This window comes from Leucoraja erinacea, chromosome 18 (genome assembly GCF_028641065.1).
Source record: "Leucoraja erinacea ecotype New England chromosome 18, Leri_hhj_1, whole genome shotgun sequence".
Classification (NCBI taxonomy): Eukaryota; Metazoa; Chordata; class Chondrichthyes; order Rajiformes; family Rajidae; genus Leucoraja; species Leucoraja erinaceus.
The window spans coordinates 22,785,200-22,919,868 of record NC_073394.1 but is presented as its reverse complement, the minus strand read 5'-3'; the positions used below and the strand labels follow the sequence as shown (position 1 = coordinate 22,919,868).

General features: G+C 43.5%; 3 protein-coding genes across 5 annotated transcripts; 1 reads left to right on the top strand and 2 right to left on the bottom strand.

The window, feature by feature from the left end:
* Positions 1-490: 490 nt before the first annotated feature.
* spty2d1 (SPT2 chromatin protein domain containing 1) lies at positions 491-27,182 on the bottom strand. The gene is made up of 6 exons (XM_055649560.1): positions 26,961-27,182; positions 16,817-16,931; positions 12,232-13,824; positions 8,252-8,417; positions 4,042-4,119; positions 491-1,727 (listed from the first exon to the last, which is right to left on the bottom strand). The coding sequence occupies exons 1-6, from the start codon at positions 27,018-27,020 to the stop codon at positions 1,637-1,639; spliced, it is 2,103 nt and encodes a 700-aa protein (XP_055505535.1). The 5' UTR covers positions 27,021-27,182; the 3' UTR covers positions 491-1,636.
* Positions 27,183-33,893: 6,711 nt separating this feature from the next.
* tmem86a (transmembrane protein 86A) lies at positions 33,894-59,049 on the top strand. 2 transcript variants are annotated; one of them, XM_055649561.1, is made up of 3 exons: positions 33,894-34,125; positions 43,274-43,538; positions 46,982-59,049. In XM_055649561.1, the coding sequence occupies exons 1-3, from the start codon at positions 34,042-34,044 to the stop codon at positions 47,413-47,415; spliced, it is 783 nt and encodes a 260-aa protein (XP_055505536.1). In that variant the 5' UTR covers positions 33,894-34,041; the 3' UTR covers positions 47,416-59,049. The 2 variants fall into 2 exon arrangements, with proteins under 2 accessions (XP_055505536.1, XP_055505537.1); XM_055649562.1 differs by having other exon boundaries at positions 33,898-34,062.
* A 3,952-nt stretch (positions 59,050-63,001) lies between these two features.
* On the bottom strand, positions 63,002-113,803 carry si:dkey-9k7.3 (circularly permutated Ras protein 1). Of its 2 annotated transcripts, XM_055649558.1 has the most exons (20): positions 113,647-113,803; positions 106,942-107,053; positions 96,295-96,507; positions 94,172-94,315; positions 92,021-92,119; positions 89,494-89,585; positions 87,051-87,230; positions 86,884-86,931; positions 84,493-84,582; positions 84,114-84,265; positions 81,446-81,527; positions 80,314-80,438; positions 79,608-79,692; positions 77,214-77,320; positions 75,627-75,739; positions 74,309-74,420; positions 72,739-72,879; positions 67,506-67,599; positions 64,783-64,839; positions 63,002-63,322 (listed from the first exon to the last, which is right to left on the bottom strand). In XM_055649558.1, the coding sequence occupies exons 2-20, from the start codon at positions 107,015-107,017 to the stop codon at positions 63,212-63,214; spliced, it is 2,121 nt and encodes a 706-aa protein (XP_055505533.1). In that variant the 5' UTR covers positions 107,018-107,053; positions 113,647-113,803; the 3' UTR covers positions 63,002-63,211. The 2 variants fall into 2 exon arrangements, with proteins under 2 accessions (XP_055505533.1, XP_055505534.1); XM_055649559.1 differs by lacking the exon at positions 113,647-113,803 and having other exon boundaries at positions 106,942-109,695.
* Between the last annotated feature and the right edge of the window lie 20,866 nt (positions 113,804-134,669).

The window sequence follows — 134,669 nt, the reverse complement described above, 5'->3', positions numbered from 1 at the left end:
GGGGGGGGAGAGAGACAAGGGGGGGGGGGGGGGGAGGACAATGGGGGGGGAGAGACAATGGGGGGGGGAGACAATGGGGGGGGGGAGACAATGGGGGGGGGGACAATGGGGGGGACACATGGGGGGGGGGGGGGGGAGAGACAATGGGGGGGGGGAGAGACAATGGGGGGGGAGAGACAATGGGGGGGGGGAGACAATGGGGGGGGGGGGAGACAATGGGGGGGGGGGGGGGGGAAGAGGAGGCAGAGGGTGCTCCCGAGTAAAATGATTGGGGGGAGAGGGGGCGACTATACAGCAGTCCAGCCAATGTATAGTGGGTGAACTGCAGATATGTAGCGAGTGATTTAATAATCATACCAAAATTTACTTCGCACAAATCTTTTAAACATGTTCAGATGTTGTCTTGTTTCTCTACACTACCTCAATTGCCATGTTGAACAGCAATTATCAGTGCAAAAAACCATAAAAGAATTAATACAACTTGATACGATAAATTATGTAATAAAAATTTATTGTACAGAATATCAATTATATTTAATGCATCTGTACTTGCATTTTTCTCATCAAAAAGCTTACAAAATCTATATCAGTATTTTTTTTAAACTGTGATCTTCAATTTTTGCTCTAATGCAAGATGCAGGTTCAAATAAATTGCACAGACATTATTGAGTATGTTATTTTCATGAAAAAATACTGTCATAATCAAGGCAAATTGAAATGTTTTCAACTTTAGGCACCCAATGTCAGATTCTGGTACTTCCAAGGGAGGTATGACACACTTGGGTGCAGCACATACAATCTACACAGCTGCTGTAACAAAGTGTCTTTTGCTTTAGTCTCAACCCCCCCCCCCACTCAAACCACGCAAAAGTAGAGGATTCGGATCAGAGGACACAGAAATGTAATTAAGTTAAATTAAGAGATGAAAGGAAACGTGGAAGAATTTCCTTGCTGAAGAATGCGGCAGATGGCATGGCACCGAAAAATAAATTAGATTATACAAAGTCTATTTCGTGGCCACAAATGGAAGTGCGAGTTACTGCAGGTTGAATAATAGATTTGGATTATTTTAATATTTTCCCCAAGTTCAGGCGCTTTGGGGTTTCACCAAATGCAACTGCAAATTTAACACATCATCAGTGATTTGAGCTATAAACTCATGGGCAAAAAGGTAATTTCCAATCTACTGCACTACCCTTCGCCGGAAGCAAAATGAAAAAGGGACACATTATAGATCAACCAGGATGTAGATGCTACTTGGTGCATGTCACAGCGTGCAAGGGTTTACGCCCTTAAATCTGCAATGTGATAAACGTTATTAGTGACAAATTAATATGTTGGAGCTATCAAGGCCTGGGTCACAATTAAAATTTATGGCTCAAACTAAAAGAACACCTTATCTAACACATTAGATAGGAACAGGAGAAAAACGTGGCGACGCACCAATTAATTATGTAAAATTACTTTCACTATCACCATTGCTTTCTTTAATGCTAATTTAACTTCTCAATTGGTCAATTACGAGCTCCATGGTTTATAAAGTAAATACCTTACTTTAGTGCATATTACCTCAAATACAAACAGAGTTTTTAAATATAAATATAATATATAAATATGCCGAAATGTCTTCAATGAACTAAGACGCATTTTTCTTAGATTTCATCCTCTTTCTTAGTTCCTCCTCTTTTCTCAGTTCTTCCGCATCCTCCATTATACCCAAACGCAAGCTGCAAAAGAAGGTAGTTCATGTTTTATAAGCAATATACTTTTACTTTTAGGCTTTTAGAGATAGTGTGAAAACAGGCCCTTCGGCTCATCGAATCCACATCGACCAGTGATCACCCCTTACACTAACACTACCCTACACACTTGGGACAATTACAATTTACAGAAGCCAATTAACCTACAAACCTGTACATCTTTGGAGTGCAAGAGGAAATCGAAGCACCCGGAGAAAACCCATGCAGTCACAGGGAGAATGTACAAACTCCGTACAGACAGCACTCGTAGTCAGGATTGAACACGCTTCTCTGGAGCTATAAGGCAGCAACTCTACCGCTTCACCACTGTGAACACATATTTTAAGAGCTTTCACCTTCTCCCCATCTTCTAGATTCTCCAGCATCCATATTTATAGGAATGACAGACAAATTAGTCTCATCAGTTTGCTTTGCTTAAATGTCAAGTGACATATTAAAACAAATAGCCAGTATAGTAAATGTTTAAGAAGGAACTCCAGATGCTGGAAAATCAAAGGTAGACAAAAATGCTGGAGAAACTCAGCAGGTGAAGCAGCATCTATGGAGCGAAGGAAATAGGCAACATTTCAGGCTGAAACCCTTCTTCAGACCTTCTGAAGGGTTTCGGCCCGAAACGTTGCCCATTTCCTTCGCTCCACAGATGCTGCTTCACCTGCTGAGTTTATCCAGCATTTTTGTCTACAGCCAATAGAGTAAGCAGTTTTTCAGATACTCATTCCGCAATAAACCTGACAATACTGATATTATACGTCATCCTCATCTACAATTTAGAAATTTATTTTAGCATAAAGCCTAAAGAGAAATGTAACCTCATAATGGTACCACATACAGGAACAATGTCTGTGCCGAACATGATGGCAAGCTAAACTGATGTCATCTGCCTGTACATGATCCATATCCCTCTATTCCTTGCACTTCCATGTGCCTATTCTTAAACACCACTACTGTATCAGCTTCCACCACCACCCTTGGCAATGCAGTCCAGGCCCTCACCATTCTTAAAAAAAAACTTGCCTCGCACATTTCCATTAAGCTTTCCCCTTCTCACCTCTAGTGCTGGACATTTCCACCCTGGGGAAAAAGGTTCTGACTGCCCACCCCGTCCATGCCAAATGAATCAAGAGATTAAATTTGCGTTAAGCATTCTTAATTCATTTGTTATATGCATAACAAAAACAAATCCTCAGATTTTCCTAAAGGTCTTGCAGAACCTAATATACCATCAAGCCTGAATGACTAATTATCCCCCTTCTCATTGCTGTATTAGTTGTTCCTGGATCTACACTATAAAAACCAAGGTAATGGCAATACAAACTTACACGTAAATATCACCAATACCTTGTCCTGGGCCACACATATTGAAGCAATGGCCAAGAATGCACACCATCACATCTATTTCCTTAAGAAGAAGGATTAGGAAATTCAGCACGTCTTCAACTCTCACCAACATCGACAGATAGAACCGTAGAAAGCATTTTATCGGGATGCAACAGAGAGGTTTGCAAACAGCTCCATCCAAGATCGTAAGAAATTGCAGAGAATTGTGACACAGCCCATTGCACAATCCAACCTCCCTTCCACTAACTCCATTTACACTTCATGCTGCCTTTGCAAGGGTACCAGCATAATCAAGGCCGAGTCTCACCCCAGTCACTCCCTCTTCTCCCCTCTCCCATCAGGCAAGAGGTACAGAAGTGTGAAAAACGCACACCTCCAGATTCAGGGACAGTTTCTTTCAAGCTGTTATCAGGCAACTGAACCATCTTATCACCAACTAGAGGGCGGTCCTGAGCTACTATCTGCCTCACTGGAGACCCTTGGACTATCTTTAATCTTGCACTAAATGCTATTCCCTTTATCATGTATCTGTACACTCTGGATAGCTCAATTATAATCATGTATTGTTTTTCTGCTGACTGCTTAGCATGCAACAAAAGGTTTTCACTGTACCTCGGTACACATGACAATAAACTAAGCTGCTATCCAGAGGTTTGCCACAAGTGTGGAGATAGTGATCTTCTTCAAAGCAGTTATATATCTGGTCGAGTTTATGCTAAACTAGGGACTGTAGAGCAAATGAAGGAAGAGTAACTGGTACTCAAGATCAGTTTTAGCAAGGCACCGTGTCTTGGAGAAGAGGGAAATTGTCAGGACATGGTCTGATGCCATGTCTAATTGTAAGGTTATGTCATGAGTGACATGGCCGTCATCCCGATGGACTAAATATACAGAGATATACAAAATATAAAATCTCCTCCAGGTAATATCCACACATGTTTACCTTTTGGCTTCCTCCTTCTGCTGTTCCTTCCAGCTGCTTTCAATAGATCGCAAAGCATAATCACTTTCATCCCTGTACCTGAAACACAGAAGGAGGTCGAGGCAGTTACCTCACAGGGGCCCAATTCTTCATCAAAACATTTCAATAACTTAGCTGTGGAAAGAGGATATGGGCAGGTACGTTTATTGTATCTGTATGTTTTGCTGCATATCTATAACCATCTTTTATTACATGAGGGGGAATGGAACATTATGTTAATCAGAATCAGCATTTTATTTCAACCAGTACTGCCACCTCAGGCAGATAATGGTTTATACACAAAATGCTGGCGTAAACTCAGCGGGTCAGGCATCATTGCTGGAGAACATTGTCAGGTGACGGCGGGACACTTCTTCAGACTGATTCAATCTGCGTGGTCCATTCAACACCTTGTGTCATTTCACCTGAAAACTAGGCATAGATGCTGCTGATCTGCACCAGCGAGCCTTTTTTCACCGGCTACCACATGGTCTGGTTGACAAGACTGTTGGGGCTCACATTGTAGCCTTTGGGGACAACACCTTCTTTGGGTCGCTTCCACTGACAGGACGTGCTTGATCACCACAGGGTTCCCTTTCCTCTCACCAGCTGCAGCTTCTTCCTGTTCGGCTGTCACTTTGTCCACTCACTGCTCCATCACCGTCTCTACTCCTCCTCGCCTTGTTTAGTCCCTCCTCCCTCCTCCCCTGCTGCCCCCTTCCTCCACCTTCACCCCGGCATACGCTGACATTTTCCAAGGCGGAGAATGCCGGCAGATGCCAGGGAGGCCGCACGGACAGAGCCACAGGAGGAGGAGGCATCTAACAAATCGGCAACAAGCAGAAAGCAGCAACAGCAGTAGGTGAGAGGGGAGGGAGCCCCATAGTGACAGAGTGTGTTTTGTCGGCGGCAGCGATCTGGCCCCAGGGGCTATAATGTGAGCTGCAACAACAGCTGCGTCAACTGGACGGTGCAATGGATGAAGAAAGGCTTGCTGTGCGAGCTGGGGCTGGCGTTGGAAGCTGGGGCTTGGGAGGTGGTGGAGCTGGGATGATGTAGGCAGGTCCGTCCTCTTGAGTCAAATTCCGTTATGAAGGGGTCTGTTAGACAAGGGTTTACTGCACTTTTATTCTCAAGAAACTTGTTTGATAAAGATTTAATCCCAAAGTATTTTGTTAAAAGTTAATGTTGAGGCACGAGTGCAAAACGTTCAAGCACAAATCCTCTATTGCTCTACTGAGTGATCAGATAACAAAGTGGGTTAGATGCCGAGTAAAGACCTTGATTTCCTGTTCCCAACCCTCCTGCATTACAAACTTCAGCTCTGCAAAGATTATCACTGTATAGCCTCTCAAATAAATCAGTCTGTTCAAAATGGATCCTTACTCAAAAATAAATTTACTTCATGGCGAGTTCAGGTATGATACGGATATCACCAAGCAAGACTTTTGCCCACTCAACTTAAAGAACAAGTCTTTAGACTTTACTTTAGACTCTGGAGATACAGCACGCAAACCAGCCCTTCGGCCCACCAAAACCATGCCGACCAGTGATCACCCACTACACTAACACTATCCTACACGGTAGGAACAATTTACAAATTTACCAAAGCCAATTAGCCTATAAACCTGTACATTTAGAGTGAGAGAGGAAATTAGAGCACCTGGAGAAAATCCATGCGGTCACAGGGAGAATGTACAAACTCTGTACTGCCAGTACCCATCGTCAGGATTGAACCGGGTCTCTGGCACTTAAGGCAGCAATTCTACCGCTGCACTGCCCTAGAGTTTGCCCACTTACCACATAACTCAATATCAATGATGAATATTAAATAAAGATATTATTAATAGTTATATATTACACAGACATATTGGAAGGAAAGTCCACCTTGCTATTCAAATGTTGCCGCACACCAGACAAATAAATAACCATATCACAGTCCAGCCTCCATGGTTACCCAAAATGGAGACAAAATAAAGATCTATGAACAAAGAACAAAAATGCCTAATCATTTTCTCTTCCTTTTCCACTGTTATGCTGCTTCAAAAAAAGGAGTATGATTAAAATGTTTCACCTATACGTGGATTTTGAAATATCACATTAGGATATTTAGTTATTACCCTACAATACTGGGAAGTATTCAAAAATACTAGAAATAGTCAGGACATGAGGCATCTGTAAAGATTGAAGCAGATAGAATTCCAGGTATAATTTGTGGTGATTCGATAGTAATTCTAAGAAAGATGGAATATGATTAATAGCTGAAACCAATTTAGCGGAATAAAATTGGGGAAGATAAGGAATAAAATATTGCTTGAGAGGGGTGCTGCAAGAAAATGTAAAGTTCAGTGACGTAAAACACTAACTCTAACCTGCTGGGGAATTCAAAAATTTCCATACGAGCAATATTTTGCTTTCAGAAAAATAGCACTTTCAGTTCTAAGATTATATAAATTTAGACCATGGAACAGGCATTAACAAGTCAAGTCTCAGGGTTTCTTAGATTATTAAGATTTTTAAATGAAAGAATAAAAAACAGTAAGATCAACAATATGTACATTTCCTCTCCAACTAAATCCAAGAACATAGAACAGAATAAAGGTGGGACAAACAGTTGGACTAAATTTGGAGTACCTTACAAGAATAGAAGTTAACGAATCAGAAAAGGGAGGCAAGAGGCGGCACTAGAAGTTCATAAGTTCTAGCAACAGAATTAGACCATTCAGCCCAACAAGTCTACTCTGCCTTTCAATCATGGCTGATCTATCTTTCCCTCTCAACCCCATTCTTGATAAATTATATTTTCCTATTTTCCATATCTCATTAAAGAGCCACACCATTTAATTTCTTCAGCCCTCCCTTCCCCTTTACCTCTTCTGTCTTGGGCCAGGTTAATCTAGTATTATGGGTATCAGCATCATCCCAAATTCTGAGTAAAACACAAAGGGCTGTAGGACGTTAACATGTCAGGAAGCACCTGTGGAGGGAATGGAAAGCCATCGTTTTGGGTTGGGATCCTTTTGTCCATTCCCTCCAATGCTGCTGGCTGAGCCACCAAGTTCTTCCAGCACTTCGTATTTTTCAAGATTCCAGTATTGCATCTTCGGACGAAATCCTGAAAGTTGATGTCTGTACCTTCCCTCCAGTAGATGGCCCAGAGAAACAACCAGGAAACCTTTTATCTTTTGTAGTAGCCCAGGGACACAGTTTAATTGCAGTATTCTCATGCTACCAGGCTTGTGTGCAAACCCATCACAGATTTGGAGCCAACTAAGCATTCTTTAGTTATTTGTGGTTATTGTGGAGAAAGGATATTCTTGAGTAGATACTGTATCTTTATCTAAAGTTTCCATGTGCCTTGGATCCATTTTTAAGACATTGGAGCAGAATTAGGGCATTCAGCCCATCGAGTCCATTCTGCCATTCAATCGTGGCTGATCTACTTTTCCCCCCTCAACCACATTCTCCTTCCTTCGTCCCATAACCTTTGCCACCCTTACTAATCAGAACATATTATCTATGCTTTAAAAACGATGGCCTTCGCAGCTGTCTGTGGCAATGAATTCCACAGATTCACCACCCTCTGGCTAAAGAAATTCCTTCTCATCTCCATTCTAAAGGTACACCCTTTTATTCAGAGACTGCGCCCTCTGGTCCTAGACTCTCCCACTACTGGAATCATCCTATCCACATCCACTCTATCTGGGCCATTCAATATTTAGTAGGGTTCAATGAGATGCCCCCTCATCCTTCTAAACTCCAGCGAGTAAAGGCCCGGCGCTTTCAAATGCTCTTAATAGATTTAACACCAATCTATGAATAGGAAGATTAATTTTAGGGTTTTCAATGGTATTTCACTCAGTTTGCTGCAAAATAGTAGCAGGTTCGCAACTCGTGTTAAAATATAGAAACAAAGAACTGCAGATGCTGGTTTATACCAAAAACAGAAACAAAGTGCTGGATTAATTCGGCGGGTTGAGCAGCATCTCGGGAGAAAAAGGGTGAGTGATGTTCGGGTCATTTAAGGACCCTTCTTTGGAGTGAAATAGAGGGTGGATAAAAAACAACTTCCTATTAGCACCCTGACTGTCCATTTTTAAGGTTTAATTCAGTGATCTGGATTTTCTATACAAGATAGCCTAAGTCTCACTACCCAGCAAGGTCACTTGCTCCACAAGAAAAGTTAGCTTACTTGGATCGGTCATATCCAAAGATCTCCTTGATGTGCTTTGAGATTTCATCTTGTGATGCTCCAGCATCGTCAATAAAATCATCCATTTCTGAGTCGTATTCCTCATCATCGTCATCGTCCAGTCTTCGTTTGTAGGATATTGGACCAGGTGGCCTTGGAGGGCGTCCTGTGGCATAGAACCCAAATCATTGTAATATATCGCAAATCCATTCGCTAATGGCCAATTAACAAATACAAACCATACACTACCACTCAGTCATGAGAACACAGCATCTCTCAAGTCAGTGACATTTTGCAGTGAAGATATTATAATCATTCCCCAGGTCTTCAGATGTAACATTTCAATGTTGCCAAGGATCGCAATAGAACAATAAAGATCTAGGCACAAGGAACTGCAGATGCTGGTTTACAAAATAAAAGACACAAAGTGATGGAGTAACTCGGGTTAGGCAGCATCTCTGGAGAACATGGATAGGTGATTTTAGACCAGCGATACAGCTTGAAAACAGGCTCTTCAGCCCACCAAGTCCACGCCGATCAGCGATCACCCCATACACTAGCACAATCCTACACATTAGGGACAATTTACAATTATACCGACACCAATTAACCTACAAATCTGTTTAAGAAAGAATTGCAGATACAGGTGCACAACCTTTTATCCGAAAGCCTTGGGACCAGACACTTGTCGGATTTCGGACATTTTCGGATTTCAGAATGGAAGATTTTTAGCGTAGATTAGGTAGGTAGCGCGGGCGGCTTGAAAAGTCTGGAGCAGCTGCCTCCTCCCCGGAGACCGGGAGAATCATTGCATAAATGTTAGTCAGTTAGTTTGGAGGGATTTTATGTGGTGGTGGTGGTGTAGGGGTGAAGGGGGAAACTTTAATTCTTAGTCCCCTACCTACCTGGTCGGCGACTCCCAACCTCGCGGAGCTGGGGGCTCCGTCCGGCCGCGGGCGACGCCGGTTGTAGCTCCGACCCCGGCAACTCTACCCCTGGCTGCGTGGCGCTCCAAATCCAGCGCCGCCCGCGGCCGGACGCCCCAGCTCCGCACCAGCGGGGTGCGGGCAATGCCTTACCGGGTCGCCGTGCGGCAAGCTCCGGAGCGCTGTGGCCGCCTTCTTCCAACATCGCGGAGCGTCGCTGGATTTGGAGCCGCGGAGCTGGGGGCTCCGTCCGGCCGCGGGCGGCGCCAGTTGGAGCTCCGACCCCGGCAACTCTACCCCTGGCTGCGCGGCTCCAAATCCAGCGACGCTCCGCGATGTTGTGTGTCGGCGGCCACAGCGCTCCGGAGCTTGCCGCACGGCGACCCGGTAAGGCATTGCCCGCACCCCGCTGGTGCGGAGCTGGGGCGTCCGGCTGCGGGCCGCGCTGGATTTGGAGCGCCACGCAGCCAGGGGTAGAGTTGCCGGGGTCGGAGCTACAACCGGCGTCGCCCGCGGCCCCACCGGCCACAGCGCTGCGGAGCTTACTGCACAGCGACCCGGTAAGGCATTGACCGCTCCCCGCCTCTCCGACCAGGTAGGGGACTAAGAATTCAAGTTTACCCCTTCACCCCCCTTCACAGAAAAAGCCCTCCGAACTAACTGACTAACATTTAAGCAATGATTTACAGATGTTTAAGCGTCTCCCGGTCTCCAGGGAGGAGGCAGCCGCTACAGTAGTACAGACCTGGGTTGACAGTGGGTCGTTTTGGGTCAGGTTTGGCGCCAAACGCGAGCTTTGGTGCGCAGACGACATCTGGAAAAAATGGCCGGTTTTCGGAGCTTTTCGGTTTCTGGAACACCGGATAAAAGGTTGTGCACCTGTACTGGTAAAATCGAAGGTAGACACAAAATGCTGGAGAAACTCAGTGGGTGAGGCAGCATCTGTGGAGAGAAGGAATTGGCGACATTTCGGGTCGAGACCCTTCTTCGGGTCTCGGGTGTTGATCCGGAACTTCACCAATTCCTTCTCTCCATAGATGCTGCCTCACCCGCTGAGTTTCTCCAGCATTTTGTGTCTACCAACCTACAAACCTGTATGTCTTTGGAGGGTGGGAGGAAACTGGAGCACTCAGAGAAAACCCACACGGTCACAGGGAGAATGGACAACTACATACAGACAGCACCCGAGGTCAGGATCAAACCCTGGATTTCGGGCGCTATAAGGCAGCAACTCTACTGCTGTGCCGCGACTTTTCAGGACAGGAACCTTCTTCGGTCCGACTGTAGTGGGAGGGTATGGGTGGGGGCAGAAAGCTGGAAGAGAGGTGGGGGCATGACAAAGGTGGATACAGATGCAGGGATTTTTTTGACTGCTGGACAAAGGACTGAGATGGAAGGATAAAAGGTGTGAGATACAGAGATAAGGATAGAAAATGCATTAAATGTGAACCTATGGGAAGAAATATTGGTGGAAGGGGACGGGGGGGGGGGGGGGGGGGGGGGAGGGGAAGGATGGGGATTTCAATTCCTGCCTTAACTACCTCCTCCAGCTCCTCGTTCCATACCCCCCACCCCCCATGGTTTGTGTGAACAAGTTACCACTTAGATTCCTATTCAATCTTTCCCCCCTCACAAACCCATGTCCTCTGGTTCTCAATTCTTCTGCTCTGGGCAAAAGACTCTGTACGTCTACCCGATCTATCCCTCTCAGGATTTTGTACACCTCTATTAGAGCACCCCTCATCCCCCTGCGTTCCAAGGAATAGAGACCTAGACTACTCAACCTCTCCCTAAACCTCAGGCCCACGGGTGCTGGCAACTTGCTTGCCAAGACAGTGTGGGATGGGATTCACATTGGGGTTGCTAAGGTTCTTGTTTTCCACCTTCGACCTTCTAGGCCATAAAATACGTAAAACATATCTTTAAAATTTACAATTGCATGGGTCGAGAGGTAAAAGAGATAAGGGCACAGAGAAGAGAGGAGGTGGAGAGAAAAAGCGGGTGAGCGAGACGTAAAGGGGGAGAGAGAAGCAAGAACAGAGGAAAGCAAGGGGAAAGAGAGAGGAGAGAGGGCGAGGAGGAGAGAAAGGAGGAGAGAGAGGAGGGAGTCAGGGGAGAAGAGGAGGGGAGAGAGACTTGGGAAGGAAAAAGAAAGGAGAAGGAAAGAAGAAGAATAAGAGAGAAACGGGGGAGACAGAAAGAGAAAGTCAAAAGTCTAAGAGAGGAGAGGGGAATGAGGGTGGAGAGGGGCAAGAAGAAGAAGAAAGAAGAAGAACGAGAAGAGGCAAGAAGGAAGAGAGAGCGAGTGGGAAGAAAAGATCTGGAGAAAAAAAGGACGGATAAAAGGTGGTGAAAAAAAGAGAAAGTTGGGTGGTGATCATCATGCAGTTTTGGGCAGATTCCGTAGTCAAGAAGAAACCCCCTCCACAAACATACCTGAAAAAAGAAGAGGAAAAGAAAGAAAGAAAGGAGAAAAAAAAAAGAAGAAGAAAAAAACGAAAGAAACAAAGGAAAAGAAGAAGAAAGAGAAGAAAAAAAAGGGGGGGAAGAGAAAAGAAGAAGAAAAAGAACGAAAGAAGAAAGAAACGAACGAAAAGAAGAAGAAGAAAGGGAAGAAGAGCGGAAGAAGAAAAGCCAAGGAAAAGAAGGATAAAAAAAGAAAATAAGAAAGAAAAGCAGAAAAAAAGAAAAAGAAAATAAAGAACAAGAAGAAGCAAGAAGAAGAAAGAGGAAAGAAGAAATAAAAAAGGGGACAGAAAGGAGAAAAGAAAGGAGAAGAACAAGACAAACAAGGAAGAAGAAGAAGAAAGCTCTGGAAAAAGCAAAAGATTCGGTCGTCTACAGGATCTATTCCCTCTCAGAAAGAATTTGTACAAGCTCTTAGAGAGAAAAGAACCCCTGGTGGCGCCTGTATCCTGGTGTGGCGCAACCTGATGGGAGGATGATTCACATTGGGGTTGCTAAGGTTCTTGTTTTCCACCTTCGACCTTCTAGGCCATAAAATACGTAAAACATATCTTTAAAATTTACAATTGCATGTTTTTTATCTCATACCTGGTGGGTGCATCATTGGCCTGTACCCTGGTGGTGGTGGCGGTCTCCTATTGATGACCGGTCCATTGCTGGGCCTTGAAAGAAAGTTCTTTGATGATATAGTCTCTGATACCACAGTACATTTGGGCTTCAATTCTCCAGGTCGTGCCACCCCAGAATTTGGAGCGCTCCCATGTCTCATGGGCACAGGCAAAGTATTTTCAGGTCTCATCGATCCAGTGTTTCTCGGTTGTATCGATCCTGAGGCATTAGTGCTCTTTGATTGCAGAGACCCAGGGTTACGCTTTGGGGTGCCCAAGCTGCTCTTTTCTTTCAGCCGTGTGGAGTCCGAGGCTCCTGCACGAGAAGGCTTGCAATTACTTGCACTGTTGGCCCTAGAGTGGCCCGAGCTGCTCGATTGCATTTGGGCCAAGTGGCTTGCACTGCTTGCTTGCTTTTGGTTAAAGCCAGAGGAAGCTTTGTGTCGTTCAGGAGCTGAACTACTTGCACTTCTGGAGTGCAACGGATTTGAAGACTCTGTCCTTTCGTGTCTTGTGGAAGCATTGTCAGCTTTTCCAGTTGATGTCGGTTTACTGATTTTTTTCTGGGTGTGTTTTGAAGACAATGCAGAGTGGCTTCCATTCGATCCAGGTTTTAATCCTTTGCTTGGTACTTGGGAGCTATTTCCAGATTTGGCAGAGACATTTACTGCAGTTTTCCCAGACGTTTTGGAGGTGGGACAGCCACTGCCTAATCTGGACTTCTCTTGTGTGGGTGCCTTGTGAGATGCTGAAGAAGGTAATCTTTCACCAGATGAAGTTTTGGGATTTTTGCTAATATTGTTGGCAGACACCGAGTTATTGTTTCTGGATACAGTACTTTTCTCTCCTTGCGCCAAGTTTGTGCTTTTACTGCCTTTAATTGACGGTTCTTTTTTTGACGAGCTGACTGGTTGTGAAAATGTGACCACCTTTTCAGATTTCATTTTGTCGTTCTGCTTTTGCCGTTTGCGCTCTAGAAACTCAAGTTCTTTCAGTTCCTCCGCAGTATGTAGCTTCTCCTCCACTTTTTTAACGGGTTTAAGCTCTACTGGCTCAAACTGTTTCTTTTCAGCCAGCTTTAGGAGATCTGTGAAGTTCATGGGTGGTTTCTTTGGGACTTGGGACTTGCTTGCCTTTTTATGAGCTTGTTCTGGCACTTTTGTCACTATGTCTGGTTCTTTATACGCTCTCTTGGGCTCCTTCATTGGTTTCTCGGGCTCTCGATGCGGGCGTTTCAGCTGTTTAAATGCAACCTCAGGCTTTCTGTAATGCTGATTATCTGATATCTCATCCAATTGCTCTACAAATTCTCCCGAACCATCAGAATCAGCAGTTTCTGACATTTCATCCTCCACCTGCTCCCTATCATAGTACTCCTCACTGCTGTCATCCATTCTTTGTTCCTTTCCCTCATCATCATCAGCTCTTCTTTTGCCTTTCTGCTCCATGGGAATACCATTGTAACCTCTGAAATTGTCTTTAGTCCGAGTCGCCATGGCTCTGGCTTTACGATCATGCTTTAGTTCCACTCGCTTTGCTAGTAGTACCTCTTTCCGCTGCTGTTCTACCAAATCTACATGATAGAAAAAAAGATACAGGTTAGGCATAAATACAACGAAACTGATGGTATTATAGAGAAGCATTTTTTTGTACATCTAACCATGGAAGATCTCCCCAACTATAATCAAGAAACAAAAAAGACAGTGCTGGAGTAACTCAGCGGGTCAGGCAGCATCTCTGGAGGATATGGATATATGATGTTTGAGTTCAGTTCGGGATCTTGCTTTAACCTGAAGAAAGGTCCCGATTGGCTCCATGTTTCCTTGGTGATTAGTGCTGGCTCTGATTTGTTCGGAATCTTTTCATCAGACCTCTTAAGTTTCTCTCTCCCCTGACTCTGTCTGAAGAGTCTCGACCCGAAACGTCACCTATTCCTTTTCTCCAGAGATGCTGCCTGACCCGCTGAGTTACTCCAGCATTTTGTATTCATCTCAAGAAATGCTGCCTGATTCATTGAATTACCTCTGGTGCTTTCCCTTGCAACCACAGGAAATGTAACACTTGTCGCTTTACCTCCCCCCTGAAGCAGTCTTTCCAGGTGAGGCAGAGGTTCACTTGCACCTCCTCCAACCTCATCTATTGCATCCGCTGTTCTTGGTGTCAACTGCTCTACAACGGTGAGACCAAGCATAGGCTTGGCGAACACCTCCGCTCAGTTCGCATTAACCAACCTGATCACCCGGTGGCTCAGTATTTCAACTCCCCCTCCCATTCCGACCTTTCTGTCCTGGGCCGCCTCCATGGCCAGAATGAGTCTCACCGCAAATTAGAGGAGCAGCACCTCATATTTCGCTTGGGTAATTTACACCCCAGCAGTATGAACATTGACTTCTCCAATTTCAGGTAGTCCATGCTTTCTCCTTCCTTCCCAGCTCTCCCAAAGCCTACTGTCTCCGCCTCTTCCTTTCTTCTTCCCGTCCCCCTCCCCCACCCCCACATCAGTCTGAAGAAGGGTCTCGACCCGAAACGTTACCCATTCCTTCGCTCCATCGATGCTGCCTCACCCGCTGAGTTTCTCCAAATTTTTGTCTATCTTCGATTTTTCCACCATCTGCAGTTCTTTCTTAAACACTGAATTACTCCAGCACTGTGCCTTTTTTTTGTAAACTAACACCTTGTGTCTCTATATTTGAGAAACTGTAGGGAGGCGTTGGTGGAAGGCTCAGCCAATCATTTACAAAACAACACAAGGTGGCACAGTGTGCAGCAGTAGAATTGCTGCCTTACTGTGCTACAGACCCGGGTTTGATCCTGACTGTGCTGCCTCTACAGAGTTTGTATGATCTCCCTGGGACCTCGTGGGTTTTCTCCGAGTGCTCTGGTTTCCTCCAACATCACAAAGACGTGCAGGTTTGTAGGTTAATTGGTTTCTGTAAGTTGTCGCTAGTGTCTAGAATAGTGCTAATGTACGGGGAGATCGCTGGTCGGCACGGACTCGATGGGCCGAAATGCCTGCTTCCGCACTTTATCACTCTAAATCAAAATCCATTAATTCTAAAACATTTATCAGTCAGACAGCGGAGAAACTGGCCTTTGACTCACCATGTCGATGCTCACCATCAAGTATCTAACTATTAGAATTCCACTGACCAGCATGCGATCTGGTGTGGTGGAGCCTATCGGCAGTGGCTCAACTACAGTCCGTCTTTTTTAAATTTTTGTCTCGTTAAATGTATGTCTTGACCCTAGTTTTTATTATTTTTCTTTAGCTGTTTCCTTGTCGACTTTTTCCTTGTCAGGTCTCCGTTGTCGTTGGGCCTAACATCGTGGAGCCGGCTGCCAACCTAAGGGCTCCAGTCGCGGAGCCTGCGGACCTGACAACGCGGAGCTGGCCGTCTTCGGAGTGGAGAGAGCTGTGGTGGTGCTCGGCTGCGACCCGACTTCGGGGCTTCGGAAGCTCCGGCTGCAGGCCCTGTGGACGGTAACATCGGGAGCTCCAGGTCCCTAGTGGGAGACCGCTTTTCGGAGCTCCCGCAACGGCAACTTCTCCCGCTGGAAAACGCCGGGTTTAAAGGACATGGAGCGGGGCCTAATGTCGCCCGCCGTGGCTTAAACAGCCACAGGACTTAACATCGGGAGCCCCAGTTCGCCTCAACGCTGCAGTTGGACTGCTGGACCACGGGAGAAGAACAAAGGGAAGAGATAAGACTTTGCCATCCATCACAGTGAGGAGGTGTTGGAGATCCACTGTGATGGATGTTTATGTAAACTGTGTTAAGTGTGGGTCTTGGGTTTTTTTTGTTCTTTCGTTCAAAAGCAAGCTGTTTGAATGACAATAAAAGGCATTCTATTCTATTCTATCTGCAGTGTTCTATACTTTGTGCTTCTCTAAATCTTTTTTCAATCTTGTGGGTGTACCTGCCTCCACCAGTCTCCTCTTCCAGCTTTCTCCCCCCTACCACAATCAGTCTGAAGTGGGGTCCCAGCTCTTAACAAGCATCTTCAGTTCCTTTGTCTCCAACCATAATATTTACCTAATGATGTTTATATTCAATTGCTCATTTACTTGGTCCCTAATAATAGATTCTAGTAACTTCCCCTATAAGGAATTAGACCTATCATTGCATCTGGGGAAGTTTCTAAAATCTGTTATTAGGGACAAAGTAAATGAGAAATTGAATATAAACTGATCGGTAGATAAATAATATATTGGGAACAAAGGAACTGCACATGCTATACAAAAAAAGACCCAAAGTGCTTGAGTAACTCGGCGGGTTTTGCAGCATCTCTGGAGAACATGGATAGGTGATGTTTCGGGTCGGGATCCTTCTTCAGACTTTAGTGGTGGGGGAGAGATAGCTGGAAGAGAGGTGGGGACAGGACAAAGCCTGGCAAGTGTTCGCGAGGTACAGACATCTATCACTGATAGGCAGCATTCAAGGTGTTGTTACTTATGCCCTCTATCACACGTTTCAGGTCTAGAAATTCTTGCAGACAAAAACTGTAAAAGAAAGCGAGACACATCTCACAAAACTGTACATCAACATTCTTTTTAACTGCTGTACCTTTTTTCTTCAGCTCCTGCTCCTTGCGTTTGAGAAAGGCCTGCACGGCTGAAGATGGAACTATTTTCGATTGTTCGCTCTTCTTTGGAGGTTTCACTGACAAGCTGTAACGCTTCTGTTGAACAAAGAACAAAATAAACCATATGTAATTTGTTCACTCGAACCTTTAGTAAAAGATGACTGTTATAATATGTAGAAATGCAAGTAAAATAGTTGTTCCAGATGCTTATAGCTTGTTTGGATTGTTCTCTGGAGCATCAAGGCTGAGAGATTGAATATTTGTAAAATGATACAGCTAAATAGGGTAGACAGTTAGAACCTTTTTCCCCCCAGGTTGAAATATCAAAGACTTGAGGGCATAGTTTTAAGGCGAGAGGCAAAATTTAAAAGATGGTTGTGTGGTGCAGTTATTTTTACACTGAGAGTGGTAGGTGTCTAGAACGCGCTGCCATTGGTGGTGGTGGAGGCCAATACGATATTGGTACCAAGAGAAGTTTAGATAGGCACATGGATATGCGGGGAATGGAGGGATATGGATCACATGTAGACAGAGAATATTAGTTTAACGGCATCTGGTTCGACACTGACATTGTGGGCCGGAGGTCTTGTTCCAGTGCTGCATTGTTCTTTGTACACTCAAAGACAAAGACAGGCAGACCAGGGTTCATTACTCAATCTCTGCTGATTTAGCAAACATTAGTCAGAGATATGAAGCAGCAGTAATAATTCAAAGAGTTGGGAAAATTGCTCTATTGCCCTGTTAAATTGACTATTCAAATAGTCAAATATTATGGTTGGAGATAAAGGAACTGAATATGCTAGTTAAGAGCTGGGACTCCACTTCAGACTGATTGCGGTAGGGGGGGAGAAAGCTGGAAGAGGGGACTGGTGGAGGCAGGTACACCCACAAGATTGAATCAAATTCCTCCAAGTTGTACATTTAACAACACAATCCTTTTTATAATATTTACCACCAGAAACAAATTAGTTTTTATTTACTAGTTGTGGAACTTGGTTGTGCAAAGATCATTGCAAGATTTCACCAAGCAACAGCACAGCTACTGCACCACAAAAACAATTTACAATGAGCTTGCTAAGAGTTTTGAAATACAAGATGTGCCTGAGATACAATTTCTTACAACAGGAATTTGTGAAAAATAGCAAGAATCCAGGTCAGAGGGGGGTGGTTTAGCCAGAGTTGGCAAATAAACAATAGACAATAGACGCAGGAGTAGGCCATTTGGCCCTTCGAGCCAGCACCGCCATTCAATGTGATCAGGGCTGATCATCCCCAATCAGTACCCCGTTCCTGCTTTCTCCCTTTATCCCCTGACTCCACTATTTTTAAGAGTCCTAGCTAACTCTCTCTTGAATGCATCCAGAGAACCCGCCTCCACTGCCCTCTGAGGCAGAGAATTCCACAGACTCAATACTCTCTGTGAGAAAAAGTGTTTCCTCGTCTCCGTTCTAAATGGCTTACTCCTTATTCTTAAAGTATTAAAGTCTTTTATTGTACATAGAATTCATTGCCACAGATGGCTGTGGAGGTCAAGAAATTGTGCATTTTTTAAAGGCAGAAATTGATAGGTTTTTCATTAGTAAGGATATCAAAGGTTACGGGGAGAAGGCAGGAGAAAGGGGTTGAGAGAGAAAAATAGATCAGCCATAATTGAATGGCAGAATAGACTTGATGGGCTGAATGGCCTAATTCTGCTCCCATGTCTTATGGTATAAATTTTTTGGCATAGGTGAGAGGCAATCAACTTTGACGGTTAATCATGGGAAAAAATTGCCTATCATTGATTTCAAATCACAATACTATTTATGATTAAAAAGACACAGAGTCCTTGAGTAACGCAGCAGTTCACCAGGCAGCATCCCTGATGAACATAGATAGGTGACATTTCAGTCTGAAGAAGGATCTCAACTCAAGGTTGTGTTGGACTAGGCATTAGTAGGCAAATTGCATTGTAACTATTTTTTGTGAAAGGAAACTGAGGTGACAGGCTGAAACCTTTGAAGGAGCTGAAGAATTTGTGTAGGGTTTTGGATTTAGCCAAAGGCCCTTTAATTAGAAACCTTGGTTGTCATCGTAAAATTTCTGCATTGTCTGATAGTTCAATTTTAAAGGTTTTGTGCATCATGCCTCATTTATTTTAATCTCTTGTTACATGCAGAAATAGTACACTGAGCTTTCTTGTTGTGTTTGGACTTGTGCAAGTCATTTTTTAATTTTTAGCTGGTTTCCTCAGAGATAATCAATACTAGCTTAAAAAGTGAACAATTCTCAAATAAAGGCTAACCTGAGCATACTTGTGCTGTAAACTAGACTATTTATCTGCCACTGGGAATCTCAAACTCTGTTTATTAAACGTTTCAGCACATTTCTTCTCGCGTTCCTTCCTCATTCTTCAAAGAGCTGTTTTTTACTACGTTACCACGGGCACAGATACCCATTCTTTGTGTAAACTGAATTAATAAATCTTTAGCAGAAATGTTTTTTCATTGATTTGGGTTGTCAGTAATCGCTGCAAGAACTTTCTTTCCTCAAATCACCTCCAGCTCAAACTGAGGGTGAACACAGCATCTAAAATAGCACGTAAAAATAAGGAACTGTGGATGCTGGTTTACAACAAAACGACACAAAGTGCAGGAGTAACTCCAGAGAACATTTGGACGTTAATCGGCCTCTGCAAATTGCCCCTAGTGTGTAGGAAGTAAATGCAAAAGTGGAATAACATAGAACGAGTGTAAAGGAGTGATCACTGGTTGGAATGGACTCGATGGGCCGAAGGGCCTGTTTCCAAGCTGCTGTCAATTAAAAAAAACTGAAGACAATGAATCAAGATTATTTCTGTGCACAAAATCCTCTTGTATACAGAGCTATGTTCAGGTGTTTGTATTTTCTGATGCAGTATTGCACCCAAGGGGTTAGTTCTGACATGTAATCAATGTTACTTGTTCACTCATCACTAGCTGTGACACATTTATCCAAGGCAAAGGGTTGACATCTCCTGCGTACAAGGTATTAAACTTATTGCACAGACATCAGATACGGTGCCTGCACACATTTTGATTGGATTTCAAGACATCAATAGGCTGTGGCACTCAGCCCAAGATATTAGCATTTTGGAAACTACACTTGAAGCAAATAGAGTGGCATTAAATGATATAAAGTTTGGGTTTTGGAATTGAGACTGTGAACATGGCAGCAAGTGACATGCTGGGTGAGACAACGGTGATGCATGATGAAGCTGCAACCCCTCAGCTCTAATGATCCAGGTTCAAGCTCCTCCCTCAACTTTATCCAGGCACTCCAACAGTCCTTTCAGGTGAGGCAGAGGTTTACTTGCATCTCCTCCAACATCATCTACTGCAGCCAGTGCTCCCTGTGCTAGCTCCTATTTCGACGAGACCAATCGCAGACTTGGCAACCATTTCGCTGAACGAACAGTTTGCCTGCGCAATCTCCTGGTTGCCAAACATTTTAACTCCCCTTCCCATACTAACCTTTCTGTCCTGGGCCTCCTCCACTGTCAGAGTGAGGCAACACCTAAATCAGAGGAACAGCACCTCACATTTTGCTTGGGCAGCTTACAACCCAACTGCATAAATATTGATTTCTCTAATTTCAAGTAACTCCTGCATCCCTTCTCTCTCCCCCACCCCAGTTGTCCTACTAGTTCCACTGTTTCTTTCCACCCTCCAAAGACGTGCAGGCTTGTAGGTTAATTGGCTTGGTAAAAATTGTAAAATGGTCCCTATTGTGTAATGTGTGTGCTAGTTGGCAGGGATCGCTGGTCAGCGTGGACTCGGTGGGCAATAGGGCCCGTTTCCACACTGTATCTCTAAACTAAACTAACACTCAGGGACAGTTCCAATTTTCCTGGTGACCACACTTGTGGGAAGTGTGCCTAGCTGCAGCTCCTATAATGGCAGGCCACATGGATTGCCTTGGAGCATCTGTGATGTGGAAACGGTCATAAATATTCAGGGTCTGGTCAGGGAGGATGAGGCACGTGTCAATTATCGGCAGGTAGGATCAAGTGAATCCTTTGAGTAGAAGGGAAGAAAGCGTATACTTGAGGAGGAAATTAGGAGTGTAAGAAAAATTTCCCTCACAGACAGGGTAAATCATTCTAAAAGTTTTGATTAAGAATTAAAAGGCGCAAGTAGAATCTGGGTGAAATTAATGGAAATATACTAACAACAAAATGGGATTAGTGTCAGATTAGTGACAAAAGAATTCTATTTTCCTTTTTTTCCTGTTAATTGTCAAATGTGTCTCTGATATTTGACCTCTCATCAAAATAACCAGTATTTCCATTGGCAGCCAGCCTTTGATTAGACACAAGCATTTGGAAATTTTAAATTGCTGACATTAAATTTGAATAATAGGTATCGTTCATACTGTGCAGGGGATTCCACCAGAGTTCAAAAATGCTATTTGTGGGTTTACATCGTTACACAAATATATTATACTTTTGGACACTGTAATAAACTAATTTGCATTTTGGAGTGATTTAACCAGATACCAGGAACCTTGTCTCTATTTAATTCTGGTGTGCTCTGCAGATGTGAAGAACTGTTTCAGTCTATGTAACATGTAATTTTGCTTTATGTGTCGTTAGCAATGATGTTATCTACAGTCTTATAGTACTTCTTTCGCTGATACCACCTAACAATGTAAAGATATTTATAGAGACACCTTATATTTTATGCATATTTAGATTACGCGCTTGACTAATTACTTCTGAAGTTTAATTCACATGCTCCTATTTTTTTAATAATGAGCTCAAAAGTATGCCAGGTACCTTATGGCAGCGTAGTTGTGTTGGTGCCTGGAATGTGTTTGATTTATGCACTTTGATTATCAAGAGCGTAACCTCTGTATAAAACACAAGGTGCCCGTATACTGTGACTGAAGGCCTAGGGTTGCAGTTCACTCAAGAAGAAGACTACATTTGTTTGAGTGCAAGGAAGGGTTATAATTGTGTTTAAATCTTCCTGAACTCAGCACTTTGCCAATGGGTTTATCATTTGCTGCATAAAAATCATGCATCAAATGCTAGACAGCACTGTTTTAAGGTGAAAGGGGCAAACTTTAAAGCAGATATGCAGAGCAAGTTTAAAAAGAGGGTGGGAGGTGCCTGGAGTGCAATGACTGGGTGGTGGTGGAGACAGATACAATCGTGGCGTTTAAGAGGCTTTGAGGTAGGTACATTAATTTGTAGGAAATGGAGGGATATGGATCATCTGCGGATGAGACTAGGTTCTCTTGACATCATGCTCAGCACAAGCATAGCTGCACTTTTCCATGTTCTATCAACAAATTACTCACCATCAAAATATACAAAAGTAAATTCTTAAGGGCCTGTCCCACCAGCATGCGATAGCATGCGTCTAGCGTGACCAAACGTGGTCACTTGAGGCGTATGGCCTCGCAGGGCCGGTCCCACTTAGATTGGCGGAGGTGTATGAAGTTGTGCGGGGCTGGTCGCGACATCGCTCGGGGCTCCAAAAAACTTGCACTGCCCGCAGCCACATTGAGGCCGTATGCAGCGCCTCGACGGGCGCACGCAACGTCTCAACGCGCAATGACGTCACTGGCTGGCGTACCGTTGCGCGATGACGTCACCAGCCCTGCACAACTCCATACGCCTCCGCGGTTGGAAGTGGGACCGGCCACACGAGGCCGTATGCCTCAAGCCACCACGTTTGGTCACGCTAGACGCATGCAAACGCATGCTTGTGGGACAGGCCCTTTATACTCGAGTCAGCTTTGATATAGTTTCTTATACTTTGAAAAAATATTAAATGGGATAAGGATCTTAGGAGAAATATTATCTAAGACCCTATATTGGAATAATTTTGCATATCTCAGGTTTCATCAACATTAAACTGAAAATACCTCAAATCGCAGGTGTTTTTTTTCCTTGTTCACTTTAAAATAGATGTAGACAGTGACAGGTAATGGATCTACTGCAAATCTAAGGTGGATGAAGATTTTGCATAATTACTTTGTTGCTTTGTTTAAACCTCCTTGAGAAGAATAGCAGCTGTAAGCCCTGTGCAAAAGCAATGTGCTGAGTCCCACAATTATAGAACAAGTTGAATCTCATGCAACCATAAAACCATTTGGTGAAATTTGAAATTTCAACAGTTCCAAAATAGGATTCCACAGTGCAAATCTATCCTGAATTTTTGAACCAATCTATGAACCATTTTCAAAGTGAATAATGAATAGTTAGAAACAAAGTGGTAATGTTAGAAAACATGAACTTTGTACTAACAATGTACAAATGCATTTAAAATGCTGCAGTTGCTTTGCAGGCAAAAATACCAGTGAATTCATAAATCCCACAACTAACACTTTGAAGAGCTATGTAATTTCTCAAAATACTACCCTCGTCTTGCACTCAGTTCCGTGGTTGCCTTCTTAGCCCATGGTGAAATGTAAAAGAACAAATAATTTCACCCAATACACAGTGTCAACAGGACAGCACAACCCCGACACTGCACTGACACATGAATACAAGAGGAACATGTACAATTTGTGCAAGGCGTATGCCATATTGGTACAAAAGCAGTCAGAGGGGAAATCTACTGCCACACATATTTTAATACACCAAAGTTCCTAAAAATAGATGCACGACTTGGGAAAAGCATATTTACAGTGTGGTTAGATGAAATATTCCACAGGCTAATTAATGGAAAACTTCACAATTTATCAAATATTCAGCAATCGCACCAAAGATAATCCTTCATCATGGGCAGTTGCCTCATACGATGGATATTTACGTAGTAAAAAGGATATTGCAGTCATTTTATACTATATTTTATTTACAGAATTACTGAAGTACTACATGTTCACACTGAAAACGTACATCAACCCCCACCTGATGCAACCACCTGCGCCAGCTAAAAACATAGCATATTTATGCAGTCACAGTTCAAGATCTGCTCCAGAAATAAACTGCACATGTGGCACATTTTTCTTATCTCTCCTTTCAAAAGCACAGGTATGTATTAACAAGGTAAAAAAAAAATCAGTTGCAAATCCCAGTCCTATTCTCCAACTATAATTAACTAAGGCCCATGAAAACTTCCCAATAACGAATTGGAAATATCATATATGAATATCGTATAGGGTGGCACAATGGTGCAGCGGTAGAGTTGCTGCCATACAGCACCAGAGACCCAGTTTTGATCCTGACTGCGGGTGCTGTCAGTACAGAGTTTATAACTGTGACCATGTGAGTTTATATCAGGTGCTCCGGTTTCTTCCCACACTCCAAAGATGTACAGGTTTGTAGGTTAACTGGCTTCTGTAAAATGTAAATTGCTCCTAGTGTGTAGGATAGCGCTAGTGTGGGGGGTGATAGTTGGTCGACACATTCAGTGGGCCAAAGCGCCTCTTTGCACACTGTATCTCTAAAGTCAAGTAAAAAAAGCAAGGAAATAGATCAACAGCCCCACCCATCTCCGCCCAAAATTTCTGTCCTCGTGAGTCAAAAATAACCACCAAGACAAATAGCTAATTTTAGGACTGCAAATATAGAGACGGGAACAGAGGGAGGTGTCACATAGAAAATTCACTCCCAGCTGAGGAAATGCACAATGAATGGAAGGAGAGGCAAGGAGAACTAGGGGGTGCATTAGAGTATGTTCATAGTTCATATATAAAGGTACAAGGGCAGGTAAGATTATAAAGACACAAAATGTTTTCCTTTATTCACTGAGGCATATAGTACAAGAGCAAGGTGGTTAAGCCAGAAATGTATACCACACTAAGTGTAGAAAGAAATGGCAGATGCTGGTAAATACTGAAGATGGATCAAAGTGCAGGAGTAACTAAGCGGGTCAGGCTGCATCTCTGGAGAAAAAAGGATGCGACGTTTCAGGGCAGGACTCTTCTTCAGATTCAGGTTCGATAAAGTGTCCCGACCCGAAACGTCACCCATCCTTTATCTCGACAGATGCGGGCTGATACACTGAGTTACTCCAGCACTTTGTGTCTATACCACACTACTTACATAACAGTCTCACATTACTTCGAGTCACACTGCTTCCAGTCTCACAATGCAAGAAAGGCAAGAAGAACAGGAGAGATTTGCAAAAATGCCAAAACATAAACATTTAGATAATAGGAAAAAATTGATAGACTATGATGGTCTTCAAAGAGAAAGAACATATTTCCCTTTTCTAAAACCAGAGGACAGTCAAATGGAAATGATAGAAGCATTAAAGAGATGAGGAATCTCTTTTTTAACCCACCCAAGGGAGGTGGACCCCAAACTGAACAGGACATGGAAATCAAAGCTCTGATCAAATTTAAAAGCAGTTGGACATCCACTTGTACAGCTATGACCTGTAGGGCAACTCTTTTTCAACTGGCAGACAAGAGCCAAATTACATCCTGCTTCATTTCAATCTCTACTTCCAGATTTCTATTCCCACAAACCTTCCCATAGGCATCAATATTGTTCAAGCTTCCTTCAATCAAACGGGATTTTAGCCGGGGCGGGGGTGAAGTTACAAAGTGTTGGGGTAACTCAGCGAGTCCGGCAGAATATCTGGGGGACTGATGGATGCTGTTTGGTCAGGACCCTTCTCCAGCACTGTGTTTTTTTTGTAAACTAGCATCTGTAGTTTATCTATGGTTTTGGCAAAATGTTTGTGTTAATGCAAACAATTGGCTAAAAGAATAAAACAAACTTATTTTGGAATTCTAAATTCAGTACAAGCCATAATGACAGTGGATATGTGGACAAATTTGGTCACTTGTTCTGCAGGAGACAGGCTTCCTACATTTTAACTCCATTCATTACAGGGAACAGGCTGTTTACTTCAATCCTCCATAGACATTCTTTATAATCTCAAATATGAATTCATATCTATGGAAAGTTATGATCCTACTGCCGGTATCATAGATAAATATAATACATGCTTCTCCACCAAAGCTCCTTACAGTATATCATTAGTCATGTCTCAACAATTACCCTCCTCTTGATACTTACATATCAGCCAATTTCCTAACGAAGCTAGTACACTGAGATTCAACGTCAAAGTGGTGAGAGATATTTACCAAGCTCATTCAAAAAGTCCACACAATAATTCAACCAAAGTTAGCAGCGTGATTTCAGGATATATTCTTACTTTTTCCTACCAAGGTTGGTGATGGAAGATGAAAGCTATCTTCTTGAATCTATGTCATGATGTTCAGGAGCTTAAAGGACGCAAAGTACCTCTTCCTGGGCCTGTAGTGACTGGGGTGTTTTAAAGATGTAATCTAATTATCAGTGAGGCCTGTCAGTAGCTGGGGTGTTTAAAAGTTGGAATACCACTCTCCCCATGATTGTTTAAAGGGTGCAATGCAACTCTACCTGGGCCTGTGACTGGCTGGAGTGGTTAAAGGTTGGAATAACTACACTCTACATGCCTGTGTGTAGCTGGAGTAGTTAAAGACTGCAATGTAACTCTCCCTGCAGTCAAGGCTGCATTAGAACTTTTCCCAGGGTCTGTCAGTGGCTGGATCGTCCAATGCAACTCTTCCTAAGACATTCGAAGTGTACAATGCAAGTCTTCCCAGCACATTTAAAGGGTACAATGCAACTCTCCCTGGGGTGCTTAAAGGGTGCAATGCAACCGCCCCACGGGTAAAGGTTGCAATGCAACTGTCCCTGGTGGAAAGGGTGCAATGCAATTCTCCCTGGGGTAAAGGGTGCAATGCAACTCTCCCTGGGGTAAAGGGTGCAATGCAACTCTCCCTGGGGTAAAGGGTGCAATGCTACTCTCCCTGGTGGAAAGGGTGCAATGCAACTCTCCCTGGGGTAAAGGGTGCAATGCAACTCTCCCTGGGGTAAAGGGTGCAATGCTACTCTCCCTGGGCTGCTTAAAGGGCGCAATACAACTGTCCCTGTAGTAAAGGGTGCAATGCAACTCTCCCTGGGGTAGAAGGCTCAATGTATCCCCATGGGGTGTTTAACGGATGCAATGTAACTGTTGCCAGGTTCTCAGTGAGCAGCAGGGCATGGAGAACGAGACGCGGCTACATCCGGCATGGGGCCTCCCCCGGGGAGCGATCACTGGGGGTGACGCCGTTCCCCGGGCCTGTGCGAGGAGATTGCAGGCGGCCACTTACCCGGATCTGGCCATCAACCTTGTTCTCGGATGCTTTACTGATGACGCTGCCGAAGTCCATGGCGGCCGGGTCGGCGTCGGCGGCGCCACCACTTGCAGGCAAAGCTCGGGTCCGCGGCGCCACCAGTTACGGGGAGAGCCCGGCTCCCCGGCTCCAGCTCAGGCTTTGGGTATCTTTGGGCTACTCGGCCTGCGGGAGACCTGTTACTTCCGGCAAGCCCGGCCTCACTTCCGGCAGCCGCTGCGCCGTCACGTGACCCGAGATGTCACCGTCAGCGCTGGCGACAGGGACAGGGAGATGGGCCGAGTGTCCGCGTTACAGATACAGCCTGAGGTATACACCTCAAAGGTACACACACACACATCTCAGGCACACACTGAGCTACACACATGTTACAGGTACACCCTGAGCTACACACACATGTCACCACGGATATGACACAAAATGCTCGAGTAACTCAGTGGGTCAGGCAGCATTTTTGGAGAAAAAGAATAGGTGACATTTTGGGTCAGAACCCTACTTCAGCCTGAGAGTCGGGGAGAGGGAAACTAGAGGTATGAAATTCAATAGACCATTGTTAACTAGGGTACAGACATTACGGTAGTATTGCCAATATAACTAAATGTTCAGGTTTTGCAGGGTTATCCATATCTTAACCAACATATGGACATAAAAACTTATCTTTTAATTAATTAATTTAAAGGTGTTACAAAGGTATTACAAAATTATATCTAATTGAACATCTGCAAAGATATTATAGGGTCATCGCTAACTTAACCAATCCATGGATATTTCAAGAGTTATGAAATATCTTGCTTTTTTAACCAAAGCACAGGATTGCAGGTTTATTGACTGGATCGGAAGCTAGATTGGATCAACATGAACACTGACAGTACAGCTCTTGCTTGCAGGTCCACACAGGTCCTGATGCCAGCCCAGCTCAGTTGTGGTCTGAGCCTTGGATTTAAATCGGCCCCAAGATCTAACAACAAGTGAGTTCTGAACTTCAGGTCCAGCATTGGGAGGGGCAAGAGCCGGGAAGGTCAAGATATATTGGTATCCTTTAGGTTTGGGTTTATTATTGTCACGGGAACCGAGAGACAGTTTAAAGCTTTGTTTTGCACGCTATCCAATCAAATCAGATAATACTATACTAAATATAATCGTCAAACTCAAGCACAATCGATAGGGGAAAAGGGGAGTTATAGAGTGCAGAATATAGTTCTCAGCATTGTAACACATCGGTTCCATGGGTGGCATGGTGGAGCAGCGGTAGTATTGCTGCTTTACAGCTCCAGAGACCCAGGTACGAACCTGACTATGGGTGTTGCCTGTATGGTGTTTGTACGTTCTCTCTGTGACTGGCGTGGGTTTTCTCCAGGGACTCCGGTTTCCTCCCACATTCTGAAGACATACATGTTTGTTGGCGAATTGGCTTGGTAAAATTGTAAATTGTCCCTAGTGTCTGTAGGATAGTATTAGTGTATGAGTGATCGCTGGTCGGCGCCGGACTTGGTTGGCCGAAGGGCCTGTTTCCGCGCTGTATCTCCAAACTAATCTAAAATTACAAAGTTCCATAGACAACGTTCGATGTCCACAATGGGCTAGAGGTGAATTGGACAGTACCCTAGCTTATGGAGGAATGAATGTTTAGACATTATGGTACCCACATCATGTAGATTCTGGCCACGATGTGGGTACCATGCACACATTGGGAGGACTGTCCGGTGATCAGACAGACGGCAAAGGGTATTAAGCCCAACTTTGTATCTTCATTCCATAGTGCATCAGTGTTTCTCCATTTGATGTCAGGGGCAGCCTACACTAGGGGACCACTAATAAAGTATGCAGGACAGAAGTGGGGACTCAAAGAATTGCAGATCCTGGAATTTTGAGTAAAACACAATGTGTTGGAGGAATCAGCGGGTCAGCAGCATCTCTGGAGGAAATGGACAGATGATGTTTTTGGATGGAACCCTTCTTCAGTTGCTTTAAGCCATCTAACATTGCATTCAGATGATTGGGACAGCACAGTGCGTAGCACCAGTACCAGACACCTGAGTTCGATCCTGACTATGGGTGCCTTCATGAATGGAGTTTGTACGTTTTTTCTGTGACTGTGTGGGTTTTCTCCAGGATGCTCCAGTTTCTTCCCACACTCCAAAGACGTACGGGTTTGTAGGTTAGTTGGCTTAGGTGAAATTATCCCTAGTGTGTAGGATAGTACTAGTGTACAGGGTGATCACTGTACGGTGTGGGCATGGTGGACCGAAGAGCTAGTCTCTGCGCTATGTCGATAAAGAACAAGGTCAAGAGGAGGTAGACAAAAATGCTGGAGAAACTCAGCGGGTGAGGCAGCATCTATGGAGCGAAGGAAATAGGCAAAGTTTTGGGTCGAGACTCTTCTTCAGACTGATGTGAGGATGGGGGTGGGGGACGGGAAGAAGAAAGGAAGAGGCAGAGACAGTGGGCGGAGGGAGAGCTGAGAAGGGGCGGAGAAAGCAGGGACTACCTGAAATTTGAGGTCAATGTTCATACTGGGGTGCAAACTGCCCAAGCAAAATATGAGGTGCTGCCCCTCCAATTTACAGTGGTCCTCACTCTGGCCATGGAGGAGGCCCAAGTCAAGAGGATGTAGGCTGTTGGATGACGGTTGATGTTGATTAACACATGGTCCATCTGCTCTACATGGTGTTAGTGGTCATTAGGTTACAAACACAAAGCCATTATCTGCAGTGGAATTTCTAAAACTCATGTCAAAAGCCTGTTTGAGAATCGCAATAACATTTTCAAAAACAAGGAGGCACTGTTGCCCCTTTTTAAAAGAAAAGGACTTGACAATGTTATTCCCGCATTATATCACCTGGTAGTAATTTTTGTATTTTTATTGTTTGAACTAGAAAACAATTTACCTCAACCCTCTTGCTCCTGCCTCCTGATAGTTCAACAACGGGTACTGCATATTACTGCAGAAACTTTTTTCCAAGATGGAAAAATCAAATACTAGAGGGCATGACTTTATGGTGAGAGGGGCAAAGTTTAAAGGCGATCTGCAGGACATGTTTTTTACGCAGAGGGTGGTGGGGGCCAGGAACGTGCTGCTGGAGTTGGTGGTTGAGGCAGATATGCGAGTGGCATTTAAGTGACTTTTGGATAGCACATGAATTACAGCCTCGCCTACAGTCTGTCCTAGTGTGTGTTAGTTTTTTCCACTTTTTTTCATTTTTTAGTGTGTCTCAATGTGTGTTTTTAATGTTTAATGTTTCTCTGTGTGTCTTGTGTGGGGGGGTAAGGGAGGAACCGCTTCCGTGTTGCCATGTTGCCTCCCCTGTGGCCTAACATCGAGGATCGGTGCGGCCTTTCCTGGAGACCGGGGCTTCAGCAGCGGGCGCAGCGAGGACTCCTTCGTCGCAGAACAGGCGAGTCCTCGCCGGGGGTCACCGTAGGGGAGTGCTCTGTTCGCGGTCTTCTTCTACCGCGGGTGCGGCGAGGTCTTACCATCCGGAGCAGGATCCCTCGCCGGGGATCCCTGGAGAGAAGCTCCGACCGCCGGCCCTGCAGTCTGCGGTGCTTCTGGCTGCGGCGGGGACTTTAGATCTTCGACCGCCGACCTACACCATCTCGAAGCCGTGGTCTCCGGCGGGGAAGCACCGATTAAGGACTTACCTTGTCTGCACATCTGGACGCCCGCAGCTGCGACTGCGTAGGGGTGTGATCCCGACCACGGGGGAAAATGGAGGAGGACTGACCAAATTTTGTGCCTTCCACATTGCATTGATGAATTCAGCATCGATGAATGCTGTGGTGGATGTTTGTGTTAAATTTTTATTGTGTATTGTGTGATCTTTTTTTTATTGTACCGCTGCTGGCAAATTCATTTCAGTGTACTTTATGTGCAAGTGACGAATAAAACTTGACTTGACTTGAGCATGCCTTGTGTCTTGCAAGGATGCTACATGAATGTTCAGACGACCTAATCACAGTTATGAGGAATAATAGTTAATCAAGCTTAAATTGCCCTTCATTGCAATGATTGTGACGAAGGAGGACATACTGTCCAATACTGAAATAGCCAAATATAAAGGGAAAGAATTTAAATGGAGCAAGAGAAATGGAAGACCAGTCAATTTGGCCATCCATCAATGGGACTAATCTCCCTACCATCAAATAGATCTATAGGAGGCGCTGCCTCAGAAATGCGGCCAACGTCATCAAGAACCTAAAGCATCATGACAACGCTCACATTTCATGCTAGTCATCAGGAAGAAGGGGTAGGTCTGAAACTGTGATCTCCAGGGTGAGGAACAGTTTCTTCCCATCAACCATCAGGCTCTTGAACACAACAAACATCAACTAAAATAAAAACTATGAACTGTCTTGGTTGCAATCAGGACTTCAACTTTTGTTTTGCACTAATATTATTATTTTTAATGTATTAGACTTCTGTTTATTGTGTTATCTATGAGTACTGTTTTACAGATCTGTTATGCTGCTGCAAGGAAAAATGGCATAGTTCTATTTTAGGTACATTCAACAATTAAACATATTTTCTCCTGATATAAAGTAGGGCAGAAAACAGAGTTTCAATGAGTGAAAGGAATGTGAAGACAAACTTGCAAGTTTAAACAAGCATTTGGTATAAACAAAGAGCCGCTGAATTAAAGTAGTTCCAGGATATATAAAACAGCAAGTAATTTGATAATACTAATAATTTAATTATATTCTCTCTGTGAGTTAAGTTAAGGTAATAAATAGAGGTGTGTAAGAGCACCTCAGGCCAGTGGATTGTGTGTTCCGTGTGGTGTGAAACTCTGGAATGCTTCTTGTGTTTTGGACAACCACAGGTACAGAGAGTCATCAATCGGTTTAGAGAGATATGTGCCAAACGCCGGCAGGTGGGACTAGTGTAGATGGGGCATATTGGTCAGCATCGGCAAGTTAGGCCTGTTTCCATGCTCTCTGGCTCTATGATTCTATAGGGGGGGATCTTTATCTTTGTGTTTCACAGCTTCAGCAACAGTTGATGCCACTGAATGTGCATTGTTTATTTTCTTGTAAAAATGTTCTCTTTGCAAGTCTTGTCTCTTGTGAGGATGCTTTATTGATATTCAGAATACTTAGCTTTAAGTCAATCACAGCCAGAATAAACATCAAAATTAAATTGCCCTCATTGTAATGGTCACAATAATATCAAATCTAAACTGTTCAACTGGATGTTGCCCCTTGATCGTTTCCTCTGTGTTACTTAATCCAAAAATTCTATTAATTAGTGAGGTCTAATTGACCTTGAACAAATCCATACAGTTCTCTAATTCATCCACATTTCTCCAAGTGACTGCCAATTCTGTACCTGCCTATTGTTTACAAAACTTTCATCACCACTGGTTAAATTATGTGGTCGGAATAGAGGTGGTGGTGGAGGCAGGTACGATAGTGTCATTTAAGAGGCTTTTAGACAGGCACACGGATATGCAGAGAATGGAAGGATATGGATCAGGCAGAGATTATTTATCTTGGCATTATGTTCAACATAGGCATTGTATGTCTATTGCCAGAAGATTCATGAACCAAGAAATTTAGAATGAGAATATTAGCCGTGTCAGGGGGTATGTGGAGAAGGCAGCAACAGGGTACTGATTGTGGATGACTAGCCATGATCACATTGAATGGCGGTGCTGGCTCGAAGGGCCAAATGGCCTACTCCTGCATCTATTGTTTATTGTCTATAACAAAAAATAAAAAGTACGAGCACACAACGAGCATTTAGATTCTGGCATTCATTGCCAAAGGTAGTAGAGGAGGGAAATTGTACCATTCAAAAAAGTGCTGGATAAATATCTGGAAGAATATAATTTGCAGGGCATTGGGGAGTGAATGTAGGAAGTAGCTGGATGACTTCAACATAGAGTATTTATGGACTTGACAGACAGAATGGCCTCCAAGCTTCTTGAAACCATTATCCGATTATGTGATTTTCTGAAATTAATGCAACAAGCAAATGTAATTTCGAATGGCCTAATTCTGCTCCTGTTTTATGATGTATGATTTTACAAGTAAAAATTCAGAACAAGCAAATGTTACTTCTGTATTTTTACTTGTAAGATCATAAATCATAAAACATAGGAGCAGAATTAGACTATTCGATCATTTAACAATACATGTTAACTGTAATTCTGTCTGTATTATTTGCAATATAGCAACATTTCAGTTATTCATCTACAAAATTAACCATTAATGATAATTGAATAGTCGAGTTGACATGTGCAATGGACTAGTTAGCATGCAACAAAAGCTTTTCACTGTACCTCGGTACAGGTGACAATAAACTTAACTAAACTAATCAATTCAATTTATTTATTTCCAAATACTCAATCATCCTTTTGAACGGTGCTATTGTTTGTACATCAGGAGTTATTGGCTTCCAGCTGGTAGTTAAGTTCCACAACGGAACAATTACTTGCAGTTGCACAACAGATATGTAAATATATGTTAAATCCATGATAAAAAAACAAAGAAAAAAAAAATAAAGCAAACAAATAATAAGCAATAGTACAGAATCAAAAATAATGGCCCCGTCTATATAGTTTGAAGACTATTTGGAGGGTGTATGGAAGAACTTTATTTCTGGTGGCAGGGATGAAATGAGAGTGTGGCCAGGGTGGTGTGGGTCTCTGATGATGCTGGTTGCCTCTTTGAGGCAGCGACTCTTGTTGAAGGCATTCATTGTCGTTGGGGCAGCCCCAGAGTCAGGATCCCACTCTATAGCCCCACACATCCTCGGGGTTTACTGGCGGTCAATGTGACGTCACGTGACCCCCCTCCCGGAGCCCCCCCTCACCCCGTGACGTCAGGGGATCCGGAGAGAAACAGAAGCGAAGAGCCGGACTGGAGCAGCAGTGGTCACGGCACAGGGCACAGGCGCCGACAGCGGCAGGCATCCATCCATCCATCTATCTATCTATCCATCCATCTATCCCGGGGGTGGGAACGAAGCCCGGAGCGGATCTGGAGGCGGAGGTGGAGGTGGTGGTGGGGGGGGAGGAGGAAGGAAGAGGAGGCAGCGAGCGGGAAGGAGAGGAGAATGGTGTCGCCGGTTACCGTGGTGAGCTCGCCCCCCCCCGGGCCAGGGCCCGGAGATTGGGATGGGACCAGACTTTGTTTACCTGTGAGGCAAAACTTTATTCCGCCGAGCTGTATCTCTCGGGAAATCTCAAATATCTGTATAACTTTTGCAGAGTTATAATAATTGTGGCCGTGCAATTATTAAATGTACAGAGTGTGGAGGGCGGCGGATCAAGTTCACAGGACAGGTTATTTGCTTGCATGTTGCCGCTTTTATTTGCTTGCATGTTGCAGGTGATGGCAGCTCTTTTGTTCACTCTCTCTTACACGTTTCCTCTGGGTTTTATATCTTTCTTTCGCGTTTATTTTTGTTCTGACAGGAGCTGTCATGTGATAGAAACAGATACATGCGTGGTCCGGTGACTGCAGATGCTATTGGACGCCAGGAGTTTGCGGGGAGAGAAGGGATGGAGGAAAAGCTGGTTAAAAACATGGAGAAAATGACGCAGTGCTTAAGTTGCCAGAGTTACAGAACAGAGGCGACAGCAGAAATGCTGGAAATACTCAGCTAGGTTCAGGCAACATTTGAGGGAGAAAAAACAACGTTTCACGCCGCTGACACTCTCATCAGTTCAAGTCACCGATCTGAAACAGTTCCTCTCTCCTACAGTTGGTACTCGACTTTTATTTTTGACCATTTTCTGTTTTTATTTCGGATCTTTTTGTACTTTCTGCATATGTTGTTCTTTGTTGCTATTCAAGTCAACCAAATGGATTGATTGCCAGTCCCCAGGCCCGAGTTCTATTCCCACAAGATTTGTGGAATTTAAATTCGGTTAATAACCTGGCCTATTTAACAAAATACATGATGACTGTAAAAGTAGCAACATTGTAAAAAAAACGTATTTGTTTCCCAACTGTCCTTCAGGGCATAAAATCTGTCATCGTTTCCTGGGATGGATTGGGTGTGATTCCAGAACCTACAGTGTGATAGCCTCTCAATTTAATGTGAAATGTCCCAGCAAGTTAGTCAGTTGTACAATAACGGCCACATTGAAAGAGGGAAGGCATATCAGGTTGATGTTTTTGCTCAAGAAATCATACCTTACATACAATGTACCAGACTTCCCCAGTAGTACCAATCAAAGATCATAGAGCTGAGGTACCAATCCCCATCTGAGTGTGCATCCACTTCTCCTTTCCCCTCCCCCCCTCCTCCTATCTCTGTTCAGTTCCACCTATGCCCTCCCTCAGGCTTTACGTTTTCTTCTCTTCTCTCCTTATCTGACACCCTTTTGCTCGCCTCCTTTTTAAAAAAAATCTCTGTTGTCACCCTTTGTCTTCTTTTCATTTCTACCCTTTATCCAAACATCTGCCAATCAAAACCCCATCCATATGTCAGTCTGAAGGATCTCAAAATGTCATCTATCCATGTCCTCCAGATATGCTGCCCGACCTGTTGAGTTACTCCAGCACTTTGTTTCTTACTCAAGGTTCTAGCATGCGCAGTTTCTTGTGTCTCCAGACTTCCCCATTTTGACCTGTTTCGCAACAAAAAGCTTTTCACTGTACCTTGGTACACGTGACAATAAACTAAACTATGCTAAACTAAACAAGATAGACTCTGCAGAGCATATGGCCCAATTATATCCAGGTGGGAAAAAGGAAGTCCATGTGAGTCCTCAACAGTAGATCCAGGCTGCTATGAAGTCATGTGGCATCAGTCAAACATGGGCAAGAAATCCTCTCCTGATTATCTAATGCACCCCCTCGCTCTCCATGTTGAACACTTGGAAGAAAACGGCAAATAAAGAGGGTACAGAAAGCCGACCGACATCCATCGTCAAAAATAGCTGAATAGTATTATGACTGACTGAAGTGGACGTCTTTAATAACAGTATTGCCAGATTAGATCTACAATATGTAAATTAATTATCATGAAGGATATAAGCCTCTGCTTTAACATTCTCACCCTGTGCCCTGCCCACCTGCCTCCTTGTGCCCATCATTCTCCCCTTCCTACTAATATTGTAGATGTTGCAAATATGAATTTCAAATAATAAACAATGCAAGTACTTAGAGGGGTGGCACAGTGGCGCAGCTGGTAGAGCTGCAGCCAAGCACTGCCAGAGACCTGGGTTAGATCGTGACCTCGGGTTTGATCCTGACCTCGGGTTCTGAGTGTGTGGAGTTTGCACGTTCTCCCTGTGACCATGTGGGTTATCTCTGGCAAATCCTGGTTCCTCTCTTGTAGGTTAATTACCCTTTAAATTAATTGTAGTGTATTGGGAATGGATGCAAACTTGAGAAACTAGTGTGATCGGATGATCGATGGTTGCTGTGGAATCAGTGGACCAAGGGGATTGTTTAAACACTTGCTCTGTCTGTCTATCTGTTTGCCTGTCTTATCTATCTGCTTATCTATCTATCTGTCTGCTTGCCTATCGATCTGTCTATCTGCTTGCCTGTCTATCTGCTATCTACATATCTATCTGTCTGCATATCTATCAAGCATCTGCATGTACAAAATTAATGCTGATGCAATAACTCTACTTCCTCAGAAATTGGCTGACCTGCTGAATTAGCATTTTCTTTTTTATTTAGTGTTTTTTATAGAAATGTTATGTCCTGTTAATTATAGAGAGAGAGAAAAGACCTGTTCATGTCACTTTCTCGAGACAACGCATAGTTTAAAATTTATGCGTTTTTTCCCCCCAGTACATTTAATGGCTAGTGACTCCATTGATTGTTGCAGATGGAAACAGTGCCAGCATTCATACACATAGATAGATTACTGTCACATTGGCAGATCAGAAGGTCTATTGCAGCAATATTAAATGGGCAAAAAAAAGCAATAAGATAAGTTTATTATATCAGGCAATACAGTGAATATACAGGCTCAGAAGAACATGAAAGAGGTGCGGAGCAGGTCTGTTTATCCTCTCCTAATCAGTCTCATGTATCCAAAATGGCACTGACCGTGAGCATTAAAACTTGTAATATTCACTTACCAATAACTTGTCCAATGACATTCAGTTCTGATTCTACCAAATTGATTTTGTCATTGACTTCTTTATCCATACTGAATATCATAGAAATGGTGTTTGTTTTAAATCATTTGCAGGATGTGGGTGTTGCTGTTAGACACTCATTTGTTGTCTGTCATAAAATATACAAAATGCTGGTGTAACTCAGCAGTCTGAAGAAGGGTTCCGACTTGAAACCTCACCAAATCCTTTTCTCCAGAGATGCTGCCCGACCCACAGAGTTACCAGCATTTAGTGTCTATCTTGTGGAGGACATGAATAGACCTCCACAAGCTAGGTGGAGCCAGGTCCCTTCTTCATACCTATTGTAGTCAAAGAGAGAAAACTGGAAGAGGTGGGAACAGGACAAAGTTTGGCAAGTGATGGGTGGATACAGGTGAGGGAGAATTTTAATTGGCAGATGATTGGGCAAAGACCAGAGATGAAAAGTAGGAGATAAGGATAGAAGAGGTATGGAACGTGAAACCAGAGGAGCTAAGTGAATGGGATGGGGCGGAGGGGGAGAGCAGGGAGAGATGGGTGCGTACACAGGTAGGCCAAGTGGGGAAGAAAAAGTGGGGATTGTTTATCAAAAATTGGAGTGTTCAATGTTCCCAACCCGTGTTTGCCAGAGGTGCTGCTTGACAAGTCAGGTTGCTCCAGCACTTGCCGTCCATGTGCGATAGTTGTTATCTTTCCCTGATTGTACTTGAGACCGTGGTGTTGAACTGCTACAGTTGTGCTATGACAATACATTTCTTCCCACACTGCTATTAGGTTAGGAAAGGGGTTTAGGATTTTGACCCAGCAAATGTAAAAATGTACTAAACAGAATGATGTTTGACTTGAAGTTGGTTACTTTTGTGCAGCTGCTAAGTTGCATGTCAGAGAGGGTTGGTGGGTAATAATAATAATAATAATCTTTATTTATATAGCACTTTTCAACAAAACCAGTATTTGAACCAAAGTGCTTTACAGAGATTGATTAAATTAATTGAACAGATCAAATGTCAATAAATCCATAAAAACAAAAAAAGAGAAAAAAGAAAAAAGACACAGAACAGTACACTATAGAAATCAACATGAAACGTCCCCCCACAGCAGAATTCACTGTGAGGGAAGGCACTAAAAATATCCAGTTCTCCCCCTCATAGTCCACCCGAGGTCGGGGTCTATATGTGGCCTCCTCAGCCAACTCGATGTTTCTCCGAACATCTGGCCCATCTGCCTTCCGCAAAGACCTCCCTCCACTTTGTCAATTCTTCCCTTTCCCTCTCCCAGGCCCTTTCAGTGACCCAAGCAACGTACCAGGTGCGACAGCGATCTCTTCAACCTCATCAGCACCGCTGCTCCTAATTCAGGGAGATCTATACAGGTGAGACCAAGCGGAGGTGGGCGATCGTTTCGCCGAACACCTCCGCATCGTCCGCAATAACCTAGCTGAACTCCCGGGGCCTACCCAACTCCCCCTCCACTCACCTAATGTCCTTCCGTTTGGGGAGTCACCGGAAATTGGAGGAACAGCACCTCATAATTCGGGGGCAACTGCCGCGAAGCTGGATCATCGGCGTCGGGGGTGAACATTCTTCAGCGGCCTGGACTGAAGCGGCCGCTTCCTCCCTGAAGACTGCAATGTCCAAAGTTCTCAGGCCACGCTGGCCGGACCGCTGACACTGACGAACTCGGACACCAGGCCCCGCGGTGTTGAAATCCAGTGCCGCCCGCCCGCGGCTGGACGCTCTGCAGCCGCAGCTTAGCGATGTTCCCAGTGCTCCGGAGCTTACCCGAAGGCGACCCGGTAAGGCATCGCCCGCTCCGCGTTGGTGTTGGTGTCCCAGCATCTGCACGGCCGGTGAAGCCCCGCAGTCCCGGCAGGAAACGCCGCTCCAGCGCTGCTCCAGCTCGACGGTAGGCCGCACAGAGAGGACGAAGAAGCGGTTCGGAAGAAAACCGCTTCTCCGACCAGGGACTGGGATTTAAACAGTTTCCCCCTTCCCCCCCCCACCCACCACATAAAAGAAGACTTCCAATTAAAATTTCCCACGGACAGGACTAAAAATAAAAATAAAAAAGGGAGAAAGGACGGACTGCAGGAGGAGCAGCCATACACAACGGCGCATCACCCCCGCAGTCCGCCATCTTACCGTAGGGTAGGGTGCAATCACCTTCCAGATGGGCAGCACGGTGGCGCAGTGGTAAAGTTGCTGCCTTACACCGCCAGAGACCTTGATTTGAGCCTGACTAGGGGTGCTGTCTGTTCGGAGTATTACGTTCTCCCTGTGACCACGTGGGTTTCCTAGGGTTCTTGCGTTTCTTCCCACATTCCAAAGATGTACAGGTTTGTAGGTTAATTGGCTTTGCTAAATATTGTAAATTGTCTCTAGTGTGTAGGATACTGCTAGTCTATGGGGATTGCTGGTCGGCACGGACTCATTGGGCCGAAGGGCCTGTTTCTGAGCTGTTTCTCTAAACTAAACATTGCGGCCATTGCATGATAATAATGGAGGAAGCGAATGTTCAAGCTCATGGATGGGATGCTAGTCAAGTCGAGTGTTCAGGAAAGTGTGGTGCATCATGAGGATTGTATGTATTCGTTTAGTTTATTGTTACATGTACCATGGTACAGTGAAAAGCTTTTTGTTGCATGCTATCCAGTCAAAGGAAAGACTATACATGATTATAATTGAGCCGTCCACAGTGGACAGATACACGATAATGGGAATAACATTTAATGCAAGACAAAGTCCAGTAACGTTTGATTAAAGATAGTCCGAGAGTCCAATTAAGTAGATGGTAGGTCAGGGCTGCTCTCTAGTTGTTGGTAGGATGGTTCAGTTGCCTGATGACAGCTGGAAAGAATCTGTCCCTGAATCTGGTAGTATGGGTTTTCATACTACTGTACCTGGCTTTTGGAAAAGTGAGGGCAAGGTGTGTAATGGTGAGACCAGGTGTCTGAGGAATGATTTATAAAATGTATAATTATAGTATGATTCTATTTTTCTCATAGCATGGGAATTCTTTGATTTGCAAGTGGAGGGCTGTCCCATACCTCTGTCATGTTAGCTGCTGATAAATGTTATTAAGATGCGAGGGTGCAAACTTCTGCCCAAACTCCATGCTGTGTTATCACTCTACTCATTCCACTGTGAAAGCTAAGAGAAATATGAAAGATTTAACATTTTCAGTATTCTATGGATTGTAGTTTGAAATGCCATTAGATGATTTGTATGTCCTATCCAACGTTTAGCATAACCTCTTGCAGAATGGATTACAATTTCATGATCTGATTTCTGCTCTGATTTAAATATTGGTATTTTGGAGTTTTAGAAAAGGATCCGAAATCTGATATGGGAACTATGGCAAATTCATAAGATCCTCTCATTCCTTCATTGGTACCATTGCTTAAATTGGGTCAATATCTTGTGTCTTTTGAAATAAGCCATAACATTGCCAGGTGAGAGAAGGTGAATGGTTGAATGCCGTTTTGGTACATATGACAATAAAACAGTTTTGACACTTGACTCGTGAGGTTGGGGCTAAGTCCTTTAGGGACGTAGAGATTAGTGCTTGACACCAATGTTTTCATTCAAAGGATGGGTATATGGAACGCTGCCAGAAGAGGTAGTTGAGGCAGGTACTATAACATCATTTAAAAGACATTTGGACTGGTACATGGATTGGTACGGTTTAGAAGGATATGGGCCAAACAAAAAGATTAGAGTTTAACTGATATTTTCATGCTGAGGGTGATGGGTATATGGGACATGCTGCCAGAGGATGCACTTGAGGCAGGAACGAGAACAACATTTAAAAGACATTTGAACAGGTAATTTAAAGGTTTTGAGGGATATGGGCAAAAATAGTGGCACTAGCATAGATGGGGCACCTTAGTCGACATGGGCAAGTTGGGTCGAAGGGCCTGTTTCCGTGCTGTATGACGCCCACTCTCTATGTATGTTTGTATGGCAGAATCGCTTGGTTTACTTTATCTTGGAGTGCATGCTTGGGTAACATAGTTTCACTCTCTATCTATCTACGATGTACAAAACCTGGGGAGTTTTTTAATATAATTGCGGCAGGTAAAAAGGAAAGATACAGTGATGAAACTTGTCAGGGGAGCAGCAAATGGCTAGATATTAGAGTGTTTGCTATTGTCAACTTTTCATGAAGTTAGCAACACGGCTTATATGGAATAATAGTCATGATCTCCAAATAACAAGGATTTTACAGATATCCAATTGGTGTAACATCACCTATTCATTGTATGCATGGTCTGTTTGCCCAACTTTTATTCAGTTTCAAATGGAAAAAACATTTCTTCTCATCAAAAAAACCCACAAAGTGTTGGAGTAATGCAGCAGGTCAGGCAGCATCTCTGGAGGACATGGATAGGTGACATTTTGGCTAGAGAGGTTGATAGGTATGACAAAGGCCAGAGATGAACTTACATAAGATGTGAGGAAAAGAGGATTAGAGAATTGTGAACCTAGAGGATTGATGAGGTGTGAATCAGTGAAGAAAGGATCTGACCCGAAACGTCATCTACCCATGTTCTCCAGAGATCCTGTCTGACCTGCTGTGCTACTTCAGTAATTTTTGTTGTTTATTTTGTAAACCAACATCTGCAGTTCCTTGTCTCTATTTTTCATCACGTGCTCTGAGTGCTGCAAAAATCACCCCCTGTTAATCATGTAATCAAACTTCCTAACACATTTTCTTTCTCCTAACTTTCTGACAAACTTTCCTAAAGTGTCCTCTTCAATTTCCTAGGCATACACAGGAAGGAATCGAAATCGGTGGACTAGAAATTAAAAAAAATACAAGTGCAATGCAACAACTCTTGCTTGTGGACAGGAACATTTGTACATTTTCTAAAAGTGCCTTTTGAATACAATGGAAAAAAAACATTGTATATTCTGTTACGAAATATTCAAAAATAAATTCGTAATGAGCTAGCAATGCCTAAAAAATTCAGCGCGTGATTAAAAAATGAATTTACGAAAGGTTTTTAATTATTTTACTGTTATACTAGTAGAAAGCAAACATCACTTGGGACAGACAGTGGAAGCATACGATCAGGGATATTGAACTACAACAATAGAAATGGACACCAACATTGGCATTGTCTGCCATTCATTTAGCCTGTGCAAAATTAATACTGAAAGTGACGTGGGTTTGAGTGTGACAATAAATTACGACTCTCCAAGAGAAGAAAGAGAGCCACAAGCCTGCAGTAGTTCAAGCCACTTTTTGGATATGCTCTGACATTTTTTGCAGACTACTGTATAATCTTGCAGTGCTGTTATTCACGTGGATACCAACACATGACTTTTCTTCCTCCCTAAAACCAGTAGTGAAACCTCGGACATCTACAAAATAGTCCTCGATCAGCAGGCCTGCGTTTCCTGTTAAGGTAGCTTTACTAGATATAAATATTGAACAGTCAGCAGATTCTTGTCAGCAGGCCCTTCCAGTGTGAAACGACAGGAAGCAGAGATGTGTGTGGAGCAGTACTTGCTGCCAAGATGTTGATTGATCTCTCGTGCACGAAAATAAAACTAAAAACTGCAAATCTAAAATAAAAACATCAAATGCAGGTAACAATCAGTAAGCCAGGCAGCTCATGTGGAGGAAGAAACGGCAAACATTTCAGGTCAATGTGGGGGGGTGGGGGGGAGAGTGACGGAGTTCCACGGTCATCTGAACCTGAGGAACATTTTCTACTCAATGTGATGTCGATTTCAGCAGAATGACACTGAAGGGACATGAGAGTGTGTTTATTAAACTGCCTCTATATTGCAGTTTAAGAATAAATGAAATTCATTAGTATCTAATGACCAAAGTAATATTGATAAAATTGAGAAGGTCAAGGAAGATTGCCAGAAAAGCATAAATCAACTAAAAAAACAAAACAAACCCTGTTTTATATGGTAGGGAAGACACAAAATGCTGGTGTAACCCAGCAAGTCAGACCACATCCCTGGAGAACATGAATAGATGATGTTTCTTGTTGACTGGTTGACCCGTCAGTCTGAAGAAGGGTCCCATCTGAAACTCCTATCCATGTTCTCCAGGGATGCTGCCTGACCCGCTGAGTTACTCCAGTAATTTGCATCTCTTCTTGGTAAAGCAGCATCTGCCTGCTCTTGTTTCTATTTTATGGTAAATGTACAGAAATGTCAGTATAGTAACATTGTATTTCTCTTTTTGTTTGCCCATGTGTAGGTGAAAAGTGAGGGACCTAAACTGGTGCCTTTCTTTAAGGCAACCTGTATATATTTTGTCCTCTGGCTGCCAACCTCTAGTCCATCGTGGTTCAGTGCACTGATCAAGTGTCTCCCTATCTTCTGTCTCTGGATGTTCTTGCTGGCTCATGGAATCAACTTCCTCGGAACACAGCCCAGTGCGAGAAAGATCTTGGCAGGCCTGATATTTTCTGCTTTGGGGGATGCATTTCTCATCTGGCAGGAGCAAGGCTACTTTATTCACGGTGAGTGTTTCCTGAATCATGCTTTAAGCACTGGCTACATGCCTGAAAAGATTAAATGTATTCGGCTCTATTAATGGAAGCGCCACAGCACTTCCACACCAATTCCAATGTTAATACAACTGCGTGCGATCCTGGTCGGCAGATATTGATTCAGTCATGTAGCATGCAAACAGGCCTTTCAGCCCAATTGCCTGCAACCACCAACATGACCCATCTACACTAGTCCAACCTGCTTGTGTTTGCCCCATATCCCTGTAAACCTATCATATCCAAGTACCTGTCCAAATGTTTCATAAATGTTGCGATAGTACCTGTCTCAACTACCTCCTCTGGCAGCTCGTTCCAAATACCCACCCCACTTCGTGTTTTTTTTTTTTAAAAGTTCCCCCTCAAGTTCCTTTCCCCCATCACCTTAAACCTGTGTCCTCTGGTTCTTGATCCCTCCTCTGGTTCCTGATTCTTGAGATGGTGTGATGTCTTAGTGAGTGTGCAAAGATGGAGTGAGTTCCCAATGTCTGACCCCCGTTACTGTGCTCCCTGCCATCTCATCCGGGCCCATGTACCTACACACCCTGTGTGTTCAGTTTTGGGCACCATGTTATAGGAATGATGTTATCAAGCTGGAAAGGGTGCAGAGAAGAGTTATGAGGATGTAGCCAGGAGTTAAGGGCCTGAGCTAAATGGAGCGGTTGAGCAAGCTAGGGCTCTATTTCCTGGAACGCAGGACTATGAGGGGTGATCTTATTGAAGTATACAAAACTGAGAGGAATAGATCGGGTTGACGTACAGTCTCTTGCCCAGATATGGTGTAGATGGGACATGTTGGTTGGTGTGGGCAAGTTGGGATGATTTGCCTGTTTCCATGCTGTATGATTCTTATGATTCTAACTCACCACAGCCCTTGTTCTGGCATTCTGACCACAGGCTGATCAACCCCTTTGCATTTTCCAACAAAGAACTTTAAAAAAATAATTTCTCCGAATCCTTAATTTACCAACACAGTAAATCTCTGATCTATTATTGAATGTTAATGGCATCTCATTTGATACTTTGGGTAAGATCCCAGTTTGAGGCTGAGAGTTGGAAGTGAAGCTTCAGTGACATTCAAATTCCTGATCATGGGAAAATCCTAATGATCACAAAATCCTAGGTGGTGTCATAGGAGCATGGAAATGGGCCTTTTGGTCCAACTTTCCCTTGCTGACCAAGATGCTCCATCTACACTAGTATTTGCTCCACTTCCCTCGAAACCTTTCCTATCTGTCCCAATCCACGTGTGTTTTAAATGTTGTTATAGTATGTTATTAAAGGTTGATTGATGATGTTAGACAAAAAAGCTGGAGAAAATCAGCGGGTGAGGCAGCATCAATGGAGCGAAGGAATAGGCGAAGTTTCGGGTCGAGACCCCTCTTCAGACAATGTTATGTTATTCCACACTCCATTTAAGATCAACTAGTTCTGCTTCCCACATAAACTTCTCTCTTTAAATTTATCGGTTTCATTGGAAAATTTATTATTCCACAAAGTAACATCTTAAAAAATAGTGAAGTAAAAATACATTCAAGTAGTAAGAAAAATAATATCTAACATCTAGTTTGGCACTACCCATGTCCTGCGTGTGCTGGATTAAAATATGAATCAAAATAAATGTTTTCATAAGTTATGGGAGCAGAATTAGGCCATTCGGCCCATCAAGATCTATCTTTCCCTCTCAACCTCTTTCTTCTGCCTTGTCCGCATAACCCCTGACACCCTTGTTAATCAAGAATTGTCAATCTCCGCCTTAAAAATATCCATTGACTTGACCTCCACAGCCGTCTGTGGCAATGAATTCCACAGATTCACTTGCCCTGGGCTTGCTCCCGTGAGGGCGGTCCGGCTCGGGGCTGGAACGGCGCTCCCGTGAGGGGCTGTGAAGCTCCCGTGAGGGTGGCCTGGCGCGAGGCTGAGACTCTCCCGTGAGGGGCTGTGGCGCTGTCGTCGGAGCGGCCCAGCCCGAGGGTGGAATGGCGCTCCCGTCGGAGCGGCCCAGCTCGAGGGAGGAACGGCACTCACGTGAGGGCGATCCGGCTTGGGGCTGGAACGGTGCTCCGGTGGCTGGGACGGCGTTCTGGCGGCGGTGACCTGAGTCTGGGGTTCAGCCACGGGCCAGCGGCTGCGTCCGCTGGACTGGAGGGCGGCAGCTTCGACCACCCCGGGCCGCGGTGTTTGAGCCGGCCCGTTTGCGGGGTTCGGTGAGTCGCGGGACTGTTTGTACCATCGCCCGGTGGGGTATCGCTTCAGCGCAGAGGGAGAAGAGGAGGGAAGAGACTGCAGCCCTAAGATTTTTGCCTCCACCACAGTGAGGAGGTGCTTTGAGGACTCACTGTGGTGGATGTTAATTTGTGTTTATTGTTGTTTATTATTGTATTATTGTATGTATGACTGCAGGCACAAAATTTCGTCCAATAAAGGTAATTCTAATTCTCTTGACTAAAAAAAAATATTTTACAAGGTAGACAAAAGTGCTGGAGAAACTCGTCTGAAGAAGGGTTTTGGCCCGAAACATTGCCTATTTCCTTCGCTCCATAGATGCTGCTGCACCTGCTGAGTTTCTCCAGCACTTTTGTATACCTTCGATTTTCCAGCATCTGCAGTTCCTTCTTAAAAAAATATTTTACATTTTGAAATAACTCAAAAACTTGACAAAGCAGACACTCTCACAAAGCCAACAATTCATGTGGACGATTCTGGGCCTGTTCATAACCTCTTGATTCCTCATTAGGTTGCTTTTTGCTTTTGTTGTGAATATGGACAGCGTTTGTGTATTCGGTGTGTGAGGTGAACACAACCATGGACTGTCCTCGGATACACATTTCCCCAGCAGGGTTCACTTTGCTCAGTATTGTGTTTAATTTTCTCTAACTTGTGTGTGGTGAAACCTGTTGTATCCTTAACTAGAATCATCTAACTCAAAACTGGAAATCAGAACAGAATCATTAAAAGCACAATTGAATCATTCTGATCAGTTTAGTTCATGCTGATTCCCAGAGGGTTATTTAGCAGCAGAGAAATTTTAGACAGTTTTATTACATCTTCTGTCATAACACCTAATTTGGGAAATTTGAACTTTTTTATTCTTCTTAATATGCATTTTTTTTTTAAATGGAAAACCTTTTAATTAAGAAAAAAACACAAAGTGGATCAGGCTGCAACTCTGGAGGGAATGGAAAGCCAATCTTTCAGGTCATGGCCCATCTTCAGACAGATGGTAGTCGGGGTGGAGAAAGCTGGAAGAGGGATGGGGAATGGAAAAGCCTGTCTTTGATTGGCAGATGGGTGGACAAAGGCTAGAGATGAAAAGGAGACAAAAGGGTGTCCACCAGCACTTTGTGTTTTATTTTGTTCTGTGGTTCCTTGCGTCTTCATTTTATTTACACCAGTTTCTCTTGCTGACTCCCCAGGCCTGCTCATGTTTGCCATCACGCACGTCCTCTACTCCTCAGCCTTTGGCATGAAACCCATGAAGCCTGTGCCCGGTTATGTGGTGATGGTTATCTGCGGAGTCTCTTACTTAATGCTGTACCCGTACCTCTCTGGTCCCTTCACCTACCTGGTGGCAGTTTACATCACTTTGATCGGATTCATGGGCTGGCGTGCTATTGCTGGGATGCAACTCTTCAACGACCTCTGGACGTGGACTAAGCTATCTGCCTGCCTTGGAGCTGTGCTCTTCATGGTGTCCGACCTCACCATCGCAGTCAATAAGTTCTGCTTCCCTGTGCCTTACTCCAGGGCCATCATCATGGCCACTTATTATGCTGCCCAGATGCTCATTGCTCTGTCAGCAGTGGAATGCAAGGACGATCATGATAGAACCATTCAAAAAATGAACTGAGGCACAATCTCCCCTTGCACAATAACAAGCATTGCTGAGTTCCAGTGGGACACAGAAACCTGCAAAAACTATGGTGTGAATCTGATTTCAAGCCACATGGTTTATTTTGATAGGTTTGCTTCTGTGTTAGCTCATTGTACCTTACGAGTAGTGGTCTTCAGTCAGGTGGGTGAGAGGACATTGGCTGATGCCAGCTAAGGTGGGTCTTCATCTGACCCCTGATGAGGTGGTCTTTCTCCCACTGCAGTTCTGTGCGGTAAGCCCTCTACTCATCAGTAACTTGATGGAAGTTGTCCATATTCATTTCAGTTGCGAACCCTAGAATCGGAGTGGGAGAAAGATTGCAAGCGAGCAGGTCTCACGATAGCAAAAACTGAATGATGTGACAATCAGGTTAATCTGAAACCTGTCTTCCTGACAATATTCCTAAATTCCCTTTGCTTCAAATCTGGAAGCTTTATAACCAATACCTGTGAATTTATGTATGTTTCGGGGAGAGGTTAAACCAGCACTTAAAGGCAATTGGATAAGATTTAACAGTGAATATAAATGAAAAGGATCCATACAAAGTCGTGAAAACTGACAAACAGGGAAAGATCAGGTCCATTTAAGTTTATCCCACACTGATGTGATATCTTGCACATTACAATGCATCTCTACCCTATTCCAGTGGGAAGCTATGTAATCTCCATGGAGAGTTCAAGAAATGTAAATGTCCAGCCCATTTAAGGAGAGGAATTGTGGAAAAATGCTTTTCTGACTTCTCAAGGGATTAATCTAGTCCAGGAGACTACTCTTACTTTGACTATATTATACAGTACCTGCCTCTTGCTTTAAAACAAAAAGTCACTGTTTCAGGGAAAAAAGTAGAGGAACAGGGCTGCAGTACATAGCTCCTGTTAGCTGACACAGTTTTCATGGCCAAATTTCTTCCTCCAGTGCTTGCAAAATTGTTTTAAAATTATGTACCTTTTGCTGGAATCCTTTCTGTGCAAGCATCTCTTTGTTTGCAGCAACTAACCTAAGGAATCGCCACCCTACAAAATAAGGTGGATTTCAATCCTTCACTCTTGAGTAAGCATCCGCTTTTCCGTGTTGTAGATTGGAAGTAGTGGGGAAAAAAATAACCCTTTTACTGTTCTGTGCTGCAGAGGACAATTGATCCTTTTATCCAGTACACGCTGGTGCTATTTGACATATAAATGTCTGTTTGGTGTTGTAATTTTCCGAGTCTATGCTCGTGATGAGGGGCAGAAAATTGATGAAAGATTATCCATGAATTTTGGGCACATTGGCCAATGGGTGGTACTCCCCATAATATACTCAAATTTAGACTCATAATGAAAATGTAACAATCTCATCAATTTTATAAAGCAAATTTCTGTTTTAGTTTGCTCCTACTCTGATTTCCTCTTCTGCTTCCCCCCCCACCTGGAAAGAGGTGAGACAAGATGGTGTTTGCATTGAAGGATGCCATCTGGTATATCACTATATATATATATATATATATATATATATAAGCTGATCCAGATACATCGGGTGATAGAAGATGGCACAACTGTGGTGGTACAACCTTGCTCTCACCCCATGTCTGTGCATACTTTCCATTTCTGTCTGTGTGGAGTTTGCATGTTCTCTCTGTGACCACATGGAATTCCTCCAGGTGCTCCACTACCCTCTCACATCCCAAAGATGTGCGGGTTTGTAGGTTAATTGGCCTCCATAAATTGCCCCTAGTGTGTAGGGCGTGAATGCGAAAGTGGGATAACATAGAACTAGTGTGAATGGGTGGTCGATGGTCATCATGGAATTGTTGGGCCAAAGGGCTTGTTACCATGCTGCATCTCTAAACTAAACTAACAATTTAACCTGAACCTTAATGATTTGTACAGCTTAGCTTTTCTGTAAGAAACTGATAATTTCAATGGTCATTTAGATCTAACTTACTGACTGAGTTTAAACTCTGTAGATTTTTCTTGCATTGCAAGAAGAAACGGCAGAAACTGAAAGTCGCCTTCTCAATCCATTATTTTATCGTATTTAATTATTCTTTTGAACAAGTGCACATGCAATTTGCTCACCTGGAAGGACTAAAAAATTACGAAGGTTTATAAAAGACACACCCTGTGTGGGAGTCCTTTGTCAAAGAACCTGCATTATGTAATTTTTTTTCTGGATTTGGTTGGTAGGGTGCTCTAGAATGTCAGCTTTCTGTTTAATTATTTAATGAGTGGAGATGAGGGAGATGCTTTGAACCAACAAAATATTGCCACTGGACTTAAAAACCTTCCTTTTTAAGTTACATCAGAGCACAGCTTTCTTTTATATTAATTTATTCTCGGCTTTCTCACTATAAATCACCCAGTGTTTCTTGTTTATATTTATTTTAATGTGGAGAGGGTTTACAGTACCAAGTGAAAATGTTTAAGGCCAAAACAGTGTTACCAACCAGAATTTTAAAATGTAGGTAAAACTACTTACTGAAGATTTCAACATATACCGGCATGCATGCAAGTATCTTGTCAGTATAGAGACAATTATTGTTACATGTTGCATGTATATATAACCATTTCTTGTATCGCCAATATATAGTATAACTGCCTTCTATTTTTACATGAGAACATTAGCCTAACTCTCCTTTATCTGCTGATTAGTGTGCTTTAATTGAAATCACTTAACTTTGCAATGATCAACGATCAAACCTTGGAACTTCCTTGCATCATCATTCAGTTCAGTTGAGCCATCAGGTATAGATAATCTTTAAATAAAATGATTGATCTTTAGAATTATGAATGTCATGGGGTAACCAATAACTGTCATCTTTGAGCTTTCCGAATGGTGTCATAACACCAAGAGCTGACCTTCTCTAACCAACAATTTTGTTACTATGCATGTCACTGAAGGGCAAAAATAGTTATTGCAATCACATCTCGGTGTCGTGCCCAGCTTCTCAGCAAAGTGCATTGGTGAAAATGTAAAATCTTTATGCAACGTCTATTTGAGCTTATGAAAAATCCAAGTAATACATTTAGAGATTTCATCCTTCCAAAAGAGGTTGTTAAAGGAGAAATTATTCTGAGCTCTGTAAAGTAAGGATAAAGTTTTAGCCATTGCAGGTTTGTCTCCAATGGTCTTCAAGAAAAGCACATTGAAGTGATAATGAAACATGTACAAAAAGCATATGCATGTTACAAAATAATGGTTAAATTATTTTACTATTCCTTCCCACTGAGTGTATTATAAATATATTAAGCACAGTGTATTTGATTAAATACTGAGGGGGCTATTGTATCTAAATGAACAAAGAATTATTCTTAAAAAAAATGTTTTTATTTTTATTTCATAATGCACTGAAATATGCAAAATTGTCTCCACAAAGTGGGCTGACATGCAACAAATTAAGTATTTAAGATTGAGAATGGTCATAGTGAGATTATTCTAACAAAAGCTTTGAGCAAAGAGTACACTTGCATGGAAAGTGAAGAACTAGTGCAAAGCAAGATCTCGTCTGTAAAGAGCAGTAGTGAAGACAAAGTAAGTGAATGTAATGTTATATTAAATGTTGATTTCAAGCAAATATGGAGGGATGTAAGAAGCTCCTAAGCTTTGAGCTCATGGTGAAGAATATGTTAACGTCGGAGACAAGTGCGATGAACTTTGATCTCAAATGGAGTGTGGAAAAGATAAGGTTATAATGTGGAACTGAAAATGGCGAAGGAAGGAAGGTCAAAGGATCTTTGATTGCTGTATTACTGTCATGGGAAAATATGGCAGGTTGCAATTAAGGGGGAGAGAGGCTCAATGCCCGCACCCATATTACAATTCAATTCAATTCAATTCAACTTTAATGTCATCGCACAAATACAAGTATCAGTACAACGAAATGCAGTTTTGCGTCAGTCCGTAGTAGTTGTACATAAAGAGAAAAAACAAGAAAAAAATAGAAAGAGAGAAGATACAGAATAATCAGGAAATACAGAATGATTAAACAAAGGGGGACGGAGGGACCAGAGAAATCTATCGTCGGGACTCCGAGTTCAGCAGTGTGATTGTGTTGTTATAGAAGCTTTTCCTCATCCTGCTGGTACGTGACCTGAGGCTCCTGTACCGCCTCCCTGATGGGAGGAGGGCAAACAGTCCATGGTTGGGGTGTGAGGGGTCTTTGATGATCTTCCCAGCCCGTCTCAGACACCGTTTTCGGTGGAGGGCATCCATGGCAGGGAGCGGGGCACCGATGATGTGCTGCGCGGTTTTCACCACCCGTTGTAGTGCTTTCCTGTCCGCAGCAGTGCAGCTGCTGTACCATACCGTGAAGCAGGTATGGTACAGCAGCATTACAACATAAATCTCTGATTTTGCAGAAATCCTTTCTTTGCATTGTCTCCATGGTTATGTGAGAGGGGCATGAAAAGCTTGGGAATTTTAATAGTGAGACGCAAAATGCTTTTAGTGTAGACTTTTGAAATGACATTTAGATGCTTGTGAAGAAATCATCATACATGCATATGGCACTTTTCTGTTCAGAGAGAACGGAATAAATCAGTTAATATTTCAAGTTTGGAACATTTTATCATCTTCATCCCTTTCACAATTTGCATGTAATAATACTGATTATAACCTTTCTGCTTTTAGTTGAAATGATCTAACACAGATCACCAACATTAGATTTTTGGTTTCATTCTGGAAAACTGATGCTGTGAGTTACTTACAGCTGTATTGTTTGATGTCTGTTGATGTTGGAAAAATAACTTGTATTGTTACTGAAACACAGCAAACTACAAGAATGCTGACTGTGAATATGATTGGCTTTGGACTTTGTTCAGGAATTTGTAATCCCTATCAATGGTACTGTGCAGTATTTTTTTTTATTAATTGAACTATCGAAACTGCCATTAAAAATCCACCAGCTGAAGTATAGCTTTGGAGTGGACTAACATAAACAATATGTACAAGATTATTAGTATAATTAATACATGAATGGTAAGCGTACGAGCCAGTGTTAATACTGGTACTTGTGCAGTTTATTTTGGATTAAAGGGAACAATTTCCTGTCATTTAATTTCTGGCATATTCATCTCTGTGTATGTCAAAGTTAGCTCAGACACAGTTTATTCAAAGTGAAAGGGAATGATTCTCCCCTGTCCAGTTCTGTTCTGACTCTTTGTTACTCAATTTTGGCTCCGGCAATTTTTGTACTGATAATAATTGCCTGACAGCTGAGGAGTTATTTCTTGTTGATAGTGTTGATGAAATATTCCTTTAGCTGGAATGTTAAGTGGACATAATTTCTCGTAGCATTCATCACTTATGAAACCAGCATACATTTTGCTCATGTAGTATTTAGATCTACATGTGGCAATTTGTCATTGTGATTCATTGAAAGAACAATTGGCTCTATCAGAAGGTTGTCTTTTCAAATTCTTCAAGGTGGGTTATTTTGCTCGCGGGCTAATATTTTGATATGCTGTTTTTTTTTCTAGATGTTGTCCACCCATTGAAATAGTACTTTGAGACCCTTTTTTTGCCCATTTGATTTTCTAACCCCATTCCAAAGCATGGTGTGCTCATGATCCAACTAACCTCTTTGTGAACACCAGTAAAAAAAAATGAAGTGGTCACTCATTGGCGAAAGGTTGTGTGAGGAGAATAAAACATTTCATTTGCTGCACTTTATATTTATATTAAGGTGAAAACATTCTTCATAAATGCAAAGGTACCATGTCATGGATTTAAACATTTAATCTAAACTTGGAAAACCAAATTTAAATTATAATCCTTTTTCTAATTTTTATCATTTATCTTATTTAGAATTGAAATGAACCAGAATAAAAACAACTTTTTTAAATTTCATGAACACTTGATTTTCTTCCTTCCTTTCCCTGAAAACTAGTTTTGTGGCCTTCAGCACCTTTATATTTTGCACGTGTGAAAATATACAGTCACAGGGACCATACAATCGAGGCTGGTCTGCCCTAACCCATGTTAAAATAGAAAATGGTGGATATAGATTTGGCATAAGAATCCCGAGTTACTTCTCTTCCTGAAAGTCATGGTGACCAATTGCACCTATTGACCATTGTCAGAATCTATGCATTAGAGTCATAGTTAGAGAGTGGGAAAACAACCTTTTGGTTCATGCCGACCAAAATGCCCCATTTACACTAGTTCCACTTGACCTGTTTAGTTCCTATCCCTCTAAACTTTCCTGTCCATTTATCTTTCCAAATGTCTTTTAAATAGTGTTATAGTACCTGCCTTAACTACCTCCTCTAGCAGCTCGTACTATCTACCCATCACCCTTGGTGTGAAAACGTTGCTCCTCAAATTCCGATTAAATCTTTACCTTAAACCGTTGTCCTCTGGTTCTTGACTCCCCTCCTTTGGGTAAAACACTCTGTGCTTTCAGGGTGTCTATTCCACTCATGACGTTATACACCTCTATCATGTCATCCCTCAGTCTTGTACGCTCTAGTGAATACATTCTTAGCCTGCCTGACCTCTCCCTATAGCTCATGCCCTCAATTACTGGCAACATCCACATGAATCTTCATGGCAATGTTGATTAGCGAAAAGCGTTTTATCTTTACTGATGAAATTCTTGCACTGATTGCTATCCTACTTTACTTTTTAAATACTTATAATGCATTGTAGCAAAGAATGCCATTGGGTCCATGCTGACTCCATTCTGATCAGTCCCTTAATCTCCCTTAATAATAATAAAGTCAACTAATATGAAATTCCTTTCAAATTTAAGAATAAGTGTTAATCTATTTATTGCTAGCCATTATTAAAATACTGAACAGAGAAACTTGGCATGGCCACATAAAGTGATATTCTACGTGATATTCCGAGGTATTATTTGTAATTACTTTCTCCTGGACACAGCATAATCCATTATGAAAGTGTTTCTTGGATAGAGAACAGTATTAGAACCTAGCAAAGGATAAATGTTTTATACAAAAGTAGCAAAAAGTTTGTGATGTAATCATTCTTTGATCTTTTGATGAATTCATGTGTCCTCAACACATGCAGTGCCCCCCGTACTGTTTGGGACAAAGACCCATCATTTATTTATTTTCCCCTGTACTCCACAATTTAAGATTTGTAATACTGGTAGATAAAATCACATGTGGTTAAAGTACACATTGGCAGATTTTATTAAAGGGTAATTTTATACATTTTGGTTTCACCATGTAGAAATTACAGCTGTGTTTATACATAGTGCTCCCCCCCCAATTTCAGGCACCATAATGTTTGGGACACATGGCTTCACAGTCGTTTGTAATTGCTCAGGTGTGTTTAATTGCCTCCTTAATGCAGGGATAAGAGAGCTCTCAGATCCTACACTTTCCTCCAATCTTTCCATCACCTTTGGAAACATTTATTGCTGTTTATCAACATGAGGACCAAAGTTGTGCCAATGAAAGTCAAAGAAGCCAATATGAGACTGAGAAACAAGAATAAAACTGTTAGAGACATTAGCCAAACCTTAGGCTTACCAAAATCAACTGTTTGGAACATCATTAAGAAGAAAGAGCACTGGTGAGCTTACTAATCGCAAAGGAAATGGCAGGCCAAGGAAGACCTCCACAGCTGATGACAGAATTCTCTCTTTAATAAAGAAAAATGCCCAAATACCTGTCCGACAGATCAGAAACATCCTTCAGAAATCAGTGTGGATTTGTCAATGACCACTGTCTGCAGAAGACTTCTTGAACTGAAATACAGAGGCTACACTGCAAGATGCAGTCCACTGGTTAGCTGCAAAAATAGGATGGCCGGGTTACAGTTTGCCAAGAAGTACTTAAAAGAGCAACCACAGTTCTGGAAAAAAGGCTTGTGGACAGATGAGATGAAGATTAACTTGTGTCAGAGTGATGACAAGAGGAAAGTATGGAGGAGAGAAGAAACTGCCCAAGATCCAAAGCATACCACCTCATCTGTGAAACGGTGGTGGGTGTGCATCAGCTAAAGATGGCTGCAATACAGGCCTGGCAGAGCATCTCCAGAGAAGACAGCAACTGGTGATGTCCATGAATTGCAGACTCCAAGCAGTCATTGCATGCAAAGGATATGCAACAAAATACTGAACATGACTACTTTAATTTACATGACATTGCTGTGTCCCAAACATAATGTTGCCCAGAAATGGGGGCACTATGTATAAACACTGCTGTAATTTCTACATGGTGAAACCAAAATGTATAAAATCTGACAATGTGCACTTTAACAACATGTAATTTTTTTTCTATTATAAATCTCAAATAGTGGAGTACAGAGGCAAATAAATAAATGATGGGTCTTTGTCCCAAACATTATGGAGGGCACTGTAGCATGTAATTATTATGGGAGAAAGAAGACACAAAAGTGCTGGAGTAACTCAGCAGTTCAGGTCTCATCTCTTGGGAACATGGATGAGATGCGTTTCGGGTCGGGAAACTGCCCATTAATTCGCTGCGGCCTTCTCTACGGACAAAGCAGACTTTCTTCTGTTAATAAGCATTGCCGTTCTAATATGGGGGTGCTCCATTGTCCTTGATCCATTCTCCTTGGGAACAACAACTGGGTGCACTAGCTGTTAGAAGCCAAGTGATGTGGTCCCATCTCCGAGCACATTGACCTGATGTTCTGTAGATCTGAAGGACAGGCTAAAGGCAAGAAGATAACTGTTTTGTATCCTCCTGTGGGTAGTTGAAAGGATGTGTGGCAGGTTTACAAGGTTGCTTGGATTGCAGGCATTCATGGTGGACAGGTTAGCAGCTGTGTGCATGCCAATGATTTTTAATGAGTTATGAGAATTATGAGTTGACAGTAAATGATGTTTATTTAAACTAGGTTAAACGCAAGTATTTTTGTAGAACTTTCTTTCCTGCTATGTGAATGATGCATCACACTTATTAGTGAACATAAATGAATGAGATAAACTATTAATATTTGTGTTTCATCTGCTGGTAAATAGATTTCTTCACCCCAAGGGGTCACACCAAGGCCTTCACACCAGTATCCAGTCAGTATTGCAATTGGTGGGATTGGTGGTCTTTCCAATTATTCATTGCTTTGTAGCATTCCTGAAATGTTTATAATTTCCAGTTTTCTCTATTCATCTCCGAACAGTTATATTTCATGATGGCAGTGATTCTATCAACACCAGGCAGCTTGTTTGCATTCTGCTCCACTGTCTATTTCTTATCTCTCGTGGGGTCAGAGGCCAAATGCTCGCAGACTTTCACAACTTAGCCCAGTCCTATTCGCACTTTACACAGTTACAGTAGTGGTCATAGGACAGCTTTTGTTCATGGGAAATCTGACTGATTTTTATTCCCTTTGTAAGGGTAGGCGGTCAGGTAATGTGTTCACTGCCTCCTTGGTTGAGATTACACGTTTGCCAGGTTGTCATGAATTTCTTACTGTGTGCTTTGGAGTATTTCCCATTGTGAAGATCCTAACTGGGTCAACTGAGAACTAATGCATTTCAAATCCCTGTCCAATCTCCTTTATCATTATTTTTGAGCATCATGTTTTTTATTTGTATTTTCTAGTCTCCAGCCATGAAATGATCGTTCATAATGTGTCTCCTTGAATTTTGTTTGTACATTGTACAACACCCTAATATAATAGAACAGCTGAGGTCAGGAACTTGGTGGTAGATGGGGAGAGAAATTTAACCTGCGCTTTATTATTGCCTTTACAATTGGTGCTCAAGTAGACGGGGCCAGTTTCTCACCGCTTTTCCATATTTTATTTTCTCATTGTCATGTGATAATTATGATTTGAACTAACATACGTTGGCCACAGACATTGTTAAAGGCATTAGAGAACTTCATTATAAAAATGGTTCCTTTATTAAGTAAGTATTGATGACATGTCTTTTTTTTCAAAAAGGGAAAGCACAAAGAGCTTGATAGCAAAGATGCTGAGAGAGTTTGCAATTAGATGCTAGGCTAGTTCAGCTGCAACACCAGAGGAGCAAGTCTCAAATGCTGAATAGTCTTTTACCTTTCCTTTAAAAAAAAAATCACTAGTAGCAGGTATGCTGAAGGTAGCCAAAGGAGTAGTACACATTGCATTCTAAATAGAAGTTTTGTTTAAGGCATAAGTTTCATGATTGTTTAAAGGAGTTATTTTGGTCAGTAAGGATGATTTGTAATCTAGAAATCTATTCACCAGTATCCAAGAAGAATGAAAGCGATCTGCTTATTGTTGTTTCATATTGTCTGATGACCCCTTAAATTTAGTTGAATTTGTAAACCTTATAAGAAACAACAACAAATAGAGAGTACAGGATTGCAACTGTCATTCACATTGAAAATGGTTAAGAATGTAGAGTTTATTTTTAATTTAAGAAATGTATTAAAGTTAAAGGCAGCGCAGTAGTACAGTTGCTGCCTTACAGTGCCAGAGACACAAGTTCGATCCTGACTGCAGGTGCTGTCTGTTTCGAATTTGTATATTCTCCCTGTGACCACATGGGTTTTCTCCGGGTGCTCCGGTTTCCTCCCACACTCCAAAAACGTACATGTTTGCAGGTTAATTGGCTTTGGTAAAATCGTAAATTGTCCCTACTGTGTAGGATAGTGCTAGTGTATGGAGTAATCGCTGGTCGACGCAGTGGACTGCAGGGCCTGTTTCTGCACTGTATCTCTAAAGTCTTAAGGGAAATTGAGTGTTATTCTTTATTTTGACAATTGGTTTGAATGTTTGTGTGAAGTCTGAAATGAATGTGAATCTGTCTGCAGGGACACCAAAGGCCTGATTTCTGTTGGCTCTTTGCTAATAGCTAAAGATTGGGCTTTCTATTTTACAGTAATGATTTAGGGAATTCTAGTTTCACTTTCGGAAAGTATAGACTACTGACTCTCTTAAACATATAATTGAGACCTGTTGTATCTTACAGTAAGCCATCTTATTTTGGACTACACATTGAGTTTTGTATTATTGTGGCAGAAGATTGTTAGAGGCCTGTCCCACTTTCGTGACCTAATTCACGGCCTTTGCCGAGTTTGCCCTTGACTCGTACTCGCAGCATGGTCTTCACGCGGTCGTAGGTAGGTCGTGATGCTAGTCGTAGGTACCCGTGGCATTAAGTAGGTCGTGGCGTTTTTCTACCCTGATGAAAATTGTCCACGACTAAAAAAATTCTCCACGAGTAATTAGGTCGTGAAAGTGGGACAGACCCTTAACCCTATTTTAGAATTATTTTTATTAAAACATGGTTCCAATTTTGTAATGATTGAATCAAAGTGTTGCTGTGTATAATTACCATGCAATAATTACTGATGTATTGATTTCTTTACATTGGGAACAACACTTTTCACAATGGACCATTTCCTGTCTTGTTGATCTATTCTATCTATAATGCCGCTGGCCAATTAGTAAGTATTGTGTTACTGAGCTTTGAGCATGGATTTGCTGTTGGTGTTATCCTAATCTATGCAATGAGTAATCTGAATTTTATTATTTAAAATGGGATTTGCCTTCTATTTGTACGTTTGATTAGTGTATCCTGGTTTATTTGTCTTTGGTTTCATGGTAAAGAGCATAATTTTGACATTAAACTAACACTGGCGTGAAGTTGTTCAGTGGCAAAATAAAATAGAATAGAATAGTTTCTTTATTGTCATTGTAACATGAACCATGTACAACGAAATTTAAAAATGTCAGCCAGTCAGTGCACCATTCAAACATTTCTAAAAGCTAACGATACATACAAGGTAAAATATTAAAAGATAAACAACTAAAATAAATATCACGAAAATAGCACGCATAAACACCCAACCCTCCATCCTTCTGTCGATTTCACAGTGTACCACAGTCCCTTAGTATGTCTCGCCCCTGCGTTCCTTGGCGGCTACATTTAGTGCCTTTATAGCAGTGGGGTAAAAACTGTTTTTTAGTCTGTTCGTCCTTGTCCTTGTAGATCTGTACCGTCTGCCTGACGGCAACAGTTCAAACAGGGAGTGTCCGGGGTGGGAAATGTCCTTTATGATACTCTGGGATTTTTTGGTGCAGCGGGAACTGTGTAAGTCCTCCAAGGTAAGGAGACGGCAGCCGACAATCCTCTGGGCGTTGTCAATGGCCCTCTGGAGCGCTTTCCTCTGAGCCGCTGTGCAGCTGGTGTACCACACGCATACACAGTATGTTAGTATGCTCTCAATGGAGCACCGATAAAAGGACAGCAGCAGTCTCTGAGTGATGTTATTCTTCCTGAGCACCCTCAGGAAGTGCAGTCTCTGCTGGACCTTTTTCAGCAGCGCAGTGGTGTTCACGCCCCACGTCAGGTCCTCCTCAATATGGATTCCCAGGAAGCGGAAATCCGCCACCCTCTCCACACAGTCCCCTCTGATAGTCAATGGTACCATGTCCATTTTATTCTTCCTAAAGTCTATTATTAATTCCTTTGTCTTTAAGGTGTTGAGGAGCAGGTTATTTTCTTCACACCACACTGTCAGCTGCTCCACCTCATCCCGGTAGGAGTACTCGTCCCCCCCGGAGATGAGTCCCACCACCGTAGTGTCATCCGCAGATTTGACAATGGTGTTGCTGTGGTGGGCGGGGGTGCAGTCATGTGTGTAGATGGTGTAGAGCAGGGGGCTCAGTACGCAGCCCTGTGGAGAGCCGGTACTGAGGCTGAGGGCCATGGATGTATGATGGCCCACTCTGACTCTCTGGCTGCGACCCGACAGGAAGCTATTTATCCAGGTACAGGTGGAGTGTGGAAGTCCCAAGTCCCCCCCGGAGGCTGTCATTTGTCTAAACAGCAAAGCCCAATTGCACTCCAGCTTGAACTGAGACTAACCTTGCAGCTTAATATTTGCTAATAAATTATATAAATCAAATTAGTGACCTTTAATTGTTTAATTATTTACATCCCACTCTTCCTGTTCTGATTTATTTGGTTTGACCTTTGTTGGATGTAGTTCTGTGGATATATTTTGACCCAGTCATTGTAGTTATGCACTGACTTTAGACTTTAGAGATACAGCGTGGAAACGCCCTTTGGTCACCAAGTCCGCTCCGACCAACAATCACCCATACACGAGTTCTATCCCACATACTAGTGCCAATTAACCTACAAACATGCACATTTTTGCAATGTGGGAGGCATCCAGAGCACCTGGAGAAAACCCACACAGTCACTGTAAAAATGTATAAACTCTGTACCAACAACACGCGTAGTCAAGATTGAACTCTGGTCTCTGGCACTGTGAGGCAGCAACTCTATCATTGTGCCAGTTTGAACACATATGTTAAGAGTTAAGAATCTCCAGTATCCATATTTATAGGAATGACAATAAACAGACAAATTAGTCAATTGGGTCAAATGGAAACCACAATTTTTATATGTGTCACTTTTCTTGGGTAAATTGGCTAAGCAAAATGTTTGGGAAAAGAAAGTGAGCTAAATCAACACCTAACCAATAATGTATTAATTATCACTATGGGGTCGAACTGCCTATAACCTATTTTTATCTCTCTGCCTTCATAATAATGAAAAAGTGGGCTGAAGGCCCATCTAGTCGGCCCTGGTATTTGTCAAGGCAATAACCAAATTACGATGACCAAGGCAGCACCGTGGCGCAGCGGTAGAGTTGTTGCCTTACAACACTTGCAGCACTGGAGCCCGGGGTTCGATCCCAACTATGGGTGCTGTCTGTACGGAGTATGTACGTTCTCTCTAACCGCATGGGTTTTCTCCCACACTCCAAAGACGTACAGATATGTAGGTAAATCGGCTTGGTATGTGTAAAATTGTCCTTAGTGTGTGTAGGATAGTGTTAATGTGCGAGGATCGCTGGTCGATGCGGACTCGGTGGGCCGAAGGGCCTGTTTCCGCGCAGTGTCTCTAAATTTTCAGGCTGAAGTAGCCTATTCCTGCTATTTTAAACTATACTTCCTCATCCTCTTGTTTGTAGTGCCCAAAAATTATATACATTTCATTCTTCAACATACTGATTTGACTATTCCTCCACAACCCCCTGGAGTCAAGCACTAAAGGAAGAGGAGGAGCCATCTTGGGGAACGGCTGCTAACCAGCAGCCGTCTGTTTAATTCACTTTTTTTTTGAAGTTTTAGTGTGTTCTGTGCCTTGTCTGTGGGAGAAATTACTTTTTAATGTAGGGGGTAGGGGGATAATAATATTTCTAGGTCCCTACCTGGTTGGTGAGGCAGCTTTTTCTCCGGGCTGCCCCGTCGACCCGTCCTCGTGGCCTACCAGCGGGCGTGGAGTGCCGTTTCCTGTCGGGGACCGGCCAGCACCTCGGCTTCGGTGGCGGCACTATTGCTGGAGCGCTATTGCGGAGTGGAGCAGGCGATGCCTTGCCTGGGTCGCCGCGCTGGAGCTCCAGTGAGTGAGCTGTGACCGCCGTGTTCAACACCTCCGGGCTGCCGGTCTGCGGAGCGGAGCGGGCGGCGCCGACTCTGCGCGGCCTTGCCGGCTTTGGGAGCCGTGGTCCCCAGTTACGAAGCGGCCGTTCCAGGTGGCCCAGCCGCTGAAAGGACACTCCCGACGCCGGGGCAACACCACCCGGCCAGAACGGACAGGAACTTCGGGCCTCCGTAGAGGCAATAGCGGTGGCCTCAAAAGGCCTGACTTTGGGAGAACTGGAGATGGGGACTGGACATTGTGCCTTCCCCCACAGTGGCAATCATTGTGGGGGGATGATTTTTTTTTTGTGTGTAAGTTAGTATATGTTAGTCTGTGTCCAAGATGGCTGTCGGAAGGGAGAGTGGACGCTGGCGTGCTTTAGCTGCCGCTGCTCTCTCTTCACATTGTGTTTTTGATTTTTTGTCTTTCGAGCGATTTCTGTCTTTAATTTGTGTACTGGTGATGTCCTTATTATTTATTTTACTCCGACTATATGTTTTTTCTCTCTTGTTAATCTCTGTAAGGTGTCCTTGAGACTTTGAAAGGCGCCCGCAAATAACATTTATTATTATTATTATTAATTATTATTATTAAAGATACACACGTTCCATGTAAATAGGTTTCTCCGCAACCTGGTCAAAGGGTCATGCAGCATGAAAACAGGCCATTCGCCCCAACTTACCCATCCTGATCAAGATGCCCCATCCTCGCCAGTCCCACCTGCCTGCATCTGCCAACAAAACATTTCACCTCCATCTACCTGCCCAAATCTATATTATAAAACTCTGAACTTGGATGTTTATATCCTTGTTTGTACCTTGCGTGCTTGATTCTCTTTTTCTGTGATTCACATCTCCTCGAAAACCCGACGCGCTAATGGTGTCATTTTTACATATTCCAGTAGAGATTTACCTCATGATCTCAAAAATCGCCTCATCTGAAAATTTGATTCATTATTTCCCCCCCACCGCGCGTAAATCACACTCGGCCAGCCGTCTGCAAAGTTGCCCCTTAGTTTCCTATTAAATCTTTCTCCTCTCACCTTAAACTTGGTTCTTTGGTTCTTGAATCCCCCCACTTGGGGTGAAAGACTCTGAGCATTCACCCTATCTATCCCCCTCATGACCTTCTACACCTCTATAAGATCACCCCAAGCTCCAAGGAGTAAAGTCCTAGCCTACCTAGCCTTAGATTGTTATGTCCTAAATTGTTCACCCCCTATCCTGTAAAATAAGTGTATGTAGGAAGGAACTGGTGATGCTGCTGTATATCGAAGATAGACACAAAGTGTCTGAAGTAACTCAGCGGGACAATAAAAAGAGGATTCTTTTAGTTTTTTTTACAGGCAGTTATATTTTGTAAAATACAAAGAATTAAAAATTGCAGTTCCATTACAGACTTTCAGCCGATCCATTTCTCCGATCTCCCTGATTAAGTCGTCGGCAATGAAGGAGCTGCTTGTTTAGGCCCCGGCTTCTTCAACATTTTACTCCTTGCATTCTTTAGACGATAAATCGTACTTGCAACCTCATCGGAAAATATCTGTTGGGAATTTAAAGTGGATGCATGTTACTTTACAGGTCCTTTGGAAAGACACAAAATCCTGGAGTAAATCAGTGGGTCGGGCAGCATCCCTGGCGAACATATACACTGCACCAGATTAAGATTACATTTTAATATGTTCAAACATGAAGCAATTTAAGTTGTTTCATGAATCTGAGGAAAGGTAAAATTAAATGAGGAAAATCTCTGATAAGAATGCACCATCCGTAGCAAACTAAATTAGTAAAGACAAAGTGCTGGAGTAACTCAACAGGTTACCACCATCACTGAAGAAGAATCCTAACCAAAATGTCACCTATCCATGATCTTCAGAGATGCTGCCTGATCCACGTAATTACTACAGCATTTTGCTTCTTTCGTTGGTAAACCAGCAATAAGCGAGTTTGGTATTCTGAAAAACGCAAGTAATCATGGGATTTGTCAAAGGTCAAATGCTAAAAAGAAATGGGTCTTTTTTTTTGTCTTATTTCAAGCTTGCATTCGTCAGGGGGCAGATAGAGGGGGCAGATGCGGGGGAGACCGGGGGGTATTCCGACTGCGCTCCCTCAGCCGCCACCCTAAGTACAAGACAGAGCCTTGCCGCACCTTCCACATCACCGGCTACTGCCCCTACGGTACCCGCTGCCATTTCATCTACAACCCACTCTCAAGACAATTTATAGTAAGTATCCTGCAATTCATCCTCCAGTTCGTGCCAAAACATGGTATCAATTTCCCTCTTGGTAATATAGCAATCTACCAAACCCTATCTTCTTGGCAAGTGGGAGTATACTGGGGCAGCTGGAGGAAACCCATGAGGAGATAGGAAGATTGTGCAAACTCCACACAGATAGCACCGGAGGTCAGGATTGAGCTGTGATACAACAGCTCTACTTATTTTGCTGCTGTGTCAATTTAACAAGCCTTTGGTCACGTGGTTTTAATTTCTTTCCCACTGCCAGATTGCTCCTCTCTTGAAGGCACTGATATTTCCTAACATAGTGTCAAGGACACTGGCATCCTCATTTATGTAACACATCCGCAGTTGGCAAGCTCTTTTGCCAACTTTGTCTCGGTCACAATCTACTTCCTTTCTTCGATGCTTTAAACCAAGCCTCAGCCAAGTGTGATGCTTCAAATTATGCCAGTGATACAGTTAACGACTTCAAACTAACATCTGACGACAACTTTAGACTTTAGAGATACAGCGCAGAAACTGATTAGCGGGTATCCTATACACTAGCACTATCCTACACCCTAGGGACAATTTTCAATTTTACTGAGGCAAATAAACTTTGGAGTGTTCGAGGAAACTGGAGTACCCGGCGAAAACCCATGCGGTCACAGGGAGAACTTACAGACAGCACTCGTAGTCAGGATCGAACCTGGATCCCTGACGCTGTAAAGGCAGCAAGCAACTCTACCACTGTGTCAGCCTAACTTCATCGGTGAACATTTACCTTGAAAACAGAATCACTTTTTTCTTCACAATTTTTTGATTTTGCCACACCTTCCACCTGAAATAAGAAAATATGTATGAAAAGATTGAAGATTGCTCAAATGCAAAAAAACCCAGCATATTAAAGAGAAAAGTAAAAAAAACAAAACAGGATGTCTGGGAATTTTATAAGAGTGGTGTGACAATTTTGGTGAAAAGTATTTGGAAAAGAAATTTGGGAAATCATAAGGTGATAAGGTCATATATTATAGGAGCAGAATTAGGCCATTTGGCCCGTCAGGTCTACTCCGCCATTCAATCATGGCTAATGTATCTCTCCCTCCTAACTCCATTCTCCTGCCTTCTTCCCATAACCCTAGACACCTGTACTAATCAAGAATATATCTATCTCTGCCTGAATAATATCCATTGGCTTGGCTTCCACTGCTTCCTATGACGAAGAATTCCACAGATTAACCACCCTCTGACTAAAGAAATTCATCCATATCTCCTTCCGAATGGAACGTCCTTTAATTCGGAGGCTATGACCTCTAGTTCTAGACTCTCCCACTAGTGGAGGCATCCTCTCCACATCCACTCTATCCAAGCCTTTCACTATTTGGTAAGTGTCAATGAGGCATCCCCCTCATCCTTCTAAAATCCTTCTGAAATATGACATCTCCAAGTTTGCGGATGACACCAAGCTGGGTGGCAGTGTGAGCTGCGATCAGGATGCTATGAGGCTGCAGGATGACTTGGATAGGTTGGGTGAGTGGGCAGATGTGTGGCAGATGCAGTATAATGTGGATAAATGTGAGGTTATCCACTTTGGTGGCAAGAACAAGAAGGCAGATTATTTGAATGGTGTCAGATTAGGAAAAGGGATGGAGCACTGAAAGTAAACATGCAGGTACAGCAGCCAGTGAAGAAAGCTAATAGCATGTTGGCCTTCATTGCAGGAGGATTTGAGTTTAGGAGCAAGGAAGTCCTACTGCAGTTTTCCAGGCCCCTGGTGGGGCCACACCTGGAGTATTGTGTGCAATTTTGGTCTCCTAATTTGAGGAAGGCATTATTTATCTACGTTTCTAAACTCCAGCGAGTTCAGTCTCTGTGCCATCAAATGCTCATCATACCTTAACCCACTCATTCCTAGGATCATTCTTGTAATTCTCCTCTGGACCCTCACATGCTTCCTCAGATATGGTGCCCAAACGTGCTCACAATACTCCAAATGCGGCCTGACCAGCGCCTTATAGAGCCTCACATTCTTTGCGATATCTCTGATTGTCTCACTGGGTCCTCAATAAGTCAAATGCATTTGTACATGGGCCAGGCCAGTTTAGCAGAAGCACATATATGACCAATTTGTTACTTAAAGGGCAACTGCCTGAGCAGGGAACAAACTTCCACGCAGTCGTCAGACTGAAGAAGGGTCCTGACCCAAAATGTCACCTGCCCATTCCCTCCAAGGATGCTGCCTAACCTGCTGAGTTATTCCACCACTTTTACTCAAGATTCCAGCATCTGCAGTTCCTTGTGTTTCCATGTGGTCTTCCTTGAATTAAATATTTATCCCTTGTGGAATTCTCTTTGTTGACCTCCCCTCCAAAACCTGCCTCTTGCTGATTATAATCTGATGTCTCTGGTTATTAGCAAAACACAAAGTGCTGGAGGAACTCGGCTGGCCAGGCAGCATCTATGGAGGGAATGGACAGGCAACGTTTCAGGTCTGAACCTTTCAGCGAATTTGACCCCCTGAGTTATTCCAGCACTTAATGTTTTGTTCAAGATCCCAGCATCTGCAGTTCCAATGTAGAAACTAAGAACTGCAGATGCTGGTTTATACCAAAAATGGACACAAAATACCGGAGTAACTTACTGGGTTAGGCGGCACCTCTGGAGAAAAGGTATAGGTAATGTATCGGATCTTGACAAGTCAACTATCCCTAGAGAGACACAAAGTACTAGAATAACTCAGGGTGTCAGGCAAGGTGTCTCCTTTTTCTCCAGAGATGCCGTCCGACCTGCATTCCTCCAGCACTTTGTGTCTATCTGCATCCATGTTTCTCCATCTCTGATTATGAATATAATTCCTGCCTCTCAAAACGGTTATGACCCAGCTTCTCTCAGTAACTGATTGAGATTTCATATCATGCTCCATCTTAAAGGAAAGGGCACCTCCACTTTCCCGAGTTATTCATGAATTCTCCCGAGTTATTCACAGATTCTCTCGAGTTTTCAAACTCGTAGAATGTTCGTAACGAGTCCGTAGGAGTCCGTGGATATATCGTAGTGGCTCGTTATGCCAGCCGTAGGTACCCGGGGCTATTTTTTTACTGGTGGACATTTTTCATCATGCTGAAAAAAAGTCCCGACTTACCTGATGTCCCGAGTACATAACGAGCCGCTATGATATATCCACGGACTCGTTACGAACATTCTGTGAGTTTGAAAACTCTGAAGAAATCGTGAATAACACGGGAGAAATCGTGAATAACTCGGGAAAGTGGGAAAGGCCCTTAACTCTTTGGATTTCAATTCCTGCCCGATTTATTCTTGACCCTCCCATTCTTGTGCGTCTCTGCTCTGCCTCCTGCCCAATGATCCAGACCTACAGGCTAACTGTGAGTGTGTGAGGAAAAGGCCTTTTAGAGCAACAACTATATCTGAGGCACCTCAGAACGTCAGGATCGCCACAGCTGTTCTACCTCTCACATATCTGGAACTGTGTAAATTAATATTCACCTCCTCAGAATGGGCAAGGTCCTCACACACGACTGCCACTGATCGCAGCCAGTTCTGATAAATATCTTCCTCTTCTTGATTATGTTTCTTTTCACTGAAAGGGGAAAGACTTGCATCAAAAACACAATAACCCAAACCTCCTTGTTTTCGATATATCATCTTCAGTCCACAAAGAAGGGGCCTGCATTATAGCTTCTGTTTAATGTGTGGCTCCACTCAATTTACTTCACATTCTTGACTTGCCTGCACAGGCTGATTGGTCAATAAGTAACAGCTGTGCTGTGAAACTAAAATAATGAACATTGTTGAACCCTTGGTTAAATTTGATAGGACTTGGAGAAGCTTCATTCAACATTTTCACACTCCTCTCCAACTGTTATAATAATTATTTTACCTTTATACGGTGGAACGGACTTGTTGAAATTCTTTGCAGCCCAGATTCTGTTTTTCTTTTTTTTTCTAGTTTAGGGGGTTTTGTTTTTCTCTTTTTTCACTTTTTTTTCTTTTTATCTTTTTGGTTTTTATATATATAAGCTCTTTTAAACACTTAACTATATTTACATAGAGACCGGGAGGTCTATATTCAATGTATATTTTGACACTGGACATTTAGGTTATATCTGTTACTAATGTAATCCTGATCACTATGTATCAATATCACTGTTCTGTTTACCATTATTTTTTTGTTTGTTTTATTTTTGTTTTTGAAAAAAAACGAATACAAAGATTTTAAAAGAAAGAAACTAAAGTAATGAAATTACTGTAAAATCAGGTACTTAAAAAATCCTATTGCACCTCCTGAAGACCTGTCAGGCCGTGTTGTGTGGTAAGTACAATGATTAATGTCTCCCCTTTGCTGCTTTGTGGCGCTGTGGTAGAGTTGCTGCCTAACAGCGTCAGAGACTCTGGTTCGCCTCTGACTACGGGCACTATCTGTACGGAGTTTGTACGTTCTCCCTTGACCATGTGGGTTTTTTCCAGGTGTTCTGGTTTCTTCCCACGCTCCAAAGACGTACAGGTCTGTAGGTCTGTAATTGGTTTCTGTAAATTGTAAAATTGTCCCTAGTGTGTAGGTAGTGCTAGTGTATGGGTGAAACCTCTGGTCGGTACAGACTCGTTGGATCAAGGAGCCTGTTTCCACTCTGTATCTCTAAAGATTAAAGTGTGAATCAAGCACGCAGTGATGTACTCCCCTGACTGGATAAAGGCATAATGTTGGGTTAGTAAACTGATGCATCAAACCATGCTAGACATGGGTTGCGATATACCAGAACTATTTACTCTGTACTTTGATACTTGTGGTTTCAATTTACTAGGCTTTTAAAACTCGAAACTAATGTCACATACATGGTTCACTTTTCCCCTCTACCTGAATCCCTTTACCTTCACTTGCCAGATAAAAAGAAAAAGGGTGGCTAAGGTGAACGTTGGTCCATTGGAGGGTGAGACTGGAGAGTTGTTGGTGGGGAACATGGAAATGGCAAAGGCATTAAACGAGTATTTTGTATCAGTCTTCACCATAGAAGACACAAAAAATATTCCAACGCTGGATAAACAGGGGGCGGTAGGAATGGAGGAGCTAAATACTATTAAGATCACCAAGGAGGTGGTATTAGGGAAATTAATGAGACTGAAGGAGGATAAATCCCCTGGGCCTGATGGATTACATCCAAGGGTCTTGAGGGAGATAGCGGTGGGGATTGTGGATGCATTGGTGATAATTTTCCAAAACTCCCTGGAGGCAGGAACGGTCCCAGTGGATTGGAAAATGGCCAATGTAACACCTATATTTAAAAAAGGAAGTAAACAGAAGGCGGGTAACTATAGACCGGTTAGTCTAACATCGGTGGTGGGTAAAATGTTAGAGACAATTATTAAAGAAACACTAACGGGGCACTTGGATAAACATGACTTCATCGGACAGAACCAGCATGGTTTTGTGAAGGGGAAGTCCTGTTTAACGAATCTGCTCGAATTCTTTGAGGAAGTAACAACCCGGGTGGATAAAGGGGAACCGGTGGATGTGGTATACTTGGACTTCCAAAAGGCTTTTGACAAGGTGCCACATAAGAGACTATTGCTAAAAATAAAAAATTATGGGATTGGGGGTAATATATTAGCATGGGTAGAGGATTGGCTAACAAATAGGAAGCAGAGAGTGGGGATAAATGGTTCATACTCGGGATGACAACCGGTAACTAGCGGGGTTCCGCAAGGGTCGGTGCTGGGACCCCAGTTGTTCACAATTTATATAAATGATTTGGAGGAGGGAACCAAGTGTAATATATCAAAATTTGCGGACGATACAAAAATGGGAGGAAAAGTAGGGGATGAGGAGGATAGGAAGAGTCTGCAAAAGGATATAGATAAGCTAGGTGAGTGGGCAACAACTTGGCAGATGAAATTTAATACTAATAAATGTGAAGTCATTCACTTTGGGAAAAAAAATGATAGGGCAAGTTATTTTCTAAATGAGGAGGAGCTGCGTTGTAATGCAACGCAAAGGGATCTAGGGGTATTAGTACATGAATCACTGAAAGTTAGTATGTAGGTGCAGCAAGCAATCAGGAAGGCCAATGGAGTTTTGGCCTTTATTGCTAGGGGGATTGAGTATAAAAACACGGAGGTCTTGCTGCAGCTGTACACAGTATTAGTGAGACCACATTTGGAATACTGTGTACAGTTCTGGGGTCCATACTTAAGAAAGGATGTACTAGCCCTGGAGGCAGTGCAGCGAAGGTTTACAAGATTAATTCCTGCAATGAGGGGATTGACATATGAGGAAAGGTTAAGTAGGCTGGAACTCTACTCTTTGGAGTTTAGAAGAATGAGAGGCGATCTCATTGAAACATATAAGATCGTGAGGGGCCTTGATCGGGTGGATGCACCGAGGATGTTCCCAATGATCGGGGAAACTAGAACTAGGGGACATAGTTGCAGAATAAGGGGGGGCTCTTTTAAAACTGAGATGAGGAAGAACTTCTTCACCCAGAGGGTGGTTAATTTATGGAATTCACTGCCCCAGGGAGCAGTGGAAGCAGAAACTTTAAATATATTTAAGACTAAAATAGATGGTTTTTTAGCTGCCAAGGGGATAAGGGGCTACGGGGAGAGGGCAGGGATATGGACCTAGGTATGGTTAGTATAGTAAGACCTGAGTGATCTCCTGGACAAGTGTCGATCGCCTGGATTGGGGTCGGAGAGGAATTTCCCGGATTTTTTTTCCCCGAATTGGACCTGGGTTTTTATCCGGTTTTTTGCCTCCCCCAGGAGATCACGAGGTTCTTGGGGTGGAGAGGGGTGATAGCGGTATAAAGGGGAGGGTAGTGTCTTGTGTTCTGTGTCTTGTGTCTACTGTTTGTGGGTAAGTGTGTCTGTTTAGTGTTCAGCCATGAGCGAATGGCGGTGCGGGCTCGACGGACCTGGTGGTCTACTCTCGCACCTACTTTCTATGTTTCTATGTTTCTATGAATGGACACAAAGTGCTGGAGTAAAAAGGAGACACAAGGAACTGCAGATGTTAGCTTACAAAAAAAAGCCAAAGTGGCTGGAGTACTCAGTGGGTCAGGTGGTATCTCAGAAGAACATGGATTGATGATGTTTTAGGTCAGGTCCCTTCTTCAGACTGATTGTGATGGGAAAGGGGGAAAGAAAGCTGGAATAGAGAAGGGGCAGGATTAGGCCTGGTGAATGATAAGAGGATATAGGTGAGGAGAGGTTTTGATAGTGGGTGCTGGAATAATTCAGCGGGCCAGGCAGCATCTCTCGAGAACATGGATCGGTGATATTTTGGGTCTGGACCCTTTTGGAGATTTATGTCTACATATCATATCACTTTCCAGGCTTTGTTCCACCCTCAGCTATTCCCTCTGTACTACAATGTCTGAAGATTGGTCCTGACTCCAAACATCACCTATCCATGTTCTCCAGAAATGTTGCCTGATCCGCTGAGTTACTTCTGCACAGTGTGGGTATTTTTGTAAACCAGCATCTGCAACTCCTTGTTTCTCCTTCACTTTTTCCGCTCCTGGCTTCGGCACACTTAACAAAATGCAACATCCGTCTGTGTATCGCTTGATCTTATCGAAGTGTAACTTCAAACCACCCTCTTAATTTTAATTGCTCTCACTGGGGGAACAATCATTCTTCAAGCTTCAGGGATATGGAAACACTGCCACCTGCAGGCTTCCTTCAAAGCTACACATAATCCTGACTCATAGTCATGGAGTCATACAGCACAGAAAGAAGTCCTATAGTCCATCTCGTCCATTCCGACCAAGATGCCCCATCAAAGCTAGTCCTGTTTGTCCACAGACCTCTAACCCTTTCCTATCCAAGTACTTTTGACTTTAGACTGTAGAGATACAGCGCAGAAACAGGCCCTTCGATGCCGAACAGCGATCAACCCGTACACTACTTCTATCCTACATCCTAGGAATAATTTACAATTTTACCAAAGCCAATTAACCTACAAACCTGTATGCCTTTGGAGCGCAGGAGGAAACCGGAGCACCCGGACAAAACCCAAGCAAGGGAGCAGACAGCACTGGTAGTCGGGATCAAACCCGGGTTTCTGGCACTGTAACACAACTACTCTACCACTACATCACCGTGCCATCTGACTAAGTGTCTTTTAAATGCTGTTATAGGATCTGCCTCAACTACCTCTGGCAGCTCATTCCATATACCCACCACCCTCTGAGTGAAAAAGTTGTCCTTTAGGTTCCTATTAAACTTGCTTTCTCGTTTCACCTATGTCTTCTGTTTCTTGATTCCCCTACCCTGGGTAACAGACTCTGTGCATGGAAAGACTGCCTGCACTCTGTGTGGAGTTTGCACATTCTGTGAGTGTGTGAGTTTCTTCTGGGTGCTCTGGTTTCCTCCCACATCCCAAAGACATGTGTCTGTAGCTCAATTGGTCCTCTGTAAATTGGCCCAAATGTGCTGGGACTGGATGGAAAAAGTGGGATACATGAGAACTAATGTGATCGATGGTCAGCATGGACTCAGTGGGCCAAAGGGCCTGTTTCATGCTGTATCGCTAAACTAATCTAAACTAAACTAAATACATTGAGTCTTTTATTGTCGCTGGATCTAAATCCCAAAAGCCTGTCCTCAACTGTACTGGGAGGAAGGGCAATAAACATTGGCCTTGTCATCATCTTGATTCCAAAATGAATACATAGCAAACATTCTATATCAGATCATTCAATCAACACAAAAGTTTAATTACACGATCTTCTGGATGAGCTCCTTCTGTGCGGCCATCTCGCTGCAAGCTTCTTTCACTCGGCCCTCCATCGTCAGACGACCACTGAGCTGTGCTGCATGTATTCCCAGCACCGTTATGTTCACACTCTCCTCAACCAGGGAACTGAAACAGGGAGAGGGAGAGGGAGAGAGAGATATCAGACCAAGAGAGAGAGAGAGATCAGCCCCTCTCACACCCTAGAACTGGATTTACATGACCAGCATGCAGAAATAGATTGATTGGTTTTAGGTTTAATGTGTAGGAGGGAACTGTAGATGCTGGTTTACACCAAAGATAGACACAAAGTGGAGTAACTCAGAGGGTCGGGCAGCATCTCTGGAGCAAAGGAATAGGTGACATTTCGAGTTGAGACCCTTCTAAACTAAAAAAGAGTATTAGTAAACATAGTCAAGCCAAACTCAAGTTCAGTAGGTAGAGCAAAGGGGAAGATACAGAGGACATTTAGAAATGGCGCTAGATTTACAGGTAGAACAAAGATTGCGTCTGAAGAAGGGTCTTAACCTAAAACGTCATCTATTACTTTTCTCCAGACCAACTGAGTTACTCCAGCATTATGTGTCTATCTTAACCTTGGGTTTAGGTTTATTATAGTCATGTGTACAGCAAAAGCTTTGTTTTGCATACAATCAAATCAAATCAGATTCAGGGACAGTTTATACCCAGCTGTAATTAGGCAACTGAATCATCCTATCACCAACAGTCCTAACATACCATCTACCTCGGAATATCTTTAATTGGACTTTACTGGACTTTATCTTACACTAAGCGTTATTCCCTTTATCCAAAACTGTACACTGTGGACGGGTTGATTTTACTCGTATATAGACTTTCCGCTAACTGGATAGCACGCAACAAAAAAGCTTCCCGCTGTACCTCTGTACACATGACAATAAACTGGACTAAATTTACAAGAGTAGAGCGATTGCACCAGATGAGAATAGATCCTCCTCTGTGACCAGCACACAAAGTTACTACACTCCGGCATGTTATTGCTGATAATGGAACCACAGAATATCAAAACAATTGATGTGAATGTTTAGTTAAATTACTTTAGACATATAGCATGGAAACAGGCCCTTCAGCCCATGCTGACCATCGATCACCCGTCAACACTAATTCCAATCCCTACACATTTGGGGCAATTTTTACAAAGGCCAATTAACCTACAAACCCACACATCTTTGGGCTGTGGGAGGAAACCGGAGCTCCTGGTGGAAATCCTCACAGTCGCAGGGGGAACTACAGGAGACCTGGGTTCTATACTGATCTTGGGTGCTGTCTGAATGGAGTAACTCAGTGTGTCAGGTGCATTCCTGGAGAACATGGGTAAGTGATGATTTGGGTTGGGATCCTTCTTCAGACTGAATAGTGTTTTTCATGTGCTCTTTCAACCTTTACATAACACAAAATGCATCTGGTCAATGTAGTGCTTGTGAAGTTTGTTAAGTTTACTCAGGGAAACATAACATGCAAATTATATATACACGACTGCATGTCACATGTTTATGAAGTCTTAAACCGGGTGGAGTACCTGTTGTTTGTGATTCGTTTCTCCAGACTGATGATACGACAAGCCTTTCTTCTATCAGGAGTGGTAAAGTTCACTTGCAGCTGGAAGGGCAGTTTTTCATTATCCTGAACAGCTGAGAAAATGTAAAGATATTTGTGTTCTCTATATCGAGAAATCCGAATCATTGGAGATTTAAAAATTGCACATAGTATGGAATACTTCTCGCTGAATATGAAGATTTCCCTTGCTATCCTCAATCTGGGAAGTGCAGAATCAGGTGTATTGTCATCAGACAACTGAACCATCCTACCACCAACTAGAGAGCAGTTCTGATCTACTTTCTACCTTATTGGAGACCCTCGGACTATCTTTAATAGGACTTACTGGACTTTATCTTACAGAAACATTATTTCCTTTATCCTATATCTGTACACTGTGAATGGATTGATTGTAATCCTGGATTGTCTTTCTGCTGACATGACACCACACAATAAAAAAGCTTTTCACTGTACCTCGGTACACGTGCCAATGAACTAAACTAAAGTTAACCGGTTAACCTAGAAGAGGAGAACTTGTACAAAGGCAAGGTCACTACTGACTGACCTTTCTGCATCCGAAGGAAGGTCAGGATGGTCGAAACCCAACGTGGGGTAAGGGCTGGGGACAGAGGGGAGATACTGGGGGGGGGGATGATTTGTGGCTGAGGGTTGGGGGGGGGGGGGGGGGGATTGTGTGGCTGATGGGGAGTATGGGGAGTATTGGGGGGGGGGGGTAAAGCAGAACTAGTATTGCTTGGAATAAGAGGTAGGACAGCAGGGCCTAGCGTTTCCATGTACAAAGTTAAGACCTCTGCCTAGATAACCATGCGCTTGAATATTCAAGCTAAAAAATAGATTTTAGCTGTTGAACATATAGTTGTGGCTTTATCGCTCCCACAGCAAGTGTTGGGATGGATCAAATGTTACATTTGTAATTAGAGGAACTGGTTTCGGACAGGCGTGTAAGGGGAGGAAAGGGTGGGTAATAGATGCACATGCACCGCCCATATCCTCAACCTATGTCTTATCGTGCCGATCTTAAAACCTCTTAAACGCCATTATTGGATCTGCCTCCGCTACCATCTCAGGCAACACATTCCAGGCACCCACCACTCTTTGTGTAAAAAGAAATTGCTCTACATATCTCTTTAAACTTTGCGCCTCTCACCTTAAAGCTATGCCCTTTGGCCTTTGACATTGCCACCCTGGGAGAAAGTTTCTGACTGGCTACCCTATTTATACATTAGTAAAACTGTGGGCGGCTTAGTATGATACAATTAGCAGTTCTTTCTAACACTTACTTTGAATGTGGGATTCCTTTATTCCGAATTCAAATGTCATCTCCGTATCTTTGGTAACATTTCCAACTTGCTTCACCAACTTATTTCCTGTTTGCGCTTCATACCTGAAATACCTAATACAAGAGAGAAAGAGGAAAAAGGTTTTCTCCTTGTGCCAGAGCAGCCGGTATTTACATATGATTTCCAATGTAATAAAACATGTCAACGCACTTCATAGGAACATAATAAGGTAATTGATCACACAATCAGCAACCAGCTCCAGGTTAGTTTGGAGATACAACATGGAAACAGGCCCTTCAGCTCACCGAGTTACAACCACCATCAATCACCTGTTCACACAATTTTATTCAACTTCCGCATCCACTCCCTACTCATACGGTGCAATTTTACAAAGGCCAATTAACCTGCAAATCTGCACATCTTTGGGATGTGGAGGGAAACCAGAGCACCAGGAGGAAACCTTTGCGGTTGCAGGGAGAATGTGCAAACCACGCAGACAGCACCCAAGCTCAGGATTTCCTCTTGGTCTCTGGTGGTGTGAAGCAGCAGCTCTACCACTGTGCCACCGTGCCACTCTTAGGAGGCACTAGTATAACATGGGCTTGGACTTGACTGGCTCAGTGTCTCCTATTAACAAGGACCATTCATAGTCTAATTTGCAGCACCACCTTACATAGCACAGACTTCATAAAAACAAGTCCAAGAAAATGTAAGCAAATGAATAATGTTATGAATGGTCAAAAATATTTTCTGCTTTCCCAAAATGCTTATGATATATATTAGGATCCCTCTTATCCCGTATGTGTATGCTGTGGACAATTTGATTGTAATCATGTATAGTCTTTTCGTTGGCATGCAACAAAAAGCTAGGTACACATGGCAATAATAAACTAAACTAAAGAAATGTTAATGGATTTGTTAATAATACATCCTATTATTATAGTGTCAAAATGGATAGCCTCTGAATAGAACCATTGAACCATTGAAAAAGGCAAAATCAATGAAATTGAGCTGCTTACATTGATCGGCTTGAAGGTAGCTTCATTACTGACTGAAAACTGTTATGCAAGAATGTTAGTGCCATGGATATTTATTGGAGATTGCTATTGTGGTGCTAAACGTGAAAGATTCCCAGTGTAATAATGGAAATCTGGATCCCTTTATGTTTACAGAATCAAAGGGGTTTTTCCCCCCCTTCATCACAAGTGATAGAACATTCAACTAAGACACAAGGTGCTGGAGTAACTCAGCGGGTCAGCAGCACCTTTGGAGAACATAGATAGTTGATGTTCCGGGTTGGGACACTTCTTCAGACTTTGTGTCCTTTTGTGCATTAACCAGCATTTGCAGTTCCTTGTTTATACATTAGAATATTCAACTAGGATATATTTACACCTGGAATTCTCTCTCTAATCTTTTAAGTCTTGCAGTCTACTATATTACTTACCACTTTTGAAATTTCTTCATATTCGAACAGCAACTCCACACCCTACACCTCTTAACTACTGTTTATTGTCTTTGCTGCCAATCTAGTGCAACCAGTAGATACCTTCAGAGACACATTTGATCTGAGTAGTTTTCACTTACATTTGTTGAGTGACTACAAAGGTAACAGTAACATCAGTCGCAATCACATCATCTTCCAAAGTAGCTTGAATCTCGTTGGGCAAATTAGTTGGATTGACAATGTTGACCTGAAATGAGAAATAATAAGATTAGCAAGCTTGGCATCTCCTACTTCATCATTTCTGTCTTTCATTTCTACATGTACACATCCAGTCCGTAAGACAAACTAAAAGAATGTAAGGAGCACAAAATGCCACTCTCTGACGAATTAGGGTAGCACAGTGGTGCAGCGGTAGAGTTACTGCCTTACAGGGCCTGATACCCGGGTTAGATCCTGACCACAGTTGCTGCCTGTGCAGGGTTTATACGTTCTCCCCGTGACACCGTCGGTTTTCTCCGGGTGCTCAAGTTTCCCCCTACAGTCCAAAGAGGTGCAGGTTTGTAGGTTGTTTTGGCTTTGGCTCTTAAAGATAGCGGAGTCAGGAGACATGGGGAGAAGGCAGGAACGGGGTACTGATTGGGGATGATCAGCCATGATCACATTGAATGGCAGTGTTGGCTTGAAGGGTTGAATGGCCTACTCCTGCACCGATTGTCTATTGTAAAAGTTGTCCTAATTGTGTAGGATAGAACTAGTGCATGGGTGATTGTTGGTCGGCGCAGACTCGATGGGCCGAAAGGTCTGTTTCCATGCTGTATCTCTAATCTAAACTAAACCAAACCTTGAAAACCCAGGATTAACTTCAGAGTGCCCATGTGCAAGACACTTAGTTTAGTTTAGAGATATAGCATGGAAACAGAGCCTTCGGCCTACCAATCGCTGGTCGATACCTACCGTATTGACCAGCAATCCCCCTACACTAGCACTATCCTATACACTAGGAACAATTAGCAATTTTTGCCAAAAGCCAAACCCACCTACAAATCTGTACGTCTTTGGAGTGTGGGAAGAAACTGGAGTTCCCGGAGAAAAGCCATGCAGTCACAAGGGGAACCTCTAAACTCCGTATGGACAGCACCCGTAGTCAGGATCGAATCCGGGTCTCTGGCGCTGTAAGGCAGCAACTCTACCACTGTGCCACCAATCCGGACACTTCTATTGCATACAGTAGTTTTTGATGGGCTGGTCGCTCTTTATTTGCAAGTGAGTCTTTAGCGCTATAAGGCAGCAGCTCAACTGGCTGCACCACTGTGATACCCACAATCAGTCAGCCCGAGTGCAATGTGTTTACATAACTCAGGATGCAACACCGGGATCTCTCTCTGTATCCAGGAATATCAGAGATGATTAACGAGATTGTAGAGCACAAGTAGAAGTCGTGTGCTTAGCGACTACAGCATTAACACAACTGCAAAAGGTCCATTGTTGACCCTCTAGTGCTTGACAGGGCAATGAAACTAAATTATGAATCCATACAGGATATATCAGCTTTCCACAGTCATAAAGTTTAAATTGTAATAAAGATCATAACTTTAAGCACATCCAGCAGTGAAAAGAACATCAATCAAATAGTGTCTCTTGGTCACTGGATATCTATCTGGAACGCAACCCTATCTAATTTGGTTGAGCAAACCTAGTCATAGAGCATCCCAGTTGCTGCCTCAGTTGAGACCAATTCACTCAACACATGCTAGGAAATGGACATGAGCTTTTCGTGTTTTGGATTTCTATTCCATGTGACATTTTGTCACATGTATAAGATCATGAGGGGAATAGATAGGGTAAATGGACAGTCTTTTATTGAGAGAAGGGGAATCAAGAACCAGAGGACTTTGGTTTAAGGTGAGGGGTAAAGGATTTTATATGGACCTGGGAGCAACTTTTTTTTACGCAGAGAGTGGTAGGTACATGGAACGAGCTGCCGGAGGAGGTAGTTGAGGTAGGTACTATTGCAACATTTAACAAGCATTTGGATAGATACATGGATACCATAGGTTGAGAGGGATATGGGCCAAACGCAGGCAGGTGGAACCAGTGTGGATGGGGCATGTTGGTCGGTATGGGCAGGTTGAACTGAAGGCTATGACTCTCTGTGACTATTTATTCCATGACTGAAGCATTAAAGGAGCTTAAAATGAGATCTACTCTGAACTTGTAAACACGCATTGAGTCTTTGATCCAGTGCAGGGGAATCAAAAAACAGAGGATATAGGTTTAAAGTGGGAGGAGCAAGATTCAGCAAGAACCTGAAGATAGGTCCCGACCCAAAAAATCACCTATCCGTGTTCTCCAGGGATGCTGCCTGACCCGCTGAGTTACTCCAGCACTTTGTGCCATTTTTTGTTGACATTGTTCATTGCTCTTAAGATAATTCTGCTGGAGTTGTGTTATTTTTTGTTTCATTATATAAACTCCATTTTGAAGTGAAGTAATTAACAGTGTTACTGTTTCCACTATTTCATTGATATTCTTACCCTTCCTCCTGTCCGATCTGCCAGGTTTCCAAGTTCTGCCAATCTACAGTCAGTGCCCTCTATTGTCAGAATTGATACAATCACCCTGGAGCAAGGACAGAAAATATAAATCTGTGTGGAGCAGACCATTTTTATTTTGTCACTCTTCTGCTATAACTTTCCAACCAGAAACTCTGAGACATGGTGGCGCAGCGGTAGAGTTTCTGCCTTACTGTGCCAGAGACCCAGGTTCGATCCTGACTATGGGTGCTATCTGGATGTTTGCACATTCTCTGTGACCATGTGGGTTTTCTCCGGGTGCTCAGGTTCCTTCCCACACTCCAATGACATATAGTTTTGTAGGTTAATTAGTTTCAGTAAAATTGTAAATTGTCCCTGGTGTGTAGGATGGTGCTAGTGTACGGGGTGATCACTGCTCGGCGCAGACTCGGTGGGCCAAAGGGCCAATTTCTGCGCTGTATTTCTAAAGTCTAAAGGTAGCATCTGTGGGAAGAATTTCTGAAAAAGGGTCCTGGATCTGGAACATTAACTTTCCTTCTCTTTCCCCAGATGCTGCGTAACCTGCTGAATATTTTCATCATTCCCTGTGTTTCCTCCCCCAGGTCTCCAGCATCTGAAGTGTTTTTGAGTTTCATTAAAATGCAATATACAGTAATTAGAAGTCATTTTGTGCAAAAACAGTGGAGCATAAAAATTGATTGCTTACCCATTTAAAGTTGCTTGCTCTCCTAAATCGGTGTAGAATTGTTTGGAGTAGGCATGCATATCTTCCTCCATGCTCTCCAAGTATCCCAGGCCTATATTTGCCTTCCCATCTGTACAGATGATCACCTGAAGTTGCAGAATGTATAAGAGTTATAGAATTGTCCTTGCAGATGAAACTTGATAACACAAGCCTTCTACTCGCGATGCAGCAAATATTATTACATCATTCTATCACCAGTGGTATTGGATGGCAGTGTGAAAACATTTTTCATGCAGGAGGTTGTGGTTATATGGAACGAGTTGCCTGAGAATGTAGTTGAGGCAGAGAGAGTCATAGAATCACAAAGAGTGGAACCAGGCCCTTTGGCCCTACTTGCCCATGCTGACCAATATGCCTCATCTACACTTGTCCCACCTGTTTGCATTAGGCCCATTTCCCTCTAACCCTATCCGTGTACCTGTCTAAATGCGTCGTAAACATTACGATAATACCTGCCTCAACTATCACATCCAGCAACTCGTTCGATATACCCACCACCCTTCGGTAAAAAAAGAGGCAGGACTATAACAACATTTGAAAGGCAGGTACATGGATAGGGATTAGAGGGATAATGTTTTAGAGGGACATGGGCCAAACCCGGCCAGGTGGGACTAGCATAGATGGAACATCTTGGTTGGCATAGACTAGTTGGGCTGAAGGGCCCGTTTCCATGCTCCTTTACGCCAATGGCAGATTGATATGAAAGAAGCATAGCTCCCTGAAGATAGACACAAAATGCTGGAGTAACTCAACGGAACAGGCAGCATCTCTGGATAGAAGGAATGGATGACGTTTCGGGTCAAGACCCTTCTTCAGACTTCTTCAGTCCTGAAATATCACCCATTCCTTCTATCCAGAAATGTTGTGTCCTGCTGAATTACTCTAGCATTTAGTGTCTATCTTCATTGTAAACCAGCATCTGCAGTTCCCTCCTGCACATAGCTCCATGACTCTCTTCCCTGTTCCACCTGTGGCTCGATGCATGGAGCTTTGTACTTGGATTCTTGCCAGACAGAATGATCCAGATACAATTCTGGGTTGGTCCTGGGTGTGTAGAACAGCAGTCAGGACATTGCCATCGGCTCAGACATACCTTTGAGCCGGGACTCATTGATGCCATCGACACTGCTACAAGTGCAGCTGGACCCAGGGCAGTAGCACCTTTCTCTTTCATCCTACGGAGAAAATTTACAAACTTTGGGTCAAATCGAAGCGCAATTGTGGCCGGGCTTGTGTTGAGCTCCCAGAACTTAGCAGAAATAAGCATTTAAACTTCAACTAACCAGGAACTGGAACAGGAATTTAGAGACCGGTGTTGGACAGAGTGTAAACATTAGTTGACGACATGAACACCACAGACTGTAAATCCCTGGAAAAAAATGGCTTTAAAAGAAGACTAGAAGATGCTTGTGAGTATGAAGGAACTGCAGATGCTGATTTACACCAAAGACACAAAATGCTGGAGTAACTCAGTGGGTCAGGCATCCCTGGTGAAAAGAAATAGGTGACGATTCGGGTCAATATCCTTTTTTCCAGAGATGCTGCCTGACCCGCTAAGTTGCTCCAGCATTTTGTCTCCCTATCTTCGCTAGCCTCGACATTTAGAGTGAGCGCGGGTGCTTTTAGCATAGACCAATGTTAAAAATCAACACAGAAATGGAAAGTTTAAGAAGGAACTGCAGATGCTGGAAAATCGAAGGTAGACAAAAATGCTGGAGAAACTCAGAGGGTGAGGCAGCATCTATGGAGCGAAGGAAATAGGCGAAGATTCGGGTCGAGACCCTTCTTCAGTCAACTAAAGAAATGTAAAGGATATGCTTAAGTGTGCCAGACCACAAAATTAAAATAAGCATAACGAAAAAGAAGAAACTAGTCACTATAAAAACGTCATATTCAATATCGGCCAGCCTGCCATCCTGTTCAATTGTGCACGTTCTTGTCACCTGCCGCAGTGCTGGGGGGAGGGAGGGGGGCTGCCACAGTGGCGTAGCTGTTAGAGCAGCTGCCTCACAGCACCAGAGACCCAGGTTCGATCCTGACTAGGGGTGCTGTCTGTATGGAGTTTGCATGTTCTCCCTGTGACAGCATGGGTTTCCTTCGATGGGATCGGCTTCCTCTCACATCCCAAAGACATGCAGGTTTGTAGGTTAATTACCCTCTGTAAATTGTTCCTAGTATGTACAGAGTTGATGAGAAAGTGTGATAACATAGAACTAGTAGGTATGTTACAAAACCTACCTGAATCGCCATTGGGAATCTGCCCTCAGCCAGGTCCGCGATTTTGGCGCTGTTTGGAGGGGGCGGGTTTAAAACGCGATTTTTACTAGGCTGTACTAATCGCAGATGTTCAGCCTAGTAAATCATTAACGAAAAATCGCTGCAAGACCCGGTCGCAAAAGGTATTATTAGTTTTATAGGCCTCGATAATATAGTTATAATAGTTTAAAATTACTCTCTGATTCCGCAACATCTCGCAGCCCCAGGGTTTTATAAAGCAAACAATTAAAGGTGTGTACCTTATTTTTACATTAAATGGGGCATATATATAACCCTATATATCAAGTTATCTATAACGAATAGTTCATTTTGGGCTTTTTATATCCCGCAGTATTTTTCTCGGCATTTGAGGGCACTAATCCAGCGCGATGTCAACGTTCTAAACCAGCGCGCGTTCACATGAACCCACTAGAAAGCCGATTTAAATGGGCATTTATTTACAGCAATTGAACACTAAATTCCTTCCATTTGGCCTATAAATTAATGTAAATTAGATATAAAAATCATGTTATATTGTGAATTATTTGTGAATAATCTTTGGACACTTAGGCTATTTAAAAATGTTAATCTTTCCTTAAGAAATGGGCTTTTGATTATCCAAGATCACAGCTTTTTTGTAATGTCCATTGAAAATCAATAGGGAACAAGATGCTAATTTCCGAGTATGAAAATGGCCATAACTTTTTTAATACTTGAGATATGAAAGTGAATTTGGTGTCAAATTAAACTTATTGTTATGCTTTATCTGATGGGATAAATTGCAGACTTGATTTTTAAAATCTCAAAATGTTGTAACATTGCTAGAACTAGTGTCAACGGGTGATCAATGTTGGTGGGCTGAAGAGCCTGTTTCTCTAAATTAAACTGAATACGCAAGTACCTTCACAAAGAACCTGCTTCGGTACTGCTTCAAGTGCATTTTTCTGTTACTTTATACTGAAAGAGCACTTGAATTTTCATGAACATGATGAGTTTAGTCAAATGCAAAAAGTGAGGAAAGAGTTTATTTTTACACAGAGGGTGGTAGGTGCCTGGAACGCGCTGCCAGGGCTGGTGGGAGTGGGGGGTAGGGGGGGGGGGCAGATACAATAGTGGCATTTAAAAGGCTTTTGGATAGACACATGGATATGCAGGGAATGGGGAGGATATGGATCTGCTGTACTGTTTCATGTTCTATGGAAGTATCCACAAAAAACCATCTCAAACATTCCTTCATATTCAGCCCTGGTCATGAACGAATATGTCCAGGTAACTCCAGCTAACAAAATATTGGGTTAGTCTGAAGAAGAGTCTCAACCCATAACATCACCTATTCCTTTTCTCCAGAGGTGCTGCTTGATCCGCTGAGTTACTCCAGCATTTTGTGTCTATCAAGAATGTTGTGCCACCTTTATTCTACACACATCAAACGACACCAGTGGCATAAATCCATTAATCGATGGCTTATTGACATTCAATTGGCAAACAATAAATTCTGTACTTACTCTTGGACCCTGTAGCTTAGTGTTTGAATGCTCTCTGCTATGCACTCTGGCCTGGGATAATCTCTGCCTTTTTCCTTTAGGAAGTCTGAATCCAACAGCTGATAATTACTCAGTCTTGTGGGCATCTGTGTTCCATCACCATAGATGGTTACCTGGAAAAAGAAAGGGAATTGAGTCCTAGTATTCCTCACACTGCTCTCCAGTGGGGGATTCAGTTAGAATTGACATTTACTCAAACTAAAGGGTCACACATTTTCCACCCGCACCTCTCTTGTATATCTACTCAATGTTTACTTCCCTACCCAACAATGTAATGTAGCTATCAGTATGTTCATTCTTCCACTGTAACATAACCATTATTTCCCAAATATTACCATACCTCATCGTTAAATGTCACCAAGGCAACCCGCTTCTGGGGACAGGTCTGTGTCATGTGCTTCAAAGAAGTCAAGATAGCTTCTTGAACGTTCTGCAAAGTCAAGAAGGAATAATGGTCAGTTTAACAATTGCTAGATTCCACTCAAAAGAAAGCTTCCACACAAATGTCCACACTTGTAAGTCACATCTTACAGGCTATTTAGTGTAACTGTGTTGGGACAATGGGGATTGATCAATGCAATAGATTAAACCAACTAATGGATGGAGGACTGCCCGGTGAGTTTGTTGCAGCCTCCAGGGTGATCTGTTCCTGCAATTTCTGCTCTATTTGTAATAAAGTCAGGTTTTAAAACATGGCTTTTACCATGGAGAACAACTTGCTTCCACTCAAATTATTTCAAAAGCTCCTAAAGATACAACACAACGTCCTAGATTTCTATGGGTCATATAGCCCTTCCTGCTGCTAGGATATATGGGTACAATAAATAGTCAAGAGAGTCATACAGCAAGGAAACAGGCCATTTGGCCCAACTTGTCCATGCCGACCATGATGTCCCATCTACACTAGTTCCATCAGCCTGCATTTGGCCCATATCCCTCTAAAGCTTTCATATTCATGTACCTGTCCAAGTGTATTTTAATGCAGTTATACAGGTAGTACCTTATTTGAGCCAAGTCTCTCTGCTCAACAAGAATCAGCTGCAGTATCAGAAGCTTCTTCACAGAGAGAGGACTCGAGGCTGAAAATGATCCTGGCTTGGGATTGGACCCATCTGTTGTGCTGGGCTGATATTACCAGGTACCGCAGACACCACTGGGAAGGTCTTAGTCATTTACCTCAGGTCTAAAAATGTTCTAGATTACTGAGTTTGGGAGCAGGTGCAGGGTTAAATCAAGGGGAGAATGACATTGCATTTAGAAGCAGAAACTAGGAACAGCATGTGTTGGTTTACACACAAAAAAAGACCCAGAGTGCTGGAGTAACTCAGCCGGACAGGCAGCATCTCTGAAGAACATGGATATATGACATTTCAGGTTGGTACCCTTCTTCAGACTAGTTGTAAGGGGGAAGAAATCTGGAGGAGAGGACGGGCAGGACAAAGCATGACAACTAATAGGTGAACATAGGACAAAGGCCGGAGATTAAAACAACCAGGTGTGAGCTAAAAAGATCGAAGAGTTGCAAATGCAGCTAGAAGCTAGACGAAGGAAGGTATGGGGAGGGGGAGGGGAGAAATAGGAGCGATCTAGGTGGGGCACAGCGGTGGAGGGGGTGGGGGGTTGTGGATGAAAAGGAGAAAAGGGAGGGGTTGTTTGTTAGTGGTTATGGCATGGTGGCGCAGCAGTAGAGTTACTGCCTTACAGTGCTTGCAGCGCTGGAGACCCAACTACGGATGCTGTTTGTACGGAGTTTGTACGTTCTCCCCATGACCGCATGTGTTTTTTTGAGATCTTCGGTTTCCTCCCAGGCTACAAGGACGCACATGTATGTAGGTTAATTGGCTTGGTGTATGTGTAAATTGTCCCTAGTGTGTGTAGGATAGTGTTAATGTGCGAGGATCACTGGTCGGCGCGGACCTGGTGGGCCGCGCTGTATCTCTAAAACGAAAAGCTAAAAAAACTAAAATTGGAGAATTCAACGTTCATTGCGTAGGGATGTAAGCTTCCCAAGAATACATTCAGAAGTCTGTTCCAATCTACTGATTGTCACATTAAAATGCATTCATCAGGTTACAAACATATGGTCCCTCAGGAGAGACTTGTTGATGATTTCAGTTTCTTAATGGTTCAATTAGAATAGTATTAACATGTAACTGTGGAACAATGGGTTTCCCTCTTTGAAACTCTCCAGGGAAATTAAGCTGGTGATGCACGCAGACTCAACAGTGAAATAAACCAACATTTCATTAACCCTCACAGCTGCTTTCTTGCCCGTTTGTGTAAATGTCTTGATTGATTGATTGATTAAAATGAACAGCCTAGAAACAGGCCCTTGGGCCCATCGACTCCACACAAACCATCGATCACGTGTTCATACCAGTCCTGCGTTATCCCCCTTTCGCATCCTCTTCCTACTAGACATGCGGGTTGGTGGGTTAATTGGGCCTCTGCAAATTGCCCCTGGTGCGTGGGAAGTCTTACTCAAAGTGGGAATAACATGGAACTAGTGTGAAGGGGAGATTGATGGCCGGCATGGACTTGGCGGGCCGAAAGGCATTTTCCCATGCTACTTCTCCAATTTAAAAGTAATAAGGTAGACACAAAATGCTGGAGTAACTCAGCGGGACAGGCAACATCTTTGGAGAGAAGGAAAGGGTGGTAAAAGAAATGAGGAACTACAATTCACAGTATATTGTCCCATCCACTCTGAAATATAGCAGCAAATATATACCTGTAACCTTGATATATGAACTGTCCCGAAACCGTGGGTAGCCTTGACCTAGAAAGACAGAATCAACGATCTTCAGTCAGCTTGGGATGCAGCTCTGATTCCTGAATTTCCATCCATGACATAACATTCATGAAGTCATTTTTGAGATGTCCTGGACTTGTCCTCACCTCATGGGTTACACACATACTTCCCGAGATATCCACACAGAAAATGACCAAGGAGTCATCCACATTGATGTAGTCATCATCGATTGGCCCAGGGATATATACGACATCCTGAATGTTTGGTACTGTTCTGAAGGATCGAGTGACAACGTTATGCTTTTTACAGAACTCGCAAGGCCAGACCTGGACAAGAAAAGAAAGACAGTTCAGCATCTAATGAAAGGAGCTTGCCAAACAGATATAGCAGACAACAAGAGCGGCACACTGGCACAGCAGGTAGAGCTGCTGCTTCACAGTGCCAGAGACCCAACTTCAACCTTGACCTCGGGTGCTACCTGTGTGGAATTTTCATGTTCTCCCTGTGACTGCGTGAGTTTCCTCTGGGTACTCCAGTTTCCTCCGACATCCCAAAGACGTGTAGGTTAGTGGGATAATTGCCCTCTGTAATTTGCCCCTATTGTGTTGGGGAGTGAATGAGAAATGAGATAATGTAGAGCCAGTGTGAACGAGTGATCGATAATCAACGTGTTCATGGACCAAAGGGCCTGTTTCCATGCTATATCTCCAACTGCACTAAATGCCATTTTTACCAATGCCAATTCACCGACAAACCTGTACGTCTTTGTGGAGTGTGAGAGGTAACCAGAGCGCCCGGAGAAAACCCACGCAGTCACTGGGAGAACGTACAAACTCCATACAGATAGTACCCATGGTCAGGATCAAACCCGGGTCTCTGGCACAGTAAGGCAACAACTCTACTGCTGTGCCACTGTGCAGCCACCTGCCTGCATTCGGCTCATATAACTCCATGTAGTGGCGCCTGCTGGCGCACGCAGGTATCGAACCCGGCGTTCGGAAGCCGCGGTCACGTGACCCGGGAGGGGCTGCTGTTTTCGCGCGGTTTCACTTTCGCGCCACAGTTGTGTTGTTGACCACCGATGTGATCAGACGTGTTTGCAGAGACCTGTATGCCAAGGAGCGATTGTGTTAATAAATCAGTTCAGAAAACTTGGTTGTCGTCTTTGCATCCGCCAAATCTAAACCTTTCCTGTCCATGCTTCTTTATAAGCGAGTTAGGTATTGCAACTGCGCATGCCCAGGTCATAGGCCACTCGAGATAAACATTCTCGGCAGCTGAGCTGCTGCTCGTACACAGTCCTGCGCCCCATCCGCAAGCGCCGCTGAACTACCATTGAACCCCCTTCCGCCCACCGAGAGCCCCACCCCTGTCCAGGGGCGGCCTCAGGCCCACAGCCAACGTGGACAAGAAGCGCCAACTCCAGCCCAACTCCACTCCAATTCCTGCAAAAAACATTCCCCGATGGTCCAGGACCGACAGCCGCACCTCCCTCCCCACCCAGCGGCCGTTGGTCAACCCCCCCCCCCCCCCCCCAGGCGCCGGCAAAAGCCGAGCACCAGTCACCAACGGGGATACGTACAAAGTGCTGCAGCAACTCAGCGGGTCAGGCACCATTTCCGTAGAAGAGTCTCGACCCTGAACGTCACCTATTCCTTTTCTCCAAAGATGCTGCTCGTCCCGCCGACACCGAGAGGGCCAACCCATAGCCACCGGAGAATGCCCCCTACCGCTGGGAGCCGGAGCAGAGCCGGAACCAGCGCCTCCCCTCCACGCCGGCTGCAATCCCGGAGCTGCCACCAATTTGTGCCAGTGCCCCGACAGCCCAGTGCCACCCCGGACTTCACGGGGCTCTCGGGAAGGGAAAGGGACGGCCCAGCTGCAACTCAATAGCGCATGTAGTGCCGGAGACCTTAGCTCGATCCCGACCACGGATGAAACGCAGGCCTGTACACACGCAGCAGCTCAGCTGCCGAGAATGTCCCTCCACCGTCTCTCACTCGTATCTGCTCCCCATCTCGCTGTTACACCCCGCTACCTGGCACCCCTGTTCCTCAGATTAAATATATTTTTACACATCAATTTTAATAAAGTTATCTTGTTTGAAAATGTATCAAACATAAGTAATATTTTCTTATTCCAGTAGCAAGCACATTAAGGATTAAATGAAGAGAATAAATTCTTTAACTTATTGAACATCTCATAATTGCAGATTAATGAACTGAATTTAAACTGGGATGTTAAGTGAGTAGTGTGTGAACAGCAGAACAAGAAAGGAAGCTATTGAGTTGACATCATTCTAGATTAATTAATTGGTAGAATAGTTAACAATTTATACACAGTTTATACAGTGCTGCATTCATTTTTTTTTGTTTATCACGAATGACCTTTGACAAATCCCGAAAAACACAAGGAATCATGGAATACCGAACTCGCTTATTGAATTTCGCGAATCCACTAAAATGGTATGTTTCCAGCACAAGGCCTTTCCGACTGTGTCAGTTAGTAAAGCATAGCGGTGTTCTTTTAAGAGATCGGGACCCTTAATTTATTTCTGACATCCACCATTGAATGATGCAGGGTACTCACTATGTCTGCATGTTGTTGGTGAATCCGACTGATGCAGGACAAGACTGCTGAACAGTTTTGGCAGTGAACGGCTTCCACATTCTGTGCTTGCACTGCAACATAATAGAAAGAAAAGGATTGGTTAAGATTCATCAAGTTCAATCCCAATGGAATAAAACAACAGAGCACCTAAAATCAGATAGTACTTGCAAAGGCCAACTGTGTGTGTGGATCCCATCAAAGGAATCTGATTTTATGCAAGGCCCACGATTCACATGTGCATGAAAACCATTGGACGTTCGGCCTGCTCCGAAGACCATCTCCCTCTGCTTCTGGGGGAGGGGGGGCTAAAGAAAGTCGGGGGGGGGGGGGGGGGGGGAGGGAAGGGGTGGCAATTTGTAGGACACTGGAGGTTTGAATAGGATATGGGGTAAGGGTTGGGTTTAGTTTAATTTGGAGATACAACATGGAAACAGGCCCTTTAGCCTAGATCACCCATTCATACTAGTTATATGTCATCCCACTTTCTCATCCATTCCATACACACCAGGGGCAATTTACAGAGGCCAATTAATATACAGATCCACATGTCTTTGTGATGTGGGAGGAAACAAGAGCCATTAGCCAGCGGAAATCACGTGGTTACAGGAAGAGCGTGCAACCTCCACACAGCCAGCGAGGTGGCACAGTGGTAAACTTGCTGCCTTACAACGCCAAAGTCCCGGGTTCAATCCTGACTATGGGTGCGGTCTGTGCAGAGTTTGTACATTCTCCCTTTGACCAAGTGGGTTTTCCCCGGGTGCTCTGGTTTCTTCCCACACTCAAAAGACATACAAGACATCCTCTGGCAGTTTGTTCTATTCACCCAACACCATTTGTGTAAAAAATTGTCCTCAGGTTCCTATTTCCCCTCTCACCTTAATCCCTTGTCCTCTGGTTCTTAATTCACCTACTGTGGGTAAAAGACTCTGTGCATTTACCCTATCTATTCCTCTCATGATCTTATACATCTCTATAGGTTCTCCCCTCATCCTCCTGCACTCCTAGGAATTAAAGTCCAAGCCTGCTCAACCTCGACCTGTGGCTCAGGCCCTCGAGTCCAGGTGCCGGTAGGGTTTTATAGCAAATGCAAGATCGGACTTGTTCGGAAGACAAAGAAACTTGCTCAATGACGCACGTGTAAGCAGCTGACTGCCTCAGAACAACAGGGCAGGTGAGGTTGGCTTCATTGTGACGAAGGCTGAGGCAGCCACAATCTGCCACTTTAGTTTAGTCTGCTTTAGTTTGGTTTTGTTTATTTTTGTGACTTGTCACTTATAGGTTCAGTAAAAAGCTTTTTTGTTGCGTGCTAACGGAAAGACTATATATGATTACCATCAAGCCATCCATCGTGTACAGATATAGGATAAAGGGAATAATGTTTATTGCAAGATAAAGTCCAGAAATGTCTGAATAAAGATAGTCCGAGGCTCTCCAATGAGGTAGATGGTAGGTCAGGACCGCTCTCTAGTTGGTGATAGGGTGTTTCAGTTGCCTGAAAACAGCTGTGAAGAAACTGTCCCTGAATCTGGAGGTGTGCGTTTACATACTTCTGTATCTTTTGCTTGACGGGAGAGGGGAGAAGAAGAAGTATCCAGGATGAGACATGTCCTTGATTATGCTTGTGAAGTCTGGATGGAATCAATGGAAGGGAGGTGATGGAATGGTTTACATCCACAATTCTATCAATTTCTTGCGGTCTTTGATGGAGCTGTTCCAAAACCATGCTGCAACGCCTCCTGATATAATGCTTTCTACGGCGCATCTGTAGAAGTTGGTGAGAGTTGTCGGGGACATGGCAAATTTCCTAAGCCTTCTATGGAAGTAGATGCGTAGAGTTATGGCCTGTTTCAGTATGCTGGGCTTTATTTGTGTAGAATATTTTGCATAACCATTCATCAAAACATGAATGATGCATTGTTTAACATGACTTGCATGGATGGAGAGCTCTTTTATATACACCAAGGGTGCACAATAAGAAAAACGTGGCACATGTGGGTTTACAATCTGCTTGAGTCATGAACTACACAGAAACATTGTGCAACAGGACATCATTTTAAGGCTAAACTAATATCCTGTATTATATGAATAAGCCTAGAATAAATCGCTGCCTGTTTTAAAATCTGCATTCATTCACAGTAGAGATAAGCCCGTCACAGAAACCTCAGACCTACAGTTGCTGCTTTTTTTTGGGCAACTTATTTTATAAAGATTCCCGAAGCTTATTCTGATAAACAGGTCAATGGACTTTATAAATACAAGTCTTCCTTCCTGTATATATGACCTAATTATTTACAGCCCCAGAATGGAGACAATTACATACAGTGTGGCAGATTTGGTAAGGCTGTATCCCGCAGCTCAGATTGATACATTAATTCTTGACTAATTTGTAATATAATTATTTGCTCAAAGAAGCAGCAACTGTGGGTCTGAAGAGACTTACTGACTTTAAATGAAGTTGTAGTTACTTTTACACACGAGAGGGCAATGGGCCCAGTCATTTACTCACCACTATCGATCTCCACCAACTTTCCCAAGTTAAGGGAAACCACATTTATATTGGCTTTCCCATCCACATTGGAAGTGAAGTTCTTTGAGGGCGGTGAAACTGTGAGAAAATACTTGCATTAGAAGGTTCAAAAGCCTAAAATCTGATCAATGATTATTGTCTTAAGCACAGCATTACAGAGTGATGAGCACTGTCAGTCAGATTAAAGAGGGAGTGTGAGCTACATTGCGGAGATAGTCATCTGGTGGTCCATTCTTGGATATAGGAGAGGCAGCAAATTTTAACCCCTTAGCCCCAGCAGTGCGTAAGACCATAAGACCATAATACATAGGAGTAGAATTACACCATTCAGCTCAACAAATCTGCTCCACTACGCGATCATGGCTGATCTATTCTTCCCTCTAATCCCCATTCTCCTATCTTCTCCTTGTAATTTTTGACATCCTTACTAATCAAGAACCTATCAATTTTCACTTTAAAAATGCCTAATGACTTGGCGTCCACCGCCGTCTGTGCCAATGAATTCTACAGATTTACCACCCCCTGGCTAAAGAAATTGCTCCTCATTTACATTCTAAAGGTATGTCCTTTTATTCTGAATAGCATCAAGGAATGTCTCAGCACCTCTTCATTACAGACATTTAAGTATATGCAATAATCTGAAATTATGATGGAAAATGTTGACCAAATCCTCGATGCCACTACGTTAATTGAAAGCACAATGGAATTAATTCAGTCACTTTTCTAAGAATGACTCAGTTGTGCTTTAATGCAAATGAAATATTCTTCAAAGTTCAAGATTCAAGTTTCAATTTAATTGTCACGTGTACCAATTAAGGTACAGTGAAACCCGAGTTACCATACAGCCATACTAACTAAAAAGGCAAAAATACACACAGCACATAAAATAAAGTTTATCATAAACATCCACCACAGTGGAATCAACATTCCTCACTGATGGAAGGCAATAAAGTTCAGTCAACTCCCTCCTTTGTTCACCCGTAGTCGGGGCCTTTGAGTGGGGCCGTTGCTGACGGTCCGCTGTTCAAGCCCTCTCATCGGGATGATCGAAACTCCGGCGTCGGGATGGATCGGAACACTCCACGGCATGGAGTTTCTGAGTCGGCCGCTTATTACCAGAGACCGCTGCTTCACGGTGTTAAAGTCCGCAGGCCCCGCGGTCGGAGCTCCAACACTGGCGATCCTCGGCAAAAGATCCCAGGTCCGTGATGGTAAGTCCGCGCTGCACCCGCGGCTAGAAGCTCCGGGCCGGTCTCCAGGAAAGGCCGCACCACTCCACGTTGTAGGTTGCAAGGGCGGGGACGGAGATGCGACACAGAGAAAAATCACATCTCCGTCGAGGTAAGTGACTGGAAAAAGTTTCCCCCAATCCCATCCCCCACATAAAACGTACCAAGAGATTAAAACAAACGTCCAAGACATATTTAAAATAATAAAAACAGTGAAAGGACAAGACAGACTGCTGGCGAGGCGGCCATTACGGACATACCCGGTGGTGATATTGTCATGGAACAAAGAACAGTACAAGACAGAAACACGGCATTTGGCCCACAATGTCCATGCCAAACATTAAGCCAAGTTAAGTTCGTCTTCTCTGCCCGCACATGATCTGTATTCCTCCATTCCATACATATCCTTGTGTCTATCTAAAAGCCTCTTAAACACCACCATCGTATTTACCTCCACCACCTCTCCTGGCACCACTGTCTATGTGAAAACTTGCTCCATACATCTCCTTTAAACTTTAAAGGACACAATGTGTAGGAGTAACTCAGCGGGTCAGACAGCATCCCTGGAGATCATGGATAGGTGATGTTTCAGGTCAAGACCCTTCTTCAGAGCAGAAGTCTGAAGAAAGGTCCTACACCAAAAAATGTCACCCATCCATGTTCTCCAGGGATGCTGCATGAGCTGCTGAGTTACTCCAACACATTGTGTCCTTTTGTGTATTAACCAGCATCTGCCGTTCTTGGTTTCTACATTTTCTCTATCCCTCTCAACTTAAAACTATGCCCTCTAGTCTATGACATTTCCACCCTGGGAAAAAGGTTTGGCCGGTTATATAAGCAATATAATTTGCAGAATTCAGTTATTTTAATAATCCAATATTTTGACGGCACGTTAGCTTACTCCTCTTGGGTCGAGGTGGAGGGACCCGGGAATGTGAAGACGGTTTGGCTGGTAGCATTGTACAGAGTCGATGCGCAGAGGAGACGTTAGGCTTCCCATCACTGAGGCGTGGAGGCAGAGGAGGTGCCTGGCTGTCTTCATCTTCTGATATCATGTAAGAGAAAAGGGTTCAGAACATAATAGAAGAGATCACAATATTCATGGTCCACCAGTGACAGTCAGAGGAGGAAGATCTCGACCAATGCCCCCCAGCCGGATCCCCCCCACCCCTTTGTTCTCGGCATCAGTCAAGGACTCAGTGGCCAAGCTAAATGAGTATGCCACTGCAATCACAGACTTCATCAGTAGGTGTGTTGTGTGTTCCCCAAATATAAACTATAGATCAACTGTGAGATCCACTCCCTAGTGAACTCCACTGTAGTGTCACACCAGCAATTTCTCATGGGCAGGTAGGGGCAGGTAATGAAAATTGGCCTTACTACTAATGCCCTGATGCTGAAAATGAACAACAAATGAGGCATACAAAATAAACATAAATAAACACAGGCAGCATCTCTGGTGATCATGGATAGATAACATTTTGGGTCACGACTTCTTCAGACTTTTCACTATTATTTCTTACCGATTTCCTCTTAAGCTTTTTTTTCTGAAAACGAGCCCTGTTTACACTCCTCCTCCTCCTCGCTACATACACACAGAATTGAATTGTAGACACTGCACAGTATGCTTGCTAATTTAATCTTTGTTGCTCTTCAAAACATTGCCTTACCTCACCTCTCCCAGTTTCCTCCCACTTTGGTTTATATATGTTAAACATTTATAAAGTCTTGGGTTTTGACCCGAAACGTCACCTATCCACGTTCTCCAGAGATGCTGCCTGACCCACTGAGCACTTTGTGTCTTTTTGTGTATCTATAAAACCTAAACTTGGCATCTATTAACTGTGACGTTGCCCAGTACGTGACCCTGGTAAGATTAGCTACAGATGGTTCAGGAAGCACCTGCACAGTCTGCTGTGGGTGCTAAAACCGTATTTCATCTTTGCCCTCCTCCTGCTCCCCACAACTCACATTAAACTTATATTTTCAGGCACTATCACAATGTTTAAGAAACATTTAGACAGGTACATGGATAGGATAGGTTTAGAGGGATGTGGGCCAAACGCAGACAGGTGGAACTAGTGTAGATGGGACATGTTGGTCGGTGTTGCCGTTGGGCCAAAGGGTCTGTTTCCATGCTGTATGGCTCTATGACTTTGAAACATGGCTGTTGCTTTGACTTAATGCACGGCAGATTTGGCATTTGGTGATATACTCCCCAGACTCTGTTGTCACCACTAAGGACCGCCAACATGTATGTGACAAAATCTGTCTCACCATAAGCACCCAATTTGACAAACGTCTGCTCTTGTTCTTTTCTGACAGCTGTAAAATTGTCCAACAAATGCAGCTTTAGACATTAGACTTCAGAGATGCAGCATGGAAACATGCCTTTCAGCCTGCTGAGTCCACACCGACAAGCGATCACCCTGTACTCTAGCACTATCCTACACAAGTTTTACCAAAGCCAATTAACCTACAAACCTCACCTCTTTCAGTTGCCTTTGGTTTATGCAAAGTTAAATATTTTAAAAAATCTAGGGTCTCGACCTGAAACGGCATATAATCATGTTCTCCAGAGATGTCGCCTGACCTGCTGAGTTATTCCAGCACATTGTGTCCTTTTGTGCATTTATAAAACCTAAGCTTGGAATGCCTTAACTGTGTCTTTGGAGTGTGGGAGGAAACCGGAGCACTCGGAGAAAACCTACGTGGTGACGGGGGAATGTACAAACTCCTTACAGATAGCGCCTGCAGTCAGGATCAAATCCTGCTCTCTGGTGTTGTAAGTCAACAACTCTACCGCTGTGCCACTGTGCCACACACTAGCAAAGTGAGGAGACATTTGTCATTATAATTACCTCACAGCACGGCCTGGCAGGTCTTCAGGAGGTGCAGTAGCATTTAAAAAAGAAACATAATCAAGAAGGGGAAGATATTTATCAGAACTGGTTGCAATCAAAGGCACAGTGGGAGAGTTGCTGTTGTACCCAAATAAACCAGAGGCCAACATGAAGGCTTTACCTGGAAGCGATAACATTCTGGCTACAATAGGAGGCCCTTGAATCCTTGCCTGGTTCCTCCTGTGTGCGGACTTCGGCACTGTGGCATAGAGACATTCCTTCCCAGCCGGAGACGATACTAAGAACCGGTTGTCATATTCATGGACACTACCTTGGGTCTGTGGTGGAAAGGCTCTGAAGTTTGTGCCTGAATAAGTTTGATTTTCAACATGATCTGAAATAGAAAGTTAATTTGGAATATAGTACATGGAACAGTGGAGCTCAAGAACAGGCCCTTCGGCCCACAATGTCTGTGCCAAACATAATGCCACCTCTTATCTACCCGTGCATAATCTATATACATTCATAATTCATAAGCCATAGGTGCAGAATTAGGTCATTCAGCCCATATATCTCTCCATCTGCTGCACATCCATGTACTTATCCAAAAGCCTCCTAAATGCCACTATTGTGTCTGCCTCATCCACCAACCCTGGCAGCACATTCCAGGCACCCACTACCTGCTGTGTATAAAAAGTTGCCCCATACATCACCTTTGTCCTTCTCTCCTTAAAGCTACGCTTTTTGATGTTTCCATCCTTGGAAAAAGGTTCTACCCAATCTATTCCCCTCATAATTCTATTTGTTGTCTTTGAATAAAATGAGAAAAAAGTCACACATTTGTTAACAGTATTTTAGCTTTCATGGGTTGTGATGCAGTAAAACTTGCATAAACAATGGGCCAGAGATTCCACAGCATCTAAAGAAGCACAAGCATGTTAACAGTGCGGCTTGGGGGACCCACACCTGTTGTGCGTGAGGAGCCTCAGTATTAAAGCAGGTTCATTCATCTGGCCCACTGCATCATACAGACCAGGACAGGCCTTGTATACTTAGTGTGAAAACTGGCCTTTCTTCCACAAGCTCCACGCTTCCTGGGCAGGAATGGGGAACCCACCCTGCATTGTGGAGACAACTGAAGTCTGAGGGGATGTCAATGTCATCGGTGGTGAGGGATGGTCTCGAACATGGTTGGGCATCAAGCATGTCATTGATGGGGGTGTGCCAGGTGACCAGCAGTGGGAACGCCAGGGGTTGGTTTGGATGGAGACACAAGGACCTGCAGATGCTGGTTTAACAGAAAAAAGACACAAAGTGTTGGAGTAACTCAGCGGGTCAGGCAGCTTCTCTGGAGAACATGGACAGGTGATGTTTCCAGTCAGGACCCACCTTTAGACTGATTTGGCGGGGGAGTGAAGAAAGCTGGAAGAGAGGTGGGGGTGGGGCAAATCCTGGCAAGTGACAGATGGGCTTTTTATTGATAGGCAGGTGGTTGGGTAAAGGCCAGAGATGAGAAGATAAGAAGTGGGAGATAAGGATAGAGGAGTAGAAACAAGGAACTGCAGATGCTGGTTTACAAAAGAAGTCACAGAGTGCTAGAGTAATTCAGCAAGTCAGGCAGCATGTTAGGAGAATGTGGATAAGCATTGATATGGTTCCGGTACTTCTTCAGACAGAAGAAGGATCTTGACCTGAAATGTTGCCTATCCATGTGAGTGAATATTCTGTGGCATTAAATGACTGACGTTTGCTGCCTTTATAAGGTTATAAGGTTATAGCACGGGTATCAAATGGAAGGAGATTGCATGCAAGGCCAAAGCAGGTTTGGTGGAATATTCAGTGCTTGCCTTGATGAGTGAGAATGGAAGGGTGGAGAGGGTATTGGTGATGTCTGGTTAGTGCTAATGGCAGCTTGTTTATTATGATGAATAGTCTGGGCAAGTGCTGGAATGTTTATTATAACACGTGTCTAATAACCAGACCTAGGAAGCCCATGTCTCCCCAGGGCAAATGGTCTTCTACAATGGTGGTTCCTCACCAAATATAAGCCGTGGTTTAGTGCCTGAAACTTCTGTAACTTCCACAGAAAATACATGCTGTTGCAAATTGTCCATGCCATAGGCCTTACTGAAGTTATTCCAGTTAAGGATTGCATTGGATAGACAACAGCATAGTTACGCTAATGATTTCAAACACACACAAGTGGCAATACGTTCACAAACTTTCTGCAGTTGCTGAGTGTAGCCAAAAGAAGCCTGAGGATATTGAGGCTCTAACAAGGAAATCTCACCTCCTTTGACTGGGTTGTAAATTTCGAGCAGGGAAACAGGAAGACACTGTATCACATCTGCTGATGAACCGCAACAGGTTTCATCAAAAACCTTTGAACAAATTCAACCGCAAGAGTAATGTTACTCTGGCGGTGACACTTGTGACAAGGGGGGAAATTCCACTTGTAAAAGTGGATTTTCCAACTAATCGTTCATCTTCTTCATATAATTTTTTCCACTATCATCTAATTAATGACTCCATAAAGGTCTCCAATCTAAGCATGAACATTAAACATGACTGTTGTGAGATTTTGTCACCAGTGGGATTGTGAGAGAAAAGAAAAATATTTTATCCCAGTGAAGATAAAAGTCTACTGGATGGAGTTAAATAGAGATCAAAGATGAGAGAGAGGTAGAGAGAGAGAGAGAGAGAGAGATGAGGAACTGCAGATGCTGGAATCTTGATCAGAACACAAAGTGCAAGAAGAACACGTGTCAGGCAGCATCTGTGGAGGGAATGGACTGATGACATTTCGGGTCAGGACCCTTCTTCAAACTGATCAGTCTGAAGAACGGTCCTGATCCAAAATGTAATTTGGCAATTCCCTCCATAGATGCTGTCTGACTTCCATTGAATTAAGGAATTTTGGCATGACAGGTTTCAAAATATTCACCTGTAAAGTGATTCAACAAGAATTAAAATTGTAAGTTGAAATTCTTGAGAAGATACACTGCACAATTTATAGAAATAAGAGAAACAAAGAATTTAAGAACATCAATTGTACTATCAGAATAGCAAAGGTTCAAAGTTTATTTTATTGGTCACATACACCTTGGTGTAGTGAAATGCTTCTTGCCAATGCAGCACATAAAGAAAGAATAGAGACATAACATTAATAAGAGATTTAAACATAAAAAACATCCCCCCACAATGGTTCCCATTATGAGGGAAGGCACATTGTCCAGTCCCCATCCCATGTCCACCCATAGTCGGGCCTATTGAGGCCTCCACAGTTGCCTTTACGGAGGCCCGATGTTCCATGCCGTTCTCGCCGGATGATGGTGCTTCGGCGTCGGGAGAATCCTCTCAACAGCTTGGGACACCTGGAACGGCCGCATCCCTTACCGGAGACCGCGGCTTCCGAAGCCAACAAGGCCGTGCTGGATGGAGCTCTACCACTGGTGATCTCGGCGAGAGATCCCAGGCTCCCGATGTTAAAGTCAGCGCCGCAGCCCGCAGCTGGACGCCCCACAGACCCGCAGCTCTGCGATGTTTCATCGGCCGTCTTCAGCTCACCGGAGTTCCAGCGCGGTGACCCGGGCAAGGCATCGCCCGCTCCGCAATAGCGCTTCAGCGCTGTGCTGCCGCCAAAGCCGAGGTACTGGGCGGTCCCCTCAGGAACGCCGTTCCAGGCCCGCTGGTAGGACGCGAGGACGGGTCGAAAGTGCAGCCCGGAGAAAAGCTGCCTCTCCGACCAGGTAGGGACCCTGAGAAGTAGTTTCCCCCTCCCCCACCCCCACATAAAAAAGACTAGAATTCCAAAAACAAAAAACTCACTAAAAATTAAAAAAAAAGAGCAGCAACGTCATTCGTCAACTTTCCATGGTTAGATTTGGTCAAAGCTACACCTCTTTGTCTAAATTCCCACTTGTTAAACTGACAGCGCTCTGTTTAAACCTTTGAGCGCCAAACCAGCAGTGCTGTGTGCATTACCTTTACACCTCTTCGCGGGCCGATGCGGAAATTTCCCAAAATTATTCAATTTTCCTAAAATTACCCGATGACAACCAGAATTTCCCGAATTTCAGGTAATTTCCTTCAAAGTGAAAACGCTGCTTCAATACCTCAGTTATATCTGCCTCCACCCACACCTGGCAGCACATTCTAGGCACCCACCACTCTCTATCTTAAAAACTCCTGCCCTGCATATCTCCTTTAAATTTTGCCTCTTACCTTAAAGCTATGCCCTCTCGTCTTTGACATTTACTAAACTACACTTTCCTATCCATACACCTTTTATACATCACCATTGTACCCACCCCCACAGCTTAGTCTGGCAGCTCATTCCGTGTCTCACCACCCTCTAGGTGAAAAAATTGCCTCTTAGGTCTCTTTTAAATCTTTCCCTTTTCACCTTTGACCACTGTCCTCTAGATCTGGATACCTCTACTCTAGCAGAAAGACTGTGACCATCCACCTTATGATTGTGTATACCTCTTTAAGGTTTCATCTCAATCTCCTACACTCTGAGGAAAAATGTCCAAGCCTACTCAGCCTCTGCCTATAACTCAATCCCTCCAGTCCTGGTAACATCCTTGAGACTCTTTTCTGCACCCTTTCCGGCTTAAAGATATATAAAGAGAGGCCCAGGGAGCCGTTGGTGAGAGGGGAGGAGTACCTGCGCTGTAAGTATAAAATACACCGCGGGGCTTGTTTCCACAGAGGCCCAGGGAGCCGTTGGTGAGAGGGGAGGAGTACCTGCGCTGGAACCAAATCGCCAACGTTCCAGAGAAGGAGTCTGGGGGAAGCCTCTGATTGGTTCAGAGGAAGCCTCTGATTGGTTTACATTTTTACATTTTTGCCTTTAGGTTAAGGATTCTGGGAGATAAGGATTCTGGGAGATAAGGATTCTGGGAGATAAGGATTCTGGGAGTTAAGGGTATTTTATTAGTAAAGTTTAACGGATAAAGTTTTGTGTTTTTTTAATATTTAATATAGTTAAATTGGGAGTAGGATATGTCGGTGGAGATTGGCCCCGTGGTTTGCTCAGCCTGCAACATGTGGGAGATCAGGGATATGGTCGGTGTCCCTGGTGACTACGTTTGCAGGAAGTGTGTACAGCTGCAGCTCCTGGCAGACCGCATTGAACGATTGGAGCTGCGGTTGGACTCATACTGGAAACATACTCATACTGAGAAAGTCGTGGACAGCACGTACAGTGAGTTGGTCACACCGCAGGTAAAAGGTAAGAGGACAGAAGGGGAACGGGTGGCCAATAGTCAGCAAAGCAGTAGTCAGGTAGTGCAGGAGTCCCCTGCGGTCATCTCCCTCCTAAACAGATATGCCATTTTGGATACTGTTGAGGGAGATTGCTCATCAGGGGAATGCAGCAGCAGCCAAGTTCATGGCACCATGGGTGGCTCTGCGGCACATGAGGGGGGGAAAAAGAGTGGAAGGGTAATAGTAATAGGGGATTCAATTGTCAGGGGAATAGATAGGCGTTTCTGCGGCCGCAAAAGAGACTCCAGGATGGTATGTTGCCTCCCTGGTGCAAGGGTCAGGGAGGTCACTGAACGGCTGCAGAACATTCTGGAGGGGGAGGGTGAACAGCCAGTTGTCGTGGTGCATATTGGCACCAACGATATAGGTAAAAAAAGGGATGAGGTCCTACAGGATGAATTTAGGGAGCTGGGAGATAAACTTAAAAGTAGGACCTCAAAGGTAATAATCTCTGGATTACTACCAGTACCACGGGCCAGTCAGAGCAGAAATAGGAGGATATTGCAGATGAATACGTGGCTTGAAAAATGGTGCAAGGGGGAGGGATTCAAATTTTTAGGGCATTGGAACCAGTTCTGGGGGAGGTGGGACCAGTACAAACAGGACGGTCTGCACCTGGGCTGGAATGGAACCAATGTCCTTGGGGGGGTGTTTGCTAGTGCTGTCGGGGAGGATTTAAACTAATGTGGCAGGGGGATGGGTACAAGAGCAGAGGGGCAGGGGGGTGTAAAATGAAGGTAGAAGCAATAGGTAGCAAGGTGAAAAGTAAAAGTGGCAGGCAGACAAAACCAGGGCAAAAATCAAAAAGGGCCACTTTTCAACATAATTGTATAAGGGGTAAGAGCGTTGTAAAAACAAGCCTGAAGGCTTTGTGTCTCAATGCAAGGAGTATTCGTAATAAGGTGGATGAGTTGAACGTGCAGATAGCCATTAATGATTATGATATAGTTGGGATCACGGAGACATGGCTCCAGGGTGACCAAGGCTGGGAGCTGAACATCCAGGGATATTCAATATTCAGGAGGGATAGAGAGAAAGGAAAAGGAGGGGGGGTAGTGTTGCTGGTTAGAGAGGAGATTAACGCAATGGAAAGGAAGGACATTAGTTTGGAGGATGTGGAATCGGTATGGGTAGAGCTGCGAAACAATAAGGGACAGAAAACGCTGGTGGGTGTTGTGTACAGGCCACCTAACAGTAGTAGTGAAGTTGGAGATGGTATCAAACAGGAAATTAGAAATGCTTGCGACAAAGGCAAAGCAGTTATAATGGGTGACTTCAATCTACATATAGATTGGGTGAATCAAACTGGCAGGGGTGCTGAGGAAGAGGATTTCTTGGAATGTATGCGGGATAGTTATCTAAATCAACATGTAGAGGAACCAACGAGAGAGCTGGCTATTTTAGACTGGGTATTGAGTAATGAGGAAGGGTTAGTTAGTAGTCTTGTTGTGCGTGGCCCCTTGGGCAAGAATATGGTTGAGTTCTTCATTAGGATGGAGAGTGACATTGTTAATTCAGAAACAATGGTTTTGAACTTAAAGAAAGGTAACTTTGAGGGTATGAGACGTGAATTGGCCAAGATTGACTGGCAATTAATTCTAAAAGGGTTGACGGTGGATATGCAATGGAAGGCATTTAAAGACTGCATGGATGAACTACAAAAATTGTTCATCCCAGTTTGGCAAAAGAATAAATCAGGGAAGGTAGTGCATCCATGGATAACAAGGGAAATCAGGGATAGTATCAAAGCAAAGGATGATGCGTACAAACTAGCCAGAAAAAGCAGCATACCGGAGGACTGGGAGAAATTCAGAGACCAGCAGAGGAGGACGAAGGGCTTAATTAGGAAAGGAAAAATGGATTATGAAAGAAAACTGGCAGGGAACATAAAAACTGACTGCAAAAGTTTTTATAGATATGTGAAAAGAAAGAGATTAGTTAAAACAAATGTAGGTCCCTTGCAGTCAGAAACAGGCGAGTTGATCATGGGGAACCAGGATATGGCGGACCAATTGAATAACTACTTTGGTTCCGTCTTCACTAAGGAAGACATAAATGATCTGCCGGAAATAGCAGGGGCCCGCGGGTCAAAGGAGGTGGAGGAATTGAGTGAAATCCAGGTTAGTCGGGAAGTGGTGTTGGGTAAATTGAATGGATTAAAGGCCGATAAATCCCCAGGGCCAGATGGGCTGCATCCCAGAGTACTTAAGGAAGTAGCTCCAGAAATAGTGGATGCATTAGTAATAATCTTTCAAAACTCTTTAGATTCTGGAGTAGTTCCAGAGGATTGGCGGGTAGCAAACGTAACCCCACTTTTTAAGAAGGGAGGGAGAGAGAAAACGGGGAATTACAGACCAGTTAGCCTAACATCGGTAGTGGGGAAACTGCTAGAGTCAGTTATTAAAGATGGGATAGCAGCACATTTGGAAAGTGGTGAAATCATTGGACAAAGTCAGCATGGATTTACGAAAGGTAAATCATGTCTGACGAATCTTATAGAATTTTTCGAGGATGTAACTAGTAGCGTTGATAGGGGAGAACCAGTGGATGTGGTGTATCTGGACTTCCAGAAGGCTTTCGACAAGGTCCCACATAAGAGATTAGTATACAAACTTAAAGCACATGGCATTGGGGGTTCAGTATTGATGTGGATAGAGAACTGGCTGGCAAACAGGAAGCAAAGAGTAGGAGTAAACGGGTCCTTTTCACAATGGCAGGCAGTGACTAGTGGGGTACCGCAAGGCTCAGTACTGGGACCCCAGCTATTTACAATATATATTAATGATCTGGATGAGGGAATTGAAGGCAATATCTCCAAGTTTGCAGATGACACTAAGCTGGGGGGGCAGTGTTAGGTGTGAGGAGGATGCTAGGAGACTGCAAGGTGACTTGGATAGGCTGGGTGAGTGGGCAAATGTTTGGCAGATGCAGTATAATGTGGATAAATGTGAGGTTATCCATTTTGGTGGCAAAAACGGGAAAGCAGATTATTATCTAAATGGTGGCCGATTGGGGAAAGGGGGAGATGCAGCGAGACCTGGGTGTCATGGTACACCAGTCATTGAAGGTAGGCATGCAGGTGCAGCAGGCAGTAAAGAAAGCGAATGGTATGTTGGCTTTCATAGCAAGAGGATTTGAGTATAGGAGCAGGGAGGTTCTACTGCAGTTGTACAGGGTCTTGGTGAGACCACACCTGGAGTATTGCGTGCAGTTTTGGTCTCCAAATCTGAGGAAGGACATTATTGCCATAGAGGGAGTGCAGAGAAGGTTCACCAGACTGATTCCTGGGATGTCAGGACTGTCTTATGAAGAACGACTGGATAGACTTGGTTTATACTCTCTAGAATTTAGGAGATTGAGAGGGGATCTTATAGAAACTTACAAAATTCTTAAGGGGTTGGACAGGCTAGATGCAGGAAGATTGTTCCCGATGTTGGGGAAGTCCAGGACAAGGGGTCACAGCTTAAGGATAAGGGGGAAATCCTTTAAAACCGAGATGAGGAGAACTTTTTTCACACAGAGAGTGGTGAATCTCTGGAACTCTCTGCCACAGAGGGTAGTTGAGGTCAGTTCATTGGCTATATTTAAGAGGGAGTTAGATGTGGCCCTTGTGGCCAAAGGGATCAGAGGGTATGGAGAGAAGGCAGGTACGGGATACTGAGTTGGATGATCAGCCATGATCATATTGAATGGCGGTGCAGGCTCGAAGGGCCGAATGGCCTACTCCTGCACCTAATTTCTATGTTTCTATGTTTCTATATTTCCCATTGCTGGATGACTAAAACTGTACATGGTGCTCTAGAGTATCACCAACGTTACGTGCAACTATAACATAACGCCTCAATTCCTGTAATCAATACATTTACCGATGAAAGTCAGGGTTTTCAAATACCTTCACAACCCTATCTACCTTTAAAGTTGAGACTTTAGAGATACAGCACGGAAACAGGCCATTCGGCCCATCGAGTCTATGCCAACCAGTGATCACCCCATACACTAACCTACACACACTAGGGATAATTTTACTTTTTTACCAAAGCCAATTAATCTACAAACCTATATGTTTTTTTGGAGTGTGGGAGGAAACCGGAGCACCTGGAGAAAACACGCGCAGTCACAGGGAGAATGTACCAACACCGTATGGGCAGCACCTGTAGTCGGGATTGAACCCAGGTCTCTGGCACAGTAAGGCAGTGACTCTACCATTGTGCCACTGCTGCCCCATGGTGTAGCCACTTTCAGGGAATTGTGTACCTCTAACCTCATGTGTCCCTGCTCTACAACACCCTCCAAGGCCCTCTCATGTACTGCGTAAGTCCGGTCCTGTTTGACATACCAAGTGCACCACCTTACAATTGTTAGTGATTCTGTGAGGAGAACACAGAACCCCAGCATACTTGGTGGAACAGCACATCTCCTCCCAGACTGCCTACACATCTTCCCTGAACAACACCTCTTACTCATCTGTGCCGGAGGTTGGCAATCTCCCATTCACCTCATCGTCAATCTGAGAACAGGAGTGGAATGAAGCTTGGATTGTTTTCTGGAATTTGTATTGTTTTCTCTGGAACGCCAGCGATTGAGGGAAGATCTGACAGAAGTATATAAAATGATGAGGGGCGTAGATAGGGTAGACAATCAGAACCTTTCCTCCATGGAGGAAATATCAAAGACTAGAAGGCATAGCTTTAAGGGGAAAGGGGCAATGTTTTCAAAGAGATGTGTGGGATACTTTTCTTACACAGAGCCTGAAACGTGCTGCCAGGGGTGGTGGTAGAGGCAGATACAATTGTGGTGTTTAAAAGGCATTTAGATAGGCTCATTGAAATGCAGGGAATGGAGGAATATGGATTATATGTAGGCAGATGAGATTAGTTTATTTTGACATCATATTTGGCAGGGACATTATGGGCCGAAGGGCCTGTTCCAGTGCTGTACTGTTCTATGTTCTATGTGTCACCATAACTCTAAGGAACTGCAAAGGAAGAACACAGTTGGGTGCTAAATGGAAGAGTCTTGACAAGATAATGGAATAGATAAGCAAGTGGTACGATCATTAAATGTCCATTCGCGGATGCTGAGCTAATTACAGGAAACTTGATATCTGCTACATTTCCCCCACACACATTTAGACACTGCCTCTACATGTTTTAGCACCACAAGTAGTGGCACAGTGGTGCAGTAGCAGAGTTGGTGTCTTACAGCGCTGGAAAACCGGGTTTGATCCTGACCTCGGGTGCTGTCTGTACGGAGTTGGTACATTCTCCCTGTGACAGCGTGGGTTTCCTCTGGGTGCCCCGGTTTCCTCCCACACTCCAAAGACTCCAAAGGTTTGTAGGTTAATTGGCTTTGGTAAAAATTGTAAATTGTCCCTAGTGTATAGGATAGTGCTAGTGTACCGGGATCGCTGATCAGCGCAGACTTGATGGGCCAAAGGGCCTGTTTCCATGCTGTGTCTCTAATCTAAAGTAACTAAAAGTAAAGTAATTTATTTATCCACAGAAATATTAGGAGACCAGAAAAAACATCCTTCAACAACCATTTAGTCAGCACTTACCACAGGGTCTGTTTCTGCCATTTGTGGAAGTTGTGTTTTGTGGCTTGTACACAATGTGACTGCAGGCAAATTCCATGACTTCACCTGGACACCCAGCTGGTAGCAATGTGACCTAAGAGAGGAAAAATCATAATGGCAAAATGAACCAATAACTTCTCTACAGATCGGCACGGTGACACAGTTGCTGCCTTTCAGCACCAGAGACCCATGTTCGATCCTGACTGTGGGTGCTGTCTGTGCATAGTTTGTATGTTCCCCCTGTGACCGCATGGGTTTTCTCCGGGTGTTCTGGTTTCCTCCCACACTCCAAAGACGTACAGGTTTGTTGCTTAATTGGCCTCAGGGGTAACATTTTAAATTGTCCTTAGTGTGCAGAATGGTGCGAGGATTGCTAGTTGGCGCTGACTCAATGGGCCGAAAGGCCTATTTATGCACTGTATCTCTAAGGTCTAAAGTCACTGGACTCAAACAACAAACTAATACCAATGACAGGCACTGTCACATAGACAGATGGCAGTCTGAAAAACGTTCCAACCTTTTTCTTCACAACTCATTTTTCTCCACAGATGCTGCCTGATCAGCTGAGTTACTCCAGCACTTTGTGTCCATCTTCAGTATAAACCAGCATCTGTAGTTCCTTCCGACACAAACTAATACCAATACCGAACTTGGTGAATATGGACATCAGCTCGTTAAGTGGAGATGTTAAGAATTCTTTGGAAAGGAAGCCATTTATAGTCATACAGTTGAAAACAGGCTCTTCAACTCAACTTCCCCCCTGCTGACCAACATGCCCCATCTACACTAATCCCACCTGCCCGCGTTTGGCCCATATCCCTCTAAACATTTCCTATCCATGTACCTGTCCAAATATCTTTTAAACGTAGTTAAGGTATTGTGCCTCAACTTATGGCATTCCTTAACTATCTCCTCTGGCAGCTCGTTCCATATTCCCTTCACCCTCCGTGTGAAAAAGTTGCCCCTCAGATTCCTATTAGATCTTTCCCCATCCCAACTTAAACCTATATCGTCTGGTTCTTGATTCCCCTACCCTGGGTAGAAGACTGTGTATCTACCCTAGCTAGTCCGCTCATGCACTTTTACATCTCTATAAGATCACTCCTCATCCTCCTACGCTCCAAGGAATAATGTCCTAGCCTGCTCAACCACTGCATATAGTTTAGGCCCTCAAGCCCTGGTACCTTAAAGGTAATCTAAATGAAATTTTTAAATGATGGAGGAAATTGAGAAAAAGTTAATACCTATAACCTCTTACAGAGGCGTGCAAAATCATGAGAGGAATAGTTTGGGTAAAAGCTCAGGGTCTTTTGCCCAGAGTAGGTGAATTGAGAACCAGAGGGCATATGTTTTAGGTCTTCTTCTTATCGAGTCTACACACAAGATTTCAACGTTCAACCAGGGCTGAACACACTTCTTGGCATCTGCATACAATGGTGTCTGTCCTGCACTTCTTGTTGGGGGTGGTGGAAAGATTGGTGGAAACAGGGCCGTGACGTGAACGCTCTTTCCTTGGCCCCATAGGTTTTATGTGACGGGGAATAGATTTAACAGGAACCTGAGGAGTACCTTTTTCAAGTTGGTGGGTGGTGGTGGGTGTACGGAACAAACTGCCAGAGGAGGTAGTTGAGGCAGGTACTATTGCAACGTTTAAGAAACATTTAGAGATGTACATGGATAGGACAGGTTTAGAGGGATATGGGCCAAACATAGGCTGGTGGGACTAGTGTAGATAGGACATGTTGGACGGCGTGGGCAAGTTGGTCCAAAGGGCCCATTTCAACACAGTATTACCGAAATTAAATAGAAAAGTTATAATTCAATGAACAGTTACACTGCAAGCATGTTACCTGGAAAGTATACTAAAATAAGCAGCCTCTTTGGATAGAAATGACAAATGGATGTACTTCTGGATGGAGACGGGTTTGGAGAGTTGGGTTTATATTGCCGTGAAGATATTTTTAACCAAATCTTGTCTTTGAGAAATGTGTTTATCACTTCATGCACGCGTTGGTACGCAGGTTCTGCAACAGTGACCTTTACTTGCCATGCATCAGTAACTAATAACTATCACCAGCACAGGTCTATGCCATTTTAGCATCTGCTTTCAATAGAATTCTGCAGAAATTCTACAGAGAGAATTTTAAAAAGCGATAAGACCCATTTTGTCAATCTACGTAAAGCTTCATAGCTTTAAGACGAGAGGGGCAAAGTTTAAAGGAGATGTGCATGGCAGGTTTTATACACAGAGGGTGGTAAGGAGCCAAGAGCACACTGCCAGGGCTGATGGTGGTGGTGGTAGATATGCAATAATGGCGTTTAGGAAGCTTTGATATAGGCACGTGGATGTATGCTAGGGATGGAGAAATATGGGTCATTTGCAGGCAGATGAGATGAGTTCATCTTGGCATCATGCTCGGCACAGACATTGTGGGCCAAAGCACCTGCTCCTTGTGCTGGAGGGCTCAATGTCCTATGTATTCAGAATCATAGAGTTCTACAGCACAGAAAAGGGCCCTTCAGCCCACTATCACCATGCTATCCTTTTAGTCCATCTACACTCATCCCTTTTGCTCACATTAGGTCTGTATCCTCTCAGCCAGTCCAAAAGTCCATTAAATGTAATGATTGGCAGTGGTCAATATCAACCACTCTGTAAAAAAATGTTCCATTCAAATTCCCTTTAAAACCCCTTCCTTTCACCTTAAACCCATGCCCTCTTATTTTTGATACCCATAGCATGAGAAAACGATTCTGAAGATATACCCTATCTATTCCTTTTATAATTACATCCACCTCAATCAGGCCATCACTCGGCCTTTGTCTTTCCAGGGAAAACATTCCCAGTCAATCCAATCTCTCCCTGTAATTAGTCCTCCAATGTAGGTAAGATCCTGGTGAATCTCCTCTGCACTCTCTCCCACCCAACCATATCTTTCCTGGAGTGTGGTGATGAGAACTACATGCTAGAGTCCAGTATTTTGTAAAGTTCCAACATATTGATACAACATTTATATCCTGTGACTTGACATACAAAGATCTTCCTCACCACCCTATCTATCCATGTTGCTGCTTTCAGGAAACAATGGACTTGGAAACCCAAGATTCCTCAGTTCATCAACATTCCTTAACACCTTACTATATATGTCCTACCCCAATTTGATTTGCAAAAATTCAACTCATCTTTGTCAGGGTTAAATTCCATCGGTCAACATTCCACTCAACTTTCCATCTGATCTACATCTTGACATAGTCTTAGGCAACTTTCCTTTCTATCCATGGCCAACTTTCATGTAATCTGTCAACCTACCACTTATACCTTTTACATTCACATCCAAGTCACAAATGTTTATCACAAACAACATAGGTCCCAGCACCGATCTCTGGTGTCATCCACTGGTTCCAATTAGGAGAGCATCCTTCTAGCACTATCCTCTACCAATCCACCTGTTTAGACATCAGCCTTTAGAGATTCAGCGTGAAAACAGGCCCTTCAGCCCAAAGAGTCCGTGCCGACCAGCGATCACCCTGTACACTAACGCTAAGCTACACCCTAGAGACAATTTACAATTTTTACCAAAGCCAATTAACCTACAAACCTGTACACATCTTTGGAGTGTGGGAGCAAACCGGGGTCCCTGGAGAAAACCCACCCGGTCACAGGAAAATGTACAAACTCTCTACAGACAGCACTTGTAGTCAGGATCGAACCTGGGTCTCTGGTGCTATAAGGCAGCAGCTCTACTGCTGCGCACTGTGCCACCCTCATTTTCTTGTATCTTTAATGCACGTTCCATTAATACAACTATGCTTAAATGATACAACAATCTACTAATAATCCAAATTGATCAACATTGACCCTTTCTGTCAAATTCCAATAATTTTGTCTCATTACTATGAACATCCAAATAACATCCAAGACACAGAGTGCTGGAGTAACTCAGCGGGTCAGGCAGCATCTCTGGAGAACATGGGTAGGTAATGTTTTTGGGTCGGGACCCTTCTTCAGATTGTTTAATGTATAAGTCCTACCCTGTATTTTCCTTGTTTCTAACTCCATCCATAGCTGGGCGAAGATATCTCTCAAACACTATCTCTGCAATTACTTACCTGCTGTTAATTGTGAGCCATCCTGCACTCAATTAAAATGACCAATTAAAGTCACATTGGGGTGACATTAATCCAGGCACTTCACCTGGGTATTGTTTGAGACATTATCATCTACCAATCGTACTTAACTCCTACGTGATTAAGCACAGTTTTCCAATGTATTTAATAAATTAACATAATTCTGTTTTGAAAGCTTGTGATCAATTGGACACATTTTCCCCAAAGATCTGCATTTTATTCTAAAACCACTACATTTTTTTAGAGATGAAGCCACTTTTTTTTGTTTGACAGAGCTTGAAAGATGGTCAGATCCATTGGTACATAAAACAGTCAGCGTAACATGAAAATATTTTTTGAGTTGTGAAGTACAAATGGTTCCCAGGTTACATGGATTGGGGACATTTCAATAACACAGTGGCACAGCAGGAGAGTTGCAACCTCACAGCGTCAGAAGCCCGGGTTCGATCCTGACTACGGGTGCTGTCTGTATGGAGTATGTACGTTCTCCCTGTGATTGCTGAGTTTTCTCAGAGTGCTGTGGCTGTCTCCCACATTCCAAAGACGTGCAGATTTGTAAGTTAATTGGCCTCTGTAAATTGCCCCTAGTGTGTTGGGAATGGGACAGTGGGACAATATAGAACCAGTGCACAAGTGATGGTGATAGTCGATGTGGACTCAGTGGGCCGAAGGGCCTGTTTTCATACTGTATCTCTAAGCTAAACTAACAAATTGTCATACTTCCCAATCTGAACAATGAAATATTTACTTAAAGCAGCACAACAGAATATGTAAACAAGTACTCTACACATACGCACACACGCACGCACACACGCACACACACACACACACACACACACACACACACATATTATATTGTTATGTTAATTATGATATTATATTTAGCTATTAACATAACAATTGTCAACAATGGACAAAGGGTGGCAATTATCAAATGATGGGCTTGAAAAATAAACCAGAGAGAGATGAATGAGTTGGAGAGTGAATTTCACACTGATCAGGAGCAGAGAGAGAATGAAAGGCGTGATGGAGATTCATGAGGATGTTGCAGGCCTGAACATTGATTCTTGAGAGGAATGGATGGTTTCCTTTAGAACAGTGGCGAGATTTAATGAAGGTGTTAGAAGCTGCCATCAGGGTCTAAAAGCCCTTTCATCAATGAGACGTCAGTAACCAGGGGACATAGATTTCAGGTAATTTTTCAAGTAAATAATTAGTTAGCTAACAAAATACATTTAACACAGGGGTGGGGGGGGGGGGGGTCTAGTTATACACAGCCTGCAAGTGTGGCACATGGTAGCAGTCATCACTGAATAAATCAGTTTAGTTTAGTTTAGTTTAGTTTAGAGATATAGCATAGAAACAGACCCTTCGGCCCACCATGTACGTGCCAGCCAATGATCACGTACGCTAGCACTATCCTAGAGACTAGGGACAATTTACACTCCAACCATTAATCACCCGTTCACACTAGTTCTATGTTATCCCACTTACTCATCCACTCCATGCACACTAGGGGCAATTTACAAAGGGCAATTAATCCACAAACCCACATGTCTTTGGGATGTGGGAGGAAACCGGAGCACAAGGAGCAAACGCACGCGGTCACAGGGAGAACGTGCAAACTCCACACATACAGAACCTGAGGTCAGGAACCCGAGGCTCTGGCACTGCGAAGCAGCGGCTCTACCAGTTGCGCCACTGTGAACTACGACCACTGAAACTAAGCAGGACAACAGTGAAACTAACCCTCTGTATAAACCAGTCAAGTTAGCAAAATCAACATTCATACCACTGCGTTGTAAGCTGCCCAAGTGAACTATGAGATGCTGTTCCACCAATTTACAATTGGGCCTCACCTTTCCTTGATATCTCTAACTTCAAGTAATCCGTGCATCCCCCTCTCTCTCTCCATCCCTCCCCACTCTAGTCGTCGTACTAGTTTCACTGTCGTCCTGCTGCGTTTCACTGTTTGTATCAATGGTTATCACCTTCTCAACACCCAACCATGAACCATTGAGAGCTTCACCTTTCCTTGATCATTGTTGCTGGCTTTGATTTGACCATTTGCATATCTTCCATTCATTTATTCTATGTACCTTTTCTTATCTCCCCTCTCCCCTGACCCTCAGTCTGAAGAAGGGTCTCAACCCAAAACATCACCTATTCCTTTTCTCCAGAGACGCTACCTGACCTGCTGAGTTACTCCTGCTGTTTGTGTCTATCTGGTGTTTCCAACATCTGCAATTCCTTCCTAAACTAGGCCAGTGATTTGGAATGTGACTTATGACTTTAGAGTTTAGGCTTCAGAGATACAGCCTGCCCCTGGTTATGCTGGTAGCCTTGAAAGCAGCATGCAGTGTGGATGGAAGTGTAGTTCACACACATGACTGACATAACTTATCTGAGAAACGTTGCCTATCCCTTCCCTCCACCGATGCTGCCTGACCCGCTGAGGTAACCCCGCACTTGGTGTTTTTATAAAGAAATCTTTCCTTCCATTGAAATGTACGAGTTTCATATAGGCTTGTCCTCTACGGTAATAAATGATTCCCGTACCTGATAATGAGGAAGAATTTGTCCACGGATATTGAGGTTGAATCCAAAGATCAGTGCTGCCGTGCACCTTACTGCTCTCGCAGAGTCTGCAGAATCACCTATCAAATGGTGAAGGACAGGGCTGGGACCGAAACAGGAAATGGTTCATTCTGCACGACTTCATCGGCAACTATTTTTAACTGAGAAAAAATATACATATAAAAAATTATTCTGCTCTGCACAGGAAGCAGAGAATGCCATTTTTCACTAAGTATAACATAAACAGGAAACTATAAGAAAAAAAAACAGATCTTATGCAATGACAATTGGCTGAGGCTAAATAACGAATTGGATTGTAATGAGAGTTAGTTTGAGAGGTTGAGTGATACAGCATGGAAACAGGCCCTTCAGCCCACCAAGTCCATGCCGACCATCGATCACCCGTTCACACTAATTCTATGTTATCCCACATTCCACTCTCTACACGCCAGGAACAATTTATAGAGGGCGAATTAACAGACATCTTTGGGATGTGGGAGGAAACCGGAGCACCCGGGGGGGAACCCACACAGTTACAGGGAAAGCGTGCTAACTCCACAGAGACAGCACTTAAGGTTAGGATCGGACCTGAGTCTCTGATGCTGTGAGGCAACAACTCTACCCGCAACATGACTCTGCTTTTATGTTTACGTTGAATTTAACAATGTGCTTTGCACTGATATCTCTGTGTTATCTGACATCTCTAAACTGCTGAGGACATTAATATAAATGTTTCACAAAAATTGGAGATTATGAGTTCAAATTAAATAATCTAAATTGTAAGTCTAGTTTATCTTCATGCCATTTAACAACATGTTAAATAGGAAATAGTTAGCCATCTTGTCCCTGCCTGGGTAACATTGAACGTCAGTATAATGAATCCGATCACCTTATGCTACTCTGAAATGACACAGCGAGATAATCAGTTGTTAACGATCAGAATAAACTTTGATAAGAAAAAGACAAGTAAACAGACCTTGTGGTGACAATTGGAGCTCAGCCCTGAAACCCTGTTAAACCTGTGCAAGCTGTTTCTTGGCAACCAAGCAATTAAAAGAGGGAGAAGAGTAGATCTTCTTCTTGCGTATGTATGCCGTGCACAGCCTAAAGTTGTAGGACAACTTGTTCTATTTGATCTTATTTGATTGTGCACACAGGATTGATTGCATTCGGCGAAACAGGGCGGACCACGTGAAGATTGCAATCTTCCACCCTAGAAGAGTAGATGATATCTCCTCCAGGCAACCGTGATGCATCCCAGAACACAAACTCAAGAGGCAGCTAATTTTGAACAGGTGTCAAAGCTTATTCATTCAAGTGGTTGGGTTAAAGCCATAAAGGTCATGGGGAGAACGTACAAACTACATACAGACAGCACCCGTAGTCGGGATCGAACCCGGGTCTCCAACGTTACAACCTCTGTGAGGCAGCAACTCTACCGCTGTGCCACCGTGCCGCATTACACCTTTAGTCATTTCATTTCTGGCCTTTATCCAACCATCTGTCTATCAAACAATCACCCCTCTCGCCTGTATCCTGTTATCACTTGCCGGGCTTTGTCCTGCCCCTCCTCTCTTCCAGGTTTTCCCACCTCGCACCCCACCATACTTAGTCTGAAGAAGGGACCCAAAAGTCACTTATCCATGTTCTCCAGAGAAGCTGCCTGACATGCTGAGTTACTCCAACTCTTTGTGTCTTTTTTTGTAATCAAGCATCTGCAGTTCCTTGTCTCTACATTTTGATCTTTCATGTGTTAAGGATGCTGTCCCAATTTCCCAATCCATCTGTACGTTCTCTGTGGCTGTAACATTATATTCTGCACTCTTTTTCTTTTCTCTTTTTACACTACCAGTTTAGTTTAGTTTAGTTTAGTTTAGTTTAGTTTAGTTTAGTTTAGTTTAGTTTAGCTTAGTTTAGCCTCTTCTTCTTGCGTGTGGCGTGCACAGCCTAAAGTTGTAGGGCAACTTGTTCTATTTGATTGAGCACGCCAGGTTGATTGCATTCGTCGAAACAGGGCGGACCACGTGAAGGTTGCAATCTCACATCCCTTAGTTTAGCTTATCTTAGCTTAGTTTAGTTCAGTTTAGTTTCGTTTAGTTACAGCGTGGAGACAGGTCCTTCAGCCGAGTCCACTGAGTCCACGCTGACCAGCAATCACCCCATACACTAGTTCTATCTTACACCGCAGGGTCAATTTACCAAAGCAAATTAACCTACAAACCAGCATGTCTTAGGAGTGTGGGAGGAAACCAGAGCACCCAGAGAAAGCCCACACGGTCACAGGGAGAACTTACAAACTCCGTACAGACAGCACCTGTAGTCAGGATCAAACCCGAGTCTCTGGCACTGTAAGGCAGCAACTCTACCGCTGCGCTACTGTGCCACCCATGTTTTACTCGTGTATGGCATGATTTACCTAGATAACCCTCTGTCCCAGTAGCAGCACCAAAGAAGCTTGTCAAAAGTATTCATTAATAGTGAAAGGTAGAAGCAATGATCAAGTTGCTGGGGAAGAGGGAAGAGGAGAAAGAACGGGCAGGTGTTGTGCAAACAGCTTTTTCTTGTAATCTTCACAGGATTTGGCTGCTTTGAGAAAATAAATTCACACATTTGACGTTTGCTACAGATTAGACCAAAGGTCAAATAGTTCCAATATTGTTAACAGTGGTGAGAGGTGCAATAATCTTAGTCACAGCAATGTAGCTGGAGATTGCAGCCACAACCTGTGAACTACATGGAAATCTCACACAGGTTCTTTTTCACACCAGTTGAATCGGTGGCTCGGTCAAGCAATGTATGATCACTGGAATATGACATGAGGAAGGTGTTGGCCTCCGTATAGCACACAGATTGAACAAGATTCTACTCGCAGACGGCCCATTGAGGTGTTTGAGGCAAAGCTGCTTAAGAAATGGGAAAAAAAAGGTCAAAAAACAGGGTTTCTTTTAGTTGGGCGACAGGGCGACACAGTTAGAGTTGCTGCCTTTCAGCGCCAGAGACCCAGGTTCGATCCTGGCCATGGGTTCCGTCTGCACATAGTTTGTACGTTCTCCTTGTGACCGCGTGGGGTTTTTTTCTGGGTGCTCCGGTTTCCTCCCACACTCCAAAGATCAGTCTGAAGATGGGTCTCGACCCGAAACGTCACCCATTCTTTCCAGAGATGCTGCTTGTCCTGTTGAGTTACTCCAGCATTTTGTGTCTAGAAACATAGAAAAATAGAAATTAGGTGCAGGAGTAGGCCATTCGGCCCTTCGAGCCTGCACCGCCATTTAATATGATCATGGCTGATCATCCAATTCAGTATCCCGTACCTGCCTTCTCTCCATACCCTCTGATCCCCTTGGCCACAAGGGCCACATCTAACTCCCTCTTAAATATAGCCAATGAACTGGCCTCAACTACCCTCTGTGGCAGAGAGTTCCAGAGATTCACCACTCTCTGTATGAAAAAAGTTCTCCTCATCTCGGTTTTAAAAGGATTTCCCCCTTATCCTTAAGCTGTGACCCCTTGTCCTGGACTTCCCCAACATCGGGAACAATCTTCCTGCATCTAGCCTGTCCAACCCCTTAAGAATTTTGTAAGTTTCTATAAGATCCCCTCTCAATCTCCTAAATTCTAGAGAGTATAAACCAAGTCTATCCAGTCTTTCTTCATAAGACAGTCCTGACATCCCAGGAATCAGTCTGGTGAACCTTCTCTGCACTCCCTCTATGGCAATAATGTCCTTCCTCAGATTTGGAGACCAAAACTGCACGCAATACTCCAGGTGTGGTCTCACCAAGACCCTGTACAACTGCAGTAGAACCTCCCTGCTCCTATACTCAAATCCTCTTGCTATGAAAGCCAACATGCCATTCGGTTTCTTTACTGCCTGCTGCACCTGCATGCCTACCTTCAATGACTGGTGTACCATGACACCCAGGTCTCGCTGCATCTCCCCCTTTCCCAATCGGCCACCGTTTAGATAATAATCTGCTTTCCCGTTTTTGCCACCAAAATGGATAACCTCACATTTATCCACATTAAACCTCATCTGCCAAACATTTGCCCACTCACCCAGCCTATCCAAGTCACCTTGCAGTCTCCTAGCATCCTCCTCACACCTAACACTGCCCCCCAGCTTAGTGTCATCCGCAAACTTGGAGATATTGCCTTCAATTCCCTCATCCAGATCATTAATATATATTGTAAATAGCTGGGGTCCCAGTACTGAGCCTTGCGGTACCCCACTAGTCACTGCCTGCCATTGTGAAAAGGACCCGTTTACTCCTACTCTTTGCTTCCTGTTTGCCAGCCAGTTCTCTATCCACATCAATACTGAACCCCCAATGCCATGTGCTTTAAGTTTGTATACTAATCTCTTATGTGGGACCTTGTCGAAAGCCTTCTGGAAGTCCAGATACACCACATCCACTGGTTCTCCCCTATCCACGCTACTAGTTACATCCTCGAAAAATTCTATAAGATTCGTCAGACATGATTTACCTTTCGTAAATCCATGCTGACTTTGTCCAATGATTTCACCACTTTCCAAATGTGCTGCTATCCCATCTTTAATAACTGACTCTAGCAGTTTCCCCACTACCGATGTTAGGCTAACTGGTCTGTAATTCCCCGTTTTCTCTCTCCCTCCCTTCTTAAAAAGTGGGGTTACGTTTGCTACCCGCCAATCCTCTGGAACTACTCCAGAATCTAAAGAGTTTTGAAAGATTATTACTAATGCATCCACTATTTCTGGAGCTACTTCCTTAAGTACTCTGGGATGCAGCCTATCTGGCCCTGGGGATTTATCGGCCTTTAATCCATTCAATTTACCCAACACCACTTCCCGACTAACCTGGATTTCACTCAATTCCTCCTCCACCTCCTTTGACCCGCGGGCCCCTGCTATTTCCGGCAGATCATTTGTGTCTTCCTTAGTGAAGACGGAACCAAAGTAGTTATTCAATTGGTCCGCCATATCCTGGTTCCCCATGATCAACTCACCTGTTTCTGACTGCAAGGGACCTACATTTGTTTTAACTAATCTCTTTCTTTTCACATATCTACCTCCAAAGACATATAGTTTTGTAGGTTAATTGGCTTTAGTAAAATTGTAAAAGTCTAAAGATAGAGTGTGGGAACAGGCCCTTTGGCCCATTGAGTTCACACTGACCATCGAGCACCTGTTCACACTAATTCTACATGAGCCCACTTTTGCATCCACTCCCTGCACATGAGTGGCATTTTTTTAAACAGCGGCCAATTCATCCACAAACCTCTAAGTCCTTGGGATGTGGGAGGAAACCGAAGCAACAGAAGGAAATCCACGCGATCACAGGGAGAACATACTAACTGCACACGGACAGCACCCGAGGTCAGGATTGAATCCCGGTCTCTGGCGCTGTGAGGCAGCAGCTCTACCAGCTGTGGAAAGAAAGACGGAATGAAATGCAGGAAAATAAAATGAAAAATCACAGCGTGACTAAAAAGATAAAGTGAGAAGCTGAACGAGGCAAAACATAATTTCACACACGTCCGATGGGGACAGAATGAATATAGGAATCAGACATAAAGGGTGAAAAGCAAAGGAGGGGAAGGAAAGAATAAAATGGAAACATAACCTGGCAGAGACTGAGATCTTGGTCAGAGAGAATGAGAAAGAGAGTTAGATAGAAAGACTGACAGATACCGAGAAACACTGTAAGCAAATGATAGATTGACCAAAGAATGTAAAAGGAAAGGAAGTCATGCTGTGAGAACGAGGGTTTAGGTTTAGGCTTATTATTGTAGTGCTGTTTCTGTGCTATAAGGCTCTATGACTGTGAGTAGAGTGACCACAACATGTGCTCAGGCAGAGAAAATTGTCAACACCAGCCCCACATCCCTCCAAACCTTTCTTATCTATGACCCTGTCCATTAGACCTGCCACAACCACTTCCTCTGGCAGTAGTTCTCATGGAGCAATGCAGTTGGTAGATAATTGCCTAAATCTCCAATTTCATATCAGTCTCTGCAGGAAAACGTAACCCTTCAAAAGGAGGAACCACCTCACCAAAGAAGTTTGTACTAATCACTGACAAATGGGCAAATTTAGTTTAGTTTAGTTTAGATTGGAGATACAGTGCGACAACAGGCCCTTTGGCCAACCGAATCCGTGCCGTACACTAGCACTATCCTTCACATTAGGGACAATTTACAATCTTTACCAAAGCCAATTAACCTACAAACATGTACGTCTTTGGAGTGTGGAAGGAAACTGGAGTACCTGGGGAAAACCCTTGCAGTCACGGGGATCAAACCCGTGTCGCTGGTGCTGTAAGGCAGCAACTCTACTGCTGCGCCACCATGCCATCCTACATATTGGAAACTTGTCAATGACTTGTTCAATGCAGACTCTAAATTTAATTTTACTGAGCTATTTTTACAGCATTCAATAGAGTTGCGCTGTACTTAATGAAATAAAGCTAAGCTAATATAATTGTGATACGCCTGAATTAGATTTGAGCCTCTGCTTTTAATCGGACAGAAGAAAATCCATCACCTAATGCTCACACTTAACTTGGTGATGATGTCAGTCATTTTATGATGGCTTTCATTAAGTTGGTCTTATTTAATGTGTAACTGGATGTGATTCATCCACCATGACTCCGACACAACATCTAACCATATTCCACATATGGTGGGTTAGCTTGCGACAAAGATTAATAGCATTCAGCCTGTGGGCAGTCCAAATTATATCTTCTAAACCTCAGTGATAGATCCCAATCAAGTTACAAAGTGTAGAACATATTCACCTGATATACTTGGACTGAAAATGATTACTTATTTAAATTTAGATTCAAGAGCCCAGGATTTCCAATTGTAATGTCAATAGCAGAGTATTGTGTTAAGTTTAATTTAGTATATTGTCATGTGTACTGAGGTACAGTGAAAAGCTTTTGTTGCGTGCTAACCAGTCAGTGGAAAGACAATATACGATTACAATCAAGCCATCCACAGTGTATAGATCCAGGAATAGAATAGAATACAGATATAGAAAGGGAATAACGTTTAGTTCAAATTAAAGTTCAGTAAAGTAGTTAAAAAATAGCCTGAAGGTCTCCCGTGTTCAGGACCACTCTCTAGTTGGTGATAGGATGGTTCAGTTGCCTGATAACAGCTGGGAAGAAACTGTTCCTGAATCTGGAGCTGAATCACACTTCCATACCTCTTGCCTGATGGGAGAGTGGAGAAGAGGGAGTGTCCGGGTTGAGACTCATCCATGATTATGCTGGTGACCTTGCCGAGGCAGCGTGAAGTGTAATTGGAGTCAATGAAAGGGAGGTTGGTTTGTTTGATGGTCTGGGTTTAATTCTCAATTCTATGCAGTTAACATAGATTACTGTCTGAATTACAAGCAGAAAACTAAGGCCAATATTTCTCACTTGTTTTATGAAATGTTTATGTCCTTGCATTGTAAACTCCACTGCATGTTATCTCAGCATTCCTGCCTTTGTAATTAGGTATATTCACAGCACCATAAATGTGCTGGCTTTTGTGGGTTCAGGGAACACATATTCCCTATGGCTGATATGTGCGAATATGTCCATAAACTCAGATTCTCTTTTTGTATAGAACACAAAGTGCTGGCGTAACTCAGAGGATCAGGCAGCATCTCCGGACAGTTTACACTAGCACCATCCCATACACTAGTGATAATTTACAATTTTACCAAAGCCAACTAACATACAAGGCTGTATGTCTTGGGAATGTGTGAGGAAACCAGAGCACCCAGAGAAAGCCCACGCAGTCACAAGGAGAATGTGCAAACTCTGTACAGACAACACCCATAGTCAGGATCGAACCCAGGTCTCTGGCATGTCTGAAGAAGGGTCTCGACCCAAAACGTCACCCGTTCCTTCTATCCAAAGATGCTGCCTGTCCCACTGAGGTACTCCAGCATTTTGTGTCTATCTATGGCATGTAAGACAGCAACTCTACTGCTGTGCCAATGTGCCACCAGTCTCTTCAAAAGCCACATCCAGTATTGTCCTCCTCTCACCCTGGTTTCAAAAGCAAGTTCTAAAGAGCATGGAAATTGCTGCCCACAAAAACCCCTGTCCCACGGTACGAGTTCATTCCAAGAGTTCTCCCGAGTTTGCCCTGATTCGAACTCGGAGATTTACGGTAGTGGCCACTCGTCAGTACTCGGGAATCTCGTGGACATTTTTCATCATGTTGAAAAATATTCACGAGTCTTCCCGTGCTTACCTGCCATTAGAGAGTCTTCCCGAGTACCTGTCGTTAGCGCTAAGAGATGTCCCCAAGCTCCGACGTACCCGCTACGTCCATTCTCCGTGCTTACCATGAGTTTGATTTTTTTTTTTAACTCGGGAGAGCTCTTGAATGAACTCGCACTGTGGGACAGGGCTATTATTTAGTTAAAGTGGCAACTTCTCAAGTACTCTTCACGAGCGAGTGCAGCACTAAAAATACCACCCACCTCGCCCAGGTGACCTTTCCACCCACAGCCCAGTGCATTTGTTTTATTACGGGGGATTAGTGGGCTGTTTCCCATATGCCCTTTACATTTAATCTCCTCGCCTCTGCAAATCCACACGCTCGCAAGAGTTGCGGTGGGAGAGTTAGAGGCACATTGGGTGAGGGAAAATCTGTGAGGTGGAAATGAAAGACAGAATGAAAAATGAAAGGCTCTATCTTTCCTTTGCCATCGGTGCCGGCTCTGATTTGTTCTTTATACCTCTATTCAATTCAATTCAATTCAACTTTATTGTCATTGCACAAATACAAGTATAGGTACAACGAAATGCAGTTTAGCGTCTGGTCATAGTCATAGTGCAAGAGTAGAAGTAAACATAAAAATACAAAGTTGGCATACAATAAAAGTAAAAAAAATACTGGTTAACAATGTGTGGATTGTGGATGAATTAAAACTGGTACATAGGCAGATAACTGTATACAAGTGGGAGAGTCTAAGGATGGCTAGCGTTGGGACTCCGAGTTCAGCAGTGCAATGGTGTTGTTGAAAAAGCTGTTCCTCAGCCTGCTTGTGCGAGACCTGAGGCTCCTGTACCGTCTCCCTGATGGAGGGAGGGCAAACAGTCCATGGTTAGGGTGAGAGGGGTCCTTGATGATTTTCCCAGCCCGTCTCAGACACCGTTTTCCGGTGAAGGGCATCCATGGCAGGGAGCGGGGCACCGATGATGTGCTGAGCGGGGCACCGATGCAGTGCCTTCCTGTCAGCTGCAGTGCAGCTGCTGCACCATACCGTGAAGCAGGTGGTCAGGATGCTTGTGATGGTACAGCGGTAAAAGTTGGTCAGGATCTGGGGGGACAGATGAGCTTTCTTGAGCCTCCTCAGAAAGTAAAGGCGCTGCTGCGCCTTTTTGATCAATTTGATGGTATTGAGGGACCAGGACAGATCCTCTGAGATGTGTTCCCCGAGGAATTTGTAGTTGGAGACGCGCTCCACCTCAGTCCCGTTTATGTGGATGGGGGTATTTCTGCTTCCTCTGTTCTTCCTGAAGTCAACAATTATTTCTTTTGTCTTCTTCGAGTTGAGGACGAGGTTATTATTGGCACACCAGGCTGCCAGGTTCTGGACCTCCTCCCTATAGGCTGATTCGTTGTTGTCGCTGATCAGTCCTACCTCTAGTTTCCCTCTCCCCTGAATCTCAGTCTGAAGAAGGGTATTTAAATAACTAGAAATAACAGAAGTATTTTCAGTCTGAAGGGAGTGTGAAGAAGGCAGTCTAAAGACGGCCCCTGACCCGAAATGTCACCTATTCCTTTTCTCCAGATATGCTGCCTGACCCACTGAGTTACTCCAGCATTTTGTGTCCATGTTCTGTGTAAACCAGGATCTGCAGTTCCTTCCTACTCAATGAAGAAGTAGATGCACCGAAATATAAAGGCAGAGGAAAACCAAAGATAGAATTGATTAGAATACGATGGTACAATGGTACTTTATTGTTACATGTACCGAGGGACAGTGAAATTCATTACTCAGCTTTGTTTGGTGAGAGAAACAAATTAAACGTTTCAGGTCCTGACCCAAAACGTCAGTATCCATGTTCCCCAAAGATGAGTTACTCCAGCACTTTGTGTCTGTTTTTTGTAAGCCAGCTCCTGCAGTTCCTTGTGTCTAAAGTTTCAGGTTGACAAACCAGATCATCCTCCACTGGATGTTGCCTCACCTTTCTCTTTTTATTGTCTTTAAAGGACTTCACACTGTAAAATGGAAGCACTCACCATGACTTGTCAGTTCCAGATCTGCATATGTGTGTGGTGTGTACGTTTATGTAAACAGAACCTCTTGAAGATCAGATTTTAATCTCCTTACAGATTTCTCTTTTTTTCTGCCATCTCAAACCCAGAATAGAAACAAACAAACTACACCCTTCCTGAGGCTGGCTCTAATTGGTTTGGCCTTTTCTCACCTATATTTTAATTTCCCCCACATCTACTTCTAGTCTGAAGAAGGGTTCCAACCCGAAAATCTTTTTTCTCCAGAGATGCTGCCTGACCCATTGAGTCACTCCAGCATTTTGTGTGTCTATCTTATATAAACCAGAATCTGCAGTTCCTTCCTATACAATCTCTGCAAAGTGTCACTGTTCAGTGTTGTTACATAGAAACGGAAAATGTACTACCCCCGCAACTCTGCGGTGAACTGGGTATAGAGGGAGCTTCACTCCCACTCACAAACCACTTTGTCATTAGCTGGACAAGATCTGCTTCAGCATCCAGGACTGACCTCAGCACTCAGTGAGACCCATTGTTGCAGAGACCAGAAGGCTTCAGCTTTTCAATCACATCTGCATGTTAGCTGATCTTGGCCAAGGAATAATGGAAAAAGCTGCCAGGGGTAGACCTGTGATATAAAAATGTCACTTTTTTTTTCTTTCTCTCTTACGTATGTATAAAAAAAACTAGAAGCAGAATCAATCCACAACTGATAATATTAATAATGTACGACTGATATACATGAAATGTTTTTACCATAATATGTGTTTCCTTCTAATAAAAATATTTTAAAAAAAAAAATGTCAGCCAATATTTCAACCCTATCCAACCTTGCCTGAAGTTGAAAAGTTCTGAAGTGAGGTACAGATTTAGTTTGATGCACTTGGATAATACGCCATGGCCACAAACATGGGCCATTTACACACTTAAGAATCTTACAATCTTATAGAAACCAATTAACCTACAAACACATGTCTTTGTGATTTGGGGTTGAAACTGGAACACCCGGAGGAAACCCACGCAGTCACAGGGGGAACGTGCAAACTCCACACAGACAACACTGGAGGTCGGGCCTCTGGTGATGTGAGGCAGCAGCTCTACCAGTTGCCACACAGTGCTGCCCTAGTAACTCAAATCTTTGCAGGGACAAAAGTATATTCTAAAAGTAGACCACAGTTGAATCTGAGGAAAAGTTATGATCACATGAATTGAAAATATCTGTTAGCTTCTTATTAGAAGCTATTCCTTTGCGTAATCAAAGATCTGTTTTAAACATTTGCATCGTTAGGAAGGAACAACTATTATTTCCAATTTACTGCTTGGTGGCTCCAGCAATGATCTAATGCGAAGGCTGGAGAGGGTGCAGAGAGGATTTATGAGGATGTTGCCAGGAATCGAGGGCCTGAACAATAGGGAGAGGTTGAGCAGGCTAGGGCTTTATTCCTTGGAGCGCAGGAGGCTGAGAGGTGATCTTATAGATACAGGACCACAAGAGGAATAGATCAGGTGAATGCTTTTGTCCAGACTAGGGGAATTGAGAACATGAGAACAGAGGACATAGGTTTTAGGTGAGGGGGGAAAGATTTAATAGGAATTTTACACATATGTTTGTGGGTATATGGAATGTGCTGCCAAAGGAGATAGTTGAAGCAGGTACTATCATAACGTTTAAAATACATTTGATCAGGTACATGATTGGATAGGTTTAGAGGGTTATAGGCCAAGGGTTATAGGCAGGTGGGACTAGTGTAGATAGGGTATGTTGGTCAGTGTGGGCAAGTTGGGCTGAAGGGCCTGTTTCCATGCTGTATGACTCTATAACTAGCACTGAAAAATAGTAGGACATTTTCCACTGTGTCCTGGTCATTTTTCCTATCAAAGGGCAGAAAACTTTAGTGGTTTGGGGTCCCACTATACACAATAGATTGCCGAGATTCATTACATTACTGTGGTGACCACACATCAGGAACGTTTTATTACTTTGTATATACTTTGTGAAGACTCAATCTAATTTGACACCTCTGCTGAATACATACAGTAAAAGTTACAATAGTTTGATAGGACAAATGTTAACTGCAAAGTTATCTTCCAATTCTGTCTCTGTCTCATCCCGATATTTAATACAGTCCAATGAAGCATGGGTAGTTATGCCATTGCATTTGTAAATTGATTAGCAAAGATCTGATTCTGAAACCATCATTGTTCCTTAAATCAAATCCTACATCGATTAGCTAACGTGATGAATTTATCAATCGCTGCACAACTTTTCGCTTCCCCTTGCACTGCATGAAACGGTATCTAATACAAATGGTCTACAATCTTGTGTTATAAACAGGGGCTTCTGACAATGAACTGCGCAAGAGACAACATATCTACTTATCGCTATATTCGAAGCTGTACCTTTATCCAATCTAATTGTAATCTGTGCCAATTTACATTCGACCAACGAATTATCGTATCCTTTAACACCATCACCCATGTAATTTCATCTGGTGACTTCACCAATATTTTAACCGAATTTTCTCCCCCCACGCCTGTCCATTGGTCTGCTAATCTTTGATCTATGGAAAGATACTTCAATGTACTCATCTGTCAGCCCATGTATTCAAATGGACACTAACATGATCATGTTTCGCCGAGATTTGTGTCAACCCCCCAATAAATTAAATCAACCCCTATTGCATTGGCACGACGCGTGTGTGTCATTTAGCAGGTAGGGCGAGGAGTGACGTCCTTACACTGAAGTTGAGTTAGTTCGCTATTCCCTGCACGGGCGAGGATACCCCTGTGATAAGAGGGCGAGAGAGGAGCAGGCGATGTGTGCGTGAGACATCAGTGAATGCAACGCCGTCTTCAGGAGGACAACTGGTGAGGGAGGACCGCTGAAAGACAACTGCAATATGATGGTAAGATAATTAGATTTATTTTTAAACGAAGGGACACGGGGAGGAAAGTTTAGGTCAAAGGAATGGTTACTTTCAAACAGTTTCCCTCAATTGTCACAGTCATACAGCACGGAAAACAGACCCTTCGGTCCAACTTGCCCATGCCGACCAAGATGCCCCATCTACACGTCCCACCTGCTCGCGTTTGGCTCATCTTCCTCTGCGTTGGATCTATCTTCGGTATAAACCAACATCTGCAGTTCCTTCCTACACATTCCCTCTAAACCTTTCCTATCCACGTACCTGTTCAAATGTATTTGGACATTTGTTGGATTCTGTTGGTTGGATTCCAGCCTATGAGGTGGTTACTGGTAGATGATCCCTGCTTTAAACTGGCGGGGAAATGCTGATGAAGTCCCTAACACGCGTCCACCAATACAGAAGCCTCCTGGAAAAATATTTTACTTAGGCTGTGAAAACTTCGTGGAAATTCAAAAAAGATTTGAGAGTCATCCCATGAAATGATTTCCCTCCAGTAACATGAACACAATCACATCAATGCGTCGCCTTGTTATTCATTGGAAATGTATCAAAAGCATCACCGTGCGGGGATGTTTACAGTAACTCGGCACTTTGTGCATGTAATTTAAAATAAATGCTCGCCTCAACAAGACTTTTCGTTATCATACCCTCCACCAATGCGGAGTAGAACATTGGAGGTGACCCGAGGCATGTGGCGCTGTGCCAGCCCCCAGTGAGACGTGACCAATGGGAATGGTATAGTAGAGAGAACACAGTGCTGGAGGGACTCAGCGGGTCAGGCAGCATCTGGGGAGGGAATGGATAAGGGACGTTTCTGGTCGGGATCCCTCTGCCTGATTCCTGTCCATTCCCTCCACAGATGCTGACTGACCTGCTGAGTTCATCCATATAACCATATAACAATTACAGCACGGAAACAGGCCATCTCGGCCCTTCTAGTCCGTGCCGAACACTTATTCTCACCTAGTCCCATCTATCTGCACTCAGACCATAACCCTCCATTCTTTTCCCATCCATATACCTATCCAATTTATTTTTAAATGATAAAATCGAACCTGCCTCCACCACTTCCACTGGAAGCTCATTCTACACAGCTACCACTCTCTGAGTAAAGAAGTTCCCCCTCATGTTACCCCTAAACTTCTGTCCCTTAATTCTCAAATCAAATCCAGCACTTTGTATTTTGGACAAGATTCCAGCATCTGCAGTTCTCTTGTATCTCCAGATAGAGGGAAACTGGTATCTAAATGTACCTGAACTGTACTGTACCGCAGTTGTAACGATGAAACAGTGAGGCCGATAGCTCTGTGGGATGAAATAATGTAAAAAATTATCACTTCGTTCACTTTTACTGCTTTCCGAAGCAATTCGGCATGTGTTATCTGTTTTAAGGTTTCTTTGGGGACAAAATGTGCTCTGTATTGCGTCTTTTTCAAAAATATATTCGGCCTTCCTTAAAGGCGGCAATCACGACAATTGCGATGTTTAGTTTCGCACACTGAAGTTTTCTTTGCCAAAAGGAAAGCGTTTAGAGCAGAACAAAGTTTCAGCCTGGTATTCAACCTACTGCACTTGCATCACACGGTGCAGGCGGATCAACATCCAACCCCGTCAGTCGGAATTTAGCTTGTCCTAGTGATATAACACTTAAAAAAATGAGGAACGTGCATTAACCACACGTTGAACTTTGAAGTTATTTAGTAAAAGTTCACGCGTTCAAATCCAATGATTCTACAGCACCGGCGAGTTAAGTCAATAGAGTCAAGTCCAGGGTGTTTTATTGTCATATGGCCCGAAACGGAACATTGACATTACTTGCAGCAGCACAGCACGTAAAACCCGTCATAAACAACAACAAGTTGTATTATGTAAATATATCTATATACTGTATATATATATAGATAGATAGAGAGAGAGAGAGGGAGGGAAGGAAGGAATGGGTGACGTTTCGGGTCGAGCCCCTTCAGATATATTTGTTACACACACACACACATGAAACAAATAAATAAACAATAATAGTGGCAGCTGGCTGAGCCAAGAACAAGACAGCATCCACAGCAGCGATTTAAAAATGAAAAATAAACTTATTTTTGGATGGAGGCAATTGATGCAAATATGCACAACATGAATCACAGGTTACGGGGTAAACTTGCGGGGAAATAGATATGAGAGACCTAAAGCATGAAGATAGACCAATTGGTCCAACTGCTCCATGCTGACCAAGTGCCCATTTAAACTGGACACATATGACCCATATCTGGAACAGTGCCACTCAAAACATGAACCTAACTTTCTCTCCATTGACAAAGTGCTGCAGGAACTCAGCAGGTCAGTCAGTATCTGTGGAGGGAATAGTCAGGGGACCTTCCTCAGACTGACAGACACATGGCTGTGGTAGCCGATCTGGGTCAGAACATCATCAGAAAGCAGTTGGAATCACATGAGTGGGAGCAGTGAGAGAGGGTTTGCAGAACTCCCATGAGAGAGAGGAGGAAAACGTCTTCAAAGTAGCCATTCTTCGAGGAGATTTCTCAGTCGAGCAATAAAATGGAGACAGCAGATCCTGGAATCTTGAGCAAAACACAAAGTGCCGGAGGAACTCAGCAGGGCTAGGCAGCATCTGTGGAGGGAATGGACAGGCGACATCTTGGGTTGGGACCTTTCTTCAGACTTAATCCATGGTGTACTCTGGGCATTTGTTATCTTTAGGATGATAACTGCGCTCTATCTACCCGGATATAATGGGGGCAACACAGTGTCGCAGCGCTAGAGTTGTTGCCTTAAGTGCCAGAGACATGGGTTCAATCCTGACCACGGGTGCTGCCTGGACGGAGTTTGTCCATTCTCCCTGTGACGGTGTGGGTCTTTTCCCAGGTGCTCCGGTTTTTAGGTTTGTTTGCTTTGGTAAGTTGGAAAAAAATGTCCCCAGTACAGGGTACTGATCACTGGTGGACGCGGACTCAGTGGGCCGAAAGGCCTGTTTCTGCCTTGTATCTCTAAAGTCTAAAGGGTGGCAATCTTTAGAACACATAACAATGCACTGTGTACACTATCTCATACTATTCTCTTCAATTCTCTGACCACAGAAAGCCAAGATGACAGTAACCTGTGCTATTTTAATTACCTTTCTGGTGGTGGAGTCCTGTTGCACTCCGAAGGTAAGATCCTAAAACAGATTTATTTTGTAAGATACAGTCGTGATCTGTATTTATACTTACGATTTTTTTTCTCTCTTCTTTAGAACAAAGTTACTCCAAGAATCTGGGGTCCACAGTCTATGCTATATCTTAAAGGAAGATGTAAGTGGGAAAAATAAGCAACGCTCATCGATTATTAAATGAGACAGATCGAAGGGCAAAGTTCAAATGAGATGTGCGGGGTTTTTTTTCCACAGAGGGTGGTGGGTGTCTAGAGTGCGCTGCCAGGGGGTGGTGGTGGAGGCGGATACCACAGTGGCATTTAAAAGACCTATTTCTCCCTTCCACTCACCCCCTTTCTTCCCATACCCCAAATACATGCAGGTCTGTAGGTTAATTGGCATCTGTAAAATTGCCTATAGTGTGTCGAGTGGATGAGGAAGTTGGATAACATAGAACTCGTATGGACAAGTGATCTATGTTTGGCGTGGAATCAGTGGGTTGAAGTGCCTGTTTCTATGCGGTATCTCTAAATTAAACCAATCTACGGCTGCGATCAGGGTGGCCCGGTGGCGCAGCGGTAGATTTGCTGCCTTACATCGTCAGAGATCCGGGTTCGAGACTGACTACAGGTGCTGGCTGGACGGAGTTTGTACATTCTCCCTTTGACCGTCTGGGTTTTCTCCTGTTTCCTCCTACATTCCAAAGACGTAAAAGGTTGTAGGTTAATTGGCTTCGATTAAAAAAAAAAGAAAATTGTCCTTTGTGTGTCGGATAGTGCTAGCGTATCGGGGTGATCGCTGATCGGCGCGGAGTCTATGGGCCGAAGGGCTTGTTTTCTTTTTGTATCTCTAAAGTCTAGATTAAACTCAAAGTCTACCCAACGGGTCCCCCTTGGTCTAGTTTATATTAAAAATAAAGGGCATTAAATTTGTATTTGGTTATCACTTTGACCATCACATATGCTACCTGATAAAGTCACTGATGGTTAAAATGATGAAATATTAAAATTAAAATTTAATAGGTATTGTTTTCCAGATGGAAGGGGATCTACTGAGACCAATGGTTCTGAAAACCCTGAAATAAACACCTGGAACCTTCTCCTTGGAGGTAATGCACATTTTCTGCACTTCAGTCCATTAATCAGTTTGCTTTGTCTGGTAGCCTAAAGATAGGAAGCACAGCAACAGAAAAGCACACACACTAAAAGCTGCAGTGAGGCAGAGTCAGTGAATTGTACTCTACAAATAACTTGGGCAGCTGTTTGAGCACATGCCTCGCTGCTCCAGAGATCAGGGTTCGATCCTGCCCTCAGATGCTGTTTATGTGGAGTTAGCACATTTTCCCTGTGACCACCTGGGTTTTCTTCCGGTGCTCTGGTTTCCTCCTACGTCCCAAATAAATGTAGGTTAATAGGTCCTCAGTAAATTGCCCCTAGTGTATAGTGAGTGGATGAGAAAGTGGAATATGATACATTTAGAATATTGTATTCAGTTTTGGGCACCATGCTATAGGAAAGATTTTGTTGAACTGGAAAGGGCGCAGAGAAGATTTACAAGGTTATTGCCAGGACTCGATGGCCTGAGCTATAAGGAGAGGTCGAGCAGGCTAGGACTCTATTCCTTGGAGCACAATAAGATGAGGGGTGATCTCATAGAGATGTACAAAAGCATGAGAGGAATATATCAGGTAAACACATAGAGTCTCTTGCCCAGAGTAGGGGAATTGAGAACCAGAGGACATAGGTTTAAGGTGAAGTGGGAAAGATTTAATTGGAACCTGAGGGGTAAATTTGTTTACACAAAGGACAGTGGGTGTATGAAATGATCAGCCGATCGAGGTAGTTGAGGCAGGTACATTTGCAATGTTCAAGAAACATTTAGACAGGAACATGGATAGGAAAGGTTTAGAGGGATATGGGACAAATGCAGGCAGGTGGGACTAGTGTAGATGGGACCTGTTGGTCAGTTTGGGCAAGTTGGGCCAAAGGGCCTGTTTCCACGCTGTATGACTGTAACTAATTGATAAATGCTGCAGTTGCTGCATTCAAAACAGTTTCCATGTTTTCCCCCTTTTCCAGATGACAAAAGGACACGAGCTCTCGGAATCCGGGATCACTGGAAGCTAGCGAATGCCAAAAATATCAACCCCATAAATATGAAATAGGAGTGATTCCTGAATAACCTATCACAATACATGGACAAAAATGCATTTTATTCTAGTTAAACTTCATGAAGCATTCATAAGAGATGGGTGGGGAAAAAAATCCAAAGGTTTTATCTACAACATTGTGAGTGTATAAACATTGTATGAAAAAAGTATAAATCTTCAGTTGTAAGGAACACCGGTGGTTACAAATCAAACTTTGACATTTATTGGGCCTGCAGTGTTATTTATTTATTTCCTTCTCATTTTATTTCATTTCGAATATAGTACATATCATTAATGTTTGGCAGTGTCTTCTTGGGTGATTCACGCTAACATTGTTATTGCTCAGAAGGTATCCAGTCAGTGACAATGGGGAAAAAATAATGAGCAAGGGATGGTAAACATTTTTCTCTTCAAGTTTATGCCGTAATTGCAGAAGCTGATAGTAAAGTATGTAGTATTAGAGAATAGAACAGAATTAATTCCAGAAATCTGGTATAGTTTAAAGGACAATAGGGCAATTTTCAAATGTATTGCATTTAATATGTGGAATTAATTTCTGGGGCTGGGATATTGAGGCAGGGAAGCTAAACTTTCACAAGATTGTACTGGACACGTTGATGGGGATTAAGTTTCTAGATGATGCATGAACGAAGATAGATGAGGGAGGTGAGTTAATCGATGTAATTTGTGACTTTGATCTGCAATGGGGTGGTGTCACCACAGTTGAGTTGGCAATATGTTTCCAGAATTTCACAGGCCTTTGAAACGTTCTACTCAATTCAACCAAACTGCCTCTTAAGCACCATTTCTGTGAAAATCACTGTTGTTCCATTTTCCACCAAGTGCCACAGAAAATAAAGGTTTTGGATTAATGTACCTGGGGACCTGCTATAATGCATTGAATTTGAATTTTTGCTCTTTTAATTTCAAACAGTAGACTACAGTATCTAGGGTGTGATTCCGGTTCATCACTTATAACCGAGTAGAGATGGATCAACCAATTGTTGTTTATCACCAAAATGTCTGTAAAGTTGATTTCTGAAATATTATTGTTCCTGCCTCTTCTCCAAAAAAACATTCAGGGCTTGTAGATGGTGCTGACCCACACTGTCTCACCAATGGCCAATTTAACCAACATCTCAAAAATAATGGGATATCCACTTTCAATACATGTGGAGAATATTGTTGCCATTGTATTACATTTATGAGAGCATCTTGCAAGTCGTATATAATCACGGGCTTAATTATAATAAATGATCATATTTACAGCACTGCATGTGTTGGGTTTTATTTAACACCAAAGATTTCCTGTAATTCAGTAGGTAGTTTAGTTTAGCTTAGTTTAATTTATTGCTACGTGTATTGAGGTACAGTGAAAAGCTATTTGTTGCATGCTATCTAGTCAGCTGAAAGTCTATACATGAATACAATTGAACCGTCTAGTCAAGTCAAGTTTATTTGTCACACACACACATACGAGATGTGCAGTGAAATGAAAGTGGCAATGCTCGCGGACTTTTGTGCAAAAGGACAAATAACCAAACTATAAACACAATCATAACACATATATACCTTTACATAATAAATAATGGAAGGAAAAACGTTCAGTAGAGTTAGTCCCTGGTGAGATAGGCATTTACAATCTGAATGGCCTCTGGGAAGAAACTCCTTCTCAACCTCTCTGTTCTCACCGCATGGCAACGGAGGCGTTTGCCTGACCGTAGCAGCTGGAACAGTCCGTTGCAGGGGTGGAAGGGGTCTCTCATGATATGGTTGGCTCTGGAGTTGCACCTCCTGATGTATAGTTCCTGCAGGGGGGCAAGTGAAGTTCCCATAGTGCGTTCGGCCGAACGCACTACTCTCTGCAGAGTCTTCTTGTCCTTGGCAGAGCAATTCCCAAACCAGATGGTAATGTTCCCGGACAAGATGCTTTCCACCGCCGCTGCATAGAAGCACTGGAGGATCCTCGGAGACACTCTGAATTTCCTCAATTGCCTGAGGTGGTAAAGGCGCTGCCTTGCCTTACTCACGAGTGCTGAGGCGTGTGATGCCCATGTCATATCCTCGGAGATGTGGACTCCCAGATATTTAAAATAGTTCACCCTATCCACAGGATCCCCATTTATCCTCAATGGAGTGTACGTCCTTGGATGATGTGCCCTCCTAAAGTCCATGATCAGCTCCTTCGTTTTTTTGATGTTCAAGAGGAGGCTGTTATCCTGGCACCAGAGTGCTAGATCAGCCACCTCCTCCCGGTAGGCCTTCTCATCATGGTCTGAGATCAGGCCCACCACCACAGTGTCATCAGCAAACTTAATTATTAAGTTAGAGCTGAACCTAGCCACACAGTCATGTGTGTACAGGGAGTACAATAGGGGGCTGAGGACGCAACCCTGGGGCGATCCTGTGCTCAGGGTGAGGGACTTTGATGTATTCCCTCCCATCTTGACTACCTGGGGCCTGGCGGTAAGAACGTCCAGGACCAGGCACACAGGGAGGTGTTGAGCCCCAATTCCATTAGCTTCCCGGCCAGTCTGGTGGGGACTATCGTGTTGAAGGCTGA

What these genes read in the sequence shown, in the direction of transcription:
- spty2d1 (XM_055649560.1), bottom strand. Translation starts at nt 27,020, where the DNA reads ATGGACTTCGGCAGCGTCATCAGTAAAGCATCCGAGAACAAGGTTGAT. An exon ending in GCAGGAGCTGAAGAAAAAAG is followed by an intron (nt 13,825 to 16,816) that starts GTACAGCAGTTA and finishes TCTATCATGTAG; the next exon opens with ATTTGGTAGAACAGCAGCGG. An exon ending in CAGAAGGAGGAAGCCAAAAG is followed by an intron (nt 1,728 to 4,041) that starts GTAAACATGTGT and finishes CTTCTTTTGCAG; the next exon opens with CTTGCGTTTGGGTATAATGG.
- tmem86a (XM_055649561.1), top strand. Translation starts at nt 34,042, where the DNA reads ATGGTGTCGCCGGTTACCGTGGTGAGCTCGCCCCCCCCCGGGCCAGGG. An exon ending in GGACCAGACTTTGTTTACCT is followed by an intron (nt 34,126 to 43,273) that starts GTGAGGCAAAAC and finishes GCCCATGTGTAG; the next exon opens with GTGAAAAGTGAGGGACCTAA. An exon ending in GCAAGGCTACTTTATTCACG is followed by an intron (nt 43,539 to 46,981) that starts GTGAGTGTTTCC and finishes CTGACTCCCCAG; the next exon opens with GCCTGCTCATGTTTGCCATC.
- si:dkey-9k7.3 (XM_055649558.1), bottom strand. Translation starts at nt 107,017, where the DNA reads ATGGAATTTGCCTGCAGTCACATTGTGTACAAGCCACAAAACACAACT. An exon ending in TGGTGACATTTAACGATGAG is followed by an intron (nt 84,266 to 84,492) that starts GTATGGTAATAT and finishes TTCTTTTTCCAG; the next exon opens with GTAACCATCTATGGTGATGG. An exon ending in GAGCTCATCCAGAAGATCGT is followed by an intron (nt 67,600 to 72,738) that starts GTAATTAAACTT and finishes TTCCCCTTTCAG; the next exon opens with TGAAAAGAAACATAATCAAG.